The 112,573-nt window shown below is 41.4% G+C and overlaps 2 protein-coding genes across 4 annotated transcripts; both read right to left on the bottom strand.

Annotated features, from left to right (window-relative positions):
• Window positions 1-37,494: 37,494 nt before the first annotated feature.
• CAPSL (calcyphosine like) lies at window positions 37,495-66,672 on the bottom strand. Of its 2 annotated transcripts, XM_055554733.1 has the most exons (7): window positions 66,587-66,672; window positions 46,511-46,647; window positions 42,990-43,167; window positions 42,546-42,755; window positions 38,187-38,207; window positions 38,000-38,070; window positions 37,725-37,846 (listed from the first exon to the last, which is right to left on the bottom strand). In XM_055554733.1, the coding sequence occupies exons 2-7, from the start codon at window positions 46,645-46,647 to the stop codon at window positions 37,840-37,842; spliced, it is 624 nt and encodes a 207-aa protein (XP_055410708.1). In that variant the 5' UTR covers window positions 66,587-66,672; the 3' UTR covers window positions 37,725-37,839. The 2 variants fall into 2 exon arrangements, with proteins under 2 accessions (XP_055410707.1, XP_055410708.1); XM_055554732.1 differs by lacking the exons at window positions 38,000-38,070; window positions 38,187-38,207 and having other exon boundaries at window positions 37,495-37,767.
• Window positions 66,673-73,216: 6,544 nt separating this feature from the next.
• Window positions 73,217-112,048, bottom strand: LOC129632922 (UDP-glucuronosyltransferase 3A1-like). Of its 2 annotated transcripts, XM_055554671.1 has the most exons (7): window positions 111,832-112,048; window positions 109,203-109,304; window positions 90,255-90,369; window positions 84,931-85,462; window positions 79,425-79,656; window positions 74,942-75,161; window positions 73,217-74,582 (listed from the first exon to the last, which is right to left on the bottom strand). In XM_055554671.1, the coding sequence occupies exons 1-7, from the start codon at window positions 111,923-111,925 to the stop codon at window positions 74,306-74,308; spliced, it is 1,572 nt and encodes a 523-aa protein (XP_055410646.1). In that variant the 5' UTR covers window positions 111,926-112,048; the 3' UTR covers window positions 73,217-74,305. The 2 variants fall into 2 exon arrangements, with proteins under 2 accessions (XP_055410646.1, XP_055410647.1); XM_055554672.1 differs by lacking the exon at window positions 109,203-109,304.
• Between the last annotated feature and the right edge of the window lie 525 nt (window positions 112,049-112,573).

Here is a 112,573-nt window from a genome sequence, read left to right as displayed (position 1 = left end):
CAGAAAACAAAGCTCATGACATCTGATGCCATCACTTGATGGGAAATAGATGGGGAAACAGTGGAAACAGTGTCAGACTTTATTTCTTTGGGCTCCAAAATCACTGCAGATGGTGACTGCAGCCATGAAATTAAAAGACGCTTACTCCTTGGAAGAAAAGTTATGGCCAAACTAGATAGCATATTGAAAAGCAGAGACATTACTTTGCCAACAAAGGTCCGTCTAGTCAAGGCTATGGTTTTTCCTGTGGTCATGTATGGATGTGAGAGTTGGACTGTGAAGAAAGCTGAGCGCCAAAGAATTGATGCTTTTGAACTATGGTGTTGGAGAAGACTCTTGAGAGTCCCCTGGACTGCAAGGAGATCCAACCAGTCCATTCTGAAGGAGATCAGCCCTAGGTGTTCTTTGGAAGGAATGATGCTGAAGCTGAAACTTCAGTACTTTGGCCACCTCATGCAAAGAGTTGACTCATTGGAAAAGACTCTGATGCTGGGAGGGATTGGGGGCAGGAGAGGAAGGGGATGACAGAGGATGAGATGGCTGGATGGCATCACTGACACGATGGACGTGAGTTTGAGTGAACTCCAGGAGCTGGTGATGGACAGGGAGGCCTGGCGTGCTGTAATTCATGGGGTCGTAAAGAATCCGACATGACTGAGTGACTGAACTGAACTGAACTGAGGATCTGCTCTGCATTACTTTGCCCTAGGCCAGACTATGGGGTTACAGAGATAAGATGGGATATTTCCAGCTCATAATCACACAGGGACAAAGACACAGAGCAACAATTAACAATGTTGTACCAGAGCAATGAGTCAAAATATGAATTATGAACCTTAGTTTTAAGCAATAGAAGCTAACTCTGGCTAATTTGAGCAGAAAAGGAATCAATCCTAAAGGAAATCAACCCTGAATATTCATTGGAAGGACTGATGCTGACGCTGAAGCTCCAATACTTTGACCACCTGATATTAAGAGCCAAATCAGTGGAAGAGACCCTGATGCTGGGAAAGATTGAGGGCAAGAGGAGAAGGGGGCAACAGAGCTTGAGATGGTTGGATGGTATTATGGACTCAACGGACATGAGTTTGAACAAAGTCTGGGAGATGGAGAAGGACAGGGACACCTGATGTGCTGCAGTCCATGGGGTCACAAAGAACCAGACACAAATGAGCCACTGAACAACAACCACCAAGAAGAAGTTGTATGAAGCCAGTGCAAAGTAGGTAGGAGAGTATTAGCTAACAGAGCCTGGAGCAGAGAGAGGGCATTTCCCAGCAGAGGAAACAGCTTGTTTAACAGTGATGGATCTAAGGCAGCCCCTGAACCATCTGAGGAGTTACAAATACAGGAGACGCTGTCTTCTTATCTCTCTCAGTTGGGAAGAGCAGGGTGTTGGCGGTTACTTCTTTAAGTTAGACAGAGGACGCTTTCATGAAAAATAATACATAGCTACCTTGAATATCTTATTTAAATTTAAAACATATGAGTGCATGCCCATTCAGCCCTTTTTTATTACAAGGCCAAGGCTATTCCTTTGGGTCACTGATTGCAGTTCCACATTGTCTTTCTTAAGTGACATATGCCAGTAGCACCTCATCTACTTCTTCTAGTTTTGCTTTCTTTAAAATGGAAAAAGATTTTCAAACACTTTCCAAGATACCTAAGTGTAGATGCATAGGTTTTTAAAGTGTCTCTCCACTCCAGTCTTTTACCATCACTTTTCCCACCCTGCTTGCTAGCAATAACCTTTCAACATGACTTCAGTGAGTCTTTTCAAACCATTTGAGGTAGTTCTCCAGGATAAGCAGCACTCTTTCCATGCATACTTACATTTCCCCAGTTTGCATCCTGTAATTACAGTATAAAGTCCAACAGGCCTAAATGAGTTTGGGAACACACAACTGACTTGGGTGAGTTTATGTCTTACTTGTTGGGCCCTAGGAGAAAGCCTGACAGCTCCCAAGTTCCAATATAGGAGTCATAGTATCTCAGAGAGAGAGTGGATATGCCAGTTCATTCAACACATGCTTCAGTGGAAGCTGTCTTTGGGCATCTCCTTAACTTTGCATCCTTGGTCCAGAGAGTATGCTGAGTGATGGATGAGATGGTCCTTGGTAGTACTGGTGGGACCAGTGGTTAAGCATGTGGCATGCCAGTCTAAGATTTTGATGTAGTGTATGGGGGAAAATCTTCAAGAGACAGAAATATCAGACCACCTTACTTGCCTCCTGAGAAATCTGTATGCAGGTCAAGAAGCAACAGTTAGAACTGGACATGGAGCAACAGATTGGTTCCAAATCAGGAAAGGAGTATGTCAAGGCTGTATATTGTCACTCTGCTATTTAACTTATATGCAGAATACATCATGCAAAATGCCAGGCTGGGTGAAGCACAAGCTAGAATCAAGATTGCCAGAAGAAATATCAATAACCTTACATACACAGATGACACCACTATTATGGCAGAAAGTGAAGTAGAACTAAAGAGCCTTTTGATGAAAGTGAAAGAGGAGAGTGGGAAAGGTGGCTTAAAACTCAACATGCAGAAAACTGAGATCATGGCATCTGGTCCCATCACTTCATGGAAAGTAGATGGGGAAACAATGGAAACAGTGAGAAACTTTATTTTCTTGGACTCCAAAATCACTGCAGATGGTGACTGCAGCCATGAAATTAAAAGATGCTTACTCCTTGTAAGAAAAGCTATGACCAACCTAGACAGCATATTAAAAAGCAGAGACATTACTTTGCCAAAGGTCCGTCTAGTCAAAGATGTTTTTTCTAGTAGTGGGAGTTGGACTGTAAAGAAAACTGAACACCAAAGAATTGATGCTTTTGAACTGTGCTGTTGCAGAAGACTCTTGAGAATCCCTTAGACTGCAAGGAGATCAAACCAGTCAATCCTAATGGAAATCAGTCCTGAATATTCACTGAAGGACTGATGCTGAAGCTGAAGCCCCAATCCTTTGGTAACCTGATGTGAAGAACTGACTCATTAGAAAAGACCCTAATGCTGGGAAAGATTGAAGGCAGGAGGGGAAGGGGACAACAGAGGATGAGATGGTTGGATGGCATCACCAACTCAATGGACATGAGTTTGAGCAAGCTCCAGGAGTTGGTGATGGACTGGAAGGCCTGGCGTGCTGCAATCCATGGAATTGCAAAGAGTCAGACACAACTGAGTGAACTGAACTGATGGGAGAATGGGGTTCTTGGGAGAATTTTAATTAGACATATGACACAATAAATATCATATGTGTCAGAGTTTATGAAGGAAACTTATAGCACTTTATATTTACCCCTATAGTCACCACACTGATTTGTTTTTGCCTATCTGGTCTGACAGAATGTGGTCCAATGGAGAAGGGAATGGCAAACCACTTCAGTATTCTTGCCTTGAGAACCCCATGAACAGTATGAAAAGGCAAAATGATAGGATACTGAAAGAGGAACTCCCCAGGTCAGTAGGTGCCCAATATGCTACTGGAGATCAGTGGAGAAATAACTCAAGAAAGATTGAAGGGATGGAGCCAAAGCAAAAACAATACCCAGCTGTGGATGTGACTGGTGATAGAAGCAAGGTCCAATGCTGTAAAGAGCAATATTGCATAGGAACCTGGAATGTCAGGTCCATGAATCAAAGCAAATTGGAAGTGGTCAAACAAGAGATGGCAAGAGTGAATGTCAACATTCTAGGAATCAGCGAATTAAAATGGACTGGAAAGGGTGAATTTAACTCAGATGACCATTATATCTACTACTGCAGGCAGGAATCCCTCAGAAGAAATGGAGTGGCCATCATGGTCAACAAAAGAGTCCGAAATGCAGTACTTGGATGCAATCTCAAAAACAGCAGAATAATCTCTGTTCGTTTCCAAGGCAAACCATTCAATATCACAGTAATCCAAGTCTATGCCCCAACCAGTAATGCTGAAGAAGCTGAAGTTGAATGGTTCTATGAAGACCTACAAGACCTTTTAGAACTAACACCCAAAAAAGATGTCCTTTTCATTATAGGGGACTGGAATGCAAAAGTAGGAAGTCAACCAACACCTGGAGTAAAAGGCAAATTTGGCCTTGGAATACGGAATGAAGCAGGGCAAAGACTAATAGAGTTTTGCCAAGAAAATTCACTGGTCATAACAAACACCCTCTTCCAACAACACAAGAGAAGACTCTATACATGGACATCATCAGCTGGTCAACACCAAAATCAGATTGATTATATTCTTTACAGCCAAAGATGGAGAAGCTCTATACAGTCAACAAAAACAAGACCAGGAGCTGACTGTGGCTCAGACCATGAACTCCTTATTGATAAATTCAGACTGAAATTGAAGAAAGTAGGGAAAAACACTAAACCATTCAGATATGACCTAAATCAAATCCCTTATGATTATACAGTGGAAGTGAGAAATAGATTTAAGGGCCTAGATCTGAGAGATAGAGTGCCTGATGAACTATGGAATGAGGTTCATGACATTGTACAGGAGACAGGGATCAACACCATTCCCTTAGAAAAGAAATGCAAAAAAGCAAAATGGCTGTCTGGGGAGGCCTTACAAATAGCTGTGAAAAGAAGAGAAGTGAAAAGCAAAGGAGAAAAGGAAAGATATAAGCATCTGAATGCAGAGTTCCAAAGAATAGCAAGAAGAGATAAGAAAGCCTTCCTCAGTGATCAATGCAAAAAAATAGAGGAAAACAACAGAATGGGAAAGACTAGGGATCTCTTCAAGAAAATCAGAGATACCAAAGGAACATTACCTGCAAAGATGAGCTCGATAAAGGACAGACATGGTATGGACCTAACAGAAGCAGAAGATATTAAGAAGAGATGGCAAGAATACACAGAAGAACTGTACAAAAAAGATCTTCACGACCCAGATAATCACAATGGTGTGATCACTGACCTAGAGCCAGACATCCTGGAATGTGAAGTCAAGTGGGCCTTAGAAAGCATCACTATGAACAAAGCTAGTGGAGGTGATGGAATTCCAGTTGAACTATTCCAAATCCTGAAAGATGATGCTGTGAAAGTGCTGCACTCAATATGCCAGCAAATTTGGAAAATTCAACAGTGGCCACAGGACTGGAAAAGGTCAGTTTTCATCCCAATCCCAAAGAAAGGCAATTCCAAAGAATGCTCAAACTACCGCACAATTGCACTCATCTCACACGCTAGTAAAGTAATGCTCAAAATTCTCCAAGCCAGGCTTCAGCAATATGTGAACTGTGAACTTCCTGATGTTCAAGCTGGTTTTAGAAAAGGCAGAGGAACCAGAGATCAAATTGCCAACATCCGCTGGATCATGGAAAAAGCAAGAGAGTTCCAGAAAAACATCTATTTCTGCTTTATTGACTATGCCAAAGCCTTTGACTGTGTAGATCACAATAAACTGTGAAAAATTCTGAAAGAGGTGGGATTACCAGACCTCCTGATCTGCCTCTTGAGAAATTTGTGTGCAGGTCAGGAAGCAACAGTTAGAACTGGACATGGAACAACAGACTGGTTCCAAATAGGAAAAGGAGTTCGTCAAGGCTGTATATTGTCACGCTGTTTATTTAACTTATATGCAGAGTACATCATGAGAAACGCTGGACTGGAAGAAGCACAAGCTGGAATCAAGATTGCCGGGAGAAATATCAGTAACCTCAGATATGCAGATGACACCACCCTTACGGCAGAAAGTGAAGAGGAACTCAAAAGCCTCTTGATGAAAGTGAAAGTGGAGAGTGAAAAAGTTGGCTTAAAGCTCAACATTCAGAAAACGAAGATCATGGCATCCGGTCCCACCACTTCATGGGAAATAGATGGGGAAACAGTGGAAACAGTGTCAGACTTTATTTTTTTGGGCTCCAAAATCACTGCAGATGGTGACTGCAGCCATGAAATTAAAAGAAGCTTACTCCTTAGAAGGAAAGTTATGACCAACCTAGATAGCATATTCAAAAGCAGAGACATTACTTTGCCAAGAAAGGTTCGTCTAGTCAGGGCTATGGTTTTTCCTGTAGTCATGTATGGATGTGAGAGTTGGACTGTGAAGAAGGCTGAGCGCCGAAGAATTGATGCTTTTGAACTGTGGTGTTGGAGAAGACTCTTGAGAGTCCCTTGGACTGCAAGGAGATCCAACCAGTCCATTCTGAAGGAGATCAGCCCTGGGATTTCTTTGGAAGGAATGATGCTAAAGCTGAAACTCCAGTACTTTGGCCACCTCATGGGAAGAGCTGACTCATTGGAAAAGACTCTGATGCTGGGAGGGATTGGGGGCAGGAGGAGAAGGGGACGACAGAGGATCACATGGCTGGATGGCATTGCTGACTCGATGGACATGAGTCTGAGTGAACTCCGAGAGTTTATGATGGACAGGGAGGCCTTGTGTGCTGCGATTCATGGGGTCGCAAAGAGTCGGACACGACTGAGCAACTGATCTGATCTGATCTTGTCTGATGGGCTTCCCTGGTGGCTAGTAGTAAAGAATCCACCTGCCAATGCAGGAGATGTAGGTCCAATCCCTGGGTCAGGAAGATCCCCTGGATAAGAAAAGGGCAATCCACTCCAATATTCTTGCCTGGGAAATTCCATGGACAGAGGAGCTTAGAAGGCGACAGTCCATCAGACCACAGCAGAGTTGGACACAACTGACTGCTGCTGCTGTTGCTGCTGAGTCACTTCAGTCGTGTCCGACTCTGTGCAACCCCATAGACGGCAGCCCACCAGGATGCCCCGTCCCTGGGATTCTCCAGGCAACAACACTGGAGTGGGCTGCCATTTCCTTCTGCAATGCATGAGAGTGAAAAGTGAAAGTGAAGTTGCTCAGTCATGTCCGACCCTCAGCCACCCCATGGACTGCAGCCTAAATAACAATTTGTCTGATGCCCCTATGTGCTTCTGAGTACCCTGACAGGACTGTGACTTACTTGGGGTTTATGTCTGCTGCTAAACACAGTGTCTAAAATCTAGAAGGCACTCAATCATAAATCTAGAAGACACTCAGTCATAAACACATTGAATGAATCAATGTTAGTGAATGATGTTGTATTAGTCAAGGTTAATTCCTCATCACCATTTGAGACAGAAGAAAGCCAGGTTAGGCAGAGGCAGGCACAGCACCCCTGAGAGAACAGCCCATCTGGGCAGCCACGTGCAAGGAGTCAGTTTTCTCTTCCACAGTTACTTCCCCAGCTGCACTCTTAACCACCATGACCACAGAAGTGAAGAAACAAGAAGGTGGGTAAGGAGGGGAAGAATTTTCCAAAGCTCCCTTTCTTTGATGAATATCTACATTTAATTTTGTTTGCTCATTTATTTAGAGTATTTTAGATTCATATTTGAAGTCTAACTCAGCCTCTAAATTTTAATAACTTGTGGCATTTGTGTGGGATTTGTATATAGCTTGCAATGAGGCAGTTTTTCAGACAGAGAAAGTATGATGCGTAAAACCTGGTGGGTCCAAGAGACCTGTTAACACTGTTCAAGACCCTGATAAAATGAGATAAAAACAACTTGCAAAGCCACAGAGGTTTGAAAAATAAAGTTTCAATGCTTAACACTTGAGTTTTAATCTGGTGGATTCCTAAACTGTAAATCATGAGGGCCAATGCCTTTCTACTCTGGGTAAAGATTACTCATTAAGGAGGAGAAAAGAACTTTTCTCCTCCTTAATGAGTAATAAGGAGACTTTTTTTTTTAATAACAAATTAGTTGCTGCAAAGTTGCTGCACTAGTCATTAGATAAAATGCAAAATCATCAGAAAACACATTAGTATGAAGCTAAAAACACTGTTACCCACTGAAAACAGTGAAATATTACTTTATATCCTATGACATAGTTTAATTAGAGAGGGGTTTAATACATGCTTCAGCAAAACACTGATGAATATGCTACACTGTAAAATCTATTTTAATATAAATTTATTTATTTTAATTGGAGGCTAATTACTTTACAATATTGTATTGGTTTTGCCATACATCAACATGCATCCGCCACGGGTGTACATGTGTTCCCCATCCTGAACCCCACCTCCTTCCTCCCTCCCTGTACCATCCCTCTGGGTCATCCCAGTACACCAGTCCCAAGCATCCTGTGTCACGCATCGAACCTGGACTGGCAATTCGTTTTATATATAATATTATACATGTTTCAATGCTATTCTCCCAAATCATCCAACCCTCGCCCTCTCCCACAGAGTCCAAAAGACTGTTCTATACATCTGTGTCTCTTTTGCTGTCTTGCATACAGGGTTATCATTGCCATCTTTCTAAATTTCATATATATGCATTAGTATACTATATTGGTGTTTTTCTTTCTGGCTTACTTCACTCTGTATAATAAGCTCCAGTTTCATCCACCTCATTAGAACTGATTCAAATATATTCTTTTTAGTGGCTGAGTAATACTCCATTGTGTATATGTACCACAGCTTTCTTATCCATTCATCTGCCAGTGGACATCTAGGTTGCTTCCATGTCCTGGCTATTATAAACAGTGCTGTGATGAACATTGGGGTACACGTGTCTCTTTCATTTCTGGTTTCCTCGGTATGTATGCCCAGCAGTGGGATTGCTGGGTCATAAGGCAGTTCTATTTCCAGTTTTTTAAGGAATCTCCACACTGTTCTCCATAGTGGCTGTACTAGTGTGCATTCCCACCAACAGTGTAAAAGGGTTCCCTTTTCTCCACACCCTCTCCAGCATTTATTGCTTCTAGACTTTTGGATAGCAGCCATTCTGATTGGTGTGAAATGGTACCTCATTGAAGTTTTGATTTGCATTTCTCTGATAATGAGTGATGTTGAGCATCTTTTCATGTGTTTGTTAGCCATCTGTATGTCTTTTTTGGAGAAATGTATATTTAGTTCTTTGGCCCATTTTTTGATTGGGTCATTTATTTTTCTGGAATTGAGCTGCAGGAGTTGCTTGTATACTTTTGAGATTAATTCTTTGTCAGTTGCTTCATTTGCTATTATTTTCTCCCATTCTGAAGGCTGTCTTTTCACATTGCTTATAGTTTCCTTTGTTGTGGAGAAGCTTTTAAGTTTAATTAGGCCCCATTTGTTTATTTTTGCTTTGATTTCCAATATTCTAGAAGGTGGGTCATGGAGGATCCTACTGTGATTTATGTCAGAGAGTGTTTTGCCTATATTCTCCTCTAGGAGTTTTATAGTTTCTGGTCTTACATTTAGATCTTTAACCCATTTTGAGTTTATTTTTGTGTATGGTGTTAGAAAGTGTTCTGGTTTCATTCTTTTACAAGTGGTTGACCAGTTTTCCCAGCACCACTTGTTAAAGAGATAGTCTTTTCTCCATTGTATATTCTTGCCTCCTTTGTCAAAGATAAGGTGTCCATAGGTGCGTGGATTTATCACTGGGCTTTCTATTTGGTTCCATTGATCTATATTTCTGTCTTTGTGCCAGTACCATACTGTCTTGATGACTGTGGCTTTGTAGTAGAGCCTGAAGTCAGGCAGGTTGATTCCTCCAGTTCCATTCTTCTTTCTCAAGATTGCTTTGGCTATTCAAAGTGTTTTGTATTTCCATACAAATTGTGAAATTATTTGTTCTAGCTCTGTGAAAAATACCCTTGGTAGCTTGATGGGGATTGCATTGAATCTATAGATTGCTTTGGGTAGTATACTCATTTTCACTATATTGATTCTTCCAATCCATGAACATGGTATATTTTCCATCTATTGGTTTCTTTCACCAGTGTTTTATAGTTTTCTGTATAAAGGTCTTTAGTTTCTTTAGGTAGATATATTCCTTAGTATTTTATTCTTTTCATTGCAATGGTGAATGGAATTGTTTCCCTAATTTCTCTATTTTCTCATTATTAGTGTATAGGAATGCAAGGGATTTCTGTGTGTTGATTTTATTTTTTTTTTTTTAATTTTATTTTATTTTTAAACTTTACATAACTGTATTAGATTTGCCAAATATCAAAATGAATCCGCCACAGGTATACATGTGTTCCCCATCCTGAACCCTCCTCCCTCCTCCCTCCCCATTCCATCCCTCTGGGTCGTTCCAGTGCACCAGCCCCAAGCATCCAGTATCGTGCATCGAACCTGGACTGGCATCTCATTTCATACATGATATTTACATGTTTCAATGCCATTCTCCCAAATCTTCCCACCCTCTCCCTCTCCCACAGAGTCCATAAGACTGTTCTATACATCAGTGTCTCTTTTGCTGTCTCGTACACAGGGTTACTGTTACCATCTTTCTAAATTCCATATATATGCGTTAGTATACTGTATTGGTGTTTTTCTTTCTGGCTTACTTCACTCTGTATAATAGGCTCCAGTTTCATCCACCTCATTAGAACTGATTCAAATGTATTCTTTTTAATGGCTGAATAATACTCCATTGTGTATATGTACCACAGCTTTCTTATCCATTCATCTGCTGATGGACATCTAGGTTGCTTCCATGTCCTGGCTATTATAAACAGTGCTGCGATGAACATTGGGGTACTCGTGTCTCTTTCCCTTCTGGTTTTCTCAGTGTGTATGCCCAGCAGTGGGATTGCTGGATCATAAGGCATGTCTATTTCCAGTTTTTTAAGGAATCTCCACACTGTTCTCCATAGTGGCTGCACTAGTTTGCATTCCCACCAACAGTGTAAGAGGGTTCCCTTTTCTCCACACCCTCTCCAGCATTTATTACTTGTAGACTTTTGGATCGCAGCCATTCTGACTGGTGTGAAATGGTACCTCATAGTGGTTTTGATTTGCATTTCTCTGATAATGAGTGATGTTGAGCATCTTTTCATGTGTTTGTTAGCCATCTTTATGTCTTCTTTGGAGAAATGTCTATTTAGTTCTTTGGCCCATTTTTTGATTGGGTCATTTATTTTTCTGGAGTTGAGCTGTAGGAGTTGCTTGTATATTCTCGAGATTAGTTGTTTGTCAGTTGCTTCATTTGCTATTATCTTCTCCCATTCTGAAGGCTGTCTTTTCACCTTGCTAATAGTTTCCTTTGATGTGCAGAAGCTTTTAAGGTTAATTAGGTCCCATTTGTTTATTTTTGCTTTTATTTCCAATATTCTGGGAGGTGGGTCATAGAGGATCCTGCTGTGATGTATGTCAGAGAGTGTTTTGCCTATGTTCTCCTCTAGGAGTTTTATAGTTTCTGGTCTTACGTTTAGATCTTTAATCCATTTTGAGTTTATTTTTGTGTATGGTGTTAGAAAGTGTTCTAGTTTCATTCTTTTTTTTTTTTTTTTTTTTAAATTAATTTTTTTTTTTTTTTAATTTTTTTTTTAATTTTATTTTATTTTTAAACTTTACATAACTGTATTAGATTTGCCAAATATCAAAATGAATCCGCCACAAGTGGTTGACCAGAGTTCCCAGCACCACTTGTTAAAGAGATTGTCTTTAATCCATTGTATATTCTTGCCTCCTTTGTCGAAGATAAGGTGTCCATATGTGCGTGGATTTATCTCTGGGCTTTCTATTTTGTTCCATTGATCTATATTTCTGTCTTTGTGCCAGTACCATACTGTCTTGATAACTGTGGCTTTGTAGTAGAGCCTGAAGTCAGGTAGGTTGATTCCTCCAGTTCCATTCTTCTTTCTCAAGATCGCTTTGGCTATTCGAGCTTTTTTGTTTTTCCATACAAATTGTGAAATTATTTGTTCTAGCTCTGTGAAGAATGCTGTTGGTAGCTTGATAGGGATTGCATTGAATCTATAGATTGCTTTGGGTAGTATACTCATTTTCACTACATTGATTCTTCCAATCCATGAACATGGTATATTTCTCCATCTGTTAGTGTCCTCTTTGATTTCTTTCACCAGTGTTTTATAGTTTTCTATATATAGGTCTTTAGATTCTTTAGGTAGATATATTCCTAAGTATTTTATTCTTTCCGTTGCAATGGTGAATGGAATTGTTTCCTTAATTTCTCTTTCTGTTTTCTCATTATTAGTGTATAGGAATGCAAGGGATTTCTGTGTGTTGATTTTATATCCTGCAACTTTACTATATTCATTGATTAGTTCTAGTAGTTTTCTGGTGGAGTCTTTAGGGTTTTCTATGTAGAGGATCATGTCATCTGCAAACAGAGTTTTACTTCTTCTTTTCCAATTTGGATTCCTTTTATTTCTTTTTCTGCTCTGATTGCTGTGGCCAAAACTTCCAAAACTATGTTGAATAGCAGTGGTGAAAGTGGGCACCTTTGTCTTGTTCCTGACTTTAGGGGAAATACTTTCAATTTTTCACCATTGAGGATAATGTTTGCAGTGGGTTTGTCATATATAGCTTTTATTATGTTGAGGTATGTTCCTTCTATTCCTGCTTTCTGGAGAGTTTTGATCATAAATGGATGTTGAATTTTGTCAAAGGCTTTCTCTGCATCTATTGACATAATCATACGGCTTTATTTTTCAATTTGTTAATGTGGTGTATTACATTGATTGATTTGTGGATATTGAAGAATCCTTGCATCCCTGGGATAAAGCCCACTTAGTCATGGTGTATGATCTTTTTAATGTGTTGTTGGATTCTGGTTGCTAGAATTTTGTTAAGGATTTTTGCATCTATGTTCATCAGTGATAATGGCCTGTAGTTTTCTTTTTTTGTGGCATCTTTGTCAGGTTTTGGTATTAGGGTGATGGTGGCCTCATAGAAAGAGTTTGGAAGTTTACCTTCCTCTGCAATTTTCTGGAAGAGTTTGAGCAGGATAGGTGTTAGCTCTTCTCTAAATTTTTGGTAGAATTCAGCTGTGAAGCCATCTGGACCTGGGCTTTTGTTTGCTGGAAGATTTCTGATTACAGGTTCAATTTCTGTGCTTGTGATGGGTCTGTTAAGATTTCCTATTTCTTCCTGGTTCCGTTTTGGAAAGTTGTACTTTTCTAAGAATTTATCCTTTTCTTCCAAGTTGTCCATTTTATTGGCATATAATTGCTGATAGCAGTCTCTTATGATCCTTTGTATTTCTGTGTTGTCTGTTGTGATCTCTCCATTTTCATTTCTAATTTTACTGATTTGATTTTTCTCCCTTTGTTTCTTGATGAGCCTGGATAATGGTTTGTGAATTTTATTTATCCTTTCAAAGAACCAGCTTCTGGCTTTGTTGATTTTTGCTATGGTCTCTTTTGTTTCTTTTGCATTTATTTCTGCCCTAATTTTTAAGATTTCTTTCCTTCTATTAACCCTGGGGTTCTTCATTTCTCCCTTTTCTAGTTGCTTTAGGTGTAAAGTCAGGTTATTTATTTGACTTTTTTCTTATTTCTTGAGGTATGCCTGTATTGCTATGAACCTTCTCCTTAGCACTGCTTTTACAGTGTCCCACAGGTTTGTGGTTGTTGTGTTTTCATTTTCATTCATTTCTATGCATATTTTGATTTCTTCTGTGATTTGTTGGTTATTCAGCAGCGTGTTGTTCAGTCTCCATATGTTGGAATTTTAATAGTTTTTCTCCTGCAATTGAGATCTTATCTTACTGTATTGTGGTCAGAAAAGATGCTTGGAATGATTTCAATTTTTTTGAATTTACCAAGGCTAGATTTATGGCCCAGGATGTGATCTATCCTAGAGAAGGTTCCATGCATGCTTGAGAAAAGGGTGAAATTCATTGTTTTGGGGTGAAATGTCCTATAGATATCAATTAGGTCTAACTGGCCTATTGTATCATTTAAAGTTTGTGTTTCCTTGTTAATTTTCTGTTTAGTTGATCTATCCATAGGTGTGAGTGGGGTATTGAAGTCTCCCACTATTATTGGGTTATTATTAATTTCCCCTTTCATACTTGTTAGCATTTGTCTTACATATTGTGGTGCTCCTATGTTGGGTGCATATATATTTATAATTGTTATATCTTCTTCTTAAATTGATCCTTTGATCATTATGTAGTGTCCTTCATTGTCTCTTTTCACAGCCTTTGTTTTAAAGTCTATTTTACCTGATATGAGTATTGTTACTCCTGCTTCCTTTTGGTCTCTATTGTGTGGAAGATCTTTTTCCAGCCCTTCACTTTCAGTCTGTATGTGTCCCCTGTTTTGAGGTGGGTCTCTTGTAGACAACATATATAGGGGTCTTATTTTTGTATCCATTCAGCCAGTCTTTGTCTTTTGGTTGGGGCATTCAACCCATTTACATTTAAGGTAATTATTGATAAGTATGATCCCGTTGCCATTTACTTTATTGTTTTGGGTTTGAGTTTATACACCCTTTTTGTGTTTCCTGTCTAGAGAAGATCCTTTAGCATTTGTTGGAGAACTGGTTTGGTGGTGCTGAATTCTCTTAGCTTTTGCTTGTCTGTAAAGCTTTTGATTTCTGCATCATATTTGAATGAGATCCTTGCTGGGTACAGTAATCTGGGCTGTAGGTTATTTTCTTTCATCACTTTAAGTATGTCCTACCATTCCCTCCTGGCCTGAAAAGTTTCTATTGAAAGATCAGCTGTTATCCTTATGGGAATCCCCTTGTGTGTTATTTGTTGTTTTTCCCTTGCTGCTTTTAATATTTGTTCTTTGTGTTTGATCTTTGTTAATTTGATTAATATGTGTCTTGGGGTGTTTTGCCTTGGGTTTATCCTGTTTGGGACTCTCTGGGTTTCTTGGACTTGGGTGATTATTTCCTTCCCCATTTTAGGGAAGTTTTCACTTATTATCTCCTCAAGTATTTTCTCATGGTCTTTCTTTTTGTCTTCTTCTTCTGGGACTCCTATGATTTGAATGTTGGGGCATTTAACATTGTCCTGGAGGTCTCTGGGATTGTCCTCATTTCTTTTAATTTGTTTTTCTTTTTTCCTCTCTGATTCATTTATTTCTACCATTCTACTTCACTAATCCTATCTTCTGCTTCTGTTATTCTACTATGTTTTCCCTCCAGAGTGTTTTTGGTCTCTTTTATTGTATTGTTCATTATATGCTGACTCTTTTTTATTTCTTCTAGGACTTTGTTAAACCTTTCTTGCATCTTCTCAATCCTTGTCTCCAGGCTATTTATCTGTGATTCCATTTTGATTTCAAGATTTTGGATCATTTTCACTATCATTATTTGGAATTCTTTATCAGGTAGATTCCCTATCTCTTCCTCTTTTATTTGGTTTGGTGGGCATTTATCCTGTTCCTTTACCTGCTGGGTATTCCTCTGTCTCTTCATCCTGTTTATATTGCTTTGTTTGGGGTGGCCTTTCTGTATTCTTGCAGTTTGTGGGGTTCTCTTTATTGTGGAGTTTCCTCACTGTGGGTGGGGTTGTATGGGTGGCTTGTCAAGGTTTCCTGGTTAGGGAAGCTTGTGTCGGTGTTCTGGTGGTTGGAGCTGGATTTCTTCTCTCTGGAGTGCAATGAAGTGTCCAGTAATGAGTTATGAGATGTCAATGTGTTTGGAGTGACTTTGGGCAGCCTGTATATTGAAGCTCAGGGCTGTGTTACTGTGTTGCTGGAGAATTTGTGTGATATGTCTTGCTCTGGAACTTGTTGGCCCTTGGGTGGTGCTTGGTTTCAGTGTAGGGATGGAGGTGTTTGATGAGCTCCTATCGATTAATGTTCCCTGGAGTCAGGAGTTCTCTGGTGTTCTCAGGATTTGGACTTAAGCCTCCTGCTTCTGGTTCTCAGTCTTATTTTTACAGTAGCCTCAAGACTTCTCCATCTATACAGCATGGTTGATAAAACATCTAGGTTAAAGAAGAAAAGTTTCTCCACAGTGAGGGACACCCAGAGAGGTTCACAGAGTTACATGGAGAAGAGAAGAGGGAGGAGGGAGATAGAGGTGCCCCAAATGAGATGAGGTGGAATCAAAAGAGGAGAGAGCAAGCTAGCCAGTAATCACTTCCTTATGTGTCATCCCGTCTGGACCACTCAGAGATGTTCACAGTTATACAGAGAAGTGAAGAGGGAGGAAGGAGAAAGAGGTGGCCAGGAGGATAAAGGGGGAATCAAAAGGAGAGAGACAGATCCAGCCAGTAATCAGTTTCCTAAGTGTTCTCCCCCATCTGGAACACACAAAGAGATTCACAGAGTTGGATAAAGAAGAGAAGGGGGAGGGAGGAGATAGAGGCGACCTGGTGGAGAAAAAGCAGAGTCCAAAGGGGGAGAGAGCAGTCAAGCCAGTAATCTCGCTCCCAAGTAAAAATGGGTACTGAAGATTGGATTCTTAAAGGTACAAAATTGATAACAAATACCAAAAAGCAAAGATTAAAAATGTAGAGTACAGGTTGGATTTTCAAAAATTTTCTTTTGAAGAAAAGAAAAAAAAAAAAACAAATTCACAAAAATTATAAAATATATATATATATATATATATATGAAGTTTGCTTAAAAAATAGGGTCTCTTTTTTTTTGCAAAGTAGTAGTAGGTTATAAAAATAAAAATTAAAAAAGTAATAGAGGACTTAAAATTTGAAAAAAAATTTTTAAATGATAGTAAAAATAGTAAAAATATATCTAGGACTTTCTCTGGTGTTGTTGTGGGCAGTGTGGGGTCAGTTCATTTTTGGATAGTTCCTTGGTCCAGCTTATATTTCTCAAGATCTATTGGCCCCTTCCTATGTAGTTGGTACTAACTACAGGGTTTTTATCTATTGCACCTGTCACTTCCAAGGCGGTTCCCTCTGTTTTAGCTTCTTCTGTTTGCTGGTCTCTTCTATGTCTGATTTCCGCCCTGACACAAGGGGTCGGTGGTGGACACTTTTTTTAGGCTCACTTGTTCAGTCGCGCTGTGGAGAGGGAGGGACGCTTCTTTCGAAGACAATGGTCTGCTTTTCTGGGTACCTGATGTCCTCTGCCAGCATTCAGAAGTTGTTTGTGAAATTTATTCAGCGTTTAAGTGTTCTTTTGATGAATTTGTGGGGGAGAAAGTGGCCTCTCCATCCTATTCCCCTGCCATCTTAGGACTGTCTCCATCTAAAATCTCTTTTTTAACATATTGATCAACTTTTATGACGTATAGTATGAAACTGCCAAAGTAGATCTGAGTGGCACTTAGGATTTTTTTAAACATAAAGCTTTAGTAAAATAAGAATGGAAGATAAACTAGGATCATGGTCAATGGTGAAATATTAAAAGTTATACCCCATTGAATTCAGAGATAACACAAAGGAAATTCCATTGTCATCACATTTAACATTGTCCTAGAAATTCTTGGAATACAAGCAGACAAGGAAAAAAGTAAGAAGTGTAAATACTACACAGAAAGAAATGAAATGATCAGTATTGGCAGATGAAATGATTGTTTATTTGGAAACACAAGTGAATAAAATTTTTAAAATACAGTAAAGGGCACAAAGACTTCATTAAGGTCTTTGATTACAATATTTTCATATACTGGGTTACTTCATTAAATATTTATTAATACTTTATTACTAAAATAACACTTGCCTCTTCCCTACAACTTAAGAAACGTAGACATATATTGTGTAACAAGTAGAAGACCTTGCTCCCCAATCCCACTCCTAAGAAGTAATCATATTTAATAACTGATGTGTAGCCTTCCCTTCCACAACATGTATGTATATATACACACACACACATGTTATTCCAAATATCACATAGAAAAATACATGTTGAAGAGGAGCCTGCATGACTCTGCTGCTCTGTCCTAGTAAAAAAAAATCTCACAAGGCTGCCAAACAGAGTCCTTACAAATTTGTGTTTTCTTGATTTATTTGGCAGCACCCTCTGCCAATGTACTCCATCACTAAACAAACCTTCATGTCAAGTCCTCCACTGAATCTCAGTCCTTCTCATTCTCAGAAGATGATTATGCTATTACTTTAGGAAAACCAAGTCATAACTTGGGCCTCCTCTCTGTCTACTATCTCTATCTACAAAACTCCCAAATCCCCGTTAAACCTCTACCAACTCTTTCCCTCATCAAAAATGAGCTGCCCCTCCCTCAGTAGAAGACAATATCACTATTAGTGTCCTTTACCTCGGTCCTTCCCTCATCTCCAGAAACTTGCTCCTTCAGTCATCCAATCTCTCCAGTACATTTGCCTTTTTTATTATATTAATTGGCTCTTTCACCTTCAAGATTTTCCTATCATCCAGACCTACACCTTGAACTTTAGAATTCTGTCTTCTATATTGAACTTTCATAAGTAAATATATCATATTTCTTTTGCTCAAGGTTAAATTCCCAGCACCTAGAGCAGTATTTGCTAAATAAGTATTTATTGATTGAATGAATGAATGAAAGACTATCCAAATGCCTGTTTTATTTCTCCCTTAAATATCCATAGCTTTCTCAAAAGTGAACTTCTCACTTACTCCCTTTGTCACCTCACAATGTTGGCAAATTAAATGTCTATCAGCAGAGGAATAGATAAAGATGCGGTACATATATATGCAATGGAATACTAAGCAGTCATAAAAAGAATGAAATCAGGCCATTTGGGTGGCTTATTCCCTGGTGGCTCAGACTATAAAGAATCTGCAATCAGGAGACCTGGGTTCAATCCCTGGGTTGGGAAGTTCCCCGTGGAACAGCTACCCACTCTAGTATTCTTGCCTGGAAAATCCCATACACAGAGGAATCTGGAGGGCTACGGTCCATGGGGTCACAAAGAGTCAGACACAAGTGAGCAACTAACACACACACAATGCCATTTGCAGCAACACGGATGGACCTAAAGATTGTCATACTGAGTGAAGTCAGACAGAGAAAAACAAAAAAATATCATGTGATATCACTTGTATGTGGACTATGACAAATGGTACAAATGCATTTATTTATAAAACAGATATAGAGTCACAGTTGTAGAAAACAAAGCTATGAATACCAAGAAGGAAAAGAGGAAGAAAGATAAATTGGGAGATTGGGACTGACATACACCTACTACTATATATAAAACAGGTAACTAATAAGAACCTACTATATACCACAGAGAACTCTACACAGTACTCTGTAATGGCCTATATGGGAAAAGAATCTAAAAAAGAATAGCTATGTGTACTGATATATGTCTAACTGATTCATGTTGCTGTATTATAGAAACTAACGCAGAATTGTAAATCAACTCTTGTTTTTGTTGTTCAGTTGCTAAGTCGTGTCTGACTCTGTGACCCCATGGACTGTAGCCCTTCAGCCTTCTCTATCCATGGGATTCTCCAGGCAATGACACTGGAATGGGTTGCCATTTCCTTCTCCATGTAAAACAACTGCTACTGCTGCTAAGTCGCTTCAGTCGTGTCCGATTCTGTGCGACCCCAGAGACGGCAGCCCACCAGGCTCCCCCGTCCCTGGGATTCTCCAGGTAAGAACACTGGAGTGGGTTGCCATTTCCTTCTCCAATGCATGAAAGTGAAAAGTAAAAGTGAAGTCGCTCAGTCGTGTCGACTCCTAGCGACCCCATGGACTGTAGCCCACCAGGCTCCTCCATCCATGGGATTTTCCAGGCAAGAGTACTGGAGTGGGTTGCCATTGCCTTCTCCTGTAAAACAACTATACACCAATAAATACTATTTTTGTTAAAGTTGTCATATCCCAAGTATGATAGGCAAGCTGCTGAGATTCACTCGGTATAAGAGACCCTGAAAAGAGAGACAGCAGACATCTCAGGAATAACCTGTGTGATCTGAGTTACACCCTTCCCCACCACACACCAGACTGAAGAACCATAGAACAGCTTAAGGTGGGAATTCTAAGAAAGACTTGAGTTGCCTCCAGCCAGAACTGTATTTGAGACAGAACTGTGTTTGAGTGTCTCCTGTGGAGGTACGGGTCAGCAGTGGGCTGCCACAGGGGCAGGGGCTCTGGGTGCAGCAGACTTGGGTATGGCAGAAGACCTCTTGGAGGAGGTCACAATTAATCCCACCATGGAGCCCCCAGAACTTACACAGGACTGGGGAAACAGACACTTGGAGGGCACAAACAGAACTTTGTGCTCACCAGGACCCATGAGAAAGGAGCAGTGACCCCAGAAGAGACTGACCCAGACTTGCCTGTGAGTTTCTAGGAGTCTCCAGCAGAGGCATGGGTTGGCGGTGGCCTGCTGCAGGGTTGGGGCACTGAGTGTAGCAGTACATGCATGGGATCTTCTGAAGGAGGTATCCATTATCTTCATTACCTCCTCCATAGTTTGGTTTCAGGTCAAATAACACGGAGGGAGCACAACCCTGCCCATCAACAGAAAATTAAAGATTTACTGAGTATGGCGCCACCCATCATAACAAGACCCAGTTTGCCCCTCAGTCTCTCCCATCAGGAAGCTTCCATAAGCCTCTTATCCTTCTCCATCAGAGGGCAGAGAGATGGAAAACCACAATCACAGAAAACTAACCAGTCTGAACACCTGGACCACAGCCTTGTCTAATTCAGTGAAACAATGAGCCATGCCATGTAGGGCCACCAAAGACAGACAGGTCATGGTGGAGAGTTCTGACAAAACATGGTCCACTGGAGAAGGGAATATCAAACCACTTCAGTATTCTTGCCTTGACAACCCCATGAAAAGTATGAAAAGGCAAAAAGATATGATTCTGAAAGATGAACTCCTGAGGTCATAGGTGCCCAATATGCTACTGGAGATCAGTGGAGAAATAACTTCAGAAAGAATGAAGAGATGGCACCAAAGCAAAAACAACACCCAGTTGTGGATGTGACTGGTGATGAAAGTAAAGTCCATGCTATAAAGACCAATATTGCATAGGAACCTAGAAAGTGAGGTCCATGAATCTAGGCAAATTGGAAGTGGTCAAACAGGAAACGACAAGAGTGAACATCGACATTTTAGAAATCAGCGAACAAAAATGGACTGGAATGAGTGAATTTAACTCAGATGACCATTATATCTACTACTGTGGGCAAGAATCCCTTAGAAGAAATGGCATAGCCCTCATAGTCAACAAAAGAGTCTGAAATGCAGTACTTGGATGCAGTCTCAAAAACAACAGAATGATCTCTGTTCATTTCCAAGGCAGACCATTCAATACCACAGTAATCCAAGTCTATGCCCCGACCAGTAATGCTGAAGAAGCTGAACGGTTCTATGAAGAGCTACAAGACCTTCTAGAACTAATACCCCCAAAAGATGTCATTTTCATTATAGGGGACTGGAATGCAAAAGTAAAAGTCAAGAAATATCTGGAGTAACAGGCAAATTTGGCTTGGTGTACAGAATGAAGCACGACAAAGTCTAATAGAGTTTTGCCAAGAGAATGCACTGGTCATAGCAAACACCCTCTTCCAACAACACAAGAGAAGACTCTACACATGGACATCACCAGATGGTTAATACCAAAATCAGATTGAGTATATTCTTCGCAGCCACAGAAGCTCTATACAGTCAGCAAAAACAAGACCGGGAGCTGACTGTGGCTCAGATCGTGAACTCCTTATTGCCAAATTCAGACTTAAATTGAAGAAAGTAGGGAAAACCACTAGACCATTAAGGTATGATCTAAATCAAATCCCTTATGATTGTACAGTGGAAGTGACGAATAGATTCAAGGGATTAGATCTGATAGACAGAGTGCCTGAAGAACTATGGACAGAGGTTCCTGACATTTTACAGGAGGCAGGGATCAAGACCATCTCCAAGAAAAAAAAAAAAGCAAAAAAGCAAAATGGTTGTCTGAGGAGGCCTTACAAATAGCTGTGAAAAGAAGAGAAGCAAAAAACAAAGAAGAAAAGGAAATATATATCCATTTGAATGCAGAGTTCCAAAGTATAGCAAGAAGAGATACGAAAGTCTTCCTAAGTGATCAATGCAAAGAAATAGAGGAAAATAATAGAACAGGAAAGACTAGAGATCTCTTCAAGAAAATTAGAGATACCAAGGGGACATTTCATGCAAATATGGGCAAAATAAAGGACAGAAATGGTATGGACCTAACAGAAGCAGAAGATATTAAAAAGAGATGGCAAGAACACAGAGAAGAACTTTACAAAAAAGATCGTCATGACCCAGATAATCACGATGGCATGATCACTCACCTAGAGCCAGACATCCTGGAATGTGAAGTCAAGTGGGCCTTAGGAACCATCGCTACAAACAAAACTAGTGGAGGTGATGCAATTCCAGTTGAGCTATTTCAAATTCTAAAAGATGATGCTGCAAAAGTGCTGCACTCAATATGCCAGCAAATTTGGAAAACTCAGCACTGGCCACAGGACCAGAAAAGGTCAGTTTCATTCTAATCCCAAAGAAGGGCAATGCCCAAGAGTGGTCAAACTACCACTCAATTGCACTCATATCACATGCTAGCAAAGTAATGGTGAAAATTCTCCAAGCCAGGTTTCAACAGTATGTGAGCCATGAAATTCCAGATGTTCAAGCTGGTTTTAGAAAAGGCAGAGGAACCAGAGATCAAATTGCCAACATCCATTGGATTATCAAAAAGCAAGAGAGTTCCAGAAAAACATCTACTTCTGCTTTATTGACTATGCCAAAACCTTTGACCATGTGGATCACAGCAAACTGTGGAAAATTCTTAAAGAGATGGGAATACCAGACTGCTTGACCTGCCTCTTGAGAAATCTGTATGCAGGTCAGGAAGCAACAATTAGAACTGGACACGGAACAACAGACTGGTTCCAAATAGGAGAAGGTGTACGTCAAGGCTGTATATTGTCACCCTGCTTATTTAATTTATATGCAGAGTATATCATGAGAAATGCTGGGCTGGAAGAAGCACAAGCTGGAATCAAGATTGCTGGGAGAAATATCAATAACCTCAGATACACAGATGACACCACCCTTATGGCAGAAAGTGAATAAGAACTAAAGAATCTTTTGATGAAAGTGAAAGAGGAGAGTGAAAAATTTGCCTTAAAATTCAACATTAAGAAAACTAAGATCATGGCATCTGGTCCCATCACATCATGGGAAATAGTTGGGAAAACAGTGGAAACAGTGTCAGACTTTATTTTTTGGACTCCAAAATCACTGCAGATGGTGACTGCAGCCATGAAATGAAAAGATGCTTCCTCCTTGGAAGAAAAGTTATGAGTAACCTAGACAGCATATTAAAAAACAGAGACATTACTTTGCCAACAAAGCATCATCTAGTCAAAACTATGGTTTTTTCAGTAGTCATGTATGGATTGAGAGCTGGACATAAAGAAAGCTAAGCACTGAAGAATTGATGCCTTTGAATTGTGGCATTGGAGAAGATTCTTGAGAGTCCCGTGGACAGCAAAGAGATCCAACCAGTCCATCCTAAAGGAAATCAGTCCTGAATATTCATTGGAAGGACAGATGCTGAAACTGAAACTGCAATCCTTTGGCCACCTGATGGGTAGAACTGACTCATTTGAAAAGACCCTGATGCTAGGAAAGATTGAAGGTGGGAGGAGAAAGGGATGACAGAGGATGAGATGGTTGGATGGCATCACCAACTCAATGAACATGAGTTTGTGTAAATTCTGGGAGTTGATGGACAGGGAGGCCTGGCATGCTGCAGTCCATGGGTTTGAAAAGAGTCAGACAAGACTGAGCGACTGAACTGAACTCCAGCTAGTTTGAATGGGGCAGTGAACCAAGTCTGAATGAATCTCTACTAGAGAAAATTATATTTCTTATACATCTGACTAGTAGACTATGATATAAAGATACATATATCCTTTACAAAAGAGGAATAGAAAAGGAAATAGCAAGTCAATCTTGCTAGAAGATTGAGGAAAGCTTTGCAAAATTTTAAACTTTTGAATTGAACCTTTAAATATGAGACAGTTTAGCAAATAATGACTTAGCTTGTCACTTAGATTGCAACCCCACAGGATATAGTATAAACCAATTCTGGCACTAACTGCCCAGAGTTAAAGCTATACTGTGCTTAGTCACTCAGTCATATCCAACTCTTTGTGACACCATGGACTGTAGCCCACCAGGCTCCTCTGTCCAAGGGGATTCTCCAGGCAAGAACACTGGAGTGGGTTGTCATGCCCTTCTCTAGGGGATCTTCTCGACCCAGGGATTGAACCTAGGTCTCCCTCATTGCAAGAGGATTCTTTACCATCTGGGCCACCAGGAAGTTAAAGCAGATCCCAGAAATTAAAGGGCACAATCTCCAATAAGAATATTCTTCTTTCAGATATTTTCTCATTTCAGGGATCCCCAGGCTACTTCTACTTCTGTATTAGTCAAGATTCTCCAGAGAAACAGAACTAATTGTGTGTGTGTGTGTGTGTGTGTGTGTGTGTGTGTGTGTGTGTGTAGAGAGAGAGAGAGATATATACAGATAAAGAGAGAGAGAAGATTTCTTTTGAAAAATTGGTTTGCATGATTGTGAGGCCAGCACTTCTGAAACCTGTAGGGTAAGCTGGCAGGCTGCCAGCAGATAGGAGTTGATATTGCATCTTGAATCCGAATTCTGAAAGGCAGGCCAGGTCACCTGGAAACTCAGGCAGGGTTTCTATATTACAGTCTTGAATTTATAACCATTCAGTTAGAAATGAAGGTTCCCACAGCACCCTCAGATTCACCAATTCCCTAGAATGACTCACAGAACTCAGGAAAGCACTTTGCTTACAATTAGTTTTATTATTAAAGATACAAATCAGGAGAACCAGTCAGATGAACATGCACTGGGTGAGGTCTGAGGGGAAATTCAGGGAGGGACTCTTTGCTCTTCTCCTGGAATCAAAGTTTGTCATCCCCCAGCGCATCAATTTGTTCACCAACCAGGAACTGCTACCGAACCTCAGTGTTCAAAGGTTTATACTGGGACTCTTTGGGTGGGCCTGCTTGACCAAATCACTGTCCACGGAACTAAATTCAATCTCCAGAACACTTCCTCTCCTCAGAGATTGGGATGCCCCAAAGTTTCCACTCTCTAATTATGTGGTTAGTCTTTCTGGTGACCAGCCCCTCTCCTGAAACTATCTAGGTGCTCACCCTTTGTCACCTCCTCCCCATGATGTATCGAATCACATCATTTGGTTATTCTGATGAAATATCTCCAGATAAAATCATTATCTTCTGATTTAATTTTTCCCTCTAAGGTGAAACAATAAAGTATCTTATTTCTATTGTCAGTTCACTGGGGCTACAGTAAGTTACACTCCAAATAATAGAAATAGAATAGCTCTGAGAGCAACATAAAATGACTGTGGTATTTTATACACAATGAATGAGAACAGAAGTATATAAAAGCAGCCTAAAGAGAAAAAAATCACCCGCAAGCAGGCAAGGCAGGCCAGATCCTGAGTTATTGCATTGACATGCTTCATTAACACATCCAAAGTGAAGTGTATGTCTTTCCTATGGGCTGTTAGTCAGCTATGACAAGTCAGAAAAAAGGCAAGTCAGAGAGGACGTCTTTGTTAGCCCCTCCATAGACTGGTCTCTGGAGGGTCTCACTAGAAAATAAATGCAATAAACTGTCAATCTAACTTCATTAAATATTTTAATCTTCATGCCCTATGTTCTGATTCCAGTGACTAAATAACTTCATGATTAGGTTTCCAACTAGAGGTCTGTCTCTAGGGCAAAACTTTTCTCATTTTCCAACATGAATAACTTGGTTCCAGTATGTGTGATGGGACATAGCTGCACCTACCCACAAAAATCCCTTACATAGATAATGTAGGGGAAAATGAGATGGAAAATTCCTAGGTCTTGTATCACAGGGGCAAATAAAGGATGAGTCACCTCGATGTTGTTAGGCCATGACTATCAAAACCTGGAATGGGGCCATGAGGTACAATGACAGGACTTGCTGATTAGAAAATTATTACTTTATATGGGGGCACCATCCTTATGGCAGAAAGTGAAGAGGAACTAAAGAGTCTCGTGATGAAAGTGAAAGAGGAGAGTGAAAAAGCTAGCTTAAAACTCAACCTTCAAAAACTTAAGATCATGGCATCCGGTTGCATCACTTCATGGAAAATAGATGAGCAAACAATTGAAACAAAAAACAGACTTCATTTTCTTGGGCTCCAAAATCACTGCAGATGGTGACTATAGCCATGAAATTAAAAGACACTTGCTCCTTGGAAGAAAAGCTATGACCAATCTAGACAGCCTATTAAAGAGCAGAGACATTACTTTGCCAACAAAGGTTTGTCTAGTCAAAACTATGGTTTTTCCAGTGGTCATGTATGGATGTGAGAGTTGGACTATAAAGAAAGCTGAGTGCTGAAGAACTGATGCTTTTGAACTGTGGTGTTGGAGAAGACTCTTGAGAGTCCCTTGGACTGCAAGGATATTAAACCAGTCAATCCTAAAGGAAATCAGTTCTGAATATTCATTGGAAGGACTGATGCTAAAGCTGAAACTCCAATACTTTGGCCACCTGATGCGAAGAGCTGACTCATTTGAAAAGACCCTGATACTGGGAAAGATTGAAGGCAGGAGGAGAAGGGGACGACAGAGGATGAAATGGTTGGCTGGCATCATCAACTCAATGGATATGAGTTTGAGTAAGATCTGGGAGTTGTTGATGGACAGGGAAGCCTGGCATACTGCAGTCCATGGGTTCGCAAAGAGTCAGACATGACTGAGCAACTGAACTGAACTGAACCTTATATGGTTGTAGAGGTTGTTTTCTTCGTTGCCATTATGCCTAAGGATAGAGAGACCTCCATTCTACCTCCACCCTGGGAGATATCTTACTCCATGTTGGTTCCCAGACCATGAAGCATGCCTCCTTAAGGAAATGGAAGGCAATGAGGGTGCTATTTTAAAAGTTGCTCAAAAACCTAGTTGTCCACCAAAATTTGTACTTTTCTGAAATTAGATAAATTTTCACTGGTGGGACTGCCTGGGACATCACTTCCCAGCCTCCTTTGCATTTAGATGTAATTGCGTGACTCTTTGTCATCAAATGGAGTGCAAGCAGAAGTGACATGTGTCACTTCCAGACCAAAGCTTTTCAGAAAGCTCTTCAGCCTTCTCCATACCTCTTCCCCTTTAGCAGCATGGATATCATTGATGATGAAACTCTAGAGAGCAAGAAAACCACAACACGGAGGACTCCTGCAACCCAAAATCCCTGCACGGAGGAGAGCTGATCACTGACCGTGAACAGCAGATACATATTACTACTTCAGGAATGAAAAATAATTATATATTTTATATTTGAGCTTTTGTATTTTGTTTTGTTATATTTTTAGTTAATTCTTATTGGAGTATAGTTGCTTTGCAAAGTTGTATTCGTTTCTGCTGTACAGAAAAGTGAATCTGGTATACATATACATACATCCTCTCCTTTTTAGATTTTTTCCTATATATGTCATTACAGAATATTGAGTAGAGTTCCCTACAGCAATAGAGTAGGTCCTTATTAGTTATCTGTTTTAAATATAGTAGTGTGTGTATATCAAACCCAATCTCGTATTTTATCCCTCCTCACTTCCCCCTTGGTAACCATAAGTTTTCCCCCCTCCCCACATCTGTGACTCTATTTACTTCTTATAAATAAGTTCATCTGAACTTTTGAAAATGTGTAGGTTTATTTATTGTAGCAGCTAAATATTTATTGTAGCAAATAACTATTTATTTATGTGGTAAGCTAACATACCACATAAATATCCTCTTGCACTTCTTTGTCATATCGAGAATAAACTGCTAAAGGCAACCGTGAACTGAGAGCAAAGCTATTATTCTCTAATCCTCAAACCCAGATGAAGTCTTCTGATCTGGTCTAAGCAAACATGAGAATTGCATTCTCCATAGTCGATGAAGGATTTGGATTCCAGTTTTAGCATCAGTTGCTATGAGCTTGCTCAGTGGAGGTCTCTATTAAGAGATAAACCTACCCTTGTTGGCCTAGCACCCTCCAATCTTTGAGGCTGGAAGGCTGCAGGACTAGGTCTTGGACTATGAGAAATTATCCAATTGAAATGCCACCGCACAAGTGCTACTTCTCTCCTACACATAACTGGGAAGCACTTGCTTTCTTTGGCACTTTCTTCAGATTTTCACACCTTTAAAGTCGTGAAAGAGGATGGCCCAGCAGTCAAAAACCATAAATTAGCATGGCCAACGAAGTGGGCAAATAATAAGCCAAATGCACTGGAAGTAACCAAGCTGCTATCTCTTTACCCTCACTGCTCAAAGTTTTACCCAGAGACCATAGGCACCAACATCACAGGGAAGCTTGTTAGAAAATCTGAATTTCAGTCCTCACCTCAGACTTCTGAATCTAAACTAGCATATTAACAAGATTCAGGTGATGTGTAGGTTCATTAAGGCTTGAGAAGCCCAGCTTTAGCCTTCTGTCTCTTCTTCCACCCTCACTTCTTTTCCAAGATGAAGGACCTATGGTTATGCCCAGCTGTTTTTGTTCCCTGAGAAGCAGTCATTAGAGGCAGAAAAATGAGTCAGAAAATCTGACATCACATGCCTTGGGGAGTAGACTAGAAGCATGAATTCAAAAGATGAATTCCAGGGACTTCCTTGGTGGTCCAGTGGCTAAGATTCCATACTCCCAACGCAGGAGGCCTGGGTTCAATCCTTGGTCACGGAACTAGATCCCACACTGCAACAAAGGTTGATGATCCCACAGGCAGCAACTAAAACCCACCACAGCCAAATAAATAAATAAATATTTAACAATAACAACCAAAAAAGATGAATTCCCAAAACAGTTTCAAAGTCCCCCCTCCCCAGTTCGCCCCAAAGTCCCAGAAAGCCTGCCTGGCTTCTAAAAGGCACTTCTCTTTCCCTTTTCATCTCTCTCAACCTAACAGGCTGATCCAGGAAGTGAGTCACTCCAGGAAGCTCCACCTTCAGTCAGGTGAGCCAGTTCAACTTACCTTCCTTTGGTCACAAGAGGTGTTTAGGTCCTCTGTTCATGGAAGTGTGGCAATTTGCTGAATTTAAATCCCCAATTAAAGTATTAAAATACCCCCCCAAAAGCCCTTGAATTTCAGAATAAAATAAATTTCATTTGTAAAGTAGTCACCAAGAGAAATATTAAGATGAGTAAGCTCAGGAAATTTTACACGGATGGATATTCCTCCAATTCTTTTATTATCACCTCCTACTACAGACTCCAAAGATGGCAGATAAAGTGAAGGTGTAGACAAGCAACTACATTTACATCTAGAAGAGGCACAACTATAACAAGGGCATTATTTCACTATGAAACTCCTCTCGGTCTCACTTCGCAGTTTTCTTTCTTCCTTCTTTCTTTCCTTTATTTCTGATTTGAAAATATATCCTCAGGCATTTAAGGAAATGAACATGTTCCAGGTAAAGAAATAAGATGACTGAAGATCTATTGCTTTTAAACTTCCAGATCTCCCAGAAACTTCAGTTTATCAAAATCTACAGCATTGGACTTCTTTCAAACTCATTCCATTCTCTGAAAGTCCCTGATTTGCAAAAGAATTAATAGACAAAAGTCATAATCTCCAGGATTCTCTCATCATTAAAATGAAATAGGCATCGGTGTCAATAGAAGCACTAACACCAGCATAATAGTTCAAAAAGTCTTCTTTCGAAACCTGAGAGGGATAAAGGGCAGGGGGAAAGAAGGAAATGGTGTCAAAACATGTGGGTCATTGTACAGCAGTTTACATCTCCCTGAAATCTTTTCTATTGAGTTTGCTTTGCAACTGGCCATCAGTCAAGGACAGGGAAATCAGGCAGGGGAGCCTGGTTTGCCTTTCCCCTCTGACCCTGAAATGGGGCATCTGCAAGCACCTGCCTGCCCACTGGCCAGCTACAGTTCCCCCATGACCATCTTTTCTTGCATTAAGATAAAAATCACAACCATCATTTCTTGCAATAAGATAAATATCTCTAGAGCAGTGCTATCCAATGCAGTAGCCAAATACAGTGTTTTAAATCGATTGAAATTAAACATAATGAAAAATTCAGTTTCTCAGTCACACTAGTCATCTGTGACTAGTGGCTGACATCTCAGAGAATACAATATAGGACACTGCCATCATCACAGAAAGTTCTACGGGACAGTGCTCCTCCAGAATTTACTTTGTATGCTCTTACTGGTGGTTGTTATTAATACTTTAAGGTAGAGAAATTTATAGCCTAAAAGAATAGGTGAAAAACTTTTTAGTGAGGGGGAGGCTAGAGCAAACACTTAGATAGGGATAAAACTAGAGTGGAGTACTTCCCAGGATCTTTGAGTACCCAGGAGTATATGATGCCTAGGGCTCAGTAACAGGTGTAGGGGACTAGCCACAGGGGAGCTGCTAAAGGCAAACTTGCCCAGCCTCTCAATTTGGCGAGGATATGTGTTAGTGTTTCATGCTTGGCCCTGAGCTTCCTATAACAGGCAATAGAGTTAAGAGCAAAAAAACACAGAGTAGTAACCAACCTCTAGGTTCTATCTCTCTCCCCCACCCTTAACCTCCCATGTTCCTTAATACCAGCCCAGAGAGTAATAATATTCCCCATAGTCTTGGAGGCATCACTCAGAGGATGGGCATTCTGGGAACTTGCTTGGCCCATTAGGTGGCAGTAATCCAACCCTGCAGGAAATGGAATATTAACATCACATTTTCAAACTCTCATTCTTGGCTGTCAAAAAAAAAAAATGGTGTTTATAGGTAACTGAGTTTTGTTCCTTTAAAAGCACAAGAGAGTAAAATCTGAACAGGGCCTCATCATTTTCAAAGAAATTTCATCACTGTAACTGAAACATCACTCAGGTAAATTTTTAAATACTTCAGAAGCATCATCAGGGAAGTAAACCTGAAGAAGCATGATATGTAACATGTTTGTTAGTAAAAAGAATATATTCTGGAAATGCTTTAAAATGGAACTAGAAAAGCTAGATGAATTCTTTTAAGACTAGTTAATGCTTCAGACTTCCCCTAGTGGCTCAGAGGTAGAGAATCCACCTGTCAATGAAGGAGAGGTGGGTTCCATCCCTGGGTCATGAAGATGCCCTAGAGGAGGAAACAGCAACCCGCTCCAATACTCCTGCCTGGGAAATCCCATGGACAGAGGAATGTGGTGAGCTACAGTCCATGGGGTCACAAAAGAGTCAGATACAACTTAGCAACTAAACAACATCAGTTAATGTTTCAAGCCTTAAAACTGCAGAAATCCTACTAGATCAGAATCAAGTTAACCGCAGGGCACAATCAGATAATGTAACAAAATGAGGAGGTTGGTATTGTAAATTAAGCCATGTCTAACTTTGCAGCTCAAAAAGTCTCAACCTCTGGTTCCTAGAAATGAAATCCAAACTATTGCTATGAAAGAGAAGTTCTTGCTTTCAGTGCCTACCTAACCTACCTCTAGAAGCATGCACAGTTTTTGAAATAGAATACTTAAAATTTTATATCATAAATATATTGGGAAATCTGCTTTATAAAACATTATTTTGGTGCATAATTCTATTCAATTTCTATTTAAAAATCCTATCTGGAGAGGATTTACATATAGGAACACCTCACTATCTCAAAATATCTAAAAACAAAATAATTTGTTTTCCAATTATGCAATGAAAGCATTGTCAACTAACTGTTGGCCTGGGATTGTTTTATATGCAGGAACTTTTTATGACTGGCATAAATAATTGCATTTGCATGCAAATATTAATAGATATCTCCAAGCACCTGCAAAGCACATATGAATATAGGTGGGCCCAACCTTCACCATCTTCTTTAGATTACTGACTTGTCCCACTTGTTTTAGTATAGATGAAACAAAAGTAAATTGTCACTCAAACCCTATCTAAATGAGCTCAATTATTGGAGCCTGAATTAACGGTGATTTACTATATTCATTTTGTAGTTTCAGAGATAACCTGAAGCAAATGGATAGTGAATGATTTCGCTAAATGAAATTTTAGGCATGACTAAGTATGAAATTTGTAGAATGGTATTTTATTTCCCAGTATCCTGGGAAACTAAAGGACCAATCTGGGTTTACCTGATGTAATGCCTGACATTTGATAATACCCTGCATTCATACAGCACTTTATCCCATCAAAGTGGAAGCACTCCAGCAGAACAGGCCACTTGGCATCTGTCATTTTGTCTCAGCTTCAGGTCATTGTCCTGCTCTAAGGCTCCCTCAGAGGACTGATGGCCTTCAGCTCTGCATGGGGCCTGAGTATTTCTAGGACATCAGCAACTCAGAACTCCCAAGTTTAAGATCAAGATGTTCCCAGAATCAATACCAGTCCCTGAGTGCAAGTGTTAAGACAAGCAAAGAAATAGGTACCCAGGACTTGCCTGGTGGCCCAGGGGTTAAGACTGCACTTCCACTGAGGGGAGCAGGGGTTGCATCCCTGGTCAGGGAACTAAGATCCCACATGCTGCCCTACATAGCCAAAAATTTTTTTAAATAAAACAATAATAATCAAGAAATAGATACCCAAGTCTTTGATAACAGGATTACAAACTACAGGCTCAGATTTTGATTCAAATTTCAGGTGCTTGAGCTCTGAGTCACAATTCAGTTGAGTTGCTCAGTTGTGTCTGACTCTTTGTGAACCCATGGACTGCAGCACGCCAGGCCTCCCTGTCCATCAACAACTCCTGGAGTTTACTCAAACTCATGTCCATCGAGTCAGTGATGCCATCCAACCATCTCATCCTCTGTTGTCCCCTTCTCCTCCCACCTTCAATCTTTCCCAGCATTGAGATCTTTTCCAATGAGTCAGTTCTTCACATCAGGTGGCCAAAGTATTGGAGTTTCAGCTTTAGCATCAGCCCTTCCAATGAATATTTAGGACTGATTTCCTTTAGGATGGACTGGTTGGATCTCCCTGCAGTCCAAGGGACTCTCAAGAGTCTTCTCCAATATCACAGTTCAAAAGCATCAGTTCTTCAGTGCTAGTAAATTTACTATGAGCAGAGTGAAATTGGAGATGAATGGTGGTTGCCTCACCAGCATAACATAAAGCTGGGTGCAATCCTTTCTGCATCTGAGCCGATTACCTCCAGTCCACTGTTGGGAACCAAGACAAAGCTGGAGACCCATGGTGCTCATGGGACCTTGGGTGAAACACAAAATTCATCTACAGAGTTCAATGGCTACTAGGACCTTTATGATACTCTAGAGCAATAATGAATGAATTCCATTCATGAAGAAGAGGGAGAAGAATCCAGAACAAAAGAAGACAGGTCATTATGTTTGGAGATGTCCTCTCCCTGGTTCAGTATACTTTTCTGGTGGAGGCAAGGTCCAACCTCAGCTGCTGGTTGATTGTTCATATTTTTCAGGGAGGGGTTCTCTCCTGAGGAGCACCTTCCACTCTGTTTTATGAGGGAAAATACTGGCTCTGGCAAAGCAGGTGTGAGAATGAAACAAGAAGATGGTGCTATTCTCAGAGAGGAAGAGCTGTTTCACCACAACCCCTCACCGCACCAACTGAGACAACAAGAAGGTCCCTTCTCACACAGCTCTGTTCTCAAAACCCCCGGTGATCATGTGTTTATGTGTCTGTCAACAGATTTCACCCATCGTCTGCTTTGGAACACATAATTTTAGGAGATTCATCTATTGTGTTCTTATTATAACAAATAACTATCTCTATCAAGGTTTATGGCATTTTCATATAAGCAACTTGGAGAAGTAAACTATGCTTAGAAATACAGCTTTCAAAGGATCAATTACATGAAAATAACATTATATGACAGTCTATAAAACCCTCGGCATATTTGTTTTCCCTTCAGTCATAAGCATTTCTAAAATTTAAAACTTGGCTATGTCTTTGAACCAAGCTCTTCATTTAAGAGAACAGGCTATAATTTCCATGAAAGCAAGTTTGCTGACTAATCTGAAAAATTGGAAACTGTGAAGTTGTTTATTCTATGCCCCAAAGAAATACCCATAAATCCAACAAGAGATAGTCCTTAGAGCACGTTAGAATTACATGAAGAAAGAGTAGAAAGACACCCACACACCATCCAAGAACACATTTGGTTAATTTAATTTCCACTTGATTAAACATCAGCTGAAAAAATTGCATCTGTAAGAAGCCTGATGTGGGTGGAAGCATCCATCACCTGTCGGTACTCTCCTGGTTCAATGAGGCAATCCACACCCACTAAGAGAAGTGAAAGCCCAGTGACCTGCCTCCAAGAATAGAGGGGTATTTTCCTTGATTGTCTACATCCATCAGATTTACAGTGGAACCTCCCATATACCACTGTGTAAAGGGTCCCAACTGCCCTGCTTCAGAAGCTAGACAAGACAGAGAGGAGAATTTCAGTGCCCACTTTTCCCTTCCTCTCTGATTTCTTAAAGACTGTGCCCTGCTTCAGAAGCTAGACAAGACAGAGAGGAGAATTTCAGTGCCCACTTTTCCCTTCCTCTCTGATTTCTTAAAGACTGTGTGCAGTTAGACTGGTCTGAGAGCCAGTAGTTTTATTTGCATTTATTCTAGCACATTGCTTCCAGTTCCAGTTCAGTCACTCAGTCGTGTCTGACTCTGCAACCCCATGAACCGCAGCACACCAGGCCTCCCTGTCCATCACCAACTGCCAGAGTCTACCCAAACCCGTGTCCATTGAGTCGGTGATGTCATCCAACCATCTCATCCTCTGTCGTCCCCTTCTTCTCCTGTCCTCAATCTTTCCCAGCATCACTGTCTTTTCAAATAAGTTAGCTCTTTGCATCAGGTGGCCAAAGTATTAGAGTTTCAGCTTCAACATCAGTCCTTCCAATGAACACCCAGGACTGATCTTATACCACCTCTTAAAAAAGCTCCAATACTTTGGCCACCTAATGCAAACAGCACAGTCATTGGAAAAGACCTGATGCTGGGAAAGATTGAAAGCAAAAGGAGAAGAGGGTAGCAGAGGATGAGATGGTTGGATGGTATCACTGACTCAATGGACATGAATCTGAGCAAACTCTGGGAGACAGTGAAGGACAAGGAAGCCTGGCATGCTGTAGTCCATGGGATCACAAAGAGTCAGACACGACTTAGTGACTGAACAAGGACAAAAAAATTGCTTATCCCCTCAACCTAGAAAAGAATATGGTACGTGGAAGTGGCTCAAAAAATATTTTTTAATGGGATATCTCTTCACCCTAAAACCATGATGCATGCAGCCTACTTGGAGGGGGCCCAGCTCTACCTTAAAAGCTGCTATTACTGAATGAAATGTGACTCTGTGCTTGGCCACCAAACCACAAAGAACCATACATTGTCCCCCAGAGCACCATCTGGGCCTGGGAAGAAATCCTATCAAGGTTGACATGACTTTGGAAATCAGCCCCATTGACTGGCTGCAGGAGATCTGCCTCAGTCCATAATTCTACTCATGCATCATGGGTTTCTCATTTGCCCTCTAACTGGAATTCAGTCAGGATGCCCTGCAGCTCTTGACAGTGGCTGAGTCAGGGTCTTCCCTGGCCTGGCCTGGGTTTGTTTGCCTCAGGAGGGATTAGAGGCCCAGATTCAGGGCAGACACTGGCAGCCCGTTCTCAGCAATCCTGATTCTCAGAATGTTTTCATACATTGTTCCTGCTTCATGAAAAGCTGCCAATTTCATCCTCTTCTCTTAGGCTTGCTTGTCTAATATATCTAGGGTCTAGGATCAACCTGTCCAGGTCCAGGTGAAGTGCTCTGAAGTGTTCTTTTGGAGACCCTTTTTGTCTTTTATCTTCTGACCCAAGTGGTCATTTTATATTTGCTTTTAATTGCAAAGGGAGTAACGTTTTAACTGTATTAAGTTAACTAAAAAGAAAATACATACTGAAAAATATTAGCAAATGATTTTTAATGACTCTTCTCTGTTCTTCCCACTGCTACCAGAAGGAATAGATTTAAATAATAAGTGATTTCTGGCCTAGTCCCAGGTTAAGGCTGACAGCAGGAATGGAGTGACCCTGACCAACAGGCTATTAGATCTGGTTTCTGGAGGGTGGTGGGGTGGAGGGGAATGTGGGTAGAATCCTCACTGTCAGCCAGAACCGAACCTATTAGAAGAGAGGTAACTGAATATGACCAGCTGCACTGTGAGGCATGGATTATCAGAAATCTGATAGCAGTGCCCTGCACCCCAATTAGACAGGAAGCAAAGTACTACTGGGGAAGACAAAGCTGATAGCTGCAACCTAGTCCTTCTAGAATCACATGCTTATTTTATGGCCCCAGTTAAGCAGAGGCATGAGTCATTCCCAGAATCAAAGACACAAATTATCTAGAGCAGCAGGCTTGAAACCAGTGTGCCCAGGTAACCAGGGACCCCTTCCTTAGTCACAATATGCAAGGCACAGGCTGCAGAAAACATGAATATTTTTCTGTCCATTTCTTCATAACTTCTTCTGGTTTTCTACATCGTACCTACATGTTTCTTTATAATATTTGGTGCCTTTTGGACAACAACTGTCTACATAAGCATTGATAATAAGTCCAATAGAAAACCAGATTTGTGCAATTAATTTGCAAAAAAGCTAGCTTCCCATGATATAGGGTTGCTCTCACCCTCAAGAAAAAGGTCCTTTTTCCAGCCTGTCATCAGGGTAACTCAACAACAAACAAAGAAACATGTCCTCTTTAACAACTGCTATAATTCTCACCCGGAAACTTTTGTTTTCACAATTTTTAAATCAATGTATACCCTGATCTCAAATTCCAAATTCACCGAGTAAACAAGTGAACTGATAAGAAAAATGGCAAGTGTGTTCTGACCCTAAATCCAGAGCCACTTGAATACATAAGCTCTTAAAGGGGACCAATGCTCCAGTCTATGTCCCCAAACCAGGGGAGGAGTGCAGCCAGGGTCAGAATGACAAAAAGGACTGGGACTGTCTTCGAGTAACAAGGTCATCACCTCCAGCACCATAGGCAGAGGACTAGTCTCTGTGTTTTGATCTCTGGCCCAGGAACAGAAAACAGGCAGAGAGAGCTGTAGTTTCAATATCTATTCTCCAGCAGCAGGCTCTGCCTTTGCTTAGAAGCCTCTCCTGAGGAGATGCTCACACATCAACAACATGAAGCCAGAGCTTAGACCTGAGAGCAGGAGACTCTGAGCCACAAAGTGTCAGGATGGAAACTCTGCTTTGGGGCGTGCCTATGGTCCTTGTCTATGCATCACTCTGTCTTTTTGTGCTGGTGGGAACTTCAGCGTAACGGGCCCACAGCAGGGAGGGGAGAGAGGAACATCCCACCAGATCCCTGATGTGATGTGCCCATTCACAGGGTGAGATGTCCCACATAAATCCTGAGAGCACAGCCCAGTCACAGAATTTAGCCACAGGAACTGCCCTGACTCTACTGCTCAAGGAAAATGTGTCTAGTCTCACATCAGCCTTTAAAATGACCCCAAAATGTCATTTTAAATCTATTGGCCAAACTGAGGCTTACTGAAACCACAAGTAGAGAAACTCAAGTTTTGAAACTTGGAACTTTGAAACTTGAAACTCTATGAAAATAGAGGCAAATGTGGAGTCTTCTTCTGATCCCCAGATTGGTACTGAGACTCATGAAGATTTACCATCAGTCTTAAAAATAGATAAATTCTTCAATCCAGAAATGGACCATCTAATGGGAGGTGGAAAAACACTCTGGGTGCCTGGGTGGGATTATAATATTCGAAATTTTATTAATAGCGAAGGAAGAAATCTAATTTTTTTTAGCCTGGCTCTAGGAGACTTATGGACCTTATTTTAACTGATATATATTTTAGAACTAAGGAAAGAGCCTCAGAGAAGTGACAGTTAAATACTTAATATCTTTATTTCTTCTGTCCTAGAAAATGCAGTGTATGTAAACACCTAAGAAACCCTGGAATGAATATGAACTCAGTGCTGATCCTGGTTTTGAGCTGATGTTTAATCATTTGGAGCCACATGGCAGCCGTTACAGTCCCCTGTTCCCAGGTCATACATTCAGAGCTTCCAGGCGGTTCGCATCATGACGATGAAATACACATCAGTGTCAATGGACGCGCTCACCCCAGCATAGTAGTTCATGAACTCCTCAGGGGTCACCTGCAGTGTAAAAGTCAGGAAAAAAAAACAACACAAAGCTTTGCTTCTCACCATTTCAGTTGAGGCACATCTCTAGAACCTGTAAATGGGAGGGAAATTTCAGTCAAGTAGAGTTCTTAGTGACACCACTGAGGAATAGATCTAGAAAAAGAGAAAAATGAGATTGAGAATGGCCATGAGGGAGTGGCCAATGAGAATAAAGGAAGAAAGTCTCGAAAATTTCCAAACCAACCTAAATGGAAAGTGAGATGCAGGTCTCGTCTTCCTATAAGAGCAGAAGACCATCTGTCCAGGTAAGTGAGACTGAAACTCAAGAATAAGAAACATGTGTTCTTTAACTGCAGTGAATACCATCTTTCTGGGACATGTCAGAAATACCACCCTCATGTTCTTGTGTCAAGACAAGGCATGCTTTTTACCTTTAAAAATGGAGCTCCATCCTACAGAAAAGGAAAGAGATTTCTTCTTAAATACTCCTTGGCTTCATGCTTTTTTAAGATACATATGATTTATTTCAGGCACAGAGTTAAGTTCTAAAAGATCCCCCCATTCCATCCCCACTTGGGTTCTCTATCTTTGCATGCCTGTTTCAACTGATATGTTTACTTATGCTAAGATTTTACTTTCCTTTCTTTTAAGAGAGAAGAAATGCAGTTACCAATGTATTTTTAAATAGGTCCATGTGACGAGTGCACTCTAATTCAACTGTATTAACAGACACAATTAGTTGACTCAGGGAAATAATTGTTTTTTGGTTTAATCTCTATGACCAGTGAATTTAGCCCCAAGTACAGACCAGCTTATATGGGAGGACACAGACACAGTAATGATGGTTGTCTGGGAAAGTTATCACTTTTCCAGTTAGCCCTCAAATTTCAGTGTCATGAGGGATTGAAAACATCACAAAAAGTGAAATCTGTAAATAATTCAAAACCCCTTTCTAGTCCCTAACAGCAAACTCTTCTCTCACCAAGTCTCGGGGAACATTCTTATCTCTTCCAAGTGTTAGGTAGTTAGAATAGGAAACAGGAGTCCGGAATGGTGGTGGCTGAAAGACACGGAAGGGAAAAGCCCGCAAAAACAGAACAAAGGAAGATCAAGGAAGGTCTGAGGACCTGAGTGAGGACCTCAGGTAGAACAAACAGCACTCCTGGCTAGCCCAGTTTACATAGGGCAGGCCCAGTGGGGAGGAAAAAAACATTAAAAAAGGAGCCAAAGGGCTCACTCTCCCGCGCACTGTCTCTCCCGTGCGCTGGCGTGCTCCTCCACTCTCTTCTCTTTGCATCTTTGGGTCCGCATGCCCTCACACCTCGAGGATGGATTCTCCTGCTATCTTCTAAATAAAATAGAGCTGTAACGATGATTTGTCTAAGAGCTATAACATGGTTTGTCCAAGACCTGAGAGCTGTGACGTACCGAGGGCTTTAATGTCCATCGCTCTAAATCTTTGTTGTGACGAGACAGAACCGAGGAGCATACACACTCGCCTGACACAAGAATCGTGAGTTGACTGACCCACTTGCATTTTGTGCTGAAATTATAAGGGAACAGAGAAAAAAGTCATAGGATCCATCCTTGTCTCCTTCTCTTCTTCCCTTCTCTCTCTTCCTCCTGCCTCTCTGCTCCCACCCCACCCCATAAAAGAGTAAAAAGCAGTAAGAAGAAAGACGAATGGAGCTAGTAACTGAGCTGTGCCTATCAATGCCTGGAAGTAGAAATAAAGAATACATGTACAAGAGCTTTTGTTAAAAATTATAGAGTACCATTAATGTGCTCCTTTCTTGAGTTTTTTTATTTCTGGCCTGCTTTGCATTCCCCAGTTCTCCAGCTTTCAGCTCCATCTGGAGTTCCTTTATAGCAACAGCTCTTTGTTCATTTAAAATGTGACTCAATTTAGAAAAGTCTGAATCATGCATCAGGTTTAAGAAATATTTTCATTACTCCCTGGAATATCCCTGGAAAGTCCTTGGCACATCTGGGCGATAATAAGTGCTCAATAAATACTATTCAGATTTATGATTATGCTAAGTGAAGTTTCTGTGCATAATATGTGCATGTGTGCATGCTAAGTCACTTCAGTCATGTCCAATTCTTTGTGACCCTGTGACTGTAGCCCACCAGGCTCCTCTCTCCATGGGATTCTCCAGGCAAGAATACTGGAGTGAGTAGATTGCCGTTTCCTCCTCCAGGATGTGCATAATGTATTTAGTCATTAAATCAGGCACTTCTGAATCTTTGAGAGGCAAAGATCTCGAATACCGATGTGAATAAGAGTCATTTGGGACACTTGTTAAAACTATAAATCCTTGTGTTCACCTCCCCCCCCCCTTTAAAAACAATCAGATTCTTCAGTTCTTCAGGGCTGCCAGCAACCTGCATGAATAATTCATTCCCTGAATGATGAGCACTCAGAGAGCTGAGAGTTTATGCAGAGTCTGTGAAATTCAGGTGACATCAAATGCTATAACCGCTAAAAACCCCAATAACCCTTACTTTGAGTATTTGAGAACCTACTGTGGCTTGTGAAGATAAATGTCAGAAGAAACGGGGTGGGAACTTGAAATCAGCTGAATCACAACAACTGGCTATTCTGACTTGGGTTAGAGAAAAGGGCAGCTGAGGTTTCCCCTGGCAAAGGGGAGGAACCACCTGCAGAAGGGGGGTAGATACAGGCTGGGACCCTGCATCAAGATGGGCTAATTTGGGGAAATGACAGTTGACTATTTTTCCACTGCCATCTCAGAGATCAAAGGCCAGCCTCAGGGGAAGAAAACACGGTTCTGCTGTTTCTGACCCCACGCATTTGACTGCCCAACAGAATCTAGGCTCCTTTTAAAAATCTACTTCTGCAATCACTTTAGGCTAAAATGGAGGATATTTCTCTGCCCCTGGCAGGAAAATGTCAGCAGAAATGACATAAAGATCTCCCTCCCCTTGGTCATAGGGCTCACCATGAAGTTTCACAGAAAAAAAAAAAAAAAATGGGGGCGGGGGGAATTCCCTTTAGGACAGGAAGGCTTGTTTCCTCTCCCTATCTCCAGCATCTCCGCTTCCAGCCCACTGCCACATTAAGCCTTCCTGTGTGGCAAAAAGGTCAGGAGTCACTGTCCCCGGGGTCCTGCTGCCCCAGCCACACAGGGAACTCCCTTCCCCATCACCTTAAACCTTCAGGGCATTTCAGAGCAGAACTGATCCTGGGTCAAAAATCCCATTTCTGGATGTTGATAAAAGACAGATGACATTCTGTCTTGGACTTCCCTGGTGGCTCAGATGGTAAAGAAAGAAAGAAAGATTAGTCACTTAATCATGTCCAGCTGTTTGTGACCCCATGGACTGTAGCCTGCAAGGCTCCTCTTTCCATGGGATTCTTCAGGCAAGAATACTGGAGTGGAGTGGATTGCCATTCCCTACTCCAGCAGATGGCAAAGACTATGCCTGCAATGCAGAAAATCCGGATTCCAACCCTGGGTTGGGAAGATCCCCTGGAGAAGTGAATGGCACCAACTCTAATATTCTTGCCTGGAGAATCCCAAGGACAAAGGAGCCTAGTGGGTTACAGCCCATGGATTCGCAAAGAGTCAGACATGACGAATGGCTACCACTTTCAGTTTTCTTTCATTCTGTCAGGGGAGTGTGTAATTTCCTTGGGTCTGTCTCGTCACAACAATTTGAAGCAACAGACGTCAAAGCCTTCGGTGCATCACAGCTCCCAGACAGTGTTATAGCTCCATGTTACAGCTCAGTTTTATTTAGAAAATAAAGAAAAAATATGTCCTCAAGGTGTGAGGGCATGCCAACCCAAAAGACGCAAAGAGGGGAGAGAGAGAGAGAGAGAGAGAGAGAGAGAGAGAGTGCAAGCGCGCATGCGTGCGTGCAGGAGAGAAAGACCCCCGACCCTTTGGCTCCTCTTTTTATATGTTTTTTTCCTCCCCTTGGGCCTGCCCTATGTAAATTGGGCTAGCCAAGAGCACTGTTTGTTCTACCTGAGGTCCTCACTCCGGTCCTCGGACCTTCCTTTGTACTATTTTCGTGGGCTTTTCCCTTTCTTGTCTTTTACCCACCACCATTCTGGACTCCTGTTTCCTATTCTAGCCACCTAACAATTCCATCTCAGTTTAAATACAGTTATGGAAACAGTATTCCTTATCCTACCAGGCAACATGTTTTGTCACTTGAAGACACGAGTTATTGGAAATGGGTGGTTGCTTTTGTCCTTAAGTTCACTGGAGTTTAGAAATGTAAGTTCATCTCAAAGCCCACCAAAGATTAAATCAGAGTAAATTCTGTTATCTGGCTTTCCCTTAATTAATGCTTCCCTGAAATGACATTTTCATGTAGCTAAGTGTTATGACAAACGATGCTCAGGGGTATGTGTGAAAAGGCAGGCAGCATCCCGAGATGCCCTGTGAACCATGTTCCCCAAAATTGAATTATGGTCTCATTTCGAAGTTGGATATGTATTAGCATGAAGTTTGTTGAAATTAGGCTAGCTGTGTATGGTAAATATGGCAATCAAGAAACAGAACATTTAACCAAAATGCCACAGTCTTCAGATGATGGATATTTAGCTGTATGTGGCTCCCCTACAAATATATGTCCACACACACACACATACATTTTTACTACTTTTGTTCTAAGCTTTCTAGGTAGTCACCAAGGAAACATTTTACTTCTATTTATTTTATATATATAAGGTATAAGTCTTTTTAAGGCTTGGGGCCCATTTCCCATTTATAATTACAGAAAGAAATTTCACTAGATTAAGCTCATTCACTCACCACTCCATCTTTGTCATAGGGTGAGTCAAAGTTATCCAGAAATTTCCGGAACACTTGCTCCTCCGTCCATTCACCATTCTGGTACTTTGGATGGTGTTTTGCATTGTACACCTCTCGAAGGTCTTCAATTGTTATCACACCATCTCCAGTCTTGTCTAGCTTTCTAAAAGCTTGCATAATCACCTCTTTTCTGGCTCTGGACATTGGAGGCTAGAAACATAGGGAAAAAGCCACATACACAAGTCGATGAGCTTTACTTGTATCATCTGCAGTGAAATATTTGATTCCTCTCAATGATGTGCAATTGCAATTGTTTGTGTGCCTTTAAATGATGTGCATTGTGACTGCTCCAGAAAATCCCTAAGCCTGTATTGTCTCCTCCCATCTCCTCTGTGGTGTGCTATCAGCTTCCAAAAACCAAGTCTCATGATTGGGACCACTTACTCTTAATGTGAGAAGAAACTCATTGAAGTCTATTGTTCCGTTTCCATCTTTATCGAACCTCTGGAAAAGCTCTTCTGCCTCCTCCTTTTCCATGACCACAGCATAATCATTTAAGCCTTTCACAAATTCTTTGAAATCAAGGGTACGGTTGTTATTGTCATCCATAATTCGAAACGCTCTGAAGATAATATACACATATAAAAAGGAAGAAAAAAACACAAAGAACAAGATATAAGAATAAAAATTCAAGGAGAAAGCCACTCTCAAGGTTTTTTGAAGTAAAGACAAAAGTCTTAGGTTCTTCTCTGGTGAGCTTCTTCCCAGCCCCTCAGAAAAGAAAACAAACGTTTAAAAATATACTGTCTTCTCTAATTATATGACATTCTGAAAATGTCAGAACTGTAAACGTGGTAAAAAAAAGAAAATACAGGGAAGGGGAAAGAGACTGGGGAAAGCCCAGAGATTCTGGGCAGTGATATTTCTCTGTATGACACTAGAGTGGAAGATACATGATGTGCATTTGCTAAAGCCCATAGAACCTCACAGCACCAAGAGTGAGCCTTAATGCGTACATTTTAAAAAACTATTTAGCACATCAGGGAATCCCAGGAAGGAATACAGATTGTGCTGAGAGAATTCAACTGTTTTATAAAAGTTTGAGACCATCTCACTGAAGGGGGATGGAAAGATGAAAGTGCTGACTTAAGTAACTCTGGAAATGAGTAGAGTTCCTAAGACTGAAGACAAAATGAGCTATACATAACCTCTGTACTCCAGTTGATAAAGATATTTCTCATGGAGATACAAGTTGACAATTTCCATGTTGCTATATGGGTACCCTGGATCCGAACAATTAAAGGGATGATGGGAGCTAAGCTTCTCACTGTTGGAGTGGGGATTTATAGATAAACTAGAACAGGGTGCTAGAATGATCTGATCAATAAGGATTGAGTTGGAGACATCAGTAGGAACTCACGTTTAGCTTAATATAAACATAGATGAATACATATAAAATATTTACAGATAAGTATATAGAGAGAGGGGTTAGCCTATACACCTATATCTCCTTGTTCTGTCAGTTAAGAGAATCTAGAAGTAACACCTCAGTAAGAACAAAAACATCTAGAGTCTAGATCTTGGTTTATAGTACAATTCTCCAATAAAAGGAAGTGAGCTTCTTGGAGAAATGTCTGATTCTAGAACTGGGGCAGAAAAATATGCAAGATAAGCTTGGAGCATCTTACACCAAAAAGTAAAGAAGTGCTCAAAGAATCTCTACATTGATGGAAATACATCAAATGGACACAGAAGCCAACCGAAAGACCTCCCAAGGCCAAAACTGAAACAATTTGAACAATAAAAAAGTGTTGGGTTATAACCCAAAGTATAAAATACATATATCCATGAGTTAATAATGGTTTAAATAAATGCTTGAATAAGTAGATAAATGTGGGAGAAAAGATAAATTTCTCTTGCCGAATTTCAAATAAATTATGCTCATACTCTGTCCTGAAGGAGGAAATCATGCTCCCCAGGCCCTAAGTGGGGCTCTACATAGGTACTTCCCTTTGAAGAGTCCAATATGGAGAGGTAGAGGGGAAAGCAAGTTTACAGAGGAGAAACCAGGCACTGTCTCAGCCAGGAGACCAAGATCAAGGCCAATGGTGATAAGCCATTCTGATAGTTGGAGAAGGAAATGGCAACCCACTCCAGTACTCTTGCCTGGGAAATCTCATGGACAGAGGAGCCTGGAGGGCTACAGTCCATGGGGTCACAAAGAGTCAGACACAACTGAGAGACTAAACCACCATCAGCCTCATGTTGAGAGTACGCATGCATCCTTGATTTGATGTGATGAGAATCTCACTTTACTTCTGTGGCCCCCAAAGAAACATAATCCCAGTCTAACAATAAGAAGAAAAGGGGCTAAGGGGCAGCCAACCCTTGATGAGAAATGTAGGGAAGGGCAAAACCAGTAAAAGGGAGGAGGCAGAGGACACATTCACACAGAAGGCCGAGGAGGAGACTGTGTCTGTTCACAGTAGACTAGTTCACAGCGGAAGGGCTGGTAGGGGCGTGGGGTGGAGGTGGCATAGATGGCAGGAGAGATTTAACTGAGTGGGCCAGGGAGTAGACAAGACAGTGGTTGTCATGAAGGGTCTACGCTGAGGACAAGAATGTGGCCCCAGCACGAAGGTGGAGGATGGATTGATACAATGTTAAAGGGAAATGGGCTGGTCTTCCCATTGGACCATGACAGCCTGGCCACCAGGATCCATTTGCCCACATCCTGAGCTTCTGACAGACCTGGGCTTGGTCCAAGAGCGGGGGACTGTTGAAAGTGACATTCCAGTGCTCAGTAACCTGTTGGAAAGGAAACCTCATGGCCACCAGATTGGAGGTTGGAGTTCCCCAGCATGGCACTCTGTATGTCTCTAACACACAACTTCTCACACCAGGAAGACACCCGTCCTTGTGACTCTTGGTGTCCTCAGTTCTCCATGAACCCTGGAGAAGCCTTGCTCACCCATGAAAGCCCTGAGATAGCACGATGCCCCACCCATGGCAGTCACTGGGTTTAGTCTTTGGAAATGGGTAACAGGACCCAGGACCCATTCTTAGGAGGCTTACAATCTCTTTCCACTCAGGTTTCCCAGGCCTGAGGACTAATCCCAGGATCAGAGGGTGGGGAACAGGAGCTGTTCTCCTGTGAAGCTGAGGGAATCCCTGGGTGGCAGGTGATTCCTGTGTCCCTGGAAGTGGTGGAGACACAAAATCTGCAACTGCCTCTAAATCCCTATTGATCCCTCCCTATTCTAATTCACTACCCCTCTTTTGGGGGAACTTTCAAATTTTACTCATGTCAAACGATTGATCCTAAGCCCAGTGAATACTTTAATAGCACATCCATTGCTTTCTCTGGACATACAGAGTCATTTCACAGCCTCTCCTGAACCCTACTGAGAGCTTGAGGTCAGCAGAGGCAAACCATTACATTTAGCATGGATAAACAAGGTCCTGTTGTAGACCAAAGGGAACTATATGCAAGTCTCCTGGGATAAATCAGCCCTATTGTCACTGCTTTAGGGACTGTCTCTCTCATTACCCTACTTGCTGTTGTTCAGTCGCTCAGTCCTGTCTGACTCTTTGCAACCCCGTGGGCTGCAGCATGCCAGGCTCCTTTGTCCTTCACTGCCTCCCAGAGTTTGCTCAGACTCATGTCAATTGAGTCAATGATGCCATCCAACCATCTCATCCTCTGTCACCCCCTTCTAGCTGTCTCTAATACCTGGGCATGCTTCTCCCTTCACTTTGATTTGTCCCAGTAGCTGCACTTAAGAACCAAAAATTGTCACAAGGGACCTCAGAGATCAATGCTTCCAAACTCTGCATTTTACAAAGGAGGAGCTGAGACCCAGGAGGAAGTGACTTGCCCGAGGGCCCATGGCTGGTCTCAGCCTCACTCGGCTACACTCTGCCTTTCTCCTTCATCTCCCTGCAGCCCACAGCCCGGGTCCTACCTGCCAAGCCCTTTGATGCCCGCTGAGCCCCTGGCCAGGCACTGCAGGCGAAGCCTCTCGATGGGGTCAGTGGCCACGGTGAGCTTCTTCTTGGCCTGGATGGCCATCTCTCGGTCGTGGCGTGCGGTCCCTGCCATCTGAGAGGGAATACACACTGGTCAGTGGGGCTCACGCCTCCCTGCGTGCCTCTGGCTCAGTAGGGGGACCACAGCCTTGCTGAGAAGGACATTCACAGCACACTCTCCCACCCACTTCCTGAGAACCATCTCAAACATCCCAGAATTTCCAGATTTCAGCTGCAACAACCATGTCCTGGCACATTTATTAGTGGCTTACTATCCTGAGAACGTCAGATCTCTGCAGCCTGGACAAGAGTTTTAAATATACAGCCATCCCTGTTGATGATACACTTTCATCTCTCAGAAGCTCTCTTCCCATCATACAAAAATAAGTCTCATTTCTCCAAACACTTTTTGAGTCAGTCTTACCTGCTTTATTCTTTATCTAGAATTTTCCATATTCCCTTTGACTGCAGATTTAATATTCTCCTTTTTGGTCTAAAGATTAATTTTTGATGCTTCTATCTTCATGGAGATTTTCAATATTGTGCTTTGATGATTCCTACGAGTAATGAGTATGTTTTCCTGGGTTGACTGGGCTTCCCTGGTGGATCAGTGGTAAAGAACCTGCCTGCCAATGCAGGAGACATGGGATCAATCTCTGGATCAAGAAGATCCCCTGGAGAAGGGAATGACAACCCACTCCAGTATTTTAACCTAGGAAATTCCATGGACAGAGGAGCCTGGTGGGCTACAGTGTGTGGGGTCACAAAGATTCGGACATGACTGAATGACTAAGTACACATGAATGTCTGGATTGACTGGTTAGTGTCCATTAATACCTAAGTAGGTTCTCAGGACAGAAAAAGGTAAATAGACTCTCTCTCCTGAAGAATAGCTATATCTTGTTTCTACAGTTTGCCTTTTGTGTTTTAAACATTCAGAAACAGGAGAGAGGGTGGCTGTAAGGAAGCACCCCACTTTTCAAGGCCCATGAGCAACACACTGACTGTACGGACACTGCAGGCACTGAGAATCCACGCGACCGTGGAGAAGCCACGGCGCTGGGGGCCTGGAGACCCAGGCTCCAAGCCTGACTACAACCCACTCCTGGTGAGGTCTGAGCAAATCTCAGGGGCTCCGATTCCTCCTCCTCCATTAAATGAAAAGATTATATTAAATGATCTTTAAATTCCAGCTCTGCTCCAAGAAACACTAATCTTCCTATGAGCCCACCGACCCAGTTAATTGGGGAGATTCTAGAAATTTCTTTTTCAGGGTGAGCTGTGAATAAAAGGAACAAGAGCGCTTGATGGATATGCAAAAAAAATAACATTCACGGTGCAGAAAATACTGGTGTTAACAAGGGTACGGCCCTTGACTCAAAGGCTCCCCTCTGCCCCCACCCCCCCAGGTGCTGGCACTTCCTCCTTTCATCAGCGATGATGACAATCTTGTCCTCAAGGGCTGTTCCCTCCAATACAACCCAGAAGGTCTCCCCACAGAGTTCTCAACCCGAAGGTTTGTATGTAGGGGATGAGCTGTATATGAAATATCCAGAAGAGGCAAATCCATGGACAGAACACAGATGGGTTGCTGCCGAGGCCTGGGGGGGGGCCGTGGGAGTGACTGTCTCATGGGACAGGCTTTCCTTTCGCAGTGCTGGCACTTTATGTAGGTGATAGCTGCACAACAGGGAGATTCAACCGTACATTTTTAAATGCCTGATTTTATCAGGTGTGGATTTCACCTCATTGTTTTAATACCCTATGAGCTAATTACTCCTATGATTCATATTTCCCAGATAAAGAAACTGACAAGCACAAAAATCAGGCAACTTGCCCAGCTCCCACCATCATCGTGGTTCACCGAAATTCACACACCATCAGGACTGCAGAACCCTGAAAGGTCATCCAATGCCACCCCTTCCTCTGGCGACTTGGAAACTGGAGCTTGTTGGTTAAGGAACCTGCCCCCAAATCCTGGCCAACAGTGAAACTTGGGGCTTCAGGCCAAGCAGGGCTACACCAGCTTTGTGAATACTGCAAAAGCATTTTAAAGTACAATTTGATGGCCCCCAGGCAGAGCAGAGCAGAACAGAGTCTGGGAAAACACCCCGCCTGATCTGTCTTTGCAGACATCCCTACCCAGTGACCTCACAAACAGTTACCTCCAGAATCTAAGCTGATATATCCAGGAAAAAATGACATTCTCTCCTGCCATCCAGCCTACCATGGTACTTCAAAGGCCCGTGTTAACTACCCTTTTTAATCATTTAATGACCCAGTTCATCAATAAGTAGCTAATGTTTATCATGTGATAGTTTTAAAAAGTGCAAGTGTTCGTTGCTGAGTCTATCCAACTCTTGCTCACCAGGCTACTCTGTCCATGGGATTTTCCAGGCAAGAATACTGGAGAGGGTTGCCATTTCCTTCTCGAAGGGATCTTCCTGATCCAAGGATCAAACCCAGGTCTGCTGCACTGCAGGCGGACTCTTCAACTCTCTGAACCACCAGGGAGGCACCACTGGAGCAAATTACTCCAAGAAGCAAGCCCTTGATTGAATAGCTTAGAATCGTGAACTTCGAGTACTAAACTCCTCCAGTTAGCAAGGCAGGAAACAAAATTTGCTAAGAGCTGAGGGCTTTGGAAAAAGGCAGGATGAGTCGAGTTTTGGTGAAGACCATACTCAAGCTTCTGAAGTTTGCATGAAGGTACCAGGGCAGGAGTCTGTTCCCAAACGTATGTCACCGGCATCACAGCACTGAACAAGCGTCCCTGACTCCAGACGACCCTCTCTCAGCCTGGAGAAGCCCGCGTGGGGACAACAGAGCCCATCTAGCCGAGCCTGCGCCAAGCAAGAGGCTGCCCTCCGAAGCGCGTGGCTGCAGCGCCACCTTGTGTTGGCACTGCGTCTGCGCAGGTTGCTGGGTGAGGCGCCAGTTCTGTCCGTTCGCTCAACAAACATCTAATAAGCTCTGGGCACTGGGCTAGGAGTCCAGCGGAAGTGGGAAGACAGCTGAACCAAGGGAACTCAGGAGATGCGGCTAAGCAGGCTTGGAGTGGGGCTTTCTCAGGATTTTTCAGAGGAGATGAGGGTGGTAATCACCCAGGCGAGGGTCGTGAGAATGAGAGAAGCGAGAGAGCAGTTGTCTATTTCCCAAGTGCGAAGGCCAGAGTGAGAAAAAAAAAAAAGAAGAAGAAACTATTATAACTAGAGAAACAAAAGTATTTTAGTCTGAGTGAAGACTAGGGGTGTCTGTAGCGGCGGGGGTGAGAAAGAGCCGTGGAGATCGGGCAGGGATTTGGGAAGGGAAAATTGGGAGAAAGATTAAACTGTGCAGGTGGGCAAGCATCAGATCCCCTAGAGCTTCAGACACCATGGTAGTGAGTCTGCAGTCTGTCCTGAGAGGGGCAGGAGGCCACAAGTGTTTCAAGCGAGGGAGCGGCCATTTGTACCAAAGACCCCTCTGGATAAAGTGTGGGGAATGGACAGGAAGGTGGAACAGGCTGACTGTGGGAGGTGACGCCAGGCTGGCAACAACCAGATGAGAGCTCATGCTTCCAGGAAGGCGGTGTTGGCGGTGGGGGCAGAGAATATAGAGAGATCCTTCCGAGATGGAGAATAAGCGCCCAGGGGCTGCAGAGGGAGAGGGTCCCAGGCCCCACCCAGAGCTCTCCCTTGTAGCTTCGCATCCCAAGCCCCATGGGGGCAGGCCTGGATATTTGGGGCACAGGATGAGCCTCAGCAATACGTGAACCGTGAACTTCCAGATGTTCATGATGGTTTTAGAAAAGGCAGAGGAACCAGAGATCAAATTGCCAACATCTGATGGATCATGGAAAAAGCAAGAGAGTTCCAGAAAAGCATCTATTTCTGCTTTATTGACTATGCCAAAGCTGTATTTGACTGTGTGGATCACAATAAACTGTGGAAAATTCTGAAAGAGATGGGAACACCAGACCACCTGACCTGCCTCTTGAGAAACGTGTATGCAGGGCAGGAAGCAACAGTTAGAACTGGACATGGAACAACAGACAGGTTCCAAATAGGAAAAGGAGTACTTCAAGGCTGTATATTGTCACCCTGCATTTAACTTATATGCAGAATACACACTGAGAAATGCTGGGCTGGAGGAAGCACAAGCTGGAATCAAGATTGCCGGGAGAAATATCAATAACCTCAGATATGCAGATGACACCACCCTTATGGCAGAAAGTGAAGAAGAACTAAAGAGCCTCTTGATGAAGGTGAAAGAGGAGAGTGAAAAAGTTGGCTTAAAGCTCAACATCAGAAAACTAAGATCATGGCATCCGATCCCATTACTTCATGGCAGAAAGATGGGGAAACAGTGGAAACAGTGGCTGACTTTGTTTTTCTGGGCTCCAAAATCACTGCAGGTGGTGATCGCAGCCATGAAATTAAAAGATGCTAACTCCTTGGAAAGAAAATTATGACCAGCCTAGACAGCATATTCAAAAGCAGAGACATTACTTTGCCAACAAAGGTCCATCTAGTCAAGGCTATGGTTTTTCCAGTAGTCATGTATGGATGTGAGAGTTGGACTGTGAAAAAAGCTGAGCACCGAAGAATTGATGCTTTTGAACTGTGGTGTTGGAAAATACTCTTGAGAGTCCCTTGGACTGCAAGGAGATCCAACCAGTCCATCCTAGAGGAGATAGATCAGTCCTGGGTGTTCATTGGAAGGACTGATGTTGAAGCTGAAACTCCAATACTTTGGCCACCTGATGTGAAGAGCTGACTCATTTGAAAAGACCCTGGTGCTGGGAAAGATTGAGGGCAGGAGGAGAAGGGGACGACAGAGGATGAGATGGTTGGATGGCATCATCGACTGGATGGACATGGGTTTGGGTGGACTCTGGGAGTTGGTGATGGATAGGGAGGCCTGGCGTGCCATAGTTCATGGGGTCGCAGAGTCTGAAACGACTGAGCAACTGAACTGAACTGATGAATGGAGGGACCAGCAACAAAGCCAAAGGGGACTGGCGATGGTCACCATATCTCCTGACATCAGACTGGGTTAAAGGCTCTGTCATCCCACCATCCTGAGACGCAGCTGCCTGCCACAAGCTAAGTAAGCTCCCTGCCTGCATTCCGGGAACCATTGTGGAACAGGTTACGGAAAGCTGAACATGCATGGAGGTCTGTCTCTTCATAATTCTCAGCAAGGTTCATGGAATCTCTCCTCCTGAATTCAGAGAAAAAAAAAAGCTGAAGAGAATGTTTAGGGAAGAGAGAAAAGCTCAAGTCCTGGGTTGCTCTTTATTGGGTTGTCTTTGGCGCCATCTAGTGGCATGGCAACCTCCCTCCCTGTACCGGCTCTTTCTCTCTCTTTCTCTTCCCCTCCCTCCCTCTTTCTTTCCCCTCCCTCCTCTCCTTCTCATGCCGGGTTGTGTGTACAGCTAACAACCAACAACACAGGTGGATCTAGTTACAACAGACAATGTTTGAAGGCAATAATTAGGGAAAATTGAACCATCTCTGCTGACTCCAATCTATTCAATTTACTGGTCATTACTACGTGGTAGATGGCAAAAATAACAGTGGTTCCTGAGGACGCTTCCCCATAGAAACTACTTCTCTAGAATAAATATTAGATCCCAGTGTGCAGAGTAGCCTAGCAGGTGGCTAGCATGTCCCCGTTCTGAGACTGAAAGTCTTAGTCGTGGTTTCTGCAGTAAAGACTGGGAAATCCCCAGAAAAGGTATAATGACAGGTGTGTGTCTGTGTTGTTGACATTGTGAGAGTTCCCTTGTCTAATCCATCTGAGCTTTATTCAACTAAAAAGACCTTTAACATCTCTAGCTATGTGAGCTGCTGCTAAGTCACTTCAGTCGTGTCCTACTCTGTGCGACCCCATAGATGGCAGCCCACAAGGCTCCCCTGTCCCTGGGATTCTCCAGGCAAGAACACTGGAGTGGGTTGCCATTTCCTTCTCCAATGCAGGAAAGTGAAAAGTGAAAGTGAAATAGTCAGTCGTGTCCGACTTCTAGTGACCCCATGGACTGCAGCCTACCAGGCTCCTCCGTCCATGGGATTTTCCAGGCAAGAGTACTGGAGTGGGGTGCCATTGCCTTCTCCGCTAGCTATGCGAGGGACTATGCTAATTCTGCAGGTGATGTTATAGAGCTGTGCTGCCAAAGAAACATAATCCTGCCTCCCAGGGGACATCTGACGATGTTTGGAGACATTATTGGTTGTCACAACAGGGGCGAGGGATGTTACTGGCATCTAGTGAGTAGAGGCCAGAGATGTCGCTCAGCGTATGAGAAGAGCCCTTGACAATGAAGAATTCTCCAGTCCAAAATGTCAGTCATGCTCAGGTGGAGAAGCCCCACTGTAGAGAAAGACCTGGGACCGGCAGGGGTACTGAGACCACCACTGAAAAATAGACATGCCCACCCTCCACCCCAAACACAGCATCTCTAGGTGTGAGTGCTAGGAATCTGCATTTTCATGTTTCCAGGTGGTCTTTGCTAGCACACACCTAAGTTTGAGAAGCTCAGCTGTTAGCGACCAGGTCACTCTTTAGTGGCAGGAGCAAGACCTTGAGGGGAAAGGCTGGGGGCAAGGTTATAACATAGCACAGTGGAGGATGCAAGCATGAAGCAAGGCCAGGTATACTGACCATTATAACCAGGCCAGAGACCAAGCCCTTGCTCAAAGCTTTGCACACATCAGCACGCTGCCTCCCATGGAGGATTCTAGTGAATAGGAGTCCCTCACCTGAGAATGTGCCATGAGACAGAGGGAGGGTCAAGGCTGATGTCCACTTCTGTCACAGCCACTGTGGACAACAGTTAGGGCAAGGTGCTGAGAAATTGCTTTGGGAATTCAGAGAAAGACCATGAAATGAGATGAGTGAGAGGCAAGGCTTCAAAGAAAAGATTCATTGGAGAACTGCAAGGATTTCCCGGTAGAGGAGGACAGCGAACGGCAGTGCAGAGCAAAGCAGGACACTCGTGGGTCCTAAAGAAGACCCCTCTGTCTCACCGCGGGGTCCTTCCTTGGGTTTTCAGTGCTAGAGTATCAATACTAAAGGTTCCGTGTAATTTCCTTCTGGTCGAGATGAACAATTTTTATTAGTCTCTTCGTTTTGAAGTGGCTTCCCTGGTGGCTCAGACAATAAACAATCCACCTCCAACGCAGAAAACCGGGGTCTGAACTCTGGGTTGGGAAGATCCCCTGGAGAAGGGCATGACAACCCACTCCAGTATTCTTGCCTGGAAAATCCCTGTGGACAGAGGAGCCAGGCAGGCTACAGTCCATGGGGTTGCAAAGAGTTGGACACGACTGAGCAACTAACTCATTTTGGAGCCTTAGTGTTATTTATTTGTTAGTTTCCTTATTTTAGTAAAATGATGTGTGAGGTGGTTTTTCCCACACAAATTATTTTTTTAATTATTTCTACAGTGTATTAATATATGAAACAACTGGTTTTGTTTGGATTGCCAACCCCCATATAAGGTTTAATTTATTATGGTATTTAATCTCACCTGTAATGATATAAGTACACTGTGGAAATAAAATGTCATTTAAGTCTGGCTTCTTACCAAATTTTCTCTGCACAAAAATACATTTTCTCTAGATGTTTAAGATTCAGTGTTTCAGTTATTGTCAATATGCAGGTTTCCCTAAAGCCCATATCTGATAACTCATAGTCTTTTATTCTTTCTACTGACCTTTGGAATGTGAATTAATTCCTTATTTTAACGTTTGTGATATGGCACAGTTTAAGAAAAAGTATTTCACAAATATTATTGTTATAAAGTGTTTATTTCACACATCTTCTTGAAATTTCATTTTATAATCATTCAATCAGGGTTAAGATTAGGGCTAGGTGAGTTACATGCCTAGGGCACAATGTTTAAGGAGGCCCTCAAATCTCAGGATTGTACAAACGTCAACCCTGAGTTTGCCCAGGGCTGAAAGTAAGTATCTCCTTAAATATTTTGCCCCAGGGACCTACCTCAAGTCACCCTAGTCCTGGTCTTGAATGCAGCATATATTTATTGAACATCTATTGTGTGCCGCACAACAGCGGTGAATGAGACAACCAAGGTCTCTTCCAGGAGTTCACATTCTTCAGGGTAGGTTTAACTTTGTTGAGTTTGAATCACAGTTGATTTTCTGGAATAGCCAACTGGTTGATTCCAATCTCCTTTCTCTGCTTATTTTGCTTTCAGTTAGGTGGCCATGTCTCTCTGGCAAAGAGACTCAACTGGAAGTGCTGAGGGCTGTGGGAGAAATCTCCCATATCTTTTGCCTCCTCCTGCCTTAAACAAGAATGTGACATCAGGAGCTGTGGCAGCCTTTCTGTAATTGTGAGGAAAAGGCCAAGGGAATCACAAAGATATCAACCTAGAACCCAAGCATCACTGAGCTACCAAACTGATATAGCCAACTACTGGACTCCACCCTCCCATCATGTGAAAAATATAGCCTCTATTTGCTTAATCCAATGCTGATCAGGTCCTCTGTTACTTGAAGCCAAAAGTATTCCTAACTGATATATCTGGCAAAAGCTTATTCCTGCAGTGTTTGAATTGACCCTAGATTTCAAATTTTACCTGGCTAAAATAACTAGCAATCCAGTAGGAGAGCATTGGCTCCCCTGAGAACTGGAAGAAAACATAAAGTAAAATTCTTCTCTCAGAAGAATTTCATCAACACTTAGCAGCTGCTTCAGCATTTTTGGCTATCAAGGAGAGTTGGGAGGGGGGAGGGGATCTGCTTAGCATGATAGTTAAGGATTCGTGTAACTACTACTCTTCATGGGGTTCTCTGGTTGGATGGCATCACCAACTCAATGGACATAAGTTTGAGCGAACTCCGGGAGATAGTGAAGAATGGAGAAGCCTGGCATGCTGCAGTCCATGGGTCATAAAAAGTCAGACACAACTTCGAATGAACAGCAACAACAAGTAACTAACACAATGTAATATGAGCCCAGGTTTGATAGGCACAGAGGCACCAGGGTTAAGGGGTCCTTGTCATAATGAGCATCCCCTGGGAATCTCCAGAGGCAGGAACTGTCTTAACAGCACTCTCCTGGTTCCTTCTCCAACTCACTCTTCCCCTCCACTCTGTCTTGAGCCTCTGGGGTTTTACCAGGAAATTGCTGGCAATCTATTCTAGTCAGGCAACCTGCCAGATCTTAAAGAAGCAGAGTAAGAAAATATCTAAACTACCCAAAGGTAAAAGCAAGGCTTTGGCTGGATTTGTGTACAAAATGCAAATGAATCAAGGTAAATTGGAAGTGGTCAAATAGGAGATGGCAAGAGTGAACATCGACATTTTAGTAATTAGTGAACTAAAATGGAGAGGAATGGGCGAATTTAACTCAGATGACCATTATATCTACTACTGTGGGCAAGAAACCTTTAGAAGAAATGGAGTAGCCCTCATAGTCAACAAAAGAGTCCAAAATGCAATACTTGGGTGCAGTCTCAAAAATGACAGAAAGATCTCTGTTCGTTTCCAAGGCAAACTGTTCAATATCATAGTAATTCCAGTCTATGCCCTGACCAGTAATGCCGAAGAAGCTGAAGTTGAATGGTTCTATGAAGACCTACGACACCTTCTAGAACTAATATCCAAAAAAGATGTATTTTTCATTATAGGGGACTGGAATGCAAAAGTAGGAAGTCAAGAGATACTTTGGAGCAACAGGCAAATTTGCCCTTGGAGTACAAAATGAAGCAGGCAAAGGCTAACAGAGTTTTGCCAAGAGAATGCACTGGTCACAGCAAACACCCTCTCCCATCAACACAAGAGACAGCTCTACACATGGACATCACAGATGGTGCAGCCTTCTTTGCAGCCAAAGATGGAGAAGCTCTATGTAGTCAGCAAAAACAAGACTGGGAGCTGACTGTGGCTCAGATCATGAATTCCTTATTGCCAAATTCAGACTTAAATTGAAGAAAGTAGGGAAAACCACTAGACCATTCAGGTATGACCCAAATAAAATCCCTTACAATTATACAGTGGGAGTGAGAAATAGATTCAAGGGATTAGATCTGATAGACAGAGTGCCTGAAGAACTATGGACAGAGGTTCATGACATTGTACAGGAGGAAGAGATCAAGACCATCCCCAAGGAAAAGAAATGCTAAAAGGCAAAATGGTTGTTTGAGGAGGCGTTACAAAAAGCTGAGAAAAGAAGAGAAGTGAAAGGCAAAGGAGAAAAGGAAAGATATACACATTTGAATGCAGAGTTTCAAAGAATAGCAAAGAGAGATAAGAAAGCATTCCTCAATGATCAATGCAAAGTAGAGGAAAACAATAGAATGGAAAAGACCAGAGATCTCTTCAAGAAAATTAGAGATACCAAGGAAATATTTCATGCAAAAATGGGCACAATAAAGGACAGAAGTTGTATGGACCTAAGAGAAGCAGAAGATATTAAGAAGAGGTGGCAAGAATACACAGAAGAACTATACAAAAAAGATCTTCATGACCAAGATAATCACAATGGTGTGATCACTCAACCAGAGCCAGACATCCTGGAATGCAAAGTCAAGTGGGCCTTAGGAAGCATTGCTACAAACAAAGCTAGTGGAGGTGATGGAATTCCAGCTGAGCTATTTGAAAATATTAAAAGATGATGCTGTGAAAGTGCTGCACTCAATATGCCAGCAAAATTGAAAAAGACCAGTGGCCACAGGACTGGAAAAGGTCAGTTTTCATTCCAATCCCAAAGAAGGGAAATGCCAAAGAATGTTCAAACTGCTGCACTATTGCACTCATCTCACACGCTAGCAAAGCAATGCTCAAAATTCTCCAAGTCAGGCTTCAACAGTACGTGAACTGTGAACTTCTCAATGTTCAAGCTGGATTTAGAAAATCCAGAGGAACAAGAAATCAAATTGCCAACATCCGTTGTACCATTGAAAAAGCAAGACAGTTCCAGAAAAACATCTCTCTCTTTAGTCGCTAAGTTATGTCCAACTCTTGTGACCCCATGGACTGTAGCCTGCCAGGCCCTTCTGTCCATGCGATTCTCCAGGCAAGAATACTGGAGTGGGTTACCATTTCATCAAGCCCAGTTTTCCTGCGTTGCAGGCAGATTCTTTACCAACTGAGCTATGAGGCAAGCCCAAAGCTTTCACTATGCCAAAGCCTTTGACTGTGTGGATCACAACAGACTGGAAAATTCTTAAAGAGATGGGAATACCAGACCACCTTATCTGCCTTCTGAGAAATCTGTATGCAGGTCAAGCAGCAATAGTTAGAACTGGACATAGAACAACAGACTGGTTCCAAATTGGGAAAACAGTACATCAAAGCTGTATACTGCCACCTGCTTATTTAACTTATATGCATACTACATCATGCAAAATGTCAGGCTGGATGAAGCACAAGCTAGAATCAAGATTGCTGGGAGAAATATCAATAACCTCAGATATGCAGATGACACCACCCTTATGGCAGAAAGTGAAGAAGAACTAAAGAGCCTCTTGATGAAAGTGAAAGAGTAGAGTGAAAAAGCTGGCTTAAAACTCAACATTCAAAACACTAAGATCATGGCATCTGGTCTCATCATGTCATGGCAAACAGATGGAAAATAATGGAAACAGTGAGTGATTTTATTTTTTGGGGGGGAGGGTTCCAAAATCACTGCAGATGGTGACCGCAGCCATGAAACTAAAAGACACTTGCTCCTTGGAAGAAAAGCTATGACCAACCTAGACAGCATATTAAAAAGCCAAGACATTACTCTTACCAACAAAGGTCCATCTAGTCAAGGTTATGGTTTTTCCAGTAGTCGTGTATGGATGTGAGAGTTGGACTATAAAGAAAGCTGAGTGCTGAATAACTGATGCTTTTGAACTGTGGTGTTGTAGAAGACTCTTAAGAGTCCCTTGGAATGCAAAGAGATCCAACCAGTCCATGCTAAAGGAAATCAATCCTGAATATTCATTGGAAGTACTGATTCTGAAGCTGAAACTTCAATACTTTGAAAACTGATGCAAAGAACTGACTCACTGGAAAAAAAAAACCCTGATGCTTGGAAAGATTGAAGCAGCTGGGGAGGGATCAGATAGTGGGTGGCATCACTGGCTCAATGGATATGAGTTTGAGCAAACTCTGGGAGCTGGTGATGGACAGGGAAGCCTGCCATGCTGCAGTCCATGGGGTTGCAAAGATTAGAACTTGACTGAGCCACTGAACTGAAGTGAAATAAACATTTCTTCCAAACTCCCTGGTTTTAATGAAGACACCCTAAGAACCAGCCATGTAACTTCTAAATATCCCATTTTTCAGGTGCCGTAAGACCTTGGCAACAGTGATTTCAAACCCACTGCAAAGACCAAGCCCAAGTGTACGTTTTCCTCCACTTTTCAGTTCAGTTCAGTTCAGTCGCTCAGTCGTGTCCGACTCTTTGCGACCCCATGAATCGCAGCACGCCAGGCCTCCCTGTCCATCACCAACTCCCAGAGTTCACTCAGATTCACATCCATCGAGTCAGTGATGCCATCCAGCCATCTCATCCTCTGTCGTCCCCTTCTCCTCCTGCCCCCAATCCCTCCCAGCATCAGAGTCTTTTCCAATGAGTCAACTCTTCGCATGAGGTGGCCAAAGTACTGGAGTTTCAGCTTTAGCATCATTCCTTCTAAAGAAATCCCAGGGCTGATCTCCTTCAGAATGGACTGGTTGGACCTCCTTGCAGTCCAAGGGACTCTCAAGAGTCTTCTCCAACACCACAGTTCAAAAGCATCCATTCTTCGGCGCTCAGCCTTCTTCACAGTCCAACTCTCCATAAAGCATCAGCTGTGTCACCACTTGCTTTTTTGCAACATTAGTCACCAAAATCACCTACTTAATAATTATTTTACATTTACTTAAAATGCTCTTTTTGGAATCATTTGTCTACTTAATGTTTATTTTATAGCCACTTTATTTGCAACCTATGTGCTCTTAATTGATACTTCTAGAAAGCCAAAAAAGTGTTAATGGATAGAAATTCAATATCAGAATGCCACCTTCAGTATAAGGATTGTGCCCAGCTACTCATAACAGAAACAGCTTGATTTTTTCTAAAAATGGTAGAGGTACACTTTTCTTTCGTATCAAAGAAGTCTGGAGGCAGTTCAAGTAGTCATCAAGGTCCAGGAAAACTACTACCTTTTACCTTACCATGGTCGTTTTTCCTCAGAGATGCCTAAAGTTACAAAATAAGTACAGCAGTGCCAGCCATTACATCACCCTCCAGGTAACCAGAAAGAGACAGATGTGAAGGCAAGAAGAATGCACTTCCCAGCTCAATCAGCCTTTTATAAAATGATTCCCAGAAGACTCTACCCAACTCCTTTCATTTAAATCTCATTGGTCACTCCTGCAAAAGAGGCTGGTTCTGTGGTCTCCGTGTTTGTGCCCCCCCAAATTCATATGATGAAATCCTAATTCCCAAAGATGATAGGATTAGGATTTGGGGCCTTTGAGAGGTGCTTAGGTTTTGAGAGCAAATTAGTACCTTGTAAAAGATCCCCTGAAGAGGCCCCTCACCCTTTCTGCCACCAGTAAGAAGCCATCCTTGTACCAGTTAAAGGGCCTTGACCCGACCATGCTGGGTGCTTGACCTTAGACTTTCCAGCCTCCAAGACTATGAGAAATGACTATCTGTTATTCATAAGCTGCCCAGTCTGTAGTATTTTTTTTACAGCAGCCCAGATGAACTAAGACAGCTGGGAAACCTAATATGAAGCTGAGACTTTGCCATGCTCCAGGTTCTGTTTACAAAGAAGAGGAAGAGACTGGTAGAGATATTAGAGTCCCTCCAGAAAGTAACAGTGTAAGAACTTCTAAATCAGTTTGTTCCACAATCTCACCTGCAGCCTGAGGTTTTTGGAGGCAGATGGGGCCATAAGACCACCCTGATAGAAGACACTAAGCCAAGTCCTGGGAGCAGAAGTTAGCACCTTGGTGATTTCTCACTCCTCAAACTCAGTTCTTCCAAAACGAATAAGGTCAGACATTACTTTGCCAACAAAGGTCCGTCTAGTCAAGGCTATGGTTTTTCCTGTGGTCGTGTATGGATGTGAGAGTTGGACCGTGAAGAAGGCTGAGCGCTGAAGAATTGATGCTTTTGAACTGTGGTGTTGGAGAAGACTCTTGAGAGTCCCTTGGACTGCAAGGAGGTCCAACCAGTCCATTCTGAAGGAGATCAGCCCTGGGATTTCTTTTTTTGTTGTTTTGTTTCCAGTTCTTTTTTTTTTTTTAATTTTATTTTTAAACTTTACAAAATTGTATTGGTTTTGCCAAATATTGAAATGTATCCACCACAGGTATACATGCGTTCCCCATCCTGAACCCTCCTCCCTCCTCCCTCCCCACACCATCCCTCTGGGTCGTCCCAGTGCACCAGCCCCAAGCATCCAGTATTGTGCATCGAACCTGGACTGGCGACTCATTTCATACATGATGTTATACATGTTTCAATGTCATTCTCCCAAATCTTCCCACCCTCTCCCTCTCCCACAGAGTCCATAAGACTGTTCTATATATCAGTGTCTCTTTTGCTGTCTCGTATACAGGGTTATTGTTACCATCTTTCTAAATTCCATATATATGCGTTAGTATACTGTATTGGTGTTTTTCTTTCTGGCTTACTTCACTCTGTATAACAGGCTCCAGTTTCATCCACCTCATTAGAACTGATTCAAATGTATTTTTAATGGCTGAGTAATACTCCATTGTGTATATGTACCATAGCTTTCTTATCCATTCATCTGCTGATGGACATCTAGGTTGCTTCCATGTCCTGGCTATTATAAACAGTGCTGCGATGAACATTGGAGTACACGTGTCTCTTTCCCTTCTGGTTTCCTCAGTGTGTATGCCCAGCAGTGGGATTGCTGGATCATAAGGCAGTTCCATTTCCAGTTTTTTAAGGAATCTCCACACTGTTCTCCATTGTCAGCCCTGGGATTTCTTTGGAAGGAATGATGCTAAAGCTGAAACTCCAGTACTTTAGCCACCTCATGCGAAGAGTTGACTCATTGGAAAAGAGTCTAATGCTGGGAGGGATTGGGGGCAGGAGGAGAAGGGGACGACAGAGGATGAGATGGCTGGATGGCATCACTAACTCGATGGACGTGAGTCTGAGTGAACTCCGGGAGTTGGTGATGGACAGGGAGGCCTGGCGTGCTGCGATTCATGGGGTTGCAAAGAGTCGGACACAACTGAGTGACTGAACTGAACTGAACTGAACTGAACACATGTTGTTATCAAGCATATTCTGAGTTTAGGCAAACATAGCCTAAGATGAACTAGGCCTGAGGACATCAAATCACAGCCCACGGGCTGAATTTGCTCCTCTGCCTAGTTTGGTAAAGTTTTATTAGAAAATAGCCACATATGCTTGCTTATGTGTTACCTGTGGCTATTTTCAACCCACAACTGCCAAGCTGAATAGCTGCTACAGAGACCTTCTGGCCTACAAAGCTTTGACTATTCAGCATCTGATCCTATACAGAAGTAGGGTTTCCCAGGTGGCTCAGTGGTAAAGAATCTGTCTACCAATGCAGCAGAAGCAGATGTGGGTTCAATCCCTGGGTGGGGAAGATCCCCTGGAGGAGGAAGTGGCAACCCACTCCAGTATTCTTGCCTGGAGAATCCATAGGGTCACAAAGAGTTGGACACAACTGGGTGACTGATAGAGAAATAGGGTGCAGCCTCTAGCAACCTCACAAAGGAAACATCATACTAGAAGAGAGGTCATTTATTGAGGATGGGCTCTGTCAGGCTCTCTGCTGTAAGTGTTTTTACGTACATTAAAGAGAACTATTCCTATTTCCCAGGTCACACTAGTGGTAAAGAACCTGCCTTCCAATGCAGGAGACATAGGAGACACAAGTTTGATCCCTAGGTCAGGAAGATCCCCTGGAGGAGGGCATAGCAACCCACTCCCATATTCTTGCCTGGAGAATGGTAGGGATGGAGAAGCTGAGCAGGCTACAGTCCATAGGGTCCCAAAGAGTCAGATACAACTGAAGCGACTTAGCATGCGTGCACATTTCTATTTCACAAAATAAAGAGATAGGTACAAAGAGATTGAGTAAGTTCAGACATAAGTAGCAGAACCAAAGTTCTGAATGGGGTCTTCTGCACCTGCCACTTCCCCAGGGGGCTTTTGTAAATTACCACAACATTTCAGAAAATATTCCTTTTTTAAACAAGGAACTACTGTAGTCATCATAAATCATTCATATATTAAACCTGAGACGAGCTTATTAGCAATATTGCAGCCAAAGCACACTTAGTGAGGACAACTGGCCTTGGAAGTTCCTGGAGCACTTTCGCCTGTCCCTTCTGTGTGAAGAGCTCTTGTTGAGGTCAAGGACAACTGCAGAGGTTATACACACAAAACAGAGCTTCCAAAGAAAGTAAGAGCATTCTGTAAAATTTAGTTTTAGTTGGAGGATAATTGCTTTACAGGAGCTTCCCTGGTAGCTCAGTCAGTAAAGAATCTGCCTGCAATGTGGGAGACCCAGGTTCAATTCCTGGATTGAAAAGATCCTCTGGAGAAGGAAATGGCAACCCACTCAAGTATTCTTGCCTAGAGAAGTCCATAGGCAGAGGAGCCTGGTGGGCTATGGTCCACGGGTTCGCAGAGTCAAACACACCGAGCGACTAACACACACACACACACACACACACACACACACAATTGCTTGACAATTCTGTGTTGGTTTCTGCCTTACAGCCACGTGAATCCACCATAAGTACTGCCCTGCTCGCACAAATGACACTGGACACTTTGAAGTATTGGGGAAATCTTAATTCTATTTGGCTTCAGGTTTTGAAAATATGTAGGAGCACTGGAGGGAAAACAGGGTCCTGGGTGGCAATGGAATCATGCCTGGAGGTGTGCAAGAACATCATGGATGGTGGGAACATTCACAGACATTAGTGTCCTGTGGAGGCAGCCGTGGCCTTTCTGCACCCACAGTGATCATTCCTGTAACACTGTCTTCTCCCAAATGCCAGCTTGTTTGTTTCTGGAACATATAAAACTGCTTCTACGCACCTTGCTATTTTTTAATATACAAAACTGAGACCAGAATGAAGATCAAAAATTTGTAAGGAAAATTCAGTAGGGTAAAGTCTGTTGAATGTATTAATTAAAGAGATGAAAGAAAAAGCTGATACCAGAAACTAAACACTCTGCTCTTTGCACCTGCGCACCCATCACAACTACAAGTTACCAGGCGAGGCATGTCCCTTGAGACCAAGAGCTCCCGTGCAGAGACACCAGACTTTCCTCAATCCCTTATTCCATTATCAATCTCCTAAATCTCCTCAGCCTCTGGATTATCTGGATTATCTTTCACTGAAAGTGAAAGTGTTAGTCACTCAGTTGTGTCTGACTCTGCGACCCCAAGGACTGTAGCCTGCCAGGTCCCTCTGTCCATGGGATTCTCCAGGCAAGAATACTGGAATGGGTTGACATGCCCTCTTCCAGGGGATCGTCCCAACCCAGGGATCATACCCAGGTCTCCTGCACTGCAGGCAGATTCTTTACCATGAGTCACCAGGGACGCTGAGCTCAATATTCTGTTTGCCCAGCCCCTCCTCTGCCCCATTCTCCATCCACATCTGTGCTACAGGAGGTTGACCTCTATGAACTGCATTAACCAGATTTCTTTGCTTTAAGGCTTCAGGTGAATTCAGCTCACAGGAGGCACCAGCAGGGAGCTTGGAGGGCAAGCAGAGAAAGTGTTAGTGGCTCAGTCATGTTCAACTCTTTTCGACCTCTTACACCCAACAGCTTATACCTCTCACTCCCCCATCCTCAGACTCCCCCTCCCTCTCTATATCTGTAAGCAACTGCTCCCTTTCATTCATGAATCTGCAGTGGTCCCTCAGCCCTAGACTCCCTCCAGCTCTCATCCTTCAAAGCCAAACTACTTGGAAGAGACTCTGTTTTTAACTTTCTTGTGCCCCATTCCTACTTCAGTCCACTGCAGTCTGGTTTTCACTCTGTCACTCCAGAGAACATATGCTCAGGAAGTCATTACCAGCCTGACTGCCAACTTCAACGGTCACCCTGTTTCACTCCTCCCAGCAAGACCTTTTTCAATCCTTCTTGAAACTCTTTTCTCTCAGTGTCTATAAATCTAGCTTCCTATCTCCCTCTCGGGTCTGATCTCTTTGGTGTCTCCCTTGTCTTTAAACGCTACTATTTTCCAGGATTCAATGATTTATCCTCTTCTCACTCTCATATATCCTGCAGCAATCTCAGCTTCATCCGCTGTTTATTACAACTCATCCCTTATCTTTATTCCAACTTGTTCACTCCCCTAAGCCCCAGAGCCAGATCTCAAATTTCCACACAAAATGTGCACTTTAATAACCTACAAACATTGCAAGTTTAATGTACCAGAACCAAACTCATTATCTTTGCCTCTTCCAGGTCATTAATTGAACATCATCCTAGACTCCTTTTCACCCTGTGCCTTGAATTAGCAGCCAATTTCCTAAAATATCACCATTTTGACACCTCCGGAATCTGTTCCTTCCCCTGCCTCCATTGCCATGGATATCACTTTAGCCCAGGACCTGGTCTTCTCCTATTTCCATTGTGGAAATTTCCCCTCAACTGGTTCCCAGCCTCCAATCTTGTCCTTCCAATCTATCATTCAGATGACTGGCCGAGTGATCTTCATAACATGGAAATCTGAATTGCATACTCAAGTCTAAGATCCTTTGGTTGCTCCCCACTGTGTACAGGTAAAGAGAAAACATCTTAGCATCAACATTGGCCCTGCCTATCTCTCCAGTCTTTTTTCTACTAATCTCCATCCCTTCACAATCTATTCTACATCCATACTCATTCATACTCCACAAACACATCATGGTGTTCTGGACCTCTGTGCCTTTGTACATGAACTCCCATTTTCAGGAACACCCTCTCTCCCTTGTTGGTCTAGGGAAATCCTACTCTTCCTTGTAGAACCACTATGGTGAAGCCTCATATAACCACTCTCTTCAGAGTGAAACAGCCTGCATCTTCCTTGGTATAATCTGTGCAAAGCCCACAGACATCCACACTGCACTATGACATAACTCTTCTCTTTCGGGACTGCCTCTCCTGCTAGGTCCTTAAAGGCATAGACCTTTAAGTTTCCTATTATCAACACTTAACAGAATACTACAGACTACTACTGGAATTCATCATTAGTATTATTAGATAATTACTATTTGAATAGAAATACAAATGAATGTTCACAATTTAAATCTCACTCTTTAAAATACACAATGACAAAATCAAAAGATTTCTGTAGTTGTAAGATTTTGAGGAAAAAATAAGAGATTTAAAAACAAGCGAGAATTCCATCTACTTAGTGTGTTTTAACTATGCCCCAGACTGGAGGCCAGGGGGTTGGACACCTGGATAAATGGTATTACCATTTGCTAAGGTTCTTTTCAACTTCGTGACCAATCCAATCAACTCTTTAGGAAAATTTTTAACATACTGTGTCAGTTTAATAAGAATTCTGATTCTTATCTGATTCTAAGTGGTCAGTTCAGCAGGCAAGGTGTCACAGAAATAACATAGCTTAGAATGTTAGACAAACCAAAGTCTAAAGCAAAGCTCAATCTTTTCATTGTTTTTAACTTGGAGATATTTAACCTTCCTGAAACTGTTTTATCAATGGTCATACAGGCTCCTTACAGCAATTTACCCAAACACTTCACACTCAAGCACCCAGGACCTAGTGACTGCCCACCGGTGGTTGCTTCCTTCTCCCTTACTGAAGGAGATTGATTTTCTACATGCTTGTCCAAGCACCCTACACAAAGATGACAAATACCTCTCCCAGTACCAGGCCATTTCCATGCTAGGCCGCCAGCCAAGAATGCTCATAAACATTTTGATTTTCTTTTTAGAAAGTCACATCTACTGTCTTCTTTCCTTTTTAGCTAAAGTGAAACAAAAGTGATCAAATCAATATAATGTTAATGGAAAAAAAAACTTTGATTTACCTTAAATGCTAATCTGTTGCCACCAGTTGCTTTGAACTGAAACTATGGACGCTCTCTCTTGCAACTGGGAAGACTGGTCCCCTCCCATCCCCCTTTGCCCCCTCCCTCTTACCTTCCATCCTCACGCCTCCTGATCTGCCTTCTTCCTGCCAATTGGATATCTTGGAATCACTACTGCAAACTTACAGTCTCATTGGCTCAGCTCATTGTCAATCGTGATCCCGGCCCTACCTTTTCTTGAGTTTACACTTCTGTTGCCTAGGAAATGCAGTGACTGTCAAAGCCTGAGCTGTTTACCCTAGGAGAGAAGCCAGCCGGAAGTTGACTGGCAATTGTTTGGTTTCTAGAAGGGCATAAAACTTGCCTCCTAGGTTTTATAAGATAATGTTAAGCAAATTCTCTTCCTTCTTTAGGCAAATCTTTCCTGCCCTTCTGTTGTCTCCAGATGACTTGCTGCTAGAGTGTCTAATTATCAGGTGAGACTTAACATCATAACACAAGGGAGCAGGCAGGTATAATTACAGGTGATTCAAAGTTCTCCCACCTTCTCACAGACACACAGAGAAGATGTCATTTCCCACTGTTTCCATCCCTGGTGTTTGTTGTTTTTTTTTTTTCCTTTCTCCTCTTTTTTTCACTTCTCATCTTTTTTTATACTTGTTCCCTAACAATAAGTTTGCCAGAGGAGAAGTGGTCCTGTTTAGAAAAAGAACTCCTGAATTATGTTCTCTCTCATTGTATCTATGGCATCTCTCCTCCCTTCATCATCTCTGCCGCTTTTCTTGCTTCCATAATGAAGTGACACAAAGAATGGAAGACCAGAACCATGAAGATCTGTTCTTATCTTACATTATATGTATTCTCAGGCAACTGTGGCCATTGATTTCTACAATCTCTAGAGTAGACTCTAAATCTACCTTGTCAATTTCTCAGAATTACCCTGGAGGTCAAGGGGGTGTGTTCTCTGTGGATCTTAATGGAGATTTGTCTTGGTTGAGGGGATTTCCAGCAGAATGTAAATTGAAGGGCCAAAAAAAAAAAAAGCCACTTGTTTGAAAATAAGTCCTTTTCTCTTTTGGGGGGTTGGATGCTGAGGGCCTCTGCCTATGGTTCATGACTGTGATCAAGCACTAAGCTGGTGCTGACACTGACAGGGATTAGATGTGCTCCCCACCCACTGCAGGCTTGTTCTGAGTGTCTTCGCCACACACCACTAGCCATTTTCATCCAGAAATGCCCCTTCTTGCAGCAGCTGACCTTATGGCATCAAGCTGTCTGTTTGACTTTCACTAAGTGAAATTGGGCTTCCCTGGTGGCTCAAATGGTAAAGAATCTGCCTGCAATGCAGGAGACCCAGGTTCAATCCCCAGGTTGGGAAGCTCCCCCTGGAGGAGGGCATGGCAACCCACTCCAGTATCCTTGCCTGGAGAATTCCATGAATATAGGGGCATGGCAGGCTACAGTCCATGGGGTTGAAAAGAGTCAGACATGACTGAGCGACTAACACAACAACGTGAAATTGCTGCGAAATTACTAAGCCAAACTAATAAGCTTTTAGGGAGTAATCACTTAGAGAAGATGCACCACCAATGACAGATCATCTGCCTTTTAATTAAACAGTAAGATAATGGGAAACTGAGAGCCAGTAGAGGGCCAGGAAAGTCTGGATCATCTTTGTACGTTCCAAGGTGCTCAGCACGGTACACTGTACAGAGATGAACTCAGTCAGTGTTGGTTGAATCAAACTGTTGACCTGGATTAAATGCATTTATATGAAGGCTATTTAAAATACAATATCTGCTTTTCAGAAGAAGTTAAGTCCTGTACTAAGTAGGAGTTTGTGTAAGACCACATACATTTCATTTACTTCCTTTCACTTGAATAACTGGTTGACATTTAAATAAACAATGTAATCACCTTGCAATAACTTGCAATTAGGGTGTGATAAACCAAACAAAGAAAGGTTGACATGCATTAAGACAGTATGGCACTGGCACAAAGACAGAAATATAGATCAATGGAACAAAATAGAAAGCCCAGTGATAAATCCATGCACCTATGGACACCTTATCTTTGACAAAGGAGGCAAGACTATACAATGGAGAAAAGATAAACTCTTGAACAAGTGGTTCTGGGAAAACTGGTCAACCACTTGTAAAAAAAATGAAACTAGGGTACTTTCTAACACCATACACAAAAATAAATTCAAAATGGATTAAAGATCTACATGTAAGACCAGAAACTATAGAACTCCTAAAGGAAAACATAGGCAAAACACTCTCTGACATAAATCACAGCAGGATCCTCTATGACCCACCTCCCAGAGTAACAGAAATAAAAGCAAAAATAAACAAATGGGACTTAGTTAAAATTGAAAGCTTTTGCACAACGAAGGAAACTATAAGCAATGTGAAAAGGCAACCTTCAGAATGGGAGAAAATAATAGCAAATGAAGCAACTGACAAAGAATTAATCTAAAAAGTATACAACCAACTCCTGCAGCTCAATTCCAGAAAAATAAATGACCCAATCAAAAAATGGGCCAAAGAACTAAACAGACATTTCTCCAAAGAAGACATGCAGATGGCTAACAAACACATGAAAAGATGCTCAACATCACTCATTATCAGAGAAATGCAAATCAAAACCACTATGAGGTACCATCTCATGCCAGTCAGTATGGCTGCTATCCAAAAGTCTACAAACAAAAAGTTCTGGAGAGGGTGTGGAGAAAAGGGAGCCCTCTTACAATGTTGGTGGGAATGCAAACTAGTACAGCCACTATGGAGAACAGGGTGGAGATTCCTTAAAAAGCTGGAAATAGAACTGCTATATGACCCAGCAATCCCACTGCTGGGCATACACACTGAGGAAACCAGAATTGAAAGAAACATGTGTACCCCAATGTTCATTCAGCACTGATTATAATAGCCAGGACATAGAAGCAACCTAGATGTCCATCAGCAGATGAATGGATAAGAAAGCTGTGGTACATATACACAGTGGAGTATTACTCAGCCATTAAAAAGAATACATTTGAATCAGTTCTAATGAGGTGGATGAAAGTGGAGCCTATTATACAGAGTGAAGTAAGTCAGAAAGAAAAACACCAATACAGCATATTAACACATATAAATGGAATTTAGAAAGATGGTAACAATAACCTTATATGTGAGACAGCAAAAGAGACACAGATGTAAAGAACAGACTTTTGGACTCTGTGGGAGAAGGCAAGTGTGGGATGATTTGAGAGAACAACATTTAAACATGTATATTACCATATGTGAAACAGATTGCCAGTCCAGGTTCGATGCATGAGACAGGGTGTTCAGGGCCAGTCCACTGGGATGACCCTGACGGATGGGATGGGGAAGGAGGTGGGAGAGGGGGTTCAGGATGGGAGACACATGTACACCCATGGCTGATTCATGTCAATGTATGGCAAGAAAACACTACAATATTGTAAAGTAATTAGCCTCCAATTAAAATAATTAATTTTTTTAAAAAGAGAGGTTGGCATAAGGGAAAATCACATCTACAGAGCATTGGTATACACTGATACACAAAAGTATCAATATGAGATCACAGCTGGTGGTGATGCAAAAACAGGTAAGCACAACAACAATGAAAGGAAACGTACATGACATCTTGAACTTCATCTCAGAATCTTAAAATGAACCTCCAAAAATAGGTATTTAATGCATAAATCCTTAGTTCATATCATGTTTAATGTCCATTAAAGCTCAAAATTAAATATTTTCCTGCACTTATAATTTCTAAAATGTGTAATTCTATGTCATAATTATGGAATAACCCAGGAAACCACTCATAAAATAGACATGGATTAGGTCTGAGTATGTGAACTTGACCCCTAATCTGACCAAGGATTTTACAATTAGTCCTCTCCAGAAAATGGCCCTACTTCTTGCATACATATATCTCCTCCTTTTTTGAAATTTGGAAATTATAATATATTTGCATTTTCAGTTATATTTGAATGCAACAATAACTCCCAAATACTAAAATTTGAGGTACTCAAATAGAAAAACACTTAAAAACATGTATTATCCATAGAGGTTTTCAAATCAATTTTAAAGTCTAATCTGTGTATAAAAAATGGCATCCACTTTTGATGGATGTACCCAGCTACAAAACCACCACTGAAATCAAGATACAAAACATTTCCATCACCCCATTTACAGTCCACCCTCCCACAGCCTATAGCCCCATGCAAACAATAGTCTACCTTTTGTCAGCAGAGGTTGGTTTACATTTTCTTGAATTTATATGTGAATCATGTGGATATATATTTCTCTGAAGTCTGGCTTCTTTTGCTCAGCAAGATCATTTTGAGATTCATGGATACAGTTGGGTACATCAGTAGCATGTTCCTTTCTATTGCTGAGCCATAGTTCTTTTATGGATGTTCCACAATGTGTTAATCCATTCACCAATTTTCTTAATCTGAAGCTGTTACAAATAAAGCCACTGTGAACATTTATATTCAAGTTTTCAGGTGGACACATGTTTTCATTTAACTTAAATAAATACCTGGAATTGGAATGGCTCAGTCAAATGGTAAGTGGATGCTTAACTGTTTGGGAATCTGTAGAGCAACTTTCCTAAGTGGCTGAATCACTTTATGTTCCCATCAGCAGTGAAACATATGGATTCCAGTAGCCCTATCTCCTTGCCAACTATTGGTATTGTCAATGTTTTGAATAAGAGTGGTAATTCAATAAATACCTACACTACGAAGACTTTCTTTTGGAACTTTTATACTCTCAGCATTTATGTTTAGGCCTTTTTGATACACTTTGAGTTCATTTTGTGTGGTATGAAGTCCAATCAAAATCCTTTTGTGAGATCCATGTACCCTTATGTTCATAGCAGCACTATGCATAATAGCCAGCACAGGAAACAACCTGAATGTCTACTGACAGATGAACGGATAAGGAGATGTGGTGCACATACACCATGGAAAAGAATGCATTAACGCCATTGGCAGCAACATGGATGAAACTAGAGATTATCATACTAAGTGAACTCAGAAAGACAAAGAGAAAATGCCATATGATCGCACTTATATGCAAAACCTAAAATACGACACAAATAAACCTGTCTGAAACAGAAACAGACTCACAGACATAGAGAAAGACATAGTTTTCAAAGAGGGTAGGGGTATGCGGGGTTGGGGAAGAGAGGAATCAGGAGTTTGGAGTTACAGATGCAAACTACTATATATAGAGAACGATAAACAACAAGGTCCTACTGTCTAGCACAGGGAACTATTTCAATATCCTGTGATAAACCATTGTGGAAAAGACTATGAAAAAGAATGTGTATATATATATATACACACATATATACATAATAAATAACTGAACCACTTTGATGTCCAGCAGAAATTAACACAACACTGTAAATCAACTATACTTCAATGAAATATTTATAAAAAATATCCTTTGTGTGTATTAAATTAAGGCCAAATCCCATTCAGATATACAATTGTTCCAGTACAATTTGCTGAAAAGATTTTTCTTTTTCCATTGAATTGTCTTTGCACTTTTGTCAAAAATCAACAGAACATATTCAGTGGGTCTATTTCAGAATTTTCAAGATGTGCCTGCTGCAGTTGCCAGAAAGAAACAGAGACCTTGTATTCCCTGCAATGGGAGCCAACAAAGGACTGTGATCAGAGAGTGATGAGATCGGATTTCCATGCTATCAAGGCCATGCTGGCAGCCAGTCCTGCAGAGGACACTTGAAGGGAACAAGCTGGAGGCCTCATTCTGGCTCACAGACTGCTATTGATCAGATTTCCTGGACTGGGACAGAGCCTAGAAAGCAGCAGAAAGGGTTGGCTTCACTGAGTTACCTGATCGTCAGGGAGGATTTTGTGGTGAGAGCAGGAAAGAGGGAGTTACCAGCCAGGGAGCCTCATCCTTAGGTCCCTGTGTTGCCTATGAGGGGAATAAAACTCTGGTCATTCATTCCAGTGACAACCCAGATAGGGCTGCATGTCTGTCCCTCAAGGAATTTATGTCAGAGGCCAGTTTATGAGATTTCATTAAGAATTAGAGAAATAAAACCTTATCTCTGACACACACAGACACACTCACTTCTGCATCTGACATGCTCCTGATTGTGTGGGACTCCCTTGCAGCATAAGAACTCAGAGAACTGGGTAGACACCGGGTGCCCAGTTCTCCATACAACCAGGCAGACCCCATGCCAACATTGGCAGGTGTGGGTCTTATCCTATCTCTGCAGGGAGCATTTGTAGTAACTGCTTCATGTTTTCCTTTGAACTATTTTGACATGTGATTAACAGCCCAGAATTAAGCAACCCAAAATTGCAGTTGCAGGGCCATCTCTTGTTTCTAACATTTTCTTCATCATGTTTTAATCCACTGGATACCACATGATGAAATTTTTAAGGAGGAATTTAACTCCATTTCAGAATGCAAAAGCAAACAGGAAGACAGGATCACTGAAGGTGAAATATTTCATGAGAACAACAAACCAGAGAGGCAACTTAGAAGAACAGTACAGGACAGGTGTTCAAAAAAAAAATTTTTTTTTAAGCTACAGACAGCAGGATGAGTCATCACCCCAGCTCTCCACCACATGTCTCCAGGCTGTGTCCAGGAAATAAAAAAAACACTTTAAAACTCCACTGTGTAAGCCACTCTTTTTCTAGCTTCTGTTACTAGGAACTGAATGTCATCCCTAAGGGTTTACCACATGTAGGGATATTCTTTGCTAGGTGGGATGGCAGATGGAATGTTTCCTGTATCAAAAGGTTTGGGCCAGCCATGGCTCCTGGACCTAAGGCCCCAAGCCTTGCATGGAGGTTCCATTTCTCCACTTAGGTTTTCGTAACCCTAATTATTCAAGTGGGGATCTTGAGGACGGAACATTGAAACATGGGCAACAGGTGGCCTCAGTTGTGGACCAAAGGCAGGCTCCAGGCCTGAGAGTGAAGGAGGTACTCTGCACAGGAGGGGACCAAGTCCTCACAGGGGTGTCCCTGCTAACCTGCAGGACAGAGGCCAGGCTTCCTGAGCTGTAAGATGAGATGAAAAGGAAATGCAAGAGGAAGGCCCACAAGGAAAAACTGACCAAACAGGTCATGTGAGTTTTATGAAAAGTGAAAGAGAAACGGGGAAAGAGCCTGAGAAGGCTCCTGGACAAGGGAGGCTGAGTGATCAGAGCACCATGTGCAGGGATCACAAGGGAGGAAGGAGCAGGCTGGGCTGAGGAGAGGCGTCCTTGGTCAAGGGCAATCCAGAAGCTCAAGTGTAGATTCAGACACAAAAGTAGACATGGGCTGCTAGAACCTTGATGGTGGTTAAGGAAAGCTGGGGGGCGGGGTATCATTTAACCTGTGTGGAATGTTAGTTTGGAAAGATGAGTAGAGTTCTGGAATTGGAGGATAATGATGTTTGCACAGCTGAGTGAATGTACTTCATGCCACTGAACTATTACTTAATGATTAAAATGGTAAATTGCATGTGATGTATTCTTTACCACAGTATCTTTAAAAAGCACCCCAAGAGTTCTTCATAAAGATTTCTAAACAGAGACAAAAAGTAAGGGAAATGCGTGTTCTATCATCAAGTAAAAGTGAAGGGGAGGAGGCAAGTACAGTGCTGGGGGAAGACTTCAAAGAAGCAGTGGCTCCCCAGCACACCCTCTCCAAGGCTCTACTTTGCCTCAGGCCTTCTTCAGTTTCCTGGCCCCACACAGCCACCTGGCTACCAGGCCCAGAAGCTTCCCACAGAGCCATGCGGTGCCCAGGGTGACCACCAGCAGGAACAAGAGGACGTCCAGTAGGTACTGCTCATACCACGGCTGCTGGAAGGCATGGGGCTTGAGGTGGGCTGCACCCCCTGTCTGGAGGATGTGGTTGATCCAGCCCACCAGCCGCTGGGCAGGGGTCAGAGGCTGTGAGCGTCTGATGATCCTGGCAGCCTCTGTGGCAGATTTGTACCTGTCAGCAGAGACAGAGGGGAGTTGTTAACTCAAGTGATCTCAGAATTCTTAGAGACCTTGTATCACACACACATGCACACACACACTTTCTACCATAGGCACAGAAAACTTCCTTTCAAGGAAAATTGTTGGCCTGGTCTTGCCACTGTCCAACTGGGTCTGCTTGAAAAGTTCAAATTGATTCCTGCATGCAAAGACCCATGCTTAGTGCTGAAAGTGCTAACATATAAAAGTATACCCATATTATTCTGTGTCCTGGAAGTTTCAGCTTTTACTGTAATAAGACCCACGTGGTGCCCATCATGACTTATGCCTCCATCAAGCATTAAGGAACCACAAGCCCCAAGAGCAGCACACCTCTTGTCTTCCATGACTTGCTTCATCTTCAGAGCCAATGTCTCAGCCTTCATCTGCTCTAACTGGATAGAGACACCGAACTTTCTGGTTTCTACTCGGAGAAGGTTTTCATCCTGGTCTTCAAAGACAGGAATCCCCACCATGGGCACGCCATGCTGGATGGCCTCCATGATACTGTTCATCCCACCATGAGTGACAAAAAGGCGGATGCGAGGGTGCGCTGTTGCAAATTAGAAAGAGAGCAGGACACCTCAGGATGAAAGTTTCAGGACAACAAGGAAAGCAACAAGGGCAAAAAGAATGTAAAAAGGGATCTCAACATGCTGTGAAAAAAATGAATTTACTGACTTATCTCAGGACACATTCAAGGGTGAATATTCTAAGACACAGATTCTGCTCTTGTCTCTGTACAGAAACTTCTCACCTCAGCCCTAATCCATCTAAGACTCAAAACCCAGGGAAAGCTTTAGAGAAGAGTGATAAGCAAGGCATATTCCTCCCCTAACCTATTCATCCATCCATCCATCCATCCATCTCTACCCTGTCTCTTTGCTTCTCATCTCTGTTCTTTCTCTAGTACTCTCTCACACAGTCATTCTCTACGTCTCTGTTTCTCTCTCTCTCTCTTTCTGTCTCTTTCTTTAGCTCACTTAATCTTCTGCTCTCTAGGTCTCTCCCTCTCTTCTCCACTACCCATTCATTTCTCATTTATCTGAATTCTTAACACTATCATTGACATAACAACTCATGTGGCATTTATAAAGCTTAACACTACAAGTATTTTCTCCTAAATTTTATGAGAAATCTTTAAGGTAGGGAATAATGGACCACACATTTCATTATTTCCAGTTCCTCTTTGCCTACCCCACCCTTACTTTTGTTGTTGTTCAGTCACTCAGTCGTGTACAATTCTTTGTGATGCCATGGACTGCAGCATGCCAGGCTTCCCTGTCCTTCACCATCTCCCACAGCTTGCTCAAACTCATATCCATCACGTTGATGATACCATCCAATCATCTTGTCCTCTGTTGCCCCTTTTCCTCCTGCCTTCAATCCTTCCCAGCATCAGTGTCTTTTCTAATGAGTCGGCTCTTTGCATCAGGTAGACAAAGCATTGGAGCCTCAGCTTCAGCATCAGTCCTTCCAATGAATATTTAGGATTGATTTCCTTTAGGATTGACTGATATGCTTGCAGTCCAAGGGGCTCTCAAGAGTCATCTCCAACACCACAGTTCAAAAACATCTATTATTCGGTGCTCAACCTTCTTTACAGTACAATTCTCACATCCATACATGACTACTGGAAAAACCATATATGGACATTTGTAGGCAAAGTGATGTCTCTGCTTTTTAATACGCTGCCTAGGTCTGTCATATCTTTTCTTCCAAGGAGCAAGCATCTTTTAATTTCATGGCCACAGTCACCATCTGCAGTGATTTTGGAGCCTAAGCAAATAAAGTCTGTCACTGTTCCTACTGTTTACCCATCTATTTGCCATGACATGATGGGATTGGATGCCATGATCTTAGGTTTTTTGAATGCTGAGTTTTAAGCAAGCTTTATCACTCTCCTCTTTCACCTTCATCAAGAGGCTCTTTAGTTCCTCTTTGCTTTCTTCCATAAAGGTGGTATCCTCTGCATATCTGAGGTTATTGATATTTCTTCCAGCAATCTTGATTCCAGCTGCTGCTGCATCCATCCTGGAATTTCACATGTGTGCTCTGCATATAAGTTAAATAAGCAGGGTAACAATATACAGCCTTGACCTACTTCTTTCCTCCTTTGAGCCAGTCTGTTGTCCCATGTCCAGTTCTAACTGTTGCTTCTTGACCTGCATACAGGTTTCTCAGAGGGGCAGGTAAGGTGATCTGATATTCCCATCTCTTTAAGAATTTTCCACAGTTTGTTGTGATCCACACAGTCAAAGGCTTTAGTGTAGTCAATGAAGCAGAAGTAGATGTTTTTCTGGAACTCTTTTGCTTTTTCTATGATCCAACAGATGTTGGCAATTTGATCTCTGGTTCCTCTGCCTTTTCTAAATCCAACTTTAAACATCTGGGAAGTTCTTGGTTCATGTACTGTTGAAGCCTAGCTTGAAGGATTCTGAGCATTACTTTGCTAGCGTGTGAAATGAGTGCAACTGTGTGGTAGTTTGAGCATTCTTTGGCATTGCCCTTCTTTGGGACTGGAATGAAAACTGACCTTTTCCAGTCCTGTGGCCACTGCTGAGTTTTCCAAATTTGCTGACATATTGAGTGCAGCACTTTCACAGCATCATCTTTTAGGATTTGAAATAGTTCAACTGGAATTCCATCACCTCCACTGGCTTTGCTCCTAGTGATGCTTCCTAAGGCCCACTTGACTTCACATTCCAGGATGTCTGGCTCTAGGTGAGAGATCACACCATCGTGGTTATCTGAGTCATGAAGATCTTTTTTGTATAGTTCTGTGTATTCTTGCCACCTCTTCTTAATATCTTCTGCTTCTCTTAGGTCCATACTATTTCTGTCCTTATTGTGCCCATCTTTGCATGAAATGTTCCCTTGGTATCTCAAATTGTCTTGAAGAGCTCTCTAGTCTTTCCTTTTCTATTGTTTTCTTCTATTTCTTTGCACTGATCGCTAAGGAAGGCTTTCTTATCTCTCCTTGTTTTTCTTTGGAACTCTGCATTCAGTTGGATATAGCTTTCCTTTTCTTCTTTGCCTTTCAGCTATTTGTAAGTCCTCCTCATACAACCATTTTGCCTTTTTGCATTTCTTTTTCTTGGGGATGCTTTTGATCACCATCTCCTGTACAATGTCACCAACTTCCATCCATAGTTCTTCAGGCATTCTATTAGACCTAGTCCCTTTAATCTATTTGTCACTTCCACTATATAATTGTAAGGGATTTGATTTAGGATATACCTGAATGGCCTGGTGGTTTTCCCTACTTTCTTCAATTTAAGACTGAATTTGGCAATAAGGAGTTTCTGATCTGAGCCACAGTCAGGTCCCAGTCTTGTTTTTGCTGACTGTAGAGATCTTCTCCATCTTCGGCTGCAAAGAATATAATCAATCTGATTTCAGTATTGACTATCTGGTGATGGCCATGTGTAGAGTTGTCTCTTGTGTTGCTGGAAGAGGGTGTTTGCTATGACCAGTGCGTTCTCTTAACAAAATTCTGTTATCCTTTGCCCTGCTTCATTTTGTACTTCAAGGCCAAACTTGCCTGTTACTCCAGATATCTCTTGACTTCCTACTTTTGCATTCCAATCCCCTAAGATGAAAAGAACATCTTTGTTTGGTGTTAGTTTTAGAAATACTTGTAGGTTATCATAGAACCGTTCAACTTTAGCTTCTTTGGCATTAGTGGTTGGGGCATAGACTTGTAGTACTGTGATACTGAATGGTTTGTATTGGAAACAAACTGAGATCATTCTGTCTTTTTTGAGCCTGTACCCTTATTGACAGAAAACTAAAACAAGTGTTAGTGAAGAGTTCATTTCAAACTCTGCCTCTCAATAGGGATGTGAATCAGAATCCACTTGGTTTCTTTGGAAGGGGGACTTCTTTTCCCTACCCCATGCCTTCTTAATTCAATGTTCAGAACTCTATCTTAAATTCCCCAATATGTTTTTGAACCACAATTTTGGCTATGACCCTCTGATTCAGTCAGTGTGACAGTGAGGAGTATCCAAAAAACAGTAAAGAGACAAAGAAAACCTTTTTGGATGTAATGAGCTCTGTACTACCAAAGGATTTGATGAACCAAATCACCAGCTATGAGATTACTCAGTTTGGCATGAGTAAATTATAGCACACCCTCAGACACCACCAGCATTAACTTTGTAAAGGTATGAGTTGCTCATACCTGTGGTACTAAGGAGAATGTATCAATATGTGTGGATATATGTTTGTATAATGGCACGTGGCTGAAAAGGAGAATGGGGTGGCAGAGGTTAGTTCAATAGCATCACCAAGTCAATGGACATGAATTTGAGAAAACTCTGGGAGATAGTGGAGGACAGAGGAACCTGGCATGCTACAGTCCTTGGGATTGCAAACAGTTGGACATGATGTAGCAATTGAGCAACAACAAAAAACGTGGCTGAACAAGGGTTCAAGAGACCATGGGAGACAGTGACAATATGCCCCCTTATATGAGTTCTCAGACAAACTGTTGACAAATCATCTTGGATTGTGTTTGAGCAACCCTCTTTAGTGCCAGATAAGGTATGGTCAAAATAAACTGAAAGTGATACCACTTCTGGCTGCAGGTATCAGAAATGGAGAAGAAGACGAAATGCTGTTTGGGGCATTTTGGAAGTATAGCTTGATTTCTCAACAACTCCAGTTTGGCTGTTCCATTCCTTGGAATACTTACCTTTATTTATCAGCTGCTTCTTCTCATGCGAACAGGATTGCCTAACTAGATGTCAGAGCCCTAATGAACCCCAAAGATAACATAAGGACGAGAGAAGTAGACTTGGAAAGTCCTTACCCAAGAGGTCATTCTGAGGAAGCCAGTCCATGATTTTTACATTTGCTGCCAATTTGACATCTCTGGGCCAATGAGAAGGCTTACATTTCCAAATCACCCCTTGAGGGAGACGAGCAAAGGCAGCATTCATCTCCTTGAGAATCTCCTGGGATTGATATCTGCTCACGATGGAGCCCAAGGCCACAAGGACAAAACCAGAGTCTCCAAATTTGGCAATGAAATTCTCAAGTTCCTGGAGAGAGGTAGGAAAGGAAAGGAGGTGAATAATGTTGTCAGGGAAAGCCTAGACAGCCAAAAGATGAAAATCATCTATTTACTGAACATACTCTCCTGTTAACAGTTAGAGTTCACTGCCTTGAAACTGTTCTCATGGCCTCTAAGACAGCTCAGTGCCCTCTGTACCAGGCTCAGATCCTCTGGATAGATGGCCTTGAAGAAATTTTTATGAAACCTTGGGACACATTTTCCCATATAAACACTTTAAATACTCACTCACAAATGGATGTGAAGAGAGCTTTAGGTAACCAGCCACCATAATGGTGCACATTGCACATGAGGTACTTAAGACTGCAGCACCAATGTCTCAACCCAGAGCTTTCATGTATCACAATGTTTTATGGAAGAGGAAAGTTGAAGTGGTGGGAATCTCTTTCTTCATTGAAAACATGACCCCAGTACCAGAGTCATCCTCAACCCTCATTCTAGATCCAGGCAGATATGGTCATTCAGGAGTACTCAAATGTCAGATCAGAGGAGCTAGAGCCTGGGGGAGTGCAGTCTGCCATCCTGGCCCATTAGGGCCTGGTGGGCCTTCTGGGGACTGAGGTAGACATGCTGGGAGAATATTCTGCTGTGTGTCTTCTTCATATTCTTTTTAAAAACCTGTATAGCTTCTTTGTTGAGGTATGTGTTAAGGTTTGTGGACCATTTTTTAATTGATTTTTTTGTGTGTTGTTGAGTTCTAAGTATTCTTTGTATATTCTTAACATCAGTCTATACCAATGTTTTCGGCAAATATTTCTTTCCAATCTGTGGTTTCTCTCCTGATTCTCTTGACAAGGTCTTTCTCAGGACAGATAATTTTAATTTCAATTTAACATACTTATTAACTCTTTTAATGTACTTAATAACTCTTTCTTTCATAGAATATATCCTAGGTTTTATGTCTAAAAAGTAATCACCAGACTCTATTTCATTTAGATTTTTTCATATGTTATCTTCTAGGCATTTTATACTTTTCCATTTTGTATTTAAGTATATTACCCATTTTTTAGTTAATTTTTGTTGAGAAGGTAAGGTCTGGGTTTAGATTCAATTTTTTTGCAAGTAAAAGTCCAGTTGCTCCAGCACTGATTGTTGAAAAGTATCTTTTCTCCATGGTATTGCCTTTAATCCACTGTCAAACATCAGTTGACTAAATTCATGTGCATCTTATTTGTCTATTCTTTTTCTAAAACCACACTGTCTTGATTACTGTCCTTCACAGTAAGTGGTAAAGCTGAGTAATGTCAGTTCTTCAACTTTGTTCCATTTTCAATACTGCATTAGCTCTTCAAGCTTTTTGCCTCTCCATACAAATTTGAGGATTGGTTTGTCAATATTCACAAAATAACTTACTGAGATTTTGATTGGGATTTACAATGAATCTTTAGATCAAACTGAAGAGAACTGACATATTGACAACACTGAGTCTTCCTATCCATTAACATGGAATATCTCTCCATTTATTTAGTTCTTTGATTTTTTTCATCTGAGTTTTGTATGTCTTCTCATATAAATTTTGTATATATTTTATTAGATTTATTTTTAAGTATTTCATTTTGCAGAATGCTAATATAGGTGGTGCAGTGGTAAAGAATCTGCCTGATGATACAGGAGATGCAAGTTCGATCCCTGGGTCAAGAATATTCCCTAGAGAAGGAAAATGATTATTCTTGCCTGAATAATCCCATGGACAGAAAGGCCTGGTGGGCTACAGTTCATGGGGTTTCAAAGAGTTGGACATAACTGAGTATGCACACAACATATAATATTATGTTTTAAGTTTCACATTCCCCCTGTTCATTGCTAGTATATAGGAAAGGTACATTAAACGTATATTCTGTGACATTGCTATAATTACTAATTAGTTCCAGGAGTTTTTTCTTGACTTTTTTTGATTTTTACATGGACCATCCTGTTATCTGTGAATAAAAAAGTTTCATTTCTTCCTTCCTAATATATATGATTTTTGTTCCTTTTTTTTTTTTTTTTTCACTTTTGGTCTTACTGCTTTAACCAGGATTTTCACTAGAAATTAAAAAGAACTGGTTGTGGCCAGTCAGCCAGCATTAGCTCCAGGATCCCCTGGGGTTCTTCAGTCAGTGGCATCATGACCCAACCTTGCCAACCAGCAGCTTGCCAACTGCTCCACAAAGCAAGGCCTGGCAACCAACTGGACCAGGGTCAAGTCAACACCTACCAGACCATCCACAGTAGTCAACCTGCCACAACAGAAGAATCCATGCAGCCCCACACTAGGGACAGTCCTAGAAAATATAGCTCTGGTAAGCCGGGAGAGGGGTGTGCACTGCTGTGACATATGGGATTATTCCTACAAAAGATCCCTTCTCCAAGGTCAGGAAAAGTAACCAACCTAACAAGTACATAGAAATGAAAATAGCAAATTAGACAAAATGAAGTTTCAGAGGAATATGATCCAAGCAAGTTTTCATAAATAAGATAAACTACCAGAAGAGTTAAGTGAAGTAAACATAAGCAATCTACCAAAATAAAGAAAAGAATTCAGGATGATGATCATAGAGATGATCAAAGAATTCAGGAGAAGAATGGATAAACAAACTGAGAAGTTAGAAGTTTTTAACAAAAAGTTAGAAAATATGAAGAAGTACCAAATAGAGGTGAAAAATACACTAACTGAAGTGAAAAATGCACTAGAAGGAACTGACAGAGTAGATGATACAGAAGGATGGATCAGTGAACTGGAAGACAGGGTAATGGAAATCACTGAAGCTGAACAGGAAAGAAAACAGAATCAAAAGAAGTGAAGACAGTTTGAGAGACTCTGGGGACAATATCAAACATACTAACACTTTATAGTGGTCCAGAAGGAAAAGAGAGAGAGAAAGGGGCAGAGAACATTTATGAGGACATAATAGCTGAAAACTTCCCTAACCTGGGAAATGAAATAGACATCCAGGTACAGGAATCACAGAGAGTCCCAAACAGGATTAACTCAAAGAGGACGATACCAATGCACACTGTAATTAAAATGGCAAAAGTTAAGGAGAGAATAATAAATGCATCAAGGGAAAAGCAACAAGTTATATACAAAGGAACTCCCATAACGGTATCAGCTGATTTGTCAGCAGAAACTCGGCAAGCCTGAAGGGAGTGGCACAACATATTTAAAGTGATGAAAGGGAAAATCTACAAACAAGAATACTTTCATTTAGATTTGATGGAGAAATCAAAAGTTTTACAGACAAGCAAAAAGCTAAGAGAGTGCAGCACCACCAACCCAGCTTTACAAGAAATGTTAACGGGGCCTCTCAAAACAGAAAGGAATAGGCCACAATTAGAAACATGTAAATTACAAAAGGAAAAACACATTGGTGAAAGCAAATATACAGTAAAGGTAGTAAATCAGTCACATGCAAAGCTAGTATGAATACTAAAGGACAAAAGTAGTAAAATCATCTATTTCCACAACAAGCAGTAAAGATGTACATAAAACCAAAAAAGAAGTAAAATATATTGCAAGAAAGCAGTTATGAGGGGAGAGGGAGTAAAAAATCAGACTTGATAAAATGCATTTTAAATTAAGACTAGCAACTTAAAATAATCACATAATGGATTGCTATATACAAACCTCATGGTAATCACAAATCAAAAATCTATAATAGATATACACACAAAGAGTAAGAAATTTACACATAACACTAAAGATAGTCCTCAAATTATAATGGAAGAGAACAAAAGAAGAAGAAAGGAACAAAAAACTACAAATACAACCCTAAAACAAAACAAAATAGCAATAAGTACATACCTATCAATAATTACTTTAAATGTAAGTGAATGAAATACTCCAAACAAAAGACATAGAGTGGCTGAATGGATACAAAAACAAGACCCATATATATTCTTCTTATAAGAGACTCACTTCAGATCTAAAACCACACACAGACTGAAAATGAGGGAATGGAAAAAGGTATTTCATGCAAATGGAAATCAAAAGAAAACCAGGGTAGCAATACTTACATCAGACAAAATAGACTTTAAAACAAAAACTATAATAAGAGAAAAAGAAGGACATCACATAATGATTGCAGGATTAATCCAAGAAGAAGATACAACAATTATAAATATATATGCACCCAACATGATGTTGTTGTTTGGTTGTTTAGTCACTAAGTCATGTACGACTGTTTACAACCCCATGAACTGTAGCCTGCCAGGATCCTCTGTCCATGGGATTTCCCAGACAAGAATACTGGAGTGGGTTGCCATTTCCTTCTCCACGGGGGATCTTCCACCTAAATACATAAAGCATATATTAACCAACATATGTTGAAAATGTGGGAAAGTTGCAACACTTACACACTATTGTCAGGAATGCAAAACTGTGCAGTCACTATGTAAAATAATACAGAGAATCATCAAAAAATTAAAAATAGAACTAATAAAATAATCCAACAATCTTAGTTTTGTGTATATACATAAATGAATGGGAATTATGATCTGAAAGAGATATCTATATTCCCATGTTCATTGAAGCACTATACACAATAGCCAATATGTGGAAACAACCTAAATGTCCATCAAAAGATGAATGGTTAAAGCAAATGTAGTATAAACATCCTCTGTAGTATAAACACCCTCTTCTCCTTCTGCCTTCAACGTGCCTTCAGTCCATGGGGTCACAAAGAGTTGGGCGTGACTTGGTGACTGAACAACAACAACAGTATAAACATACAATTAGCTTGTATTATTTAGCTTTGTAAACAAGGAAATTTTTCAATATGTGAAAACATGAATGAACTTTGAGGTTCATTTCATGCCAAATGAAATGTCAGTCACAGAAGGGCAAATACTGCAGGATTTCACTTATATAAAGTATCTAAAATAGCCAAATTCATAGAATCAAAAAGTGGAAGCTGGTTTCCAGGGACTGGAGGAGGGAGAAATGGGTAGCTACTTTTCAATGGAGGCAGGGTTTCAGTGAAGCAGAAAGAATAGAATCTAGAAATCTGCTATATAGCATGACACCTATAGTCAATAATAATGTACTGCACTGTTAAATACTTGTTAAGAGGGTAAATCTCATATTAAGTGTCTTAACAACAGAAAAATAAAATACAAAATAGAAAAATTAAATTAAAAGGTATATACTAGGGGTTTTGCCTATCTCACTCTACTTAAATTCCAGGATCCCAGTGGCAGGAGCAGATACCAACTCTGCACTGAAGACCTCTGCATGAAATCCACACTCTCAGGTTTTACTTACCTGTGGTACTGGTTTAATAGGTTTGACCATTAAGCCTCCAACATTCACAGTGTTGGGAAACAGAGGCCGAGCAAATTCAAAGGCAAAGTCAGAACTGACGAACCACAGCTCTGCTTTCTTTAGAAGATGAGATAAAACTGGCCTAGAACCTTCCTGGAAATGTTCTTTGATGGTGTGGTCAAAGGTAGAGTGTATTTGCCACTGCTCCACAGAGAAAACAAGTGACATCAGAACATTCTTCACTCTACCCCAGAAGTCCATATGGTCAGTTAGGAAAGACTGGAATACTGGAACATAAGACAAGGGGCTTGGCAGGCCAAAGTCCAGTCTGCTAACTAATGTGGAAAGAATGGACACAAACAGCTTCCCGAGTTTCTCAGCAATTAGAAATGAACAGAAGTCAAAGGCATCAACAACTATCAGGTCGAAGTTCTCATTCTTTAAGGAATCCATGATATCACGTCTCCTTAGCAAATAACTGCATCGAGTCCCAAGTATTTCCATTAAATTTACAAAGTGTTTGGATTTTTTTCTGTAAGAAAAAAAAATTAATAACAAATACTCACTGGAGGTCTTAATTTCACAATATTTAGGATAATCTTCAGCTCAAAGAAAACATCCCAGTTAAGAAAGACCATATCTGACAGCCTATTTTTACCCACCAATTTTACTACTGTCCAAGAAATATCCTCTACTCTACCACTCTGGTCCAGGCGTTTCTACTTCCTAAAATATACTCACTTCTTCCCCTCTCCTTTCTTCGACCAATCCAAATTCACCGACCATCATGCCAATTCAAGGTCCTTCTGCTTTGGGAGCCATTTCTGACTGTAGCAAATCTCATGGTTCCATGTCTATTTGATATATTCTGTGATGTTCTGTTTTATTTTTATCTGTATACTGACATGAGCAACTGTCTTATTTCCCAGCCAAGCTGTGGAAGTAACTTCATGAAAGAGTCCATCAATACTGAAGATGATTTTGCCTTTTTTAAAAACCATCTTATATATCCTGCATCTGATAGCTTGTAGCAACTGATCTGATCTGATCTGATACTAATATTAGAATCCAAATTCTAAACTGAACATGAGATTTAGATCTTTCTTTTTTTTAAATTTTATTTTATTTTTTAACTTTACAATATTGTATTGGTTTTGCCATATATCAAAATGAATCCGCCACAGGTAAACATGTGTTCCCCATCCTGAACCCTCCTCCCTCCTCCCTCCCCACACCATCCCTCTGGGTCGTCCCAGTGCACCAGCCCCAAGCATCCAGTATCGTGCATCGAACCTGGACTGGCGACTCGTTTCATATATGATATTATACATGTTTCAATGCCATTCTCCCAAATCATCCCACCCTCTCCCTCTACCACAGAGTCCAAAAGACTGTTCTATACATCTGTGTCTCTTTTGCTGTCTCGTATAAACGGTTATTGTTACCATTTTTCTAAATTCCATATATATGTGTTATTATACTGTATTGGTGTTTTTCTTTCTGGCTTACTTCACTCTGTATAATTGGCTCCAGTTTCATCCACCTCATTAGAACTGATTCAAAGGTATTCTTTTTAGTGGCTGAGTAATACTCCATTGTGTATATGTACCACAGCTTTCTTATCCATTCATCTGCTGATGGACACCTAGGTTGCTTCCATGTCCTGGCTATTATAAACAGTGCTGTGATGAACATTGGGGTACACATGTCTCTTTCAATTCTGGTTTCCTCAGTGTGTATGCCCAGCAGTGGGATTGCTGGGTCATAAGGCAGTTCTATTTCCAGTTTTTTAAGGAATCTCCACACTGTTCTCCATAGTGGTTGTGCTAGTTTGCATTCCCACCAACAGTGTAAGAGGGTTCCCTTTTCTCCACACCCTCTCCAGCATTTATTGCTTGTAGACTTTTGGATTGCAGCCATTCTAACTGGTGTGAAATGGATACATAGAAAACTCTAAAGACTCCACCAGAAAATTACTAGAGCTAATCAATGAATATAGTAAAGTTGCAGGATATAAAATCAGCACACAGAAATCCCTTGCAGTCCCATACACTAATAATGAGAAAATAGAAAGAGAAATTAAGGAAACAATTCCATTCACCATTGCAATGAAAAGAATAAAATACTTAGGAATATATGTACCTAAAGAAACTAAAGACCTATATATAGAAAACTATAAAACACTGGTGAAAGAAATCAAAGAGGACACTAACAGATGGAGAAATATACCATGTTCATGGATTGGAAGAATCAATATAGTGAAAATGAGTATACTACCCAAAGCAATTTATAGATTCAATGCAATCCCTATCAAGCTACCAACAGCATTCTTCACAGAGCTAGAACAAATAATTTCACAATTTGTATGGAAATACAAAAAACCTCGAATAGCCAAAGCAATCTTGAGAAAGAAGAATGGAACTGGAGGAATCAACCTGCCTGACTTCAGGCTCTACTATAAAGCCACAGCCATCAAGACAGTATGGTACTGGCACAAAGACAGAAATATAGATTAATGGAACAAAATAGAAAGCCCAGAGATAAACCCATGCACCTATGGACACCTTATCTTTGACAAAGAAGGCAAGAATATACAATGGATTAAAGACAATCTCTTTAACAAGTGGTGCTGGGAAAACTGGTCAACCACTTGTAAAAGAATGAAACTAGAACACTTTCTAACACCATACACAAAAATAAACTCAAAATGGATTAAAGATCTCAATGTAAGACCAGAAACTATAAAACTCCTAGAGGAGAACATAGGCAAAACACTCCCCAACATACATTACAGCAGGATCCTCTATGACCCACCTCCCAGAATATTGGAAATAAAAGCAAAAATAAACAAATGGGACCTAATTAAACTTAAAAGCCTCTGCACAACAAAGGAAATTATAAGCAAGGTGAAAAGACAACCTTCAGAATGGGAGAAAATAATAGCAAATGAAGCAACTGACAAACAACTAATCTCAAAAATGTACAAGCAACTCCTACAGCTCAACTCCAGAAAAATAAATGACCCAATCAAAAAATGGGCCAAAGAACTAAATAGACATTTCTCCAAAGAAGACATACAGATGGCTAACAAACACATGAAAAGATGCTCAACATCACTCATTATCAAAGAAATGCAAATCAAAACCACTATGAGATTTACATCTTTCTAATGTAAAGTTAAATGATTTAGAACAAACATAAATGAAACTTTGTTTGAAACTTGTTAACAGCCTTTCCACTTTATGCTCACCAGGGTATTTATAGAAGTTAATGCTCAATTTTTACAGACACCGAATTAAGACTCATTTATTACCCTATTCCAGGAACTATTCTCCATCAATGTTTTTCCATCACCGCCTGCAAAGAAAATGATTCTTTTAGTATAGCCCAGGGAGAAATAGACAAGAATGTTTGTGACCAGAGATCACAGGTACAGGTGTTTTGAAGACCCGTGGGCCTCCTAGTCTAGCAAAGGACTGAAAGAATCAATGGCTCAGCAAACCCATAACCTGTACAACACTACACCATGTCAGCCCACTTAAAGAAGGCCAATAAGGTTGATAATTCATTAGCAATATTCAGATCTCTACCTGCTCCTTAGAATCAACATTGAGGGATGGTGATTAGCTGAAATTATCCTCTATTATATTTTTTAAAGATTCTACATAAAGAATGATTGCCAAATATCAGGGTAAATTCAAAATAGGAAGTACAAAGTCCTCAAAAGTAGAACATTAATCCTATCTGAAATTAAGTTGATTCATTGAAAAAGATTACAAGACGACACCGTGTGGTGTCCCCATGAACTATAGCCCACCAGGGTCCTCTTTCCATGGAATTCTCCAGGCAAGAAAACTGGAGAGGGTAGCCATTCCCTTCTCCAGAGGATCTTCCTGACCCAGGGATTGAAAAGTCTCCTGCATTGCAGGCAGATTCTTTACAGTCTGAGCCATCAGGGAAGCCTTGTGCTCCATATATTCCACCATATTTAACATGTGTGTGTGTGTAGAACCAGTCTTCAAAGAAATCAAGTTGCAAGAGAAGAAACAAGACATAGACTTAAAAAACATAGGCCTAACAACACAAAACAACACAAAGTTTCAAATGAGTACTTTAGATCAGATCTCTTAAAGTGGAGAGAATTTGATCTTCTAGTTTTAGAGAGTAAGAAAGTTTTAATAAAAAGTCAGATTTGAACACAACCTTGATAGCGAGTAGAATTTTTAAAGAAAGAAGGGGGGTGGGTTAAGCCACTGAAATTAGCCAACTGAGGCATGGATTTTGTCTTTCCTCTTATATGTCAAAGATAAAGAACTTTCTATACATCCCAGGTGATAACAAAAACTCTCAGACTCATCTCTCACTGTGCTTCATCAAAGTATTTGAGGTATTTTTAATGTATTTAAAAGAGCAACATTTCAACATTTCAAGGTATGAAAAAAAAATCAATGTTCATGATGAGTGTTTTTCTTTTTTTTTTTTTTCTTTTTTTTTATTTTATTTTTAAACCTGAAACACTGTATTAGTTTTGCCAAACATCAAAACGAATCTGCCACAGGTATACATGTGCTCCCCATCCTGAACCCTCCTCCCTCCTCCCTCCCCACACCATCCCTCTGGGTCGTCCCAGTGCACCAGCCCCAAGCATCCAGTATCATGCATTGAACCTGGACTGGCAACTCGTTTCATACATGATATTACACATGTTTCAATGCCATTCTCCCAAATTTTCCCACCCTCTCCCTCTCCAACAGAGTCCATAAGACTGTTCTATACATCAGTGTCTCTTTTGCTGTCTCGTACACAGTAATTGTTACCATCTTTCTAAATTCCATATATATGCGTTAGTATACTGTATTGGTGTTTTTCTTTCTGGCTTACTTCACTCTGTGTGTTTTTCCATTCTTGAATTTATATAAGGAGAATGGAGAGAAAATAAGTATAAAATGGTGGGTAGGGTTTGTTTACCAACAATGAGAAATTAAGTTGTCTATCCCTCCTTCTGCGTTGGGGAGAGTATACACAAAGTTTTGTAAGTGATGTATCACCAACAAGATCCAAGAGCAACAATCCCTCACAACTATCCGCCACAACTAAAAGCAGAAATTCATGCTTTTCATGGGAAAAGGACAGTATACAGACAAGATAGTATGAAAATCATCTGCTCCATCCATCCACCCACCACCCCATATCATTCTTCCTTCTCTCCATCCATTTATCCATCAACTCATCTATTGCTCTTAAACTTATTTCCAGTATCCATGTATCCATCCATTTATTTGTATCACTGAAATAGTAGGTCTTTCATTGAGAGAATAAATTACCTGTTGTGCAAAGCTTCTGTCACAAACAAATCCAGACGTTTCCTTATTTCATTTTCAAGATCTCCAGGTGAATGCCAACTGATAACCTGGAATGAGTGTTCCTCCTTTTCTAAATCTAAGAAAACACCAACAGGGAAATATTTAATATGTCACATAACTCAGATCAAAATTAGCATGATATCATAGTGTACTTATTGCAATAATTTTATATATATTTAGATGTTTGCTTTTTGAGTTTGTTCTTGCCCTCTCATTCCTTTAATCATATGACAATACTTATTAAGAACTTTACAAATATTCAGTCACTTTTATTCAATTTAAACTGCTAGAGTTTCCATTCAAAGCCTTTGATTAAAGGTATTCCTCATTTTACAGGTGAGAAAACAAAGATGAATGGGGTGTCAAACAAACTGTCAAGGATGCACACATGGTAAGTGGTATACTTTGTATTTAAGTTATATATAAATGCATATATAATATACATATATTTGTGCACACATATATGCTATGAAAAAAAATTAGGTCAACATACAGTGGGGAGGATTCTGGGAAGATGATAGAGTAGGAAGCACCAAAAATCTCTCTCTCCATCTAAACAACAAACGCACTGACAGAATCTTCTAAAATAATTATTTTGGAACTCATAGTCCATGGAGGGCTTGCAACTTCCAGGGTGAAAAGATCAATAAAATTGACAAATATTTAGCTAGAAATACTAAGAAAAAAAAGAGAGAGAGAGAATACTCAAATTACTAAAATCCAAATTGAAAATGGTGTCATTGCCAGTTATACAGAAATTAGTATTATAAGAAATACTGTGAAAAACTGTACACCAACAAATTGGATAATCTAGATGAAATTTTAAAATTCTTAGAGACATAAAACCAATTAATAGTAAATCATAAAGAAATAGAAAATTTGAATAGATTTATAAGTCATAAGGAAATTAAATCAGCAGTCAAAATCTCTCAATAAAATCAAGTCCTGGATCCAATAGTATCACTAATAAATCCTACCAAACATTTAAAGAAGAAATGCTTCTTCTCAAAATGCTACTCCTTCTCAAATTGTTCCAAAGAGTTGAACAGATGGAAACACTTTCAAACTCATTTTATGAAGCCAGCATTTCCCTGATACCAAAGCCAGACAGTTCAGTACAGTTCAGTCATGCACTCGTGTCCAACTCTTTGCAACCATATGGAATGCAGCACACAGGCTTCCCTGTCCATCACCAACTCCTGAAGCTTGCTCAAATTCATGTCCATCGAGTTGGTGATGCCATCCAACCATCTCATCCTCTATCATCCCCTTCTCTTCCTGCCTTCAATCTTTCCCAACATCAGGGTCTTTTCTAAGGAGCAAAGTATTGGAGTTTTGGCTTCAGCATCAGTCCTTCCAATGAATATTCAAAACTGATTTCTTTTACAATTGACTGGTTTGATCTCCTTACAGTCCAAGGGGTTCTCAAGAGTCTTCTCCAACACCACAGTTTGAAAGCATAAATTCTTCGGCGTTCATCTTTATTTATACTCCAATTATCACATCCATACATGACTACTGGCAAAACCATAGCCTTGACCAGATGGACCTTTGTTGGTAATGTAATGCCTCTGCTTTTGAATATGCTATACAGGTTGGTCATAGCTTTTCTTCCAAGGAGCAAGTGTCTTTTAATTTCATGGCTGCAGTCACCATCTGCCGTGATTTTGGAGCCCAAGGAAATAAAATCTATCTCTGTTTCCATTGTTTCCCCATCTGTTTGCCGTGAAGTGATGGGATTGGATGCCATGATCTTTGTTTTTTGAATTCTGAGTTTTAAGCCAGCTTTTTCATTCTCCTCTTTCACCTATATCAAGAGGCTCTTTGGATCCTCTTTGCTTTCCACGAAGTGTGGTATCATCTGCATATCTGAGGCTATTGATGTTTCTCCTGGCAATCTTGATTCCAGCTTGTGCTTCATCCAGCCTGACATTTCACATGATGTACTCTGCATATAAGTTAAACAAGCAGGGTGACAATATACCAGCCTTGATGTACTCCTTTCCCAATCTGGGAAAGCCAGACAACCACACTATGAATAAAGGAAACCTATAGGCTAATGTCTTTTACAAACATTGATACAAAAGCCCTCAACAAAAAAGCAGCAAATCAAATTCAACAGAATATGAAGAGAATTATACACAATGATTTATTCCTCAAAGGCAAAGATATCTCAGTAAACAAAAATCAATTGATAAAAGATATCAGATTAACAGAACGAAGGACAAAAATCACATGACCAATTCAACTGATGCAGAAAAAGCATTTGATAAAATTCAAAATCCATTCATAATTAAAAAAAAAAAAACCACTCAACAAACTAGGAATAGAAGGAAACTACCTCAACTCTTGAGAGTCCCTTGGACTGCAAGGAGATCCAACCAGTCCATCCTAAAGGAGATCAGTCCTGGGTGTTCATTGGAAGGACTGATGTTGAAGCTGAAACTCCAATACTTTGGCCACCTGATGCGAAGGGCTGACTCATTTGAAAAGACCCTGATGCTTGGAAAGATTGGGGGCAGGAGGACAAGGGGACAACAGGCAATGATATGGCTGGATGGCATCACCGACTCGATGGACATGAGTTTGGGTGGACTCCAGGAGTTGGTGATGGACAGGGAGGCCTGGAGTGCTACAGTTCATGGGGTTGCAAAGAGTTGGACATGACTGAGTGACTGAACTGAACTGAACTGAACCTCAACATAATAAAAACTATGTATGAAAAACCAATAGCAAACATTATACTCAGTGAAGAAAGACTGAAAACTTTCCACTAAGGTCAGTAACAAGGCAAGGAGACTTCTTAACTATTTCTATTCAATATAGTACTAGAAGATGTAGCCAGAGTAGTCAGGCAAAGGAAGCAAGGAAGAAAAAAAGGGCATCCAAATTGGAAAGGAAGAAGTAAAAGAATCTCTGTTCACAGATGATGTAATCTTACATGTTAAAAACCCTAAAGATTCCACAAAAAATGTTAGAACTAAAAAATGAATTCATCAAAGTAGCAAGATAAAAAGTTCATACATAAAAATCAGATGCCTTTCTATACTATAAATGAATACTCTAAAATATTTTCAAAAATAATTCCAAATACAATAGCATCAAAAAGAATAAAATACTTGGGATTTAGCTTAGCCAAAGAGTTGAAAGATTTGTGAAGTGAAAACCGCAAAGCAATTTTGAAAGAAATTAGAGGAGACAAATAAATGTAAATACATTCCATGTTCATGAACTGGAAGACTCAGTTGTTAAGATGTCAATACCACCCAAAATGATCTACAGATTCAATGCAATCCCTATCAAAATCCCAATGATGTCTTTTTCAGTAATGGAAAAAAAAAAACCCCATCTTAAAACTACTTTGAAATCTCTAGTATCTCAAATAGCCAATGACACAAGCACCCATGCTCAGTCACGTCCCATACTTTGCGACCCTATAGACTATAGACCACCAGGCTCCTCAGTCCATGGAATTTTCCAAGCAAGAATACTGGAGTGGGTTGCCATTTAATATTCCAGGGGATCTTCCTGACACAGTGATTGAACCAGAGTCTCTTGCATCTCCTGCATTGGTAGGCAGGTTCTTAACCACTGTATCATGCATAGCCAAAGCAATCATGAAAAAGAACAAAGCTAGAGGAATCACGCTTCCTGATTTCAAAATTCACTAGAAAGCTACAGTAATTAATATAGTATGGAACTGGAATAAAACAGAAATGCAGACCAATATAAAAAAAGCTCCCCAAAACATTTTTGACCAGGGACCATGACCATTCAATGAGAAAAGAAAGTCTTCATCAAGTGATACTGGGAAAACTAGATCTCCACACACAAAAGAATGAAGTTGTCAGTTCCAATTCAAAATGGTGACATACATATTGAATGAAGTAAATCAGACACAGAAGGAGAAATACCATATGGCATCCCTTATATGTGGAATTGAGAAAAGAAATGATGCAAATGAACTTATTTACAAAATAGAAAGAGACTCACAGACTTAGAGAATGAACTTACGGTTGCCCCAGGGGTGGGGGAGAAGACTGGAAGGAAGGGATAGTTGGGAAGTTTGGGATGGACATGTACACACTGCTATGTTCAAAAAGAATAAACAAAAAGACCTACTGTATAGCAATGGAACTCTGCTCAATGTTACGCAGCAGCAGCCTGGATGAGAGGGGAGTTGGGAGCCTCAGCCATTTACATGTATGGCTGAGGCCCTTCACTGTTCACCTGAAGCTATCACAACATTGTTAATTGGCTATACTCCAATACAAAATAAAAAGGTTTTTTAAAAATGATGGTGATGTAGGAGGCTCTTGAACTTCTATTTGATGGCTCCATGAACCCATCATATCTATAGCTACATACAGATAAATTCCCTCTGAAAGAAATCCAGGAACTAGATGAGTGACTATGCATCTGTTGAGCAAAAAAAGAAAACAGCACATCAAAATGGGTAGGAGGCAATGGTGAAAAATTGAAAGTATTTCCCCTAAAGTCAGGAACAAGACAAGCGTTCCCACTTTCACCACTACTATTCAACATAGTTTTGGAAGTTTTGGCCACAGCAATCAGAGCAGAAAAGGAAATAAAAGGAATCCAAATTGGAAAAGAAGTAAAACTCTCACTGTTTGCAGATGACATGATCCTCTACATAGAAAACCCTAAAGACTCCACCAGAAAATTACTAGAGCTAATCAATGAATATAGTAAAGTTGCAGGATATAAAATCAACACACAGAAGTCTCTTGCATTCCCATACACTAATAATGAGAAAATAGAAAGAGAAATTAAGGAAACAATTCCATTCACCATTGCAACGAAAAGAATAAAATACTTAGGAATATATCTACCCTAAGAAACTAAAGACCTATATATAGAAAACTATAAAACACTGGTGAAAGAAATCAAAGATGACACTAATAAATCTGTTCATGGATCAGAAGAATCAATATAGTGAAAATGAGTATACTACCCAAAGCAATCTATAGGTTCAATGCAATCCCTATCAAGCTACCAACGGTATTCTTCACAGAGCTAGAACAAATAATTTCACAATTTGTATGGAAATACAAAAAACCTCGAATAGCCAAGCAATCTTGAGAAAGAAGAATGGAACTGGAGGAATCAACCTGCCTGACTTCAGGCTCTACTACAAAGCCACAGTCATCAAGACAGTATGGTACTGGCACAAAGACAGAAATATAGAGCAATGGAACAAAATAGAAAGCCCAGAGATAAATCCATGCACCTATGGACACCTTATCTTTGACAAAGAAGGCAAGAATATACAATGGAGAAAAGACAATCTCTTTAACAAGTGGTGCTAGGAAAACTGGTCAACCACTTGTAAAAGAATGAAACTGGAACACTTTCTAACACCATACACAAAAATAAACTCAAAATGGATTAAAGATCAAAACGTAAGACCAGAAACTGTAAAACTCCTAGAGGAGAACACAGGCAAAACACTCTCTGACATAAATCACAGCAGGATCCTCTATGGCCCACCTCCAAGAATATTGGAAATAAAAACAAAAATAAATAAATGGGACCTAATTAAACTTAAAAGCTTTTGCACAACAAAGGAAACTATAAGCAAGGTGAAAAGAAAGCCTTCAGAATGAGAGAAAATAATAGCAAATGAAGCAACTGACAAAGAATTAATCTCAAAAGTATACAAGCAACTCCTGCAGCTCAATTCCAGTAAAATAAATGACCCAATCAAAAAATGGGCCAAAGAACTAAACAGACATTTCTCCAAAGAAGACATGCAGATGGCTAACAAACACATGAAAAGATGCTCAACATCACTCGTTATCAGAGAAATGCAAATCAAAACCATAATGAGGTACTATTTTACACCAGTCAGAATGGCTGCTATCCAAAAGTCTACAAGCAATAAATGCTGGAGAAGGTGTAGAGAAAAGGGAACCCTCTTACACTGTTGGTGAGAATGCACACTAGTACAGCCACTATGGAGAACAGTGTGGAGACTCCTTAAAAAACTGGAAATAGAACTGCCATCAGTTCAGCTCAGTTCAGTCTCTCAGTCATGTCCAACTCTTTGAGACCCCATGAATTGCAGCACGGCAGGCCTCCCTGTCCATCACCAACTCCTGGAGTTCATGCAAACTCACGTCCATCAAGTCAGTGATGCCATCCAGCCATCTCATCCTCTGTCGTCCCATTCTTCTTCTGCCCCCAATCCCTCCCAGCATCAGGCTCTTTTCCAATGAGTCAACTCTTCACACGAAGGGGCCAAAGTATTGGAGTTTCAGCTTTAGCATCATTCCTTCCAAAGAACACCCAGGACTGATCTTCTTCAGAATGGACTGGTTGGATCTCCTTGCAGTCCAAGGGACTCTCAAGAGTTTTCTCCAACACCACAGTTCAAAAGCATCAATTCTTCAGCACTCAGCTTTTTTCACAGTCCAACTCTCACATCCATACATGACCACTGGAAAAACCATAGCCTTGACTAGATGGACCTTTGTTGGCAAAGTAATGTCTCTGCTTTTCAATATGTTATCTAGGTTGGTCATAACTTTCCTTCCAAGGAGTAAGCATCTTCATGGCTGCAATCACCATCTGCAGTGATTTTGGAGCCCAAAAAAATAAAGTCAGCCACTGTTTCCACTGTCTCCCCATCTATTTTCCATAAAGTGATGGGACCAGATGCCATGATCTTAGTTTTCTGAATGTTGAGCTTTAAGCCAACTTTTTCACTCTCCACTTTCACTTTCATCAAGAGGCTTTTTAGTTCTTCTTCACTTTCTGCCATAAGGGTGGTGTCATCTGCATATCTGAGGTTATTGATATTTCTCCCAGCAATCTTGATTCCAGCTTGTGCTTCTTCCAGCCCAGCGTTTCTCATGATGTACTCTGCCATATGACTCAGCAATCCCACTGCTGGGCATACACACCAAGGAAACCATTATTGAAAGAAACACATGTACCCCAATGTTCATCACAGTACTGTTTATAATAGCCAGGACATGGAAGTAACCTAGGTGTCCATCAGCAGACGAATGGATAAGAAAGCTGTGGTACATATACACAATGGAATAATACTCAGCCATTAAAAAGAATACACTTGAATCAGTTCTAATGAGGTGGATGAAACTGGAGTCTATTATACAGAGTGAAGTAAGCCAGAAAGGAAAACACAAATACAGTATACTAACACATATATGTGGAATTTAGAAAGATGGTAATGATAACCCTGTATGTGAGGCAGCAAAAGAGACACAGATGTATAGAACAGTCTTTTGGACTCTATGGAAGAGGGCAAGGGTGGGATGATTTGGGAGAATGGCATTGAAACATGTACAATATCTATGTGAAACAAATCGCCAGTCCAGGTTCGATGCATGATACAGGATGCTCGGGGCTGGTGCACTGGGATGACCCAGAGGGATGGTATGGGGAGGGAAGTGTGAGGGGAGTTCAGTATGGGGAACACGTGTGCACCCGTGGTGGATTCATGTTGATATATGGCAAAACCAATATAATATTGTAAAGTAATTAGCCTCCAATTAAAATAAATAAATTTATATTTTTTTTAAAAATGGGTAGGAGAGACTGAGACACAATCTTACCATAAACCCAAGCCCTGACACAACAACCCACAATTGGGAAGGAACTCACAACTCCCAGCTTCTTTCTGAGAAGCAAAGGGTTTGAACCCCCACATCTGGAGCTCCAGCATTTAAAACCTCTACTTGATGGACAAGCCCCCCAAACCTCTAGATTTCAGAGCATATGGCATCCACAAGAAACACAAGGATATAGCAAATTAAGTAACAGGTTTCCATCTGCTCATGCAGATCCACTATGGCTAACCTTCCCAGACCCCGCAGAGAGCAGCGGACTCATACATCCTCAGTCTTTCCAGAAAGAGATCTATTTGCTTATCTTCAAAGTTCTCATAACTTATTTTAAAAGAAATCCTACAAAACAATATGTATATATTATATAGTATGTTATATAATATATTATTGGGTCTATAACACATGGAAATGTAATATATTGTCAACAACAAAAAGAGCAGTGGGGCTGAGGAAAGCCAAACTGGGCCAAGAAAAAGAATCCAGATGGTACTAACACATAAAATTATGAGAAACACAAATTTAAAATACTAAGTTTGATAGAACAAAAGTTTTACATATATACTTTTCCTCCGTCATAAAAGATATAAAAATAATTTAAGTAATAACTATAACAAAGTATTGTTCAGTCTGTAACATCTGTAGATGTAATGTGTATAACAAAAATACCATTGAAAAGAAGACAATGGAGAACTATAAATGAGTAACAGCTCTATATCTCACTGGAATTAAGTTAGCAGAAATTTAATTAAGCAATTGATTATATATATATATATATATATATATATATATATATATAAAATATACACACACACACACATACATACATGTGTCCAGTGGCTTAGTGGTGTCTGGCTCTTTGCGACCCCATGGACTTTAGCTCACCAGGCTCCTCTGTCCATGGAATTTTCCAGGCAAGAATACTGGAGTGGGTTTTGCCATTTCCTACTCCAGGGGATCTTTCCAACCCAGGGATGGAACCTGTGTCTCCTGCATCTCCTGCATTGGCAGGCAGATTCTTTACCACTTTAGCCACTTGGGAAGCCCACTTGGTATATATGTATGTATATATACATATCTCTTGGCTGCACAGGGCAGCATGTGGGATCTTAGTTCCTTGACCAGGGATCAAACCCACACCCCCTCTAGTGGAAGCACAGAATCTTAACCACTGGACCTCCAGGGCAGTTCCAAGCAGGTGATTCTAATGAGATAAGATGTATATAGTAAGTCCTAGAACAACTGCTATGAAGACCTACAAGACCTTCTAGAACTTACACCCCAAAAAGATGTCCTTTTCATTATAGGGGACTGGAATGCAGAAGTAGAAAGTCAAGAAATGCCTGGAATAACAGGCAAATTTGGCCTTGGAGTACAGAATGAAGCAGGGCAAAGGCCAATAGAATTTTGCCAAGAGAATGCACTGGATATAGCAAACACCCTCTTCCAACAACACAAGAGAAGACTCTACACATGGACATCAACAGGTGGTCAACACCAAAATTAGATTGATTATATTCTTTGCAGCCAAAGATCAAGAAGCTCTATACAGTCAGCAAGAACAAGACCGGGATTTGACTGTGGCTCAGATCATGAACTCCTTATTGCCAGAATCAGACTTAAATTGAAGAAAGTAGGGAAAACCACTAGACCATTCAGGTATGACCTAAATCAAATTCCTTACAATTATACAGTAGAAGTGACAAATAGATTTAAGAGATTAGATCTGATAGACAGAGTGCCTGATGAACTATGGACAGAGGTTTGTGACATTGTACTGGAGACAGAGATCAAGACCATCCCCAAGAAAAAGAAATGCAAAAAAGCAAAACGGCTGTCTGGGGAAGCCTTACAAATAGCTGTGAAAAGAGGAAAAGCAAAAAGCAAAGGAGTAAAGGAAAGATATAAGCATCTGAATGCAGAGTTCCAAAGAATAGCAAGGAGAGATAAGAAAGCCTTCCTCAGTGATCAGTGCAAAGAAATAGAGGAAAGCAATAGAATGGGAAAGACTAGAGATCTCTTCAAGAAAATTTGAGACACCAAGGGAACATTTCATGCAAAGATGGGCTCAATAAAGGACAGAAATGGTATGTACCTAACAGAAGCAGAAGATATTAAGAAGAGGTGGCAAGAATACACAGAAGAACTGTACAAAAAAGATCTTCACAGATAATCACGATGGTGTGATTACTCACCTAGAGCCAAACATCCTGGACTGTGAGGTCAAGTGGGCCTTAGGAAGCATCACTAAGGACAAAGCTAGTGGAGGTGATGGAATTCCAGCTGAACTATCTCAAGTCCTAAAAGATGATGCTGTGAAAGTGCTGCATTCAATATGCCAGCAAATTTGGAAAACTCAGCAGTGGCCACAGGACTGGAAAAGGTCAGTTTTCATTCCAATCCCAAAGAAAGGCAATGCCAAAGAATGCTCAAACTACCACACAATTGCACTCATCTCACATGATAGTAAAGTAATGGTGAAAATTCTCCAAGCCAGGCTTCAACAATACATGAACCGTGAACTTCCAGATGTTCAAGCTGGTTTTAGAAAAGGCAGAGGAACCAGAGATCAAATTGCCAACATCTGATGGATCATCAAAAAAGAGAGTTCCAGGAAAACATCTATTTCTACTTTATTGATTATGCCAAAGCCTTTGACTGTGTGGATCACAATAAACTGTGGAAAATTCTGAAAGTGATGGGAATACCAGACCACCTGACCTGTCTCTTGAGAAATCTGTATGCAGGTCAGGAAGCAACAGTTAGAACTGGACATGGAACAACAGACTGGTTCCAAATAGGAAAAGGAGTACGTCAAGGCTGTATATTGTCACCCTGATTATTTAACTTATATGCAGAGTACATCATGAGAAATGCTGGGCTGGAGGAAGCACAAGCTGGAATCAAGATTGCCAGGAGAAATATCAATAACCTCAGATATGCAGATGACACCACCCTTATGGCAGAAGGTGAGGAAGAACTAAAGAGCCTCTTGATGAAAGTGAAAGAGGAGTGTGAAAAAGTTGGCTTAAAGCTCAACATTCAGAAAACCAGAAAAGATCATGGCATCTGGTCCCATCACTTCATGACAAATAGATGGGGAAACACTGGAAACAGTGGCTGACTTTATTTTGGGGTGGCTCCAAAATCACTGCAAATGGTGACTGCAACCATGAAATTAAAAGACACTTACTCCTGGGAAAGAAAGTTATGACCGACCTAGACAGCATATTAAAAAGCAGAGACATTACTTTATCAACAAAAGTCCATCTAGTCAAGGCTATGGTTTTTCCAGGAGTCATGTACGGATGTGAGAGTTGGACTATAAAGAAAGCAGAGTGCCAAAGAATTGATGCTTTTGAACTGTGGTGTTGGAGAAGACTCTTGAAAGTCCTTTGGACTGCAAGGAGATCCAACCAGTCCATCCTAAAGGAGATCAGTCCTGGGTGTTCATTGAAAAGCCTGATGTTGAACCTAAACTCCAATACTTTGGCCACCTGATGGGAAGAGCTTACTCCTTTGAAAAGACCCTGATGTTGGGAAAGATTGAAGGCAGGAGGAGAAGGGAACAATAGAGGATGAGATGGCCGGATGGCATCACTGACTCAATGGACGTGAATTTGGGTAAACTCCAGGAGCTGGTGATGGACAGGGAGGCCTGGTGTGCTCCAGTCCATGGGGTCACAAAGAGTCAGACATGACTGAGAGACTGGACTGAACTGAAGAACAACTGCTAAGGGGGGAAAAAAGCTTTTAAAATAGTGAAGAAATTATTAAAGAACTTAAAATACAAAATAAAAAATATCCACTTAATGTAAAGAAGATAAAAAAGGGAGAACTAAAATGGATGCAGAATTAGAATATCAACAAGGAAGCCAAATGTTTGAACACAACTATAAACCAATTCATTTCATGAGAAATAGATGGGGAAATAGTGGAAACACTGTCAGACTTTATTTTGGGGGGCTCCAAAATCACTGCAGATGGTGACTGCAGCCATAAAATTAAAAGACGCTTACTCCTTGGAAGGAAAGTTATGACCAACCTAGATAACATATTGAAAAGCAGAGACATTACTTTGCCAACAAAGGTCCATCTAGTCAAGGCTATTGTTTTTCCAGTGGTCATGTATGGATGTGAGAGTTGGACTATGAAGAAAGCTGAGTGCCGAAGAATTGATGCTTTTGAACTGTGGTGTTGGAGAAGACTCTTGAGAATCCCTTGGACTTCAAGGAGATTCAGCCAGTCCATTCTGAAGGAGATCAGTCCTGGGTGTTCTTTGGAAGGAATGATGCTAAAGCTGAAACTCCAGTACTTTGGCCACCTCATGCAAAGAGTTGACTTATTGGAAAAGACTCTGATGCTGGGAGGGATTGGGGGCAGGAGGAGAAGGGGACGACAGAGGATGAGATGGCTGGATGGCATCGCTGACTCGATGGACATGAATTTGGGTAAACTCCGGGAGCTGGTGATGGACAGGGAGGCCTGGCGTGCTGCAATTCATGGGTTCGCAAAGAGTCGGACACAACTGAGCGACTGAACTGAACTGATAAACCAATTATGGATAACAGGCAACTATAAGGCACTCCACCCAACAACAGCAAAATGTATCTTTTTCAAGTGCACAAAGAACATTCTCCAGAACACACCATGTTTAAGCCATTACTAAAACACAATAAACAAACAAACAAAAAGGGTTATTTTCTCCAACATAGTGGGATGAAATTAGAAATCAGAAAGAATTTGAGAAATTCACAAACACTTCAATACGAAAACAGCACTCCTTAAGTAACACCAGTAAAAATGATGGTATAAGAATTTCTAGCCCCATCCCCTCCCAGAAACACCAATCTGAACAACTATTCATGCATGAAAATAACTTCACAGGAGCTAAGGATTCCAGGCAGGGGATCACAGCACCTGGGCAAAGCACAGAAATGAGAAAAAATGTATTTAAGAAGGTAAGAACAATAGATTCATATTACCCACCTTACCTCTCCAGCAAGCCCAGGCAGCCCAGCACAGGGACAGTTACCTTTCCCATGGGAGAAGAAAAGTGAAGTAAGATTCAACTTTACCATGTACCCTGGAACTGGCCCACCCCAGCACAGAACTGACTTCCACAGTCAGAGATGCCTTCCGCGGCACCAGGCTTCCCAGGAACTCCCACAAACCCAGGTCCCTCACCCACCCTGTTGCCTGATAGCTCCCATGGTCCCAGACTCCTAAAGACTCTCACAACTCAGGTTTACCCCAATTATCAGGCCATGCATGTGCCTGCGAAGTCACTTCAGTCATGTCTGACTCTTTTCAAACCCATGGATTGCAGCTCACCAGGCTTCTCTGTCCATGAAATTCTCCAGGCAAGAATACTGGAGTGGGTTGCCATTTCCTCCTCCAGGGGTCTTCCTGACCCAGGGACCAACCTGCATCTCCTGCGTCTCCTAAACTGCAGGGGGATCCTTTACCTCTGAGTCATTGGAGAAGCCTATAGTATCAGGCCAGCCCCTGCAAATCTGGACTGCCGACCAGCTTCCAAAATCCCAGGCTTTCAGCCTATCACAGCACCAGACTAGCCCCCACAGACCCAAACTCTTCTGGAAAACTGAGGAAAGAGCACTCCCAAATTCATCCTGTAAGGCAAGCATTGTACTGATATCAATGCCAGAAAAACACATCTCAAAGAAATCACAGGGCAATATCCTACATGAATACAGATATAAAATTTTAAACCAAAATTTAAGGCAACAGAATCTAAAAATATATAAAATAGAAAATATATCTTGACCAAGTCAATCAATGTTCCCATGAAATGAGGTTAGTTTAACATTTTAATATCAATCAGTGAAATTTATGTTAGTGGAATAAACAAAAAATTATATATTCATACCAATACATAAAGCAAAAGCATGAAATTCAATCTCATCAAAATTAGAAATTATGCTCTTCAAAGATAAGCCATAAACTTGGAGAGAATATTTGCAAAGCTTATATATGATGAAATATTTATGTTTAAAATATATATTTAAAGGACTCTGAAAATTCAGTAACAGGAAAACAAGCTACTCAACTTTAAAAATGGGGAAAATTTGGGAATTCCCTGGTGGTCCATGGATTAGGATTCAGTGCTTTCATTGCCAGAGCGTGAGTTCAATCCCTGGTTGGGGAACTATGATCCTGCAAGATGAGTGGAGTGGCCAAAAAAAGAAAATGGGAAAATTTTGACAAACCATGAAAAGTGAAAGTGAAGTCACTCAGTAGTATCCGACTCTTTGTGACCTCATGGACTGTAGCCTACCAGGCTCCTCTGTCCATGGAATTTTCCTGGCAAGAATACTGGACTGGGTTGCTATTCCCTTCACCAGGGGATCTCCCCAACCCAGGGATCAAACCCAGGTCTCCCGCATTACAGGCAGATGCTTTACTGTCTGAGCCACCAGGGAAGCCCTGATAAATCATGTATTACCCATATATCACCAATGAAGATATATGGGTAACAAGCACATAAAAAATGCTTAGCATCAACAGTCATGAAGGAGATGCAAACAACAACCACAACTAAATACAACTAAACGCCTACACAAGAATGGCTAAAGTTGAAAAGACTAACTATACCAAGTATTGACAAGGATTTGGTACACATGGAACTTGCATTCTCACTTTTTGTGAGAAAGTAGAATGTTACAACCATTTTAGAAAATAGTTTGACCATTTCTTAAAAAGTTAAACATACACCTAATGCTGCTGCTGCTACTACTGCTAAGTCGCTTCAGTTGTGTCCGACTCTGTGCAACCCCATAGACAGCAGCCCACCAGGCTCCCCCATCCCTGGGATTCTTCAGACAAGAACACTGGAGTGGGTATACCTAATGCTACATACACCTAATTGTCACTGCATTCCTAGCAATTACTTCAGAGAAAAAACAGCACATGTTCACACAAAGCCTTGGTCACAAGTGTCGACAGCAGGTTTATTTTTAATAGTGCAAAACTGGAAACAACCCTAATGTCCATCAACAGGCAATTCAATAAACATGCTGTGATGATCTACGCAATAGAACATTACTCAGCATAAAAGAGAATGAACTATTCAGACACACGATGTAAATGAATCTCAAAATAATTATGCTGAGTAAAATAAGAGTAATTATGATCAAACTTATGTAAAATCTAGAGGATGCAAAGTAACATATGGTGACATATTAGCAATTGACTGGCAATGAGAATTGAAAAGTAAGAAGAGAGGACCAGAAGGGGAAACTGCAAAAGGACATGAGAAATATTTGGGGGTAAGAAATATATTTTGCTATCTGAATTATGTTGGTTTCACAGTTATAGATATACTTGTGTATATATATATATATATATATATATATATATATATATACTTTAAATATGTGCTGCTGCTGCTGCTGCTGCTGCTGCTAAGTCGCTTCAGTCGTGTCTGACTCTGTGCGACCCCATAGACGGCAGCCCACCAGGCTCCCCCGTCCCTGGGATTCTCCAGGCAAGAACACTGGAGTGGGTTGCCATTTCCTTCTCCAATGAATGAAAGTGAAAAGTGAAATTGAAGTTGTTCAGTCATGTCCGACTCTTAGCGACCCCATGGACTGCAGCCTACCAGGCTCCTCCATCCATGGGATTTTCCAGACAAGAGTACTGGAGTGGGGTGCCATTGTGCAGTTTATGCAATATTACTTCAAAAATGTTTTATAATGAAGATAAGGAATTTCTGTGGCCAAGAGGAAGTAACAAGATTATATTTACTTCCTACTTTAAACAACTAACAAAATAAAAGAACAATATACAATAAAATGGCTTTTAGACATTGGACACCCAGCAGTTCAGGGCATTGATGGCTGGCTGAAGAAAATTTCCAGGGTACAGCTCATGGAAGAGGTACCCAGATCTGGCCTGGCTATCTCCTACAGCAGCTAGAATTCATAACGCAGAATGCCATAAAAGCAAAAGAGCACCACATAGAGGAAAAGCTCCCTGAGTTTGTTTCAGTGCATACACGTGATGAAACTACCCAAAGCCAGCCTCACACCACCCTTATGGCAGAAAGCAAAGAAGAACTAAAGAGCCTCTTTATGAAAATGAAAGAGGAGTGAAAAAGTTGGCTTTAAACTCAACATTCAGAAAACTAAGATCAAGGTATCTGGTCCCATCACTTCAAGGTAAATAGATGGGGAAATAACGGAAACAGTGAGAAATTTTATTTTGGGGGGGCTCCAAAATCACTGCTGATGGTGACTGCAGCCATGAAACTAAAAGACGCTTGTTCCTTGGAAGAAAAGCTATGACCAACCTAGACAGCATGTTAAAAAGCAGAGACATTACTTGGCGAACAAAGGTCTGTCTAGTCAAAGCTATGTTTCCAATAGTCATGTATGGATGTGAGTGTTGGACTATAAAGAAAGCTGAGCACTGAAGAATTGATGCTTTTGAACTGGTGTTCAAGAAAACTCTTGATAATCCCTTGGGCCACAAGGAGATCAAATAAGTTAATTATAAAGGAAATCAGTCCTGAATATTCATTGGAAGGACTGATGCTGAAGCTGAAGCTCCAATCCTTTGGCTACCTGAGGCGAAGAACTGACTCCTTGGAAAAGACCCTGATGCTGGGAAAGATTGAAGGCAGGAGGAGAAGGGGACGACAGAGGATGAGATAGTTGGATGGCATCACCAACTTGATGGACATGAGTTTGGGTAAGCTCCGGGAGTTGGTGATGGACAAGGAAGCCTGGTGTGTTGCAGTCCATGGGGTTGCAAAGGGTCGGACATGACTGAGCAACTGAACTGAACTAAACTGACCCAAAGCCGGGAATGGCTACTACCAGTTATGAGGCAGAAAAACACCCAGAGATTATAGAGACCCAGGGTCTCTTTCCACGCTGTTACCTAACTTTGATATTTAATGAACATCTATGGACAAGTTCCTGAACCAACTTGATAAAGGTGACATTTTGATATTCATCTGTCTAACTCTTGTAACTTTCTCTCAGCTGGTTCTAAAGCTAAGTCACTTCAGTCGTGTCCAACTCTGTGCGACCCCATAGACAGCATCCCACCAGGCTCCGCCGTCCTTGGGATTCTTCAGGCAAGAACACTGGAGTGGGTTGCCATTTCCTTCTCCAATGCATGAAAGTGAAAAGTGAAAGTGAAGTCACTTAGTCCTGTCCAACCCTCACCACTTGATAAAGGGAAGAGCCCACGAGCCCAGTTAAAAGCCTGAATTCCAACATAGAGTTTCTTTGATGTACTCTTATACCTACACACCCAAAGAAAACAGAACTTGCTGAAAAGAGTGAGAATTGTCCAGTCAAGAGAAAGTTACTCTAGGCAGATATCGGCTTGAGTGTGTGTAAGCCAGTCGATCAGTGATGTAACTATATATTTCCCCCAAAAACAAAGAGGATCTGTCACTTGGAGAACATCCAGCTAGTAGACAGAGATACAGAGACGCTGTCTTGGGGAAAGGAAAAGAGTCAGAACTTCAGACAATTAAGTTCTCTTTAGGGTGGAACCTGCTACTTGTGATTTCAGTTATTGATGGGAACCATAGTACATCTAATATCAGAAATATCTGCTACTTTAATTTTTTGAAGTCATTTATTTAAGTTGTAAATAAAAATCACTATAGGGAAGTTATCTAAACAGGTACTTTAACTGGACTCATGCACTCCTCCCTATATCAAGTGGTGCTCACCTTAGCCCTGAGAATGAAAGATACAACACCTTAGTCTGCCATCAAGGGAAGAGAAAAATGAATATTTTATTTCAAAACCTAAGAAATTTTCATTGATATGTGAATACTGAAAGAAACTCTGAACTTCGATTAAAACTCAGGTAAAACTAAGAGGAACCCCCAAACTGTTTGCAGATTTTGGAATGTTGTGTAAGTTTTTAAAAGAGATAGAGGGTCTTTTGGCAGTTTCTCAAAGCCATGGGAACCACCAAAATGAAATGTTCACGACTGACAGTCAAGGCAGATACAAAGGGGTATGGATAGAAGGGATATTTGATGAAAAATATGGAACCCAATCTAGAAGGTGATTAACATGGTATTAGGACTCTTTGCAACCCCATGGACTGTAGCCTACCAGGCTCCTCTGTCCATGGGATTTTCCAAGCAAGAATACTGGAATGGGTTGCCATTTCCTTCTCCAGGAGATCTTCCTGACCCAGGGATTGAACCCGGGTCTCCCACGTTGTAGGCAGATGCCTTACCGTCAGAGCCACCAGGGAGCTCTTTAGAACAGTCTAAACAAGAGCAAAGCTGGAAATTCATCTTCAGAATTTTATAATTGCTCAGACTTATTTTTTCCAACAAAGCTGCTTAATTTTGCATTTTTTTTTTAATTTAAGTTTTAGCAACTCTGATGGAGAAACCCAGAGCTTAAAGTCCCAGATTCACCCAACAGAGGGGACGACAGAGGATGAGATGGCTGGATGGCATCACCGACTCAATGGACATGAGTTTGAGTGAACTCCGGGAGCTGGTGATTGACAGGGAGTCCTGGCGTGCTGCAATTCATGGGGTCGCAAAGAGTCGGACATGACTGAGCGACTGAACTGAACTGAACTGATTAACTTGCTATGTGAACTCAAACAAATCATTCAAGTTCCCTGAGCCTCTGTATCCTTATCAACAGAGAAAAGCTGATCAGATTAATAAGCTTCATTTTAGCTGAAAGTCTTTCAACCCACGGTGTCACTAGATTGAGTAACTCAAGAACTTCTGACATTGCTATATACAACTCATGAGGCCACTGATTTTTCCATAATAATGTATGGAGGCTTGCCTGAAATAAAGTGACATCCAGATAAGGGGGTAAACTATAGACAAATAAAATGTAGAGGTTATTGAGATATCCAGCACTTGTATGACTCAGGGAGCTCAAACCGGGGCTCGACAACAACCTAGAGGGGTGGAATGGGGACGAAGGTGGGAGGGATATTCAAGTGGGAGGGGACATGGGTAGACCTATGGCTGATTTATGTTGATGTTTGGTAGAAACCTAGATGCAATACTGTAAAGCAAGTATCCTTCCATTAAAAATAAATAGATCTAAAAATAAAATGCTTCCAAAAAATGAAGAGGGAACATTTTCTAAAAAAAAAAAAAAAAAAAAGATATCCAGCACTTAACATAAACACACACACATCCCCCACACTTTTTGTCCATTATTTCAATACTAGATTCAAAAAAGTTTTGTGTTAAGCAGTACTATACAAAGGGCACTGCCTCTTTTTGTCTGGGATTGAAGAATTCAATAATTATGAAAAAAGATACCTGAGGCTAGACTTCTTCCTCTATTAGAAAGCATAGTGACGTTATGACCATGATCCTGAAGAATCTGAGACACCCGGTGCATTAGTAGACTATGGCTTCCACCTAGGAAAAATATATATCATTTTTGTGAAGACGAGAACTGAGGGTATGAAATTGATGTGGAGGTGTGGGGCAAACCAGGGTAAGATAACAGAAAGCTAACAGTGAGTAGAGAAAGATGAGTTTCTCCAGTTCCTCTTTCTCACTCTGGTTAAGTCCCAAACTGGATACCTATATTCTGCCTGCCCAGATCTTTGACCTGTCTACCTTTGACCTCCACTAACTTTGACCTGTAGTGGAGGGCAATCCTCCACTAAAGAGTCCCTCTTATGATTTGCAGTCTTTGCAACAATGTAATGTAATTTTGGTGTTTAAGTCTTTGGAGTTCCTGATCCTAAGGCACACCCTGCATTTTAGCTGGGGTCTTATGGAGATGCCATAGCCTAAAAAAATAACTGTACTGGTAGATATTCTGGCCCAGTGCCAGGCATGTGAGTGTGGAGTGTTCCTAATAGGCAGTCAATCCAAGCTATTTCTGAAATTCTTCTCTTTGGACATGAACGCTAGAGTAGGAGCCAGAAATATGGAAGCTTGAATTTGGTTCTAAGAAACAGCCATTGGAAGAAAAGATGTGGAGCCACCACTTAGAGCCAAAATGCTTGAGATTCAAATATATTTCACAGCAAGTTTCTCAGTTGAATGTCTAACATCCGTTAAGACAAGCAGGAAAACTGTGGGGTCCATAGGATGGGCTTGCAGTATCTTATATGCATGAGAAACAGGACATCCATCCTAGGACAATCTGGGGATCTTTAAGAAAAAGAGGCTTAATCCTTGGGAGAGATGTGAGCTCCATTACACCAATAGCCTATCTAAAATGATGTACTATCATGGGGCATTTTTCTTGCATCTGTGAGTCTCAGCAGCAGAGAAAGCCAGATCTCCAGGGAAGGGACAGACTTGCCAAAGTTGGGAAGTCGGGGTCGTTAGAGAGAGGAAAGTCCTATAATCATCGGGTCAGTGGTGAGTAGTACGTGCAGGGCTCAGTTGATAAGTCGTGTCCGACTCTGCGACCCCATGGACTATATAGCCCATCAGGCTCCTCTGTCCAAGGAATTTCCCAGCCAAGAATACTGCTGTGGATTGCCATTTCCTTCTCTGGGGATCTTCTCCACCCAGGGATGGAAACCCTGGTCTCATGAATGGGCAGGTGGATTCTTTACCACTGAGACACCTGGGAAACCCAGAGAGTGGTACAGAGCTACATAGTGTGTGTCTGTGGGAGTTACTCTAGTATTTTATATCCATACTTGTGTTGCCTGAGGTAACACAAATTACATAAAACATAGTACCCCTGCTTAGACTGCCTGCTCTTGTTCACATTAACTGTTGGAAGAAATGGTTGCGAGAGAGAAGAGGTTGGCACAGACACAGCTGTTCACGTGGCTCTTCATAAGGGGCAAAGGTGGGGCTTCCGGCACCTGGTTAACTGCCCCAGCTCTGTCCTTGGAGTTGAGGCTGGAGGACAGTGTACTTTCAAGAGAGAAAACTTTTTCTCTGTTACCTCTATCATTGAAAAATAGGTTTATAATAGGCTTTTTAGAAATCCCCACTATAAAAAAGGAAAAGAGTGGAATCTGTGGAAGATGATGGTTTTGAGGTAAGAAATCATAAGTGAATTCCCAATGTGTGCCAGGAGAGAGGTCTGTTGTGCTCTTGTAAAAGGCACCTCATTTCCCTGACCCTCTGTTTTCCTCTCAGGAAATAAAAAGGGAGGCCCAGTGAGAGGAGTTCTGTGATTTCTTCCAGCTCTAGGATCCCCAGGTTCTCTGGAATCTAAAAGCAAGCTAGGGAGCCCACCATCTTTTCAGGATGGGTCAAATAAAACTCATGGAGAAACTCCATCCTCTGAGGACTCCTTATCCTGATAAAATTTCCCCTTTTGTCTTCTGTTCTCTCTGGGGCAAAAGTAATGGAAATAAAACTGGGTCCACAATGCGCAGAATCAACGGCTCCACTCTCCTTCAAAAGCTTCCATCAGCGCGGGTGCGAGAGGGGCTCCCAAATGCGCCACTGCCCTGGGGTCCTCCCGTCTGCCCGCCCGCTCAGTTTTCCAGTTAGGAAACAGTCCCAGTTCGTGCTGCTGTCCCAGGAGCACCTGTCCCCAGAGACTGAAATGGACTCCACCTTCTACTTTCTACTGGCATCTGTTGCACACCCCTCAGAAGTTCAAAGTGACCCTTTCAAAATCCCGCAGGTACCGTGGAGGAGACGGCCTGGGGTCTCAAGCTCAGAAATAGACCAAAACTTCTGGCTCCCGCTGTGCCCATAGGGAAGCGCATCCAGAGCAAATAAAAAAAGAGGATAGGAAACTGCTCCTCTTCTCCAGGGCTATCAATAATTTCACCTTGGTAGTAGAGACCTCTCTCTGCCCCCACAACCCTCGCCAGCCTCTCCTTCCTCCAGCCTAGGACACAAGCCCAGCCTGGAAAACCATATGAAAAGCCCCTCTGACTAAGGGGGCTGTTGGCATGACTCCTGGCCAGGAGCCTGGGACAAGCCTGTCCTGATCCTCCGGCCAAGCACTCACCCAGTGAGGATATAGTCAGGATTTTGGCGGCCTCTGAGAGCAGGAGCGCAGGCAGTAAATATACGACTAGAAGAAGCACCCGCTGCGCCACCATCGTCGCTCCGGAGAGGCTGCGGAGCCGAGCCCTAGGCTGCGCTCCTGGCGCCCCGGAACCCGTGCGCCCTCCGCACGCGCAGCGCGCAGGCAGTGAAGGAAAGACGCAGGCCAGGAGCAGGGGACAGAGATCCTGTGGGTCTTTGCTCTATACGTCCGTCTCGTCCTTTGGCCTCTCCTCCCCAGGAAAGTACACCATTGGATATTCTGTCCTCACCCTCCCTAAATCTGGGCAGGGGGTAGGAGGGATTAGTGTGCTTAACCCTCTCAGTCCACGTAATCACCACACCTTCCGGATAGAAAAACACTCTGAACCAGTAATGGTAAGGACCTTAGGAAATCACATCGAAGAAAGTTATACCTCCAAATGGTGCCGACCCAACTCCCTTTCAGGGATCCATCCAGAAGTTATGGGACCCCTGTCTCCTTTCGAACTGCTCTAAAAATCTCCTAGGGCCATCGGAACGCCCCATTTCCCTGGTACCTGCTTAAAATCTCTACTGATTGTCCCACGCTCAGGATCTCAGAAATTGATTACCAAAGGAAAGTGACTTATCTTTATTGCTCAGAGTTTCTTTGGAAAGTACTGAGTAACTCACTCATGAAAGTTGCTAGTGTAGTGATTTAAACACCTCTGGAAGTCCAGGTT

Source organism: Bubalus kerabau, chromosome 18, assembly GCF_029407905.1.
Source record: "Bubalus kerabau isolate K-KA32 ecotype Philippines breed swamp buffalo chromosome 18, PCC_UOA_SB_1v2, whole genome shotgun sequence".
Lineage (NCBI taxonomy): Eukaryota > Metazoa > Chordata > Mammalia > Artiodactyla > Bovidae > Bubalus > Bubalus kerabau.
The sequence above is the reverse complement of the archived record's forward strand: the minus strand, read 5'-3'. Positions and strand labels throughout refer to the sequence as shown.

Excerpts from the sequence above, each read along its gene's own strand:
- CAPSL (XM_055554732.1), bottom strand. The coding sequence starts at position 46,647 with ATGGCAGGGACCGCACGCCACGACCGAGAGATGGCCATCCAGGCCAAG. Across the intron at positions 43,168-46,510 it reads GGCATCAAAGGGCTTGGCAG|AGCGTTTCGAATTATGGATG; the intron begins GTAGGACCCGGG and ends TATTATCTTCAG. Across the intron at positions 37,768-42,545 it reads CCTATGACAAAGATGGAGTG|GTGACCCCTGAGGAGTTCAT; the intron begins GTGAGTGAATGA and ends TTTACACTGCAG.
- LOC129632922 (XM_055554671.1), bottom strand. The coding sequence starts at position 111,925 with ATGGTGGCGCAGCGGGTGCTTCTTCTAGTCGTATATTTACTGCCTGCG. Across the intron at positions 90,370-109,202 it reads AGGAAGAAGTCTAGCCTCAG|ATTTAGAAAAGGAGGAACAC; the intron begins GTATCTTTTTTC and ends GTGTTTTCTTAG. Across the intron at positions 75,162-79,424 it reads TCCTCAGAATGACCTCTTGG|CGCACCCTCGCATCCGCCTT; the intron begins GTAAGGACTTTC and ends AATTTGCAACAG.